Source organism: Marmota monax, unplaced genomic scaffold, assembly GCF_021218885.2.
Source record: "Marmota monax isolate L192 unplaced genomic scaffold, Marmota_monax_Labrador192_F-V1.1 WCK01_AAM20220418_F8-fsc00004, whole genome shotgun sequence".
NCBI classification, from domain to species: Eukaryota; Metazoa; Chordata; class Mammalia; order Rodentia; family Sciuridae; genus Marmota; species Marmota monax.
In genome coordinates, this window is record NW_026692881.1 from 4,287,481 (window position 1) to 4,431,659 (window position 144,179).

Here is a 144,179-nt window from a genome sequence, read left to right on the forward strand (position 1 = left end):
CTGACAGATGCTTTGGGACAGTCATGCTTTTTCATTGGCAGCAATTAACTACCATTTGTAGTTAATTATGTTCCACTGGTTTTTGCAAATGTGTCTTAGTGCAAGGTCATTTAGTACAGATGCTCTTTGACTTTGAGTTGGATTACATCCTGATAAACTCATGACAAGTTGGAAATATCATAACTGAACAAAAATGCATTTAATACACTTAGCCTCCTAACATCCCAGCTAATCAACACCATATGCTGTAGAAACTCAGTTGCTTTTCCTCATGATCCTATGGCTGACTTCAAGATGTAGTTCACTGCCAATGCTCACATTGTTAGAATGGACCATACTGCCTATAGCCTGCCTTGGAGAAGACTAACATTCAAAACATAAAAGTGCAGTTTCTACTGAATGCATATTGCTTTTATACTATTGTTTAATTTAGAAATTGTAAATCCTAAGTTGGGAACTGCTTGTATACAGAATTGCTTATTATGGATGATTTATGTATATGCTCTATTAAACTAATGGGAATTAATATCACATTTGTAAATGAGTTTAAGTCCGAGAAGAAGAAAAGGCCTCCTCTCTTGCTCTAGGTAGGTCCTCTATCTACTCTGTGCTGCTATCACACCACTGTCACAGAGCGGTTTTTATTGCTCCTCTCCTGCAATGATCTACTCTCCATGCATTCCCTTGGTCTCCTTCTTAGCATTGTTTTGGTCTCCACTACCAAGATCACTCCATCATCCATCTGGAATGGTGAGTTGCCCTCTTCTACCAGCAATATATCTCTTGGCCACATGATAAGATTTACACTCAGACTTTTAGAGAGAAAACCAAGAATTAAGTTGTTGCATTTGATTCACTCTTTGAGTTTCTTACGAGGAACTAGAGATACCTTTCCTTAGGACTAAGGACACTCTGAAGGAAAATGCCTGTGTAATGCCTCCAATTACTGATGCTGGATAAAATTGGTTTCCCAAAAGTTTTTCTCCTCAGAGAAATAAATATTTCCTCCTATACTTTGATGTCTGGAGTTAAAAGAAAGGTGTTAATCCTCGTCCTTTGTCAAAGAGTTCTAAGCCCAGTGCCCTTTTTTTCTTGTCTTTAATTGCTCTTCTATCACTTCCTCATGGAAGTGCTAAATAGCATAACACAAGCCAGTCCCAGCAACTGAGCAGAACATGATGGGACACAAGCAGGCACAACTGGATTTGAGCAGCAGGCATGCAGATTTGCACCCTTTCTGTGATTTCTACTACAGCTCACCAAGGTCATTTGCATTAATTTTTTGAAGAAGGAAGTTTTTTGAAAAAAGCTGAAGACATTTATTTAAGCTTCGAGGTTAGAGAAATTAAGCTCTCATTTCTCAGTCAAGGCTGAAATCATAACTGAGGACATAGTGTAGTGATGATCAACTGAGCCTTTTTCTCCACTTCTCCTAGTAGTCCTGAGGCTAGAGAGGCCCTCGTAGCCAGGCAGAGCACTCTCCCTGTTGTAGCACCATAGCACTCTTCTCATTAATCATTACAGGACATCAACATCAGACACCCATGGGCAAGAATAAGGAGATGCCATGGGTTGTCACAATTTGCCTCTGCAAATCTCTTCTCATGGAGCACTGAAGTGCAATATTGATCTAGGAGGCAGTGGTCACAACTGGCATTTCCTTCCACTAAATTAAAGAAGAGAGAATTTTTGATGAATTGAACAAAGTCTAGATGCTTTATCTTGAACTGACATTTTGATTTTTTAAGGAAATGCATTTCATAACTGTATCCTGCAGATAGATAACTCCATTGTTCTATTCATTCCTTGGAGTTGTAGAAAAAAATAATCAAACTTTCCAGCATGTGCAAGTCTTAGATTTTTCAGATTGTCATAATTCACACAGGCCCTGCCACAAGTCCTGCTGAAATGGCAAAATGAGAAGCACAGAAAGAGGAAAGCAAGCCAGAAATGGAAAAAATTAAACCCCAGGTACTCATTTGTTTATTAGGATCAGTCCTCAGGACAAGTGGTCAATAGCTGGAACAGAAATACCCAAATTGGAGACTAGCATAATGTAATATATTCAGCCATTAGCTTAGAAACTGCATTATAACGTCCAAGGAAGATGGTCGTGGCAGCATATTGTCATGTGTAAAGCAGTCATCAGAAGGCCAATTTCTACCTTATAATGTCACACTGGAAGGTAACAGGAGGTGAATCATGGGGCTATATCATTAAGGCCAAAGTTATGGCCATAATAACATTATAATCTACAAGGTACTTCAGGGAGTCAAATGTTCAATTCAGAGGGCAGAAGGCAAAAGACCACATTGGGATGATCAAGAAGATGCCCACAGGGGGTACATTTTAATATCCTGGATTATGACCAATTGAAATCATCTTTTTGAATGCTTGAGTGGGCTGATGAGACCACAGCTCTCAAGGACCGGGAAGCATCACCTGCTAAGTCTTCTGCTTTATGGGTGAAGGCAGAGAAGCCCAGGTCTGTAAGGTCAGGGGTAAACCACTTGCCTATCTGAGTTGAAGCATCACCCCAGACAGACATTTACAGAGTCTGGTGGGACTGGGCTGGAACATGTGATGGCTTACAGAAAATGTGGTGTGACTCAGAAGCTGTGTGTCACTGGTTCTCCACTCAGTCTTTGCTTGGCCATGCTGGAAACTGGTCTCACTCACCCTGCAGCACTTCAGGAGAAACATTCTCTCTGGAGAAAACAATCTAAGAAATATTTGGATGAAGGAGCAAGTATTCATCGACTGAGGTACATTAAGTTTTATTCAAACCTCGTAACATCTCTTGTAGATCTTAATAAGCTGGGTTATTTTGATATATAATTGTGTTTATGATCATTTGTGCCTGTATGTTTTCCTGGTTGCTTTTTGGATCTACTGCTTCCTCTTCTCCTCTTTGCCTTGGGAACTTTTCATAATAATTCTCTTGCCATTCTGTGGACTTAGAAACCCTACCTGGAAATCAAAGGATGGAAGGAGAGTAAGATCTTAGTAAACCATCCCTGAAAGATGTACTGAGGCTGCAGGTATCCTCAACTAAGGCATCTCTCCTTTCAAGGAGGCTTTCTTTGCATGGTTCTCTCTATCTTGGGTCTAGTAACTAATTTCTCCCCTCTTCTTTCCCTTTGGAGTTATATCAGTGTCCCTACTACTAGTAACCCTACTAGTCCCAGTTCATGGCACTACTATTTTTTTTTTTTTTAGTACCAGAGATGATTGAACCCAGGGGCACTTAATCACTGAGCCACATCCCTAGCCATTTTATTTATTTATTTTTTTAAATTTGGAGACAGGTTCTTACTAGGTTACTTAGGGCCTTGCTAAATTGCTGAGTCTGGCTTTGAACTTGCAACCCTCCTGCCTCAGCCTCCTGAGTTGTTGGGATTACAGACGTGTGCCATCACACTCAGCCAATTCCTTTCAGCCCAGCCCAAGTATTTGTAAAGTCTATTAACAAAATCTAAGAATTAATTCAGAATGTATTATTTGTTACATATAGGAATGCTGATTGAAACAAAAATGCTTCATTGAGCTAGCTTCCTTTTCCTGGAGTCAATTTTCACCTGCATAACTTTCTGGAAACATCACTTGCTTTCTCACAATTTGGAGATGCTTAGCTTCAAAGTATTCTAGGTGCTCAATGATCTGCAGGAAAGTGGAGGGGAATTTGGAAAGGCCGAATGAACTGATCTTCACTTCAGTGTGGTAAGAGCATCCCAAATTATGACTTCTCTTTGGGGTAAACCTGAGGGCTCTTTTCAGATTGGGATCATGCTCTGAGGGGGTAAGAACTTCTTCTAATATCATCCTCTTTTCGTACAAGATATTAGAAAGAAACCATTACCAATCATGCATACTAAGGTAATAATGTTTTAATGGTTATATACACATTAACTGTCATATATATGTATATGTCATATATATGATGTGTATGTGTATATATATATATATATATATATATATACACACACACACATATATATACATTCCATGGAATAAATTAAGTTTTATTTTGAATTATTAAGAAACACTGTTCATCTCCTGTTCACTTTCTTCCTGACCGGTCCTTGTGCCCCCAGATTGCCTGCCCTAATGATAGACAGTTAGGTTAAGCAGGGAATCCCTGTGTGATGTACTAAAGTTTAGACTTTAGAGCCAGAAAAAGTCCAGCATCTATCATATAGTAGCTGTGCAACTTTGTGAAGCTACTTTGCCTTTCTGAATAAGTTTTCTCACATATAATTCATGATACTGTTTGTATTTATCTTGAAGAGTTGTTTTAAAACATAAGATTTCTCTTGTTGAACATTTCGTTCAGTTCCTTGCATTGAATAAGCATGGAATAGATAGATGCTGGCTACTTTCTTAATCCCATCCATGCTGCTTAATTATTAGACAGGAGCAGCTTCATGATTGTGGGTGGCCAATCTGCCTTAGCTGCCTTTTTGGCTCACACTGGTGAACCCAGAGGATAGCAATCAATCCATATGGAAGGAAATAGAAAGAGCTGTACAGAATGGCAGGGTTTTATCAGTTGGAACTGGCACCTAGACATAGGTGTCCAGATGGAGAAACTGAGGATTTCAGTTTTTAATACAGCTCACAGAACAGTGGGCTTTAAGAGCTTGGTCACTAAGCAAAGCAACACTGTTGCTCAACTGCACACCCTGGCTGGAATTTATTCTGGATTGAAGGCAAGAGCTGCAGTGGGGAGCAGAGAGTTGACAAGCAAGAAATTTGGATTAGTTCTTCCAGATTTAATCCTTAATCACTGAGGCGTGGCAGAGTTAATACATGAGTGAAAAAGAAGGCAGGCTTCCTGAGTCTTCATGAAAAGACATAAACGTGACAACCAAAGAGGAAAGGTGTAGATCTTTGATTACATGTTTCCTATTTGACATTAGATATTATTCAAATGTATTGAAATATATTGTCTTTTCTTAGTCTCAAATATTACTATTAATAATAATAGCTAAAGTCTGTCAAGTGCATATCTTGTGGCAGTCATTGGGCTATAGTTTTTATGATTTCATTACAAGATAAGAACAACTATTATCCCATTTTAGAGATAAGGAAAGAGGCACAGAGAAAATAAATAAATTGCTAAATCTCACTTAGCCAGTAAATATCAGAAACAGCATTAAACCTGAGTCAGCTCTTAATACAAGGTTTCAATGTAATTGAGTGAGCAGACAGCTTAGCTGTGGACAACTTGATCAAGTCCTTATCTTTTGCTTATTTCAGAAGCAAAATGTTTTGGAAAGACCAGTGGAACTGAGTTTCTATCCTTGGTTATCACTTTATGTTACTTTAAGCATGTGACTTCTCTGGGCCTTATTGTAGAATGTGATACCTATTTAAGTATTATTTAACCTTAATGCAAAGTTTGAGGCAAGTTTTGAATGCCATAGAAAAATGTCACAATGCAAAATAGATGCTAATTTATGACCATTCCTAGCTTCATCTTCTTATGTTGCATTCCACTCCAAGAGGTTAGCTATCATTTTGGATAACCTCCAGCAACAGGGACCTCACTACTTCTCTGGAACTCTTATTCTAGCTGTTATAGAACAGCCCTGATTATTCAGTTGGTTTTTTATAATAAGATGCTTGCCTAAGGTTAGTTCTCTAAGTGGACAGAGACTAATTCTAATCCTTATTTTGCATTGCTGACTTTTTCACATTATGAAGTTAATATTCATGGCCTTCAAAGTTCTTCTTTTTCTGCCATAAAATAAATATATGTAACTACTTGGAACTTCTCTCAAGTGAAAAGCCTGTGCATTCTCTCTCCAGACTTCTTATCTCCTTGATAGTGATGTTTGTCAATTTCTCTTGAACTTTTGAAATTTCCCAACTGTATTTTCACTGTATGAAACGATAAAAATAACCTGACAAAGTGGTGCACACCTGTAATCCCAGTGTCTTGGGAGGTGGAGGCAGGAGGATGACAAGTGAGAGGCCAGCCTGGGTAACTTAGTTAGACCCTATCTCAAAATAAAAAATAACAAAAGGGTAGAGATGTAGCTCAGTTATAGGGTGCCTGCCTAGTATGTACAAGACCCTGGGTTCAATCCTCAGTACTGCCAAAAATAAATAAAAAATACAAAAACATAATAAAACAAAGAAAATAGTGATTTTTGATATAATAATTGCTCTTCCACAGTCCACCCTGGGGATCTTCATTCATATGCTGTTGGGAGTCTATTTGGGCACGTCTTTAATAATGATAGAATAGCCCTCCTGGCCTGACAAGGTGACAAAATATAAATCTTCTTAAGTTATCCATTAGAGATACTTAAGTTATCTTAAGTTAGGAAATGTAGAAGTGGGGCTGAACCCTTTGCAGATAAAGATACCTTGTTAATATGCTGCTTCTGGTACTACCATTATCTCAAACAGATTCACTTCTCTTTCATCATTTTCCTTCAAAGGGGGTTTGGCCTGCCTGGAGGTGCCAAGGGATTAGCTAGGACATGTATAATTTGGTCAAGAACAACGTCTATTCTCTCTGTCTTGGATGATGGGAATCATATCCTATTCTGTCAGGTGAATTCTTTCATGTTTCATTTCCCACAATGATCTTCTCTCTAGAAGTTCTTATTGGAACTCTGAAAACCATCTTATTGAGTATAAACTAAATCCCATCTTTACTTGTCTTAGTGCTTAAAATTCCAAGTACCATTATCTAGTTCCCAATTCCCAGTCCTGCCCTGGTTTTGAATACCTAGACTATAGTGGATATTTATAAAGAAAAGCTTATACAGACAGAATGATCAAGGACAGTGTGCACCCCAAATGCGAGTGTCATTTATAAGATTCTATCCCCAAAGCATTGTTCACATGGTTTTGAATATATCATTTCAGTCCAAAATACAGAGTAAGAAAAAATATATTTTCTCAATAAGGGATCTTATTTAATACATGCACACACATGCATATGCAATGGGAAAAGAGGAAAGAAAAACTGTCTGAAGAATTGATTCTGAGGTCTAGAATTGCTTATTTCCCAAATTTTTCTTTATGAGAATTTGAACAATTTCTTTACCAACTACTAGTGGTCTTTTTATTTTTATTTTTATTTTTTTTTGTGTGTGTGTTTTATTTCTTCTTCTTAGACATACTTGACAGTTTGACATATTATATGTACATAGAGTATAACTTGTTCTAATTAGGATCCCATTCTTGTGGCTGTACATCATGTGGAGTTTCACTAGTGGTGTATTCATATATGAACATAGGAAAGTTATGTCTGGTTAGAGGTCTAAATTCAAAGTATCTATGGAACTAATGATAAAATTCCACATTTCAGCTGACCTATAGAACAGCACCCCCAGGTATGTAATGTCCCAGCATCTGGGGGCTGTGCAGTTCACAGTGAAAAGTAGTGAGGACTCAATCAGATGACGTTAGAGGAAAATCATTTAGAAGCTCCTAGATATTTAGGGTTAGATTCCAATACCTTAGGATAGCATTTTCCACCTAGAATTCTTGTTTGTTTTTGCTTGAAAAAGTGTGTGAAATTGAAGAGTAATTTGGATTCCTGGAAGCCAGGCACTATGAAAACATACACATCTTTAATATAAGCTCAATTATTGCAATAGGGCAAGTTTCATGAAGGCAGAAGCTTGCATATTATTCATCATTGAATCTCCAGGTCCTGAAAGGTAGTAGGTGCTTGATAAATGTTGGTTGAATACCTATAAGGATTGAATAAAGAATTGTTATTGTTTGAATGTGAGGTATCCCCCAAAATACATGTGACACAAGATTCAGAGGAAAAATGATTATGTTGTGAGAATCTTAAACCAACCAGTGAATTAATCCCGATAGGGATTAACTGAGTGGAAACTGAAGTGATAGGGTGTGGCTGGAAGAGAGGGGAATTGGGGGTGTGGCTTTGGGGTACATATTGTATCTGGCAAGTAGAAACCACTCTCTGCTTCTTGTTTGTCATGTGAGCTGCTTCCCTTTGTCATACTCTTCCACCATGATGGAGCTGGCTATGTATATATGGACTGAGACCTCTAAAACCGTGAGCCCTCAAATATTTCCTCCTCTACTGTTGTGCTGGTGAGGTCTTTTAGTCATAGCAGTGAAAAAGCTGACTTAAACAAGAATGAAAGTTGAATGACTGCTTTGTATCTTATTTTCTTTATTCCCTACTTTATCTTTGTCAAGTCTTTTGGAAATTCAGTGTTGTCTTATATGCTTAGGGTTTTGGTTTTTAAAAGACTTGCATCAGTGTTAGGTCAGAGGTGAAAGGTGACATGGGAAGTGATGTATCTCTTTTGCTAGTGACGGGGAGGGCAGAAGTGTGAACCAAGGAAGGAGACCCCAAAGGGAAAGAGACACCCATGAGGTTCAATCCAAGGGTCTCAGATCAACTCTGGTTGGAATTTTAATCTTTGTTTTAAATAGAACACTGAGTCCTTCACAGAACGTACTGCAAAGCAGACTTTACTTCTTTAAGTAAAACATCAGAGGCAGAATTAACATTGTTGAAACCCAGCTCCCTGGAATCTGAGATCCACAGCAGGGTGAAAAGTCAGCAAGTTTCACATGAGGAGAAGAAAACCGCTTCAGAAAGAACCACACTTGGGCCTTTTCCCAACTCACTGACCCTGCACTTGATGGGCCTGACTCCAGAAAGCACTCTTCTTTCCGAGTTTTAAAACCACAGCTTGCAAAGATTGGCCCCTTAGGACTGGATAAATAACACGGGCAAAACACCACAGAAAAGAAGGAGCGAGAGTGTCCTTAAGTCCAAAAATCCAAGTGAATTACTCTATACAAAAAAAAAAAAAAGTCTTATCTTACAAGACTGTGATGCTGGGTGTTGACTTGGCTCATGACAAATACGCATATCTTAGAAGGTCCCACATCAGGCATAGGGACAGATCCTAAAACTGATTGACTATATCTGGGATCCCAGTGTTCATTCTTAGAGATCAAATGCTCTTTTATCTGACACAGAACACTATGCAGAAGGTGCTGTTTGCTGAAGGACTGAGAAGACACACAGAGCATCAGTTTCCCAGGGATTTCCTCCACTCCTGCCATCCAGTCTCCTAATTCTTCAATTTATCATTCATTCACACACCTCGCCCCCCTCCAGCATCATGCTACATAGTCTCCTTGTGCTGATCAATTCCAGATCTGAATTCTTGAAGAAAATCAGTTTTCATCCAAATGGCAGATAAAAATGCATGTGAACAGTGTTTCTATCTCAGGCAGAAGAATTGGTGGTGGTGGTGGTCATGTTTATGGAGTCTTTCCATGCCTTTCTAGAGAAGAATACTTAACTTTCTCTTTGGATGGAAGAGTAGCTGGTGTGCCCTTTCTGTCCATGTCTACCTCCTCCCTAACAGCCAATGAAAGCTGCTTTTTATAAAAAGGGCAGAGGTCAGGCTAATCGTGCTAAAGCTCTGCAGAACTAGACAAAGACTCTCCCAGGGAGGTGAACATCCACCTTTCTGAAGTTGAGAGGGAGCATAGGAAAGTGCATGATCAGAATAAAATGAATTGCCTTGCATAGCCAGCATGAAAGGTAAAGGATGTTTGAAAGATTTCTTCAGTCTTTCTTTTTTGAAAGAGATAACAGCCTCTAAAATAAGTCTGACTTTCTTTAAGATCTAAGAGACTCCATGATCTCAGTTAAGCTTTGAGTTTTGAGTAAAAACACCCCTGTCAGGGTTCTATGAAGAAACAGAACAAATAGAAGGTCTGCCTGTGTGTGTGTGTGTGTGTGTGTGCATGCACATTATAAGGCCTTATATGATCATGGATGCTCAAAAGTCTCAAAATTTGCAGTCAACAAGTTGGAGAGCCAGGATAGCATAAGATGTAAGTAAGTTTCAGTATGAAAGTTAATAGGCCTCAAAGCAAAAAAAAAAAAAAAAAAAAAAAAAAAGCCAAAGCAAAAAGTTGAAGGAAAAAAAAAAAAACACTGATGTTTTAATTTGAGTTTGAAAGCAGGAAAAATAAATAAATAAATGTGCTGTCCCAGTTCAAATATCATCAGGCAGAAAGAGTTCCCTCTTCCTCAAGAGACAGTGTTTTTGTTCCCATCAGACTTTCAGGTGATCAGATGAGGCCCATCCATTGGTGTGGCTAATCTGTGCTACTCAACCTAGTTATTTCAGTGCTCATCACATCCAAGGCCACCTTCACATAAATATCCAGAATGATATTTGACCAAAATTGGGCATCTGTGACGCCGTCAATTTGACACATAAAATTAACCATCACCACCACTACTTATTTCAAAAGAAGTTATTAACATAAGGAAAGAAGATAGCATGGAGAAAGAGGAGTGGGAAGCAGAGGGAATGATGTCCCCAAATATCCCAACATAATTTCTTTATTGTGATGTCCAATAGGAAAAAAAAAACATAATCTTTTGATATGAAATAGTTTTTGAAATCAGCTATTTGAACTGCAAAATAAGCCCGTGATAGAACTCAATATAGTGTAAATTAAAAAAAAAATTATGAGAGAAACAGAAACTGAATTGAAGAAATTGAAGTGGTGAGAGCCATTGCAGGGACGCTACCCCAAACATTTTAGCCCTGCGCTCCCTCCTCTCTGGGCTCAGGAGGTCTTTGCAAATGCAAGTTCCCGGGTCTTTGGCAACACAGGGCACCTATGATAAGAGACAGTTGAGGAAACCTCAGAGGCACCTGGGCTATTCACAGCTGATTAGTGATGCGGTAAGTTGGTTGCAGCAACAGGGAGGCTGAGTGCGTATTATGAGACATAAGTTAGAGTGATGGTAGAGAGATATTTGGGGGAGATTTTATTGCAATTTGACAAAGAGCCTAATTCCTACAATCTCATCTACAATTGTCACTCTATAGAGCTTACTCCTCTAGGTTGGTAGGTTTAAACTAAGTGGCTTTATATCCTAGTTTCTAAAGCCAAAGTGACTTCTTTCTTTCCTTCATAACTCCAGTGGTCATAAGAACTGGAGAGATGCTCGTGCTGGAAGAAAGTTCTCAAGATAAAATGCTTCCAAAAATTCTGTCAGGGATAAAGGTGGCTGGCTACTGTGGCTGCTTCATAGCCAGAAATGATTTTCTGGTTGGAAAATGAAAATATTTTTCAGTCTCAAAAGTTTTACTTTGCATTACATTTTCTTCAATTTTCCTCATAATAAATTGTACTGCACACTTCTTACATTCATACGTTCTAGTTAAAATATGAATCAAGGTGTAGAATACAAAGCAATAAATTCAGGATGGTGTTTTTCTGGGAAAGAAAGCAAGATTATCAGGGAGTGTTTTGTTGGCAATGTTTCATTCCCTATTAGTGCTATAAATGCACATATATTCAACGTATTATTTAATTTGTTTTTTGGTAGCAGTAATTAAACCCAAGAGCACTTAACCACTGAGCGACACCTCCAGCCCCTTTTTTTATTTTTTTATTTTGAGACAGGGGTCTTACTAGGTTGCTTATAGCTTTGCTAAGATTCCGAGGCTGGCTTTGAACCTGCGATCCTCCTGCCTCAACTTTCCTCAACCTCCCAAGACACTGGGATTACAGGCATGCACTGCCATACTCAGCTCAAAGTATTATTGTAAAGTCTACTTCTGTGTCCTAAATGCAGCAAATTAACTTTTTTATTTGTGGTGTGCAACTCGATGTTTTGAAATGTGTACACATTGTGGAATGGCTAAATTAAGCAAATTAATATAGGCATCCCCTCAGTAAAACTCAAAGGTAGTTGATGTCAAAGGAATTAACTTTTTAAAAAAAATGTAGTCCTGGTAACCTTGTTTTCTTGCCTTCAAGGCAGAAGATCTCTCCCAGGAATATCCTCTGCACTCTTCCCAAAGCTGTAGAATCCATTTTAAGATGTATGAAGAAAGAACTGGGAAATCCCTTTTATATAAGGAAGACTTCACATCATGGTTTAAGAGAAACCGACTACCATACAAAGTGCATATTCATTTTCGTCTCATATATATTTTCCCACCTTTCTTTCCATGCTTCCTTTCTGTTAGATACCTTCATTTTCCTCTGAAGGACCCTGCTTCCTCCTTTGTTCACGGCCCACACACTTTGCATGGGCCTCTGTGGAGGCTGTGACCCTGTCAAAACGAGTCACTAGGCTACAGTGATGGATTCAACAGATTTTTTTAAGGAGTCAATTGGAAAGCAACACTTGTCATTTTCCCCTTCACTAAGCTGAGACCAAGAGAGAATGTGAGTCCCAAAGCTGTTCCAGGCTTGTTGCGAGTAGGAGGCTCTCTATTTAGTCTAAGCATGAGGCCGTGGAGAGGAAGGCCAAGCGAAGAAATAAGGTGGAAGAAGCCAGGTCCTTTAGGATTTGACACATCTTTCCATCAAGCTGTATCTGATGCCAGTCCCACCTCTGAACTTTCCAGAAATGAAGGTCAGAACATCCTCTTTAGAAGCATAATTTGGCTCCCCCCCTTTTTTTTTTACCCAAAATGGATATAACTGATCTTTCAAATGCAGTAAAATATAAAAATGAACCTCCTTGTTAGTACAGTCACAATTTTGGCTGAAAGAAGAGCACTTGCCCCCCCCCATGCCCATCCATTGCCCACCTGCCATGTCATCAGTTTCCTGAGCCACCTTCCCGAATACCTCAGCAGCTCACAAAGGAAACGCAGCTGACTCCACTCAGATGCAATACCTAGTCCTTTTATCGTAGAATTGCCTAATCAAAACAACGAAAATTGCCTTCCCAGAAATTAAGCCCTTCTTTTGACTAGAGACACTTATCCCAGCCAAAAACACTTGATGAAGACCCAGGGAGGGGGTCATTGTTATCTTCATTTTGAATAACCTAGAAAAATGAAGGAAAAAGAGATGAGTCCCTGAGGAGGTAATTTGTTTCTTCTGTCAGATGTTTCACAACAAAGGTGATGGCCTAAATTTAAAGATCCCTTAAACAGCATGTACCCAGACTAATGAAAATCAAAGTTCAAGGGCTTATTTCAATTCTGATGCACAATCCACCCATTTGTAAGGATTTATTGACTAGCTGGGGAATATTTAAAATTTGCATTTCACTTACCACTTTAGAACTTTTTTTCCAAGAGCATTTAATCTTTTTTCCTCTTTCTCTGTTCTTCAAAAGGTCTTGACTTGCTATTCTTAAATGAAATTATCCTTGTCTGCTTCCTCTTCAGTGAAATGAAACCAACTTTAAATAACTCACCTACACATCTGAGTTTAAAAAACTTTTTGAACAAATACCTTCCCTGAAAGCCACTATGTGTTCTGATGTCATAGATGAACTATTCTATCCCATGCCATTCCATTCTATTTTAAAACATCTTGGACAGGACCCACAAAATTAGCTACTGTTGTAATGGTTTCTTTATTCCAGAGTTGTTCTGTACTTGGGCAGAAAAATCTTTGAATCAGAAAATTATTCTTTTTTTTTTTTTGGAACAATAATTGAACCCAGGGGCTCTTAACCACTGAGTCACATTGAAAAGCAACACTTTTTAAATATTTTATTTAGAGACAGGATCTCACTAAGTTGCTGCAGGCCTCACTAAATTGCTGAGGCTGGCTTTGATCTCGCAATCCTCCTGCCTCAGCCTCCCAAGGTGCTGGGATTACAGGCCATTTCACAGGGCCTAAGGTATTTTTTTTTAACTTTATGTTTTGTCTGATATTTTCAGTGAGTACAGGTAATGCATTGAACCCGGGAGTCTTCAGTTCTATCCGTCTTCCTGCTGTACCACAATATCTGTGTCTAAAAGAACTTTTCTAGTTATTTGGTTTTTGCTTTTCGATAGAGAGCCTGTTCTTCCTCTGCTCTGCACAAAGAAGCCTGCTTTTATATTTCTCAGACTCTTTTTCCCAACTACCAGTTAGGTTTGTTCCAACAGGGGAATTGGAAGGTGGAGCGTTATGGAGTTATGGTTAACACTGGCTGCATCTCCATAGGACCTTCATTGTTTTGGAAGCCTCTGTTCTTTTGTTTTTATTTTCTTTAACATATGTATTTATTAGAAAAGACCATTGTGGTTTCTGAACTTAATCTTTCTTTTCTTTTTGCAAGCAAGACTGATGTTAGTTTATATATATATATATATATATATATATATATATATATATATGTTTATATCTATATGATTCTGCACTATTCTATCCCATGCCATTCCATTCTATTTTAAAACATCTTGGACAAGACCCACAAAATTAGCTAACTGCTGAAATGGTTTCTTTATTCTAGAGTCGTTCTGTTCTTGGTCAGAAAAATTTTGAACCAGCAAATAAACAACATTATTTATTATTATATACATATATAATAAATATATTATTATATACATATATAATAAATATATGTATAAATACATATATACATGACAGCAGAGTGGATTTGGACATATTATACATATATAGAATATAACTTAGGATTCCATTCTTGTGCTTGCACATGATGTGGAGCTCCACTGTAGTGTACTCATGTATGAACATAGGAAAATTATGTCCAGTTCATTGTACTGTCTTTCCTATTCCCATCCTCCCTCTCTTCTATTCATTCCCCTTTGTCTAATCCAATGCATCTCTGTTCTGGAAGCTTCTGCTCTGATTCTGGTTTGTTCTGCTAGATCTCTGGGTAGAAGCAGTTTTCTTCTTTATAATCTTTGGGTTGCCCTCCCATTCTCTATCTGACCCACCTCTTGAACTTCCGTTATGGAGATGGGTGGATCTGAGGGTCCAGAATCTTAGAGAAAAGGGTCTCACAGAAAAGCAAACCAAATATCCTACATGCATGAATTTTTCTCTTGAGAAATTCGTTAATTTTTAAGAGACTGAGAAATCAGAGAAATGTAAAAGATTAAGAAACTAATTAGAGAATTAAGTAATCCCAAAGCATTTGAAAGATGAGAGAGAAAGAGAGAATATTTTAAAGTCTGCTATAGGAAAGAGAGCGATCTTAGAAAGAGCACATTTATTTGAGACCCTTGAACGACTCCTTCTAGGAGTAAGAGCAAACTGGAAGGAGGCCAGTCCTCACAAAGTCTGTATCAGGATCCTAAGACATCTTAATTACTGATTAAATCAAGATGGTCTTCCCAAGGTGGTCTGCCAGAGGAAAATTAAATTTTATCTGAGGGAATATAAATCATCTAAAGCCTCTATATTAAAAAATACAATAAAACTAAACATGATAGAAAAAATGATCAGATGACCAAAAAAAAAAATCAATAGATAAAAAGAGAAAGGGAACAAAGCCATAATGCAATAAAGCTCTAGATATACAATATAACTCCAGAATTTGAAATTATCAGACAGGAAGTTTTTGAAAAAAGAATTACAGTTCATGTGTTCAGGAAAATAGATGGGAAATGTTACTGTCGAACTAAAATCAATTTTATTTTATTTTATTTTTTTTAATTTTTTTTTTTAATTTTTTATTGTGGGTTGTTCAAAACATTACAAATTTCTTGACATATCATATTCCACACTTTGATTCTAGTGGGTTATGAACTCCCACCTTCACCCCATACACAGATTGCAGATTCACATCAGTTACACATCCATTGATTTACAAATTGCCATACTAGTGTCTGTTGTGCTCCGCTGCCTTTCCCATCATCCACCCTCCCCCCTCCCCACCTCTCCCCTCCCCTCCCCTCCTCTCTCTCTACCCCCTCCACTGTATAACCCTGAGGGTCTCCTTCCATTACCGTGCAATTTACCTTCTCTCTCCCTTTCCCTCCCACCTCTCATCCCTGTTAAATGTTAATCTTCTTCTCCTGTTCTTCATCCCTACTCTGTTCTTAGTTACTTTCCTTATATCAAAGAAGACATTTGGCATTTGGTTTTTAGGGATTGGCTAGCTTCACTTAGCATAATCTGCTCTAATGCCATCCATTTCCCTGTAAATTCTATGATTTTGTCATTTTTTAATGCAGAGTAATACTCCATTGTGTATAAATGCCACATTTTTTTTATCCATTCGTCTATTGAAGGGCATCTAGGTTGGTTCCACAGTCTTGCTATTGTGAACTGTGCTGCTATGAACATCGATGTAGCAGTGTCCCTGTAGCATGCTCTTTTTAGGTCTTTAGGGAATAGACCAAGAAGGGGAATAGCTGGGTCAAATGGTGGCTCCATTCCCAGCTTTCCAAGAAATCTCCATACTGCTTTCCAAATTGGCTGCACCAATCTGCAGTCCCACCAGCAATGTATAAGTGTACCCTTTTCCCCACATCCTCGCCAGCACTTGTTGTTGTTTGACTTCCTAATGGCTGCCAATCTTACTGGAGTGAGATGGTATCTTAGGGTGGTTTTGATTTGCATTTCTCTGACAGCTAGAGATGTTGAGCATTTTTTCATGTACTTGTTGATTGACTGTATGTCCTCCTCTGTGAAGTGTCTGTTCAGGTCCTTGGCCCATTTGTTGATTGGGTTGTTTGTTCTCTTATTGTCTAATTTTTTGAGTTCTTTGTATACTCTGGATATTAGGGCTCTATCTGAAGTGTGAGGAGTAAAGATTTGTTCCCAGGATGTAGGCTCCCTATTTACCTCTCTTATTGTTTCTTTTGCTGAGAAAAAACTTCTTAGTTTGAGTAAGTCCCATTTGTTGATTCTAGTTATTAACTTTTGTGCTATGGGTGTCCTATTGAGGAATTTGGAGCCCGACCCCACCGACTGTAGATCGTAGCCAACTTTTTCTTCTATCAGACGGCGCGTCTCTGATTTGATATCAAGTTCCTTGATCCATTTTGAATTCACTTTTGTGCATGGCGAGAGAAAGGGATTCAGTTTCATTTTGTTGCATATGGATTTCCAGTTTTCCCAGCACCATTTGTTGAAGATGCTATCCTTCCTCCATTGCATGCTTTTAGCCCCTTTATCAAATATAAGATAGTTGTAGTTTTGTGGATTGGTTTCTGTGTCCTCTATTCTGTACCATTGGTCCACACGCCTGTTTTGGTACCAGTACCATGCTGTTTTTGTTACTATTGCTCTGTAGTATAGTTTGAAGTCTGGTATCGCTATACCGCCTGATTCACACTTCTTGCTTAGCATTGTTTTTGCTATTCTGGGTCTTTTATTTTTCCATATGAATTTCATGATTGCTTTCTCTATTTCTACAAGAAATGCCATTGGGATTTTGATTGGCATTGCATTAAACCTATAGAGAACTTTTGGTAATATCGCCATTTTGATGATGTTAGTTCTGCCTATCCATGAACAGGGTATATTTTTCCATCTTCTAAGATCTTCTTCTATTTCTCTCTTTAGGGTTCTGTAGTTTTCATTGTATAAGTCTTTCACCTCTTTTGTTAGGTTGATTCCCAAGTATTTTATTTTTTTTGAAGATATTTTGAATGGAGTGGTTGTCCTCATTTCCATTTCAGAGGATTTGTCGCTGATATACAGGAATGCCTTTGATTTATGCGTGTTGATTTTAAATCCTGCCACTTTGCTGAATTCATTTATTAGCTCTAATAGTTTCTTTGTAGAGCCTTTTGGGTCTGCTAGATATAGAATCATATCATCTGCAAATAGTGATAATTTAATTTCTTCTTTTCCTATTTTTATGCCTTTAATTTCTTTTGTCTGTCTAATTGCTCTGGCCAGTGTTTCGAGAACTATGTTGAAGAGAAGTGGAGAGAGAGGGCATCCCTGTCTTGTTCCAGATTTTAGAGGGAATGCCTTCAGTTTTTCTCCATTCAGAATAATGCTAGCCTGAGGCTTAGCATAGATTGCTTTTACAATATTGAGGTATGTTCCTGTTATCCCTAGTTTTTCTAGAGTTTTGAACATAAAGGGATGCTGTACTTTGTCAAATGCTTTTTCCGCATCTATCGAGATGATCATATGGTTCTTATTTTTAAGTCTATTGATGTGGTGAATAACATTTATTGATTTCCGTATATTGAACCAGCCTTGCATCCCAGGGATGAATCCTACTTGATCATGGTGTACAATTTTTTTTATATGTTTTTGTATCCGATTCGCCAGAATTTTATTGAGGATTTTTGCATCTAGGTTCATTAGAGATATTGGTCTGTAGTTTTCTTTCTTTGAAGTGTCTTTGTCTGGTTTAGGTATCAGGGTGATGTTGGCCTCATAGAATGAATTTGGAAGTTCTCCCTCCTTTTCTATTTCCTGAAGTAGCTTGAAAAGTATTGGTATTAGTTCTTCTTTAAAGGTTTTGTAAAATTCTGCTGTATACCCATCGGGACCTGGGCTTTTCTTAGTTGGTAGTCTTTTTATGGTTTCTTCTATCTCCTCAATTGATATTGGTCTGTTTAGGTTTTCTATATCCTCCTGACTCAATCTGGGCAGATCATATGACTTAAGAAATTTATCTATGCCTTCACTATCTTCTAATTTATTGGAGTATAAGGATTCAAAATAGTTTTTGATTATCTTCTGTATTTCTGAAGTGTCTGTTGTGATATTGCCTTTTTCATCCCGTATGCTAGTAATTTGAGTTCTCTCTCTTCTTCTCTTCACTAGCATCGCTAAGGGTCTGTCGATTTTGTTTATTTTTTCAAAGAACCAACTTTTAGTTTTGTCAATTTTTTCAATTGTTTCTTTTGTTTTGATTTCATTAATTTCAGCTCTGATTTTAATTATTTCTTGCCTTCTACTTCTTTTGCTGTTGTTTTGCTCTTCTTTTTCAAGGATTTTGAGATGAAGTATGAGATCATTTATTTGTTGGTTTTTTCTTTTTTTAAGGAATGAACTCCAAGCAATGAATTTTCCTCTTAGAACTGCTTTCAATGTGTCCCATAGATTCCGATATGTTGTGTCTGTGTTTTCATTTATCTCTAAGAATTTTTTAATTTCCTCCTTGATGTCTTCTATAACACATTGATCATTCAGTAACCTATTGTTCATTCTCCAATTGATGTATGCTTTTTCCTTCCTTCTTTTATCGTTGATTTTCAGTTTCATTCCATTATGATCAGATAAGATGCATGGTATTATCTCTACTCCTTTATATTGTCTAAGAGTTGCCCTGTGACATAATATATGATCTATTTTTGAGAAGGATCCATGTGCTGCTGAGAAAAAAGTGTAACTGCTTGATGTTGGGTGGTATACTCTATATATGTCAATTAGGTCTAGGTTATTAATAGTGTTATTGAGTTCTATAGTTTCCTTATTCAACTTTTGTTTGGAAGATCTGTCCAGTGGCGAGAGAGGTGTGTTGAAGTCTCCCATGATTATGGTGTGGTGGTCTATTAGACTCTTGAACTTGAGAAGAGTTTGTTTGACGAACATAGCTGCACCATTGTTTGGGGCATAAATATTTATGATTGTTATGTCTTGTTGGTGTATGGTTCCCTTAAGCAGTATGTAGTGTCCCTCTTTATCTCTTTTGATTAACTTTGGCTTGAAATCTATTTTATTTGATATGAGTATGGACACGCCTGCTTGTTTCCGAAGTCCATATGAGTGATATGATTTTTCCCAACCTTTCACCTTCAGCCTATGTATGTCTTTTCCTATCAAATGCGTCTCCTGTAGGCAGCATATTGTTGGGTCTTGTTTTGTGATCCATTCTACTAGCCTGTGTCTCTTAATTGGAGAGTTTAAGCCATTAACATTTAGGGTTATTATTGAGATATGGGTTGTTCTTGCAGCCATATTTGTTTATTTCTGTTACTAAACATTGTTTGTTTTCCTCTTTGATTGTTTCCCCCCCCCTTTACTGTCCTACCTCCCACTGTTGGTTTTCATTGTTATTTTCCATTTCCTCTTCCTGTAATACTTTGGCTAGGATGTTTTGAAGAGATGGTTTTCTAGCTGCGAATTCTTTAAACTTTTGTTTATCGTGGAAGATTTTAATTTCATTCTCCATCCTGAAGCTTAATTTCGCTGGATACACAATTCTTGGTTGGAACCCATTATCTTTCAGTGTTTGAAATATGTTATTCCAGGATCTTCTAGCTTTCAGAGTCTGTGTTGAAAGATCAGCTGTTATCCTGATTGGCTTGCCCCTAAATGTAATCTGCTTCCTTTCTCTTGTAGCTTTTAAAATTCTCTCCTTATTCTGTATGTTGGGCATCTTCATTATAATGTGTCTAGGTGTGGATCTCTTATGATTTTGCACATTCGGCGTCCTGTAGGCTTCTAGGATTTGGGATTCTGTCTCATTCTTCAAGTCTGGGAAGTTTTCTTGTATTATTTCATTGAATAGACCGCTCATTCCTTTGGTTTGGAGCTCTGTACCTTCCTGTATCCCAATGACTCTTAAGTTTGGTCTCTTAATGTTATCCCATATTTCTTGGATGTTCTGCTCATGGTTTCTTAACAGTCTTGCTGAGCTGTCTATGTTCTTTTCCAGTTGAAATACTTTGTCTTCATTGTCTGATGTTCTATCTTCTAAGTGTTCTACTCTGTTGGTAGTATTCTCCATTGAGTTTTTAAGTTGGTTTATTGCTTCCTGCATTTCTAGGATTTCTGATTGCTTGTTTTTTATAACCTCTATCTCCCTGTATAGTTGATCCTTTGCTTCCTGGATTTGTTTGCGTAATTCGTTGTCGAAGTGATCTTTCATTGTCTGATTTTGCTGTTTAATGTCTTCCTTGATACTCCAGATCATCTGAAGCATGTATATCCTGAATTCTTTATCTGACATTCCATCTGCTGCAGCTGTTACCTCTTCTAAAGTTGCGTTGACCTGCATTGCTTGTGGTCCTTTCTTTCCTTGTCTTTTCATACTGCTTGCGTATCTTTCCTGCAGGTGCGGGCGGCGGCTCTGCTCTCTCCTTATTCCAATTGGGGTGTCGTGGCTACCACGCCGGCAGGTCACTGGGCCTGTTCTGGGAGCTGGTGGCGGCTCTGTTCTGCCCCTACTCCAATTGGGGTGACGTGTCTGTCGTACCAGCAGGCCACTGGGCCTGTCCCGCTGGTCGGTCGCAGATCTGCCCACCTTTCGGGCACGGGTGGAGGCTCTGCTTTGCCCCTACTCCAATTGGGGTGTCGTGACTACCCCGCCTGCAGGATGCTGGGTCTGTTCCTGGCAAGGGAGGCGACTCTGCTCTGTCACTACTCCAATTAGGGTGGTGTTTGTACCCCGCCGGCAGGCTCCTGGGCCTGATCCGCCGGTCTGTTGTAGGTCTGCCTACCTTGAAGGCGCGGGCGGCGGATCTGCCCTGCCCCTCCTACCACGCCTGCGGACCCCTGGGCCTGATCTGCAGGTTGATCACTGGTCTGCTCACCCTGCGGGCACGGGTGGCGGTTCCGCTCCACCCCCACTCCAATTGGGGTCACGTGACCACCACACCGGCAGGGCCTGATCCGGGCGTGGGAGAAGGATCTGCTCTGCCCCTACTCGAGTTGGGGTGACGTGTGTACCACACTGGCAGGCCACTGGGCCTGACCCGCCAGGCTGTCACAGGTCTGTTTACCTTGCAAGCGCGAAGGGCGGCTCTGCCCTGCCCCTCCTACCACGCCCATGTACTACTGGGTCGTGGGTCTGCCCACCTGGCGGGTGTGGGTGGCGGCTCCGCTCCGCCCCCTCTCCAATTGGGGTCACGCGGTCACCACGCTGGCGAGCCGCTGGGCCTGCTCCGGGGGCTGGCGGCGGCCCGGCTCCTTCCCTCTGGCTCGAGGACAAATTGAGGAGACTCGGGTGACTGAGCCTCACCCCCCTTACCAGGAGACCAACTGCTTATGTCACCGCTGGTATTGATGAAGATCTCTCCTCCACCGCTTTCTGCTGACATCAGATCTCTGCCATGTTGGTATCCTATGCGAATGGCAGCATTTCGTTCCCCTTGCCGGGCAACCCAAGCAATGGGTGAGTCCTGACCTGCCCTCAGCAGGACCCGGACCGAGACACAGTTTCCGCGGGCTCCTAGCCCCGGTCCAGGGAAGTTCCGGGAGCCGGAACTCGGCCGCTCCGTGCTCAGTGTAAGCTCCTATAAGTGTAAGCTCCAAGAAGCAGCCCCCGCGGGCTCAGTTCCGGGAGCCGGAATTCGGCCGCTTAGTGCTTGGTGTATGCTCTGATAGTAGCAGGGTCCAAGAAGCAGCCTCCGCGGGCTCTGCAGCCCTGTGCCAGGGCGGTTCCGGGACGGTTCCGGGAGCCGGAACTCGGCCGCTCTGTGCTCGGTGTAAGCTCCTATAAGTGTAAGCTCCAAGAAGCAGTCCCCGCGGGCTCAGTTCCGGGAGCTGGAATTCGCCTTCTTGGTGCTTCGTGTTTGCTCTGATATTAGCAGGGTCCAAGAAGCAGCCTCCGCAGGCTCCGCAGCCCGGAGCCAGGGCGGTTCCGGGACGGTTCCGGGAGCCGGAACTCGGCCGCCCCGCGCTCCGTGTTCACTCCGATAAGATCAGATTTTAAGAAGCCCCCAGGCGCTGAACCCTAGCAATCTGTCTGCAAGCCGCAGGCGAATTGCAGCCTGAAATTACCTGTTCTATGGCTGAATGAGCTGCGGTCAGTCAAAAACAGGTGTGGTGACGTCAGTTTACCAACATGGTGGCTGCTGGCCTCCTCTGTGGTCTGACCGGTGTGGAGAACCGAGATGGACCGCTTCCTTCCCCGTCTCGAACCCAGAATTCAGCCCTGAGTGCGGTGCTTGCGCGTCTGGCAGAAACTGCAGCGCTGTAACCCTGCGTCTCTATCCCAGCGCGCCTTGCAGACTCTAGCCGCGGGGCGATTTGCTTAATAAGCAGTGTTACCCTCCATGCGACAAACCTCTCGCGTTTGAGTCCCCGTAGCCGATCCTCATGCGATGGAAATCCTTCCTCCAGGTTCCGGCGCACCCCACTATTGCTGGAAATTCCTAACAAGATATCCTTTAGCCGTCCTGACTTGTCATACTCCCACACAGTGAAGCAGCACACGGGGGTAATGCACTCCCCTCGCCGCCATCTTCCCTCCAAAAAAGCCTAAAATCAATTTTAAAAAGTCAAGTGGAGCCAGGCACAGTGGCACCTGCCTGAATTCCCAGCGGTTCGGAGGCTGAGACAGGAGGGTCACAAGTTCAAAGCCAGCCTCAGCAACAGCGATGCGCTAAACAACTCAGTGACACCCTGTCTCTAATAAAACACAAAATTGGTTTGGGGACGTGGCTCAGTGGTTGAGTGCCCCTGAGTTCAATCTCTAGTACCCCACCAAAAAAAAAGTCAAGTGGAAATTTTACAGCTGAAATAATTTTAGTAGGTGAGTTCAACAGCAACATGGTTACAACAGAACCAATTAATAGAAAATTAAAACGTGGATCAGTAGTAAATATGTAGATTAAAACACAAAGAGAAATGTATAAAGAAAAAGAGGCCTGACAAAAAGCCTAAATATGTGTAATTGGAATCTCAGGAGGAAAGGAGAGAAAGAATGGGGCAGAAAAAAATGTTTAGTGTTTCAGGTTAAGAACTTCATAATATCTAATGAACCCTGAAGATCAAGTTCAAGAGGCTCTGCAAACCATAAGCAGAAAAAACACAAAGAAATCTGCACTTAAGCATATAGTAAAATTGTTGTAACCAAAGTCAAAGTGAAAACCTTAAAAGCAATCTGATGAAAAGAAAGTTAATTAACTTCAAAGGAACAATAATAAGATTGACAAAAACAGCAATGAGTAAAACCATACCATATTCTAAAATAAAAATATGTTCATCTACAGTTCTGTATTTTAAAATGACAGTGTGTTTAGTTAACTTTTCATTGCTGTGACCAAAATCCATGACAAAAACAACTTAGAGTAGCCAGGCATGGTGGCGCACACCTGTAATCTCAGAGGCTTGGGAAGCTGAGGCAGGAGGATCATGAGTTCAAAGCCAAATTCAGCAAAAGTAAGGCACTAAGTAACACAGTGAGATTCTGTGTCTCTAAATTAAAAATATAATAATAATAATTTAAAAAAAAAACAGGACTAGGGATGTGGCTCAGTGGCAAGTGCCCCTGAGTTCAATCTCCAGTACTCCCCCAACCCCCCAAAAAACAACTCTCTAAAAACCAAACCAAACAAAACCAAAAACAACTTAGAGGAGGAAAAGTTTATTTTGTCTTGTGGTTTAAGAGGTTTAGTTCACAGACAGCTAATTCCATTGCTAACCCCAAGTGAGGCAAAAAATCACTCTGGAAAGCTGCTCACCTCATGGTGGTCAGGAAGCAAAGAGAGAGAGAAAACATAGAAAGAATAAACCCTTCCAGGGCACACTCCCAATGACCCACCTCCTCCAGCCATGCCCCACCTGCCTACAGTCACCACCCAGGCAGTCCATTCAAACTAGGATGAACTGAGTAGGTTGTGGTTCTCATAACCTAATCATCTCACTTCTGCATATCCCTGCATTAACACAGGAACTTTTGAGGGGTTGCCTCATATCTAAACCAAAACAGATAATAAAATATTTTTAAGAAAAACAAAAAGAAAATTTATTGCCAGTAATCTCACACCAAAATAATGACTGGAAATGCAAAGACTTATCATACTGATGAAGTCAACTGGAAATTATAAAATATATAAATTTCTTTGCATCTAGTAAGATTAGTAATATATGTTTATATACTTCTGTAATATGTCATATAACTTTTGGAATATATTAACTCAATGCACACATGAAATATTTATCAAAATAGGCTATGAAAACTTTTTCTTAGTAACATGTCCAGAAATTTTCAAAATTTGAAATCCTATAGAGGATGTTCTTGATTCTGACCATAACAAAATCAGCCTAGGAATAAAATCCCCAAACCCTTAAATAGTAATCAAAATGCACATCTTGATAAACCTTGAAACAAAAAAATAAATCATAATGAAGGTTAGATAATATTTGGTTTAAGTATTAGTGAAAATAGCATATCAAAACCAGAAAGTGAATAAAGCAGTTCACAGAGGAAAATGAACCTTAAGTTCACATATTACAAAACAAAATAGACTGAAAATAGAGGTGTTAAGCATTTATTACAAGAAGACACACACAAAAAAAAATATATAAAAGAAATAAGAAAAAATGATAGGGGCAGAAATCAATAAAACAAAAATTATCAATAAGGCCAAAAGATCATTTAAATTGATAAACCTGTAGCCATATTGAACATAAGAAAGAATGGGGGAAAAAAAGATCATATTCCCAATATCAGGAATTAAAAAGTTAGCATTAATAGAGACTTTGTAAATATTAAAATGTTAATCAGAAATGCAATATCGTGATGGCAGCAAGCTGGAACATCAGGAAGCTCAGTTTCTCATCTTCTCACAGAAACACCAAGTTGGGCAACCACTCAGGAGCTAGAATGACTGTGTGGGAGTGCTGGGGTCTAGCTGAGATGCCAGCACCCTGCTGGAGGGTGAGAAGTTTCCCTTCATTCATGTTGTCCCTTCCCTAAGGCAACCCAGCTTGATGCTGACCGACAACCCCTAGACCCACAGTTTACCCACAGGGGAAACTGAGAACAAAGTGAATGCCAGTCTTCCCCAGACTTAGGAGACACTTCCCAGGACATCCACTTCTCTCTCACTCCATCTACAACACTGAGGGGATAGGTGCAGAGGAATTGTCTGAGGATGCGAAGAAGCCGGGAGAAGGGGAGAAAGTGTACAGAAAGTATCATGCCATTTTCAACAGCAACCCATGGATCCTGCTATAACTAGTTTTCAGACTCCACCAAGAGACTGTCTCATGAAGCCAGCAGAATGACTCACTTCACCCTCCTTCCCATAACCATGGGAGAATCATGACCCCAACACTCTGAATGCCCCCCTGTAGATAGAACCTGCATGTCCCTGGTCACAGCTTGACAAGATCCTTCAGGCGGAACACAGATCTCAACGGCAGCTGCAAATATTAACAGACTTCTTGACACTGCTGTTTGGGGAGAAGGTGCACAACTTTTAACACCTTATGGCACTGCCTTAGTGACAATAAGGTCAGGCCTGACTTTTCAGAATTGAGAGAAAGACATCCAGTTCTACTTCTTATCCCCTGTAAAGCAATGTGAAATGGATGCATCTATAGAAAAGATCTGATAACCCCTAGAATTTCTAGCCATGCTCCCTGGCAAAGGGCTTTTCCTCCTCAAGCCAGTCAATAAAGAGTGGAGGATATTGCTGCTTCTTCAAATACGAAGACACTCATGTAAGGCTTTAAGGAATATGACAAATCAAGGAAATAGGACATCTCCAAAGGGGAAAAAATAAAACTCCAGTGGCTGACCCCAAATAAATGGAGATTTATAAATTTCCTAATAATTAAAAATATCTTACATAAGCTCAGTGAGCTACAAGAGAACACAGATAGAAAACCAAATCAAATGGGGAAAACAATACATGAATTAAATTAGAAATTTAATGAAGATACAGAAAACTTAAAAGAACCAATATATATATAATGTCGGAACTGGAAAAATTCAGTAAAGAGCTTCAATAACAGACTTGATCAAGCAGAAGAATCAGTATTACATGCACACCCTAAACAAAAGTGAACAAGGGTGGCTATGCTAACATCAGACAAAATAGCCTTTAGTAAAAAACTGTCCCAAGAGACAAGGAAGGTCGTTATACAGTGATAAAGGGATTAATCTATCAATAGGACATAACAATTGAAAATATACATGGACCCAGTGTCAGAGCACCTAAATACATCAGGAAAATGTTAACAGAGCAGATGGGAGGAATAGACAGCACTACAATAATAGCAGGAGCTTTCAATGCCCCACTTTCAACAATGGACAGATCATCCAGGCAGAAAATCAATTAAAAAAAAAAACAAACCAGCAGACTTGAACAGCACTATGGATCACCTGGGTCTAACAGACGTTTGTAGAACATTACATCCAACATCAGCAGATATGCATTCTTCTCAAGTTCACCTGGAGCATTCTTTGAGATAGATCATTTGCTAGGTCACAAGTCTTAAACTTAAGAAGATTGAAATGCTGTCAAGTATATGACCACAAGAAAAAAAAAAAAACTAGAAACACAACAGGAAGAAAATTGGAATACTCACAAACATGTGGAAATTAATCAGTACAACTTCCGAACCACCAATGGGTCAAAGAAGAAATCAAAAGGAAAAATCCAAAACTACATCGAAGCAAATTAAAACTAAAACTGAGGCAGAACAAAACTTACAGAATTCAAGAAGGGTAATTCTAGGAGGGAAATTTACAGAAAAAAAAAAGCTATACTTTAAGAAAGAAGAAATATCTCAAAAACTGAACTTTATACCTAAAGTAGCTAGGAAAAGAAGAACAAACTAACACCAAAATTAGCAGAAGAAAAGGGACAAGAAAGATTCACTCAAATAAGTTAAGTAGAATCTAGAAAAACAATAGGCATGGTGGATGAAACTGAGTTGGCTTTTTTGAAAAGCTAAACAAAGTTTAAAATTCTTAGTTATATTAACTAAGAAAAAAGAGAGACGACTCAAATAAATAAAATGACAAAGGAGGACACATTGAAATGCATACCACAGAAATACAGGGATTATACGAAGCTCCTATGAACAGATAAATGTCAACAAATTGGATAATTCAGAATAAATGGCTAAATTACTTGAAATGATCTACCAAGAATGAAGAAATAGGAAGAATAAGTAGGAAATCTAAAAAGACTAATAATGAGTAAGGAGACTGAATTTTTAATCAAAATTCTCCCAGGAAATAAAAGCCCAGGTACTGGCAGCCTCAAACTCTTTCAAAATGTTGCTAAGAGCTCACTTCTAACTTTTTCTACAAAGCCAGCATTACCTTGACACTAAAGACAGACAAGGATCCTATCAGAAAAGAAAATTATAGACCAATTTTCTGATAGAGATACAAATATCCTCAAGAGAATACTAACAAACCCAATTCAACAGTATATTGAAAGGATCATATACATCATCAAGTGGGATTTGTCGCTAGGAGATGAGGATGATTTAAACATATGCAAATCAATAGATATGATATGCTACATAAACAGAATAAAGGATAAAAATCATACAATTATCACAACAAATGCAGAAAACAATTTGACAAAATTCAGCATCCCTTCATGAATAGAAGGAATTTACCTCAACATAACAAACAACATATATTGCAAACTCAGAGCCAACATCATACTCAAAGGTGAAAACTGAAACTTTTCCTATAAGATCAGGAGCAAAATAAAGTACCCACTGCCCATTCTTGGCACTTCCACTCAACATGTGAGAGGTCCTAGCCAGAGCAATTAGGAAAGAAAAAGTAATAAGAGATTTCCAAACTATAAAGGAAAGAGTAAAATTGTTCACTTACAAATGATCTTACACATAGAAAATTATAAAGACTCCACTGCAAGTGTGCATGTACACACACCTGGCAGAATTGTTATGCTTTAGGTTTCAAATGGTACCCTAAAGTTGATGTGTTCAAGATTTGGATCCCAATGCAACAAAGTCCAGAGGTGGATCTACTTGGACATGATTGGATCATGAGGGCTCTAACCTCATCAGTGGATTAATCCATTTAATATGAATAATTTGAATGAACTACTGGGAGAAGGTGAAAATGGTAGATAGGTAGAGCATGGTTAGAGGAAGTAAGTCACTGGGGGATGTGCCCTTGTGGATTAAATCTGGTCCATTCATTGTGCGCTCTCTCTCTCTCTCTCTCTCTCTCTCTCTCTCTCTCTCTCTCTCTCTCTCTCTCTCTCTCCTTCCTCAGCTGTCATGAGTTGAGTAGTTTTCCTTTGCTACACCCTTCCACTGTGATGTTCTGCCTTACCTCAGGCCCTAGGTATTCAGGCCAGCTGACCGTGGACTGAAACCATGAGCCAAAATAAACCTTCCCTCCTTGAAGTTGTTTGTGTCAGATATTTTAGTCATAGCAACCAAAAGCTAACATAAGAAGTAACAACAACTATAAAAATTCAGGGAAGTTACGAATACAAAACAACATACAAAAATCAATTCCTTCTTAATACAATAGCAATGAACATAAGAAATTAAGAAAACATCCCATTTACACTAGAATCAATAACAGTAAGCAATAATAAAATTGACACCAAGAATTGGGTGTCAACTTAATCAAGAAGTAGAAAAAAACATGTACACTGAAACTAAAAAATATTGATGAAAGAAATCAAAGAAGACACAAATAATGGTATTCTGTGTTCACAGATTTGAAGAAGTAATATTGCTAAAGTGTCTATAGTACCAAAATTGATCTACAGATTACTTGTAACACCTATCAAAATTCTAATGATGTTTTTCATAGAATTAGAAAAAAAATAATCCTAACATATAAAACTACAAAGAAATGAAATAAACAAAGCAATCGTTACCAAGAAGAACAAAACTGAAAACATCATCCTTCCTGATTTCAAGTTACATTCCAACATTATAGTAACTAAAACACCTTAAGAACAGATAGATGCATGGTCCAATGGAACAGAATACAGGACATAGATTTCCTGTGCATAGATGATTTGACTAATTTTCAATAAGCATGCCAAGAACACACAATATCTCTTCAAGAAATGGTATTGGGGGGCTGGGCTGTAGCTCAGTGTCAGAGAACTTGCCTAGCATGTGTGAGGCATTGAATTAAATTCTCAGCACCACATAGAAATAAGCAAATAAAATAGAGGCATTCTGTCCATCTATAACTACAAAAAAAATAAAGAAAGAAAAGAAAAGAAAAAGAAAGAAAGAGTGTTGGAGAAATGGGATATCTATGTGCAAATGAATGAAATTGGTCCCTTATTTTATTAAAATTCAACTCAAAATGTAATAAAGGGGTAAATGTAAGACCTAGAAGCAAACAGAAAGAAAGACATTGGTGTTTGCAATGGGTTTTTTTTTTTTTGATATGGCACCGCAATCACATAAAATAAAAGGAAAAAGTGGGTTTGCCTCAAACTAAAAACTTCTTTGTTACAAAGAAAACAATCACAAAAATTAAAAGGAAATCTATGGGATAGAATAATATATTTGCAAACCATACATCTGATTAAGTTTATATACAAAATATGGAGGAATGCATCACTGAACAATAAAAATAAAATAAACCAGTTGAAAAATGGAGAAATAAGCTAAATATCAATTTCTCCAAAGAAAGAATGCATGGTCAACAGATACATGAAAAGTTTCTCATTGCAACCACTTATCAAGGAGATTCAAATCAATATCACAATGAGATATCACCTCATAATTGTTAGGTTGGCTTTTTGTTATTTAAAAAAAGAACAAAAAAAATAAGTATTAGGATGTGGAGAAAGGTGAAACTTGTACATTGCAGGTAGAAATGTAAATTGGTGCAGCCAAAAAAAATAGTACAGAGATTCCACAGTAGCTTAAAAATAGATGTACCACATGATCTAACAGTCCCATTTTTGGGTAGGTATACCAAAAATTGAAATCAGGATCTAGAAGAGTTACTTGCACTTCTATGCACTTGCAGCTTTATTTACCATAACTAAGATCAGGAAACAACACAAATGTCCATTGATGGAAGAATGGCGAAATAAAATTTATTACATACAGATAATGAGATATCATGAAGCCACTAAAAAGAAGGAATTCCTGCTATTTGAAACCTAATGGATGAACCAGAGGATATTCTATTTACTGAAATAAGTCAAACAGAAAAATATGTATTATATAATTTTACTTACATGTGGAATCTAAAATTATCAAACTCATGGAAAAAAAAAAGAGAATAATGGTTATCAGGGTCTGGGGAAAGGAGAATATGCAGAGGTCATAGTTAAAAGATGCAAATTCTTTATGCAATGCAAATTATCTATTGAGATCTACTAAACAGCCTAGTGACTGCTGCTAACAATTCTTTTACTTACCAAACAGTAAAAAAATCTGGTCTTTGAAGGCCATATGATCTCTGTAGTAAAAACTTGACTGCATGTGTAATGTGAATGTAGCTATAGATAATATATTTCTAAATGAGTAGTGGCTGTTTATATACACAAAACTGTGAATTTCCTATAGTTTTGTGTAAATTTTATGAAGCATAATGCTCCTTTTTATGTTACCCAACCACTTAAAATATATATATATAAAAAAAAAACTTCTTAAATTGCATACTGTACAAAAACAGGTGGCAGGCCAGATTTGCCCCCTGGGTTGTAGTCTATATTTTGACCAAGTTGGTAGTTAAGTGGATATGTTCACTCTATAATGATTCATTAAGCTTCAAACTGAATATCGGTGTACTTAATTATGTTTTAGTAAAACTCTTTATTTAAAAAATGCTGAGAAAAATCTATGTGGACTCTGGGATTATTGATGCAGTTGTAAATATAACACCAAAAGTGCTATGCTCAAAAAAATATTGATAAGTTGGACTTCATTAAAATCTACAATTTTTTTTAGTAGCTGCGGTGGCTCATGCCTATAATCCCAGCAGGTCAGGAGACTGAGACAGGAGAATCGTAAGTTCAAATCCAGCCTCAGCAAAAGCTAGGTGCTAAGCAACTCAATGAGACCCTGTCTCTAAATAAAATACAAAATAGGACTGGGGATGTGGCTCAGTGTTTGAGTGCCCCTGAGTTCTATCCCTGTACCTACCCGCCCCCCAAATCTAAACTATCTTCTGTGTGAAAATCTCTGTTAATAAAATTAAAAGACACCACAAACAGAAAGAAAATATTTACAAAATATATCTGACAAAAATTGTTTACCACAAATATGGAAAGAATTCTTAAACTCAACAATATGAAAACAATTCGTTTTTTTTTAAAAATGGGCAAAGGATCTGAACAGACATCCAATCAAAAAAGTTATATAGATGGCAAATTAGCACTTGAGAATATGCTCAATATCATATGTCATTATGGAATTGCAAATTTAAAAGAAATAAGCATTATACCCTTACTAAAATGACTAAAGTGCAAACAAATGTGAATAACCAAAAAAAAAAAAAAGAGAGAGAGAGAGAAAGGGAGAAGAAAACCAATACTTAATGTTGAGAAGGATGTCCTACAACAGCAATTCTTACTAACAATCCTGGGAGTGCAAAATGACACAGGTACTTTGGAAGGCAGTTTGGCAGTTTCTTATAAAGTTCAATATAAGTTTGCTATTTAATCCAACAATAATATAATTTAGGTATTTACAGAACTGAGATGAAAATTTATGACTACACATACACGCATATAAATAAATGTTTATGCAATCTTCATTCATGATTACCAAAAATGGGAAACAACTAAGATGGCCTTCAATACACAAATGAATAAGCAGACTGTGGTACATCACCAAAATGGAATACTATTCAGGGATTAGTGAATAATTAAGCTATGTAAAAACATGCATGAATCATAATTCCTATTGCTGAGTGAAAGGAAGAAGTTTGGCAAGGCTGTAACTTTTCATTCATATTACAGTCTAGCAAAGGCAAAATTGCAGTAATGTAATATATATCAATAGTTGCTTCCGTTTCAGAGATGAAGCACAGGACAATTTATAGGACTGTGAAATTATTCTGTTTGATGCCAAAATGATGGATACATGACTATATGCATTTGTCAAAGTCCATGAAACTTAATAGCACAAAGAATGAATCTTATGTACTCACACTTAAAAAAAAAAGATTTTAGGAGGTCAAGGAATCCAGGAACGATAGTCAGACTGTGACAAAGAATTTAACTCTATTATGAACATATGAAACAGCTCACTAGAGGCAATGGGAATGGCAGAAATTAGTAAACACAAGTCACTTTGGAAATGAGTGGCACCTGTGAAACTGAAGTCAGAAAGAACTCCACATCAACACTGTTGTCTACTTAATAAAGATTTATTTATTCCTACAGTGGTACAATTTAACAACGATAAAACTGGTCCATATGTGTGCTAGAATCAAAGATGTAAACAAATGGGTGGCAGATATTAGGAACAAGTTTCTTTCTATTTAAGTGAAAGTTTATGGATTAATCAAGGGAAGAAGGATGCAATGATCATATAATAATACATTAGAGTTAGAGGCATCAGTATGAATTCACATCTAATATATATGTATATACACATATATATATATATTTCCACATATATGTTTATATATATAAATATATATTTTATATTAGTTTATGATAAATATATAAATAATACATATTTATATATATTATATATTTCCATATATATGTATGTATGTGTGTGTGTGTGTGTGTGTATATATATATATATATATATATATATATAAATAAAACCTCACTCTGCCAGCTGAGAGAACTATAAAGCAATGATATCCCAATAGTAACAAGCATAGGAATCCTCCCTTATCCACAGGGGATAAGTTTGAAGACCCCCAGTTGAATCTTGAAACCATGGGTTCAACTGTACACATGTCATGACAGTTACTCTGATAGCTGAGATGGTTATGTTGTGATAATGTGAATACACAGGACAAAGAGATGTTCATATTCAGGGTGATGCAAAGCCATATAATTTTAGATTTCATCCTGCTACACAGTATATGCTGTAAAACTTTTCAATTATTTATTTTTGGAATTTCCCATTTTTATTTCAGAACGTAAATATGTTGATAAAGGAATAATAATTATTATTCTACATCCATAAAATAGAATATTATCTAGCAATATAAAGGAATAAAATACTGACACATGTTACAACATAGCATTAGATTCAGTAGATTAGGCAAAGAGAAAAACGTCAATTATAAAAGCCCACGTAGTTTGTGAATTTGTCATTTCAATTTATATTATATCATCTTTTGAAATACTCTTAATATCCAATGTGTATCAGCTTTTTATTTTCACTTTTACCCTATTTTTATATTATTCACTTAATACTTATTAGCCAAATTGCACTTGCATGTCATTACTCTATCTACTTAGAATAACTGGTAGATCTAGATAGATGTGGTCTCTGTGAAGTTGGAGAAAAATCTAAAACGTCAAGCAAATAAACCATTATACTTACTTTTGGAAAAGTGCAATAAAAATTTTTCAGAGAGTGACATGAGAGACAATTAGAAAGAAAGGTCTACTGTAGAAAAGATAGCCTTTCTGAGTGTATAGCATCGAAGGTAAGGATAGAAAAAACAAGTAAAGACTGGAAAGAAGAACTTTCCAAATATTGGGCATATTAAAAGAAAAAGCCCAAATTTTGGAAGGAGCCTAGAATTCTTGAGACTTTCTTGAGGCTTCTTGAGAAACTACCAAGTCTGGCAGGGAGGGAGCTAGAAAAGAGGAGTAAAAGATGAATAGGCATGGATCAGACCAAATAAGTCAGAGTACATCAGGGTAACAACAATAACCTCATGAAATATGTCAGCCTTTTTTTTTTTTTTTTTTTTTTTTTTTGGTCCTGCAACATCTGTTACATCTCATCCAGAACATTGTAAGAATCAACATGGCTGGGTCACCTGGGGATAGATAAGAAAAAAAGGAGGTTGGCGATTCTCAACAACCAGTATACCAATCTCAGAAGAAGTTCCAGGGCTCCAGAACCAGGCCTTCCCACCCACATACCCCATTAGTATGCCCACTCATAGACCTCATCAAATGGCCTTCTTAAAAATCTCTGACCAGCATGACTGGTAAAAAACTTTCATGTCAAAGCAAGTCTAAAAAGAATCTAAGAAGTGATTGGTTTTTCTAATATACAGACACAAGCACAAGGCTATGATAATCACAAAGAGTCAAGGACACAATTTATTTGTCATAGAGAAATGAATACTTAAAAGTTTCCTAACCAAGTATTAGGATCACCACCTTAAAGAAGCTTTAATGATTTTAATGATTATTAATAAAATAATCATTTTAAAAGAAGCTACATAGAGTACATAAACAACTAAACAATATCATGAAAAATAAAATTAGAAGTTCAACAAAGAGATAGAAACTGTAAGAATTAACAGAACAGAAATTCTGAAGCTGAATAATACAATGAATAAATTGAAAAAAAAATAGCAGAGAATTTCCATAGCAGACTCAATTGAGTTGAAGAAAAATCACCAAATTGAAAGACAAGTTGTTTGAGATTATCCAGTAGGAGGAATAAAATAGGAAAAAGAGTAAAAGAGCTTAAAGGACTTATTGATCACCAGCAAGCAGATAGGTGGTTTCCTGATAAGGTCAAGCACAAATAGTGTTTTTGATTATAGAAAACAGAAACAGATCCAGAAGGAGTAGGGTAAAACACACCATTTTGGGAAGACTCCCTATAAGAAAATTAACACCAAGTTTATTTACAGAATTGCATATATGTTTAGATCAACAAAATAAATTATAATTCATCACATGTTTTAAAAGCTGACATAAGTTTTAAAAATCAAGAAAAAGAAGAATTTTTAAAATTTGTTAATTGCATGCTAAACTGTACCACTTTAATATTTCAAAAAATTGTGTCTATATATTAGTCTTTATATAGCAATACATTTTGTAATATTAATTTTTGAAAGAAAATACGAGAATAATTGTCTTTTCTAGCATAGGTTATTTAAATCTTTTTTATTATAAATAGCTTAGAATTGTGCTTTTCTGCTTCAAAATTTCATTAATAATGTCATGTTCACTTTTAAGATGTTTGTGAATATTAGAAAAAGCTTTATCAAATTACACTTGTAATCTATGAGATTTCAAGGAATTAATTTTTTAAAAAAATATTTATTTATTTATTTTTAGGTGTAGATGGACACAACACAATGTCTTTATTTTTATATGGTGCTGAGAATCGAACCTGGGTCCTGCCCATGCTAGGTGAGCACTCTACCGCTGAGCCACAATCCCAGCCCCTCAAGGAATTAATTTTTTTAATGTGAATATTCTTTAGCATTCTTTGGATTAATGTCCAACAGGATGCTCAACACAAGGATGAATTATGATAAATTCTACTTTTTATGATTTCTATCAAAAAAGAAAAAAATCCACCTTTATAACTATTAAACATATTCTTGACAAGAGAGTACTTGTATTTAACTAACATCCAAGGGGAATTGATTCCTTTGCTTATAATTTTAGGTGTCAGATGAATGCAAGTCTTTCCCACAAATTACCTTATTGCTTTATACATTAAAAGATTTTATCATTAGATATTCTATGTCACATTCATGTGTCTTGACACATGCACTTCTGTGACATGCTTCTGAGTGAGTAATAGAAGTCATTTCTACACGCTGTGAAAAGAATAACAACTTTACAAAGAAGGGACTGTGAACAACACAGATATTTTCCACTGGACCCAAAATACAATTCCATAATTCAATATATTTTTTCAGAAGATCTCAAAGAAATTGAGACACATTCAATGTCACTTAATCTAAGAACAGACACAACAGAGATCAAGATGATGTGCAACCAATTGCAGTTAACATGATAAAACATGGTATGATAAATTCTACAACAGCATTTTTCCTTGTGAACTCATTGCTAAGACTTTATCCAAAGCCTTGAAAAGGTTCATGAAAATGTAGGTAGGCCTGACTAGCCTCATGGTAAATCCATCTCTGTTCCTATCTTTTGTTACATTGTGGCTTGACTTTTCACCCTTGTAATAATATCTTTTCATGGACAGAAATTCTTAACTTTTTAAATAAATATTTTGTATACTTAAGGTTTAGAACATGATGTCATGGGATAGGCACCATTTATAGTATATGTAAATACTATAAGTAAATTTGACAGATCCATCATATCTCATAGTTACCACTTGTGTGAAAAGTGTAGCTAAAATCTATTCATTAAGCAAAATTACTAAATACAATATAATATTAACTATAGCCCTCATATTGGACATTAGATCTGTAGTCTTATATCCTTCTATATATATGTTACTTTGTATCTTTTGACGATATAACCTATTTCCTCCTACCCTCACCCATCCTTTGTAAGCAATGTTTTATTCTCTTTCAGTTTCACTTTTCATTTTATTTTTTTAAAGATTCTATATAAAAACAAGGTTATGCAATGTTTTGCAATACTTTTCTTCCTGTCTGGCTTATTTCACTTAAAACAACATATTCTAGGTTCATTCATGTTTTGGCAAGTGGCAGGATCTCCTCCCTTTTGTGTGTGTGGTACTAGGTCTCAAACCTAGGGCCTCACATGTGCTAGGCAAGTGCTCTACCATTGAGCTACACCCTCAGCCCTTCTACATTTATAGCATAGTATTTTGAGACAGGCTGTTACTATGTTGCCCAGAGTGGCCTTGAATTTGTGATTCTCTTGACTCAGGCTCTCAAGTAGGTATTATTACAGGAGCCACCATTCCTGGCTTTCTCCATTTATTAAGAATGAAAACATTTTATTGTACATACCTAGTACATTCTTTATGTATTTGTCTCACAGTGGACACTTAAGTTGTTTCTGTGTCTTGACTATTGTGAATAATACCACAATGAGCATAGAAGTGTGGGTATCTTTTTGAGGTGATGATTTAATTTCTTTCAGATATGTATCCAGAAGTGGGATTGCTGGCCACTTGGCAGTTCTAATTCTAATTTCTTTAAGATCACCACTATTGTTTGTGGGGGAATTTAGAGGAAATGAAGACACACTCGATCTTACTGGGTTTGAAAACGAAACTCTGATTTTAAGTTTCACCAGGCAGTGAAATAGTATCAAGGTGAGAAATGACCTCAATGTAAAGACAAAATAAAGGATGTCAAGATCCTTTGCTAGAAAGATAAGATCATATACGACTGTTTACAATGTTACAAATTTTGGATGCTCTTTGGTAGGGGCTTTGTGTTCCTCTCAGGAACTATGAATTCTAACAGTGTTGCCCAAGTATGTCTCAAAAAGAATTGTGGGTGGAATTTTGTTGAATGTATTGGATTCAAGTCAGGAGTAGGAAGTCTATAAAACTGTTAAAATAGTTTTAATCAATAAAATGCTATGGTTTGAGTTAAAGGGAATTATGATTGTTCAGATTTCAACGTATCTTTGTGCTCTCAACTTCTGCAGATAGGCAGAAGGCTAAAACCTTATTCAACTGCAGAGTCCAACATATATGGGAAAGAACCACCTCTCAGATCAGAGCACAGAGCTAAGAACAATAGATTCTCAGGTGAAATGGAGAGTAATGGAGTGGTAAGCCACCCAGGGGGAGAAACAGATCCTTCCAGTAACTACTTCTCCTTCTGAGATCCACCAACTCATCATAACCCCTTCCATCTCTCTTCATCACGAAAGTCTCACCCATTCTTTCATGAGTTTTTCTTTTTGTCTTTTGTAGGAGATCACTGTTTCCCATGTTTTTTTTTTTTCTTCCCACAATGATGCTCATGCACAGAGTTCTCTCCATTATCTTAAGGACTAGGGCTACTGCAAACCAAAGCTAGGACCCTTTAACCATAATTTGCTCTATCATCCTTTCACTTTCTTTTCCTAGAGTGATAAACACAGAGTTTATTTGCTTGAATGAGCAAAGGAGGAAAAGTGAACTACCCAGCGACAAAGGAAAAAAAGAAAAAAAGCTTAACCTAAAAATTTTTGTATTCAGAATTGGGTTCTCATTTTCTATTTTCAACTCTGTTTTATATTATCCAAAAATTTCTTAAAGCTAATATACAGTTGATCAATATTTTATAATTTTAAATATAGTTCCAGGGCTTAGTTGGTAATAGAGCATCTTTTATATAATTGTAATTGAAGGACTTCTCAAGTGAAGATGCCATCTGGAAATCACTTGCCAGAAGCATGAATTGTTTTTGAGTAGTATTTGAACAGTCATACTTAAACATGAGTAAGGTCAGTTGATTTTGTTAATTATCCAGCATATTCAGGGAGGTTTTGTTTGTTCAATACAAAAAAAAAAAAAAGATACACATTTCAATTGGATGTAAGTGAGAGGTTTCTATGGCACAATTTTTTGTTTGCTTTTCTAAATGGTCTTGTCTTACCTCTCCAAAATCAAGAACACTCAGTGGTACTAAGTTTGCCCACCAAATAATATTTCTTCAAAAGTTTTAAATTTAAAATATAAATCTATATACTCTCAACTACCTGTTTGTTTTTATGGAATTATTCTTTGTGGGATAACTAGAAAAGATTGGGTTTGCTGCTGTGAACTGTGTGTGTGCCCTGGGCCATATTCTCTGTGGTTTCATTTGAGCACTTAACTTTAAAGAGCAATGAGGCACAATTCCTACATTCTATATATTAGAGCATCCCAAACTCTTAATTTTGGTCTTGGGTTAGGATAACATGGGGATTCCAATACTTGGGTGGACATGAATTCTGTGGAATATTTTACTTCCAATGTCTCTTACTTTATTAAACTCTCTTAGATGACAAGCAGTATTCTGCATTTATTAGATGTGAAGAAAGTACATGGGATACTTCTTTCCTGACCCATAGCCATAAAAACACAAAAAGCTGGGTCTCCTCCTTTTCTATACTCAAAGCCTCTCTTTGGTGGCATGCTGGAAATCTCCTGGTAATTTCTTAAAGCTAAAACTCAGCAGCACTTCTTTAGGATATTTGAATCAGTACTTTATCCTACCCAGACTTTAAGGACTATGTCCCACAGATTTTTGAAGCAAGGATATCAAAGTATTTCTAATAGAGAAAAAATGTGCTATAAAAAATGGAGAGAAATGTTTTTGACTAGCTTGTCAAATCTACATTCTAGCAAACATATTTTCACCATAGCCAGATATACTTCATTCCTCCGTGTCAGCTCAGATATGAAAGTTTAATTCTGGGCATAAAAGAGATTGATGGAAGCTCAAATGAGAAATCCATGGAAGTTTTCTTTGCCCCATAGGATAGAACAAAGAAATTAGAGCTAATCCAGGTAAACAGATAAACTGAGAAAATATGGTTTTTATGCTTATTCAAGAGTATTCTAGTTACTCTTGCTGTATAACAAAAACATCCTAAGACTTAGGATAAAAAAAAGAAAAACCTCTTTTCTTATAATTTTATGGGTCAGACATTTGGAAAGACTTGTATTACTTGAGTTCTGTCATGTAGATATAGTAAGAGGTTAGCTTGGTTGCAGAATTGTGACAGCTTGCAGACTGGTAGCTGTTGTTGGCTGTCACCTGAGAGCTTGTCTGGGCTGCTACAGCTGGAGTGGGTGTAGGTGGTCTCTTCATTGTGATGGTCTCAGGATCACCATACAGCCACAGTGACTAGGAGCTCCAAAATGATTACCCAAACTCATGAGATGGAGGCTGCATCCCCTTTTATGACAGCCTTGGCTGTCACATGGAATCACTTCTATCACATTCTTTTGATTCCATGCAAGTCACAAACCTGCCCATATCCAAGGGAATCTCTTGATGGTGGTGAGAAGAGGAATTGGGATGGGAATTAATAATCAACTTTGGGAAATATAATTTTCTTCAAAGATAATATGGGATGGGAATCATCAGATGAACCAAGAGATACTAGAAGACACAGCTTTTCTTCAGTGCAGTTAAAAAGGGAAGCTGAAATTCCAGAAGCAGAGCAGAAACTAAACCAGGAACCATATGCTGAGACGTCCATTTGGGTCTTCTCTTTCTCAGGAAGTTCAGGGGCACCAACAGGTCAAGTTCCCCTTGTCTCCCATTCCAGTCACTCCCAAGGATCTAAGCTTAAGTCAAGAATTCATAAGAAAGAGAAAAGGGTACACATTTTAGCACCAGCATTAGCTTTAGTCCCTACAAACTAGCAAAGATTGAGTCTCCCTAGATTCTAGACATTAATGAGAAGGACAAGGTATATCAATCCTTTTTAAGGGTTGATATAGCACAGTGAATAGAGGAAGGGAAGGCAGAGCTTATGAACAAAGTTGCCCAACTGCTGGGTGGATAGGGTCTCATTTGTATTTTCTTTTCAGAGGCTTTCAACTCTAAATAGTGTTTCTACTCTCTCTGAAAAGTCTTCCTTCCCCCAGCATTGGAAAAAGGGACCTTTCTTCATTGGGTCATCACACAGGCCAGATAGCAAATTTCCCAAGTGAACCTTTACTTTCTAAAATTAGAGGTAGTGAGAGGAGAGCTTCAAAGACTGAAAATGAAATGAAATGTCTTTTTGAGTGAGATATTGTTCTGAATGCCATGCAATCTCATTTTAGCTTCAAAACAATCCTAAAATATTAATAGAATTCTCCCTTTATAGATGATGGCATGTTCATCATTAAAGGACTAATTCTAAGTTCTCACTGTTAGAACTCTATGAATCACAATTTAAAAAGGTGTGTCAAGTGCCAAAGCCCTGGTCTTCACACAGCACTTTGAATGCTTTTTTAGGTTCCCAATGAAGCAAAGAGGAAATTATTCATCATTAATATTTTCATTCTTCTTGGTCTTCTCTAAAAGACTGTTTAATTTTCTCCAACTCACAAAGGAAAACTCAACAAAAATGCAACAAAGCCTGTGGCACAAGAGAAGCTGTAGACATTTCCTTTTGTGATCATGCTGAGATCCAAAGCTGGGAAGTCAATCCCTGCAGTCAGAGGTGGACAGAGTCTTAAGACAGTCTGAATGAGTCAGGGCCACAGCCACACTTCTAAGACTCCAGTTGAGAGACAAAAGAGAAGAACCTTGGACCCTTTTACAGATATTACTCCTATGCAGAAAAAGCAAGTGACAGCATATGATAAATGGTGCTACCCCAAAGCTCAGTGGATGAAATTATTTTAAGACTGAAATGGCAGAAAATAGAAAAAGAGCATTCCAGTATTCCCTGCATCTCTGCTCTTACATAGATTTAAGGTAACCACAAAATTAATTTTCAGAAAATGGAATTAAATTTAGTACTAACAATTATTTCATTCATTCACTAATTAGTTCAGATATTAAAGCATGGATTTTCAACCACTACTGTTTCAAGCACTGAGGAGATATTAGGACACAAGGAAGGCAGAGTCTTTGCCCTAATGGGTAGTCTATTTGAGAAAGCATAAAATGCACTATTGAAAAAAACAAATGACTATTAAATTACTGAGTTTGACAGAATACTGTTTTACTCAGCTTTCACATTTCTGTGACCAATATACCAAACAAACCAATATAGAGGAGGAAAAGTTTATTTTGGCTCATGGTTTCAGAGGTATAAGTCCATTGATGGCATAGACAACTGACTCTATAATTCTGGGGCCCAGGAAAGGAAGAACAATATGGTGGAAGGGCATGACAGAGGAAAGCAGCTCAGCACATGGCAAGAGGGAAGCATAGAAGAGAGAACTCCACTAAAGAGGGACAAAATATATACCTCAAAGGTATGCCCCATGTGACCCATCCCCTCTAGCTACATCCTACCTGTCTAAAGTCACTTCCCATTTAATCCACATGAGTGTTTTTCATAATCAGTTTTCATAATCAAATCATTTCACCTCTGAACTTTCTTACATTGTCTCACACATGAGTTTGTGGAGGACACCTCATACTGATTTAAATTTAGTTGTTGGTGGATAAGATGAATGTTTGATAGTCGCCGTTGTTTTGATAGCTTAAACAATAATAACATGTCCTGGAGTTCTTTCCTGGAGAGGAAATAATGGAATGTCATATATTTACTTTTTTTTCCACAATCATTTGTATCTCTGATGAACAAGATAATAGCAAGAGAACTTCTAGATAAATAGTCAATCCTGGTTCTGTTGCTTATGCTCCTACAACCAGAACTACCAATCAGCTGAAGTGGGGTATCTCCTCCGAACAGAAGGTAGTAAGCTGAGCTCATAGGAAGGAGCTGAGAGAAAGTAAAAGATGGGTATTTGAATGGGAGGAGACATCCATCTCTTAACTCAATTTTAGATAGGAGAGGTGTGCTCTATGAGGGAGGTGATTTGTTGGATGGAGGGGTAGTTCTTGATGTTCATGGGCTGAGTTCAGAGAGAGTTGTCTATGTTGATGCACTTTGTATCAGATGTGCCATTTGAAGAGCTGGCAGGGTTAAGGCTGCCTGCCACTGGTTAGATGAGTGGTCCATGCAGGACTTCCAGGGTGGTGAGTGATGTAAAGAACCCAGGGACAGGCTAGAGGACCTTTGTGGTAGATGGATCCCTCCTGTAATGGGTTTGGTTTTAAGGCAATAACAACACCAAGACCATGGGAACATTTGGTTTCTTGGCTCCAGCAATCATGGACATGAAGACTTTTAAAACAACTTTATGTCCCACATACTGTTGGGGAGAGATACCCTCTTTTTTTCTGGGACAGGATCTCCTTGGCTTAGCAATGGTCCAAGAGTGAGTCTGCAGGGGATGGGGGCAGTCTTGTTGGCAGCCAGGTGGGACAGGCAGAAGTAGGAAGTGGTCCTCAACCTCTATCAACCACTTCCTCTCCCTCTCCCTCAATTCCTCCTCCCCCCAGCAGTTATCTTCTTCTTTCTCCTATTTTCTCTCCCATTCCTTCATTGTTCCCTGTCCCAAATAAATGAAGATAGCAAAGATGATGCATTGTTTCTTTATGTAAATGTATGTGACCTTTGGAGGATTTATTTTGTTAAATTTTTAAATCAACTTCACAATGGAACATCTTTGGAAGGAGATATTAAGGCTAGAGTTTCAAAGATCACAGGCTCAAATAATTCCTTAGAATGGAATGAGAATAAGACAATAGGGAGTGGTGGAGAATTTGGGCAAATAGGAAAGACTCATTAGTCTGGCATTCAGTTTTAGCAAATTGTTAACACATTTCTATCTAGGGCTAATATTATCAGACTTTTCAAAGTTTGAGAAAAATCATGCATCCAGAATTTAAATAACATATCTCATTTTGAAAAATTATTGTGAAATTTTGTTAAAAATATTGTGTGGACAGAGCCTAACACATCTGCAGTTCTATATCTGTCCTGGGGATTATCGTTTGTAACCAGGAGCTTTGCAAAGATAATGGTTATGTATGCTGATTCTCTTGCTCACTCTAATCCAATCTAATTATCTGTGGGACTCTAGGTCTGCTGGTAAGAATAGCAACAAAGCAAGTTTATGCACAGCAAATGAGATTGTGAATAGATGACCTGGCTGTAAGCTCCTTAGATACTAGAATAATGTGACAGATTCTCATCCCTGGAGATAACTTTGTGTGACTATGGTGTTTCATCCCTGGGGCTTCAGGGACCAACACATCTTGCAAGATCTGAGCATCCACAGGATCTTTGCTTCAGAATTTACTAACAGCTATATATGATGAGCACAATCTAGTGTGTTCTCTGTGCTCTTGGCATAATCTGATCAAATCCCCCTTGTCCAGTGGCCAGGCTGTAATTGCAACTGTCAGATGATCGCACTTTAAAGTCAGGAGCTTTCACAGTCCAGACAGTACCAGACAGAAGCTCCACGCAGGGACAGTGGCACAGGAGACAAAGGTTAGACATCACACCAGAGCCTTACCTGTGGTTTCAATCTCTGTGGGCTCTGGAAAACAGCTCTTGATTTTACTGATTCATCTCAGCCCACTACTTTGGGAAAATGCCTCTAAATATTTCATGGGCAGCTCAGCCCTTCCCAGAGCCTCCACAGGAAGCTCAAGTCCTTCCTTTTTGTCTCATTAATTCACAAAATGTATTTTGTTTCACTTGATGGAAAATTCCTTTGTTGGAAAACCAGAAGCAGCATTGTTGTGCAGAGAGTGAGATGCCTCAGCATCTGTCAGAGGGCAGCCAGACATCAGGGGATGGCTAGAAAGAGATGGGCCACTGCACTCCAGACCCTCCCTGCTGCTCAGTCCTCTGCAATTCAAAAGAAGTTGAAAAAAGTTGAGGACAGAGATCCCTGAACTCCCCAAGCCTGGGAATTGTGAGTTGGGGCTGTGGAAATCTCAAGCCGAGATCCAGGAGGCCCAGGACACCTACACACACACGCACACACACACACATACACACACACTCACTCACACACCATGTTTCAGAACTGCCTGTGTGATGTTGTGCTGGATTCAGTGTTTGGATGCTATATCCTTTGGCTAATGAAATGGTAAACATGGATGCCATTGCCACCAGGTATTAACTCTAGTTGTCACTCAGTCTGTTGTGATGCTCATATCCTGTTCCACTCTCTATCCCTGATAGAATACCTAGACCTAAGCTGAGGGCCCAGAGTCTATTACCCAATTGTCCCCTTTTCTCAGTCTTTTCCAGAATGAGCAAGGGCTAGCAGCAAGTTTGGAAATGATAAGTAATCCATTTAGTCATTACTGACCCTAGTTCACATTACAGAAGAGAAGTAAGTCCATCTTATGCCTTTGTAGGATGTCTAAGTTCCTGTAAGAAGCCCTCTCTCTGTCTTCTTCAGATCAAAGGAATGGAGATCATCCCTGAAGGATCACTGACCAGGACAAGCATATGCCTTCTAGGGAGCACACACTTCCCAAGATAAGGACACAGCATCATAGAAACATCCATGGAAAAGTGAACATCCCCTTTCCCAACCTTATAGGCCAAGTGTAGTCTATATTATAAAACATAAAAACTCCACATATAAGGGGCTTACAATACAAGAACATTTATTTCTCACTCTTATTTCATAACTTTAATGAATAAGGTGTATCTGTGTCCCACATCCTCTTCTCTCAAGGACCAAAGATGAAGGATCACCCCTATCTTTGAAGAAAGATCTTCAAGCTTCAGCTCATAGATTGGAATAAGCCATGTCTATAGTAGTCTCCCTTATCCATAGTTTCATTTTCCACAGTTTCATCTACCTATAGTCAACTCCAGCCTGAAAATATTACATGGAAAATTCTAAAAACAAATAATTCATAAGTTTTAAAGTGTGCTATTTTAATAATATGATGAAATCTTGCACTGTGTGGTTATGTCCCACCCAATATGTGAATTGTCCCTTTGTCCAATGTATGCTGCCCTCTAGTCAGTCAAAGTGGCCATCAGATTATCACAATATCACATTCTCATGTTCAAGTGACACTAACGTAGTTTCTTACAGTACATTAAATGTTTATATCACTCATCAAAATCCATCTCTTCACATAGGCATTACATGATCTCATATTATCACAAGGATAAGAGTACAGACAGTACAATAAGTTCTTTTGAGAAAGAGACTAGGTTCCCATAACTGTTATTATAGTATATTACAATAATTGTTCTATTTTGTTATTAGTTATTATTGGTAATCTCTTATTATGCCTGATTTATACATTAAACTTTATCATAGTATGTATGCATATGAAAAACCTAGAAGGTATAATGTTGAGTAGCACCCATGATTTCAGGAATCTACTATGGCTCTTGAATTATATCCCCTGTGGATAAGAGGATATCTACTACACTCACTTTTTTTTTTCACCCAAAATAAGTGACCAGGCCAAATCTAAATCATTAGGGAGGAGAAATATAACACTCTTGTGTGAATATACTTGGGAAGGATATACTTGTGCAGGGTATGTCCTGCCTTGGGGAAAGGAAGAATAAAGTTCAAAAAAATAATTCATTAACTTAAGTAACATTAATTAAACATCTACCATATGCCAGATGCTTGTAGACATAAGGGATTAGATACAACAGGAAAAATTCCTACTCTTAAGAAGCTTACATTCTACAGGGTGTCAGAAAACAAACTTGCAAATATACAGTACATTTGTTTTATTAGTTCTATGGAAATGAATGCAGTAAAACAACAGAGAAGGATGTGATGGTTAATTTACAAGGATGTGATGGCTGGAAGTCATTGACTGGCTTTGGGCAGAAATAAAACAGGATCCTGGTGATATTTTTGAAAGTTTCCTGTGGTTGCTGTTCCTCTGTTGCTGGCCAGAAAACTGAATCATCCTGGTTCATCCAAGTATGTGAAGTAGTCAGATTTTAGTAGTCTATTTTGAAAATAGACAATGGGTTTGCTGGTGGATTGGGTGAGAAGTATGAGAAAAAGAACGCATGAGGATGTCTTAAATATTTTTCCTTGAGCAACTTAAACAGATGAGTTGCATTTGCAGAGACTGTGGAAGGATTAGGAGTGAGGGGGATCAAGGCAACCAGCGGTTTAGCTTTGGCCATATGCAGGTTGAGATGCCTGTCACAGGTCTGAGTAGAGATGTCACATAGACAGTTGTAACTGTGGTTTTGGAGTTCAGGAAGATGTTTAGGCCTGAGGTTTACATTTTAGAGCCATCAGCAGTTTGGTATTTAAAGCAATGAAACCAGATGAACTGATTCAGGGAGTAAGTTCTATGCGCAGAGAAATGGCCTGAGGTCAGAATGATGGAGGAGAAACTAGTCAAAGAAACAGGGAAGGAGTAGCCAGCAAGGAAGGCAGGAAACTGAGGGAGGAGTGTCATGGATGCTGGATAAAGAGGATGTCCCAGGTAAGAGGAAATGAACAGGCCAGAGTGGCCAGTGAACCCTGAGCACAGCCACTCCAGGTAGACAAAAGTGGCAGGAAAAAAAAGCTACAGGGGAAGGATTTCGAGGGGAACAATTGGTCCAAGGCCATCTTTCTGAATCCTCTCAGGCATGGTCATTGAAGATGCTTAACTGGCAAATAAAACACTCAAGCCACTGTTGACCCTGAATTGCAAGCTCTTAGCTGGCTCAGACCTTCAGCCTATGGAGTCTAGTGTCCCTTTTGGATGGCTAGGACTCAGGCACTTGCTAATCTACTGAGCGAAGCTTGTTTAATCACATATAATCCTCATACAACTGGCCCAAATATATGGAGTTGCATTCAGAAGTAATGCTGGTGTAACATCCAAACAGCATTAAAAATCAACTGAATTCTTTATCGTGGGCTCTTTAAAAAGCACTAAATGAGGATTATTCACTAACCCAGAGCTTAAATTCTGAAATCCCTTTCCCGAGTCTCTCTCTTACCCTTTCATTTATAAGGCACTGAAGCTGCCCCTCAATCTCTCCTCTCATATCTACACAGTCCCATAACGTTTTGGTAAACATGACCTAGGCTGGCTCTTTTCTCTTTCTTTATCTCTGCCTGCCTCTTTGAATCTATCTATTTTATTTATTTATTTGCCTATCATGCAAGGCTTTCTGCCCTTTCTAATGCAGATTAACTTAGCCTTTCTGGTGGTCTTTCAATTTTCTTCTCTAGTATTACTGAGATCAATAAAGGAAAGGGCAGAAAGCTGGCTGGGCAAACACAGAAATCTTAAATGGAAAAGGAAGTAGAAAAACAGTGCCTAGTTATCCATTAGAATGTGCCTGCTTGGATTGGCATATGCCACCAGCCACCTTGTTGGGTCAGAAGTCCACAAATTGATCACTTTGTGAGAGTCCTGAATGTGTCCTCCCTAGATCCCCATATCTGGCCAGGTTCATAGAGGCACCTCTAAACAAAAGCCTGGGCCATCCTTGTAAGCCCCAACCACTGCAAAGAAATTAAACTCTGCTTCTATTTTGACCCATTTTTCCTTCTTTCTGGGCCATATGACTTATTTTCCCCTTTGAGGATTTGCCAGAAGCAAAAATAACAACCCCAACTGCCTGTCATTTAAACAAGAGAAGATTTATTAGGTTTATCAAAAGGTACACAGCGCAAGAAAGATAAAAACACAAGGTTAACTTCAGATCAAGCAGTCTCAACTCTCATCCAATCAAGTCTTCCCCCAGATCATTTTTCACCTTCCATTGCTGGCTAGCTGGGCCCAGACCTTGACTCCCAGAGGATCTGAGGAGTCAGAGCAGCACTCCTGAGCGGATCCCTCCATCCTCTGTGTGTTTATCAGCCTTAGGGCTTCTGTGGGATGAGGAGCTGCCACTCAGAATGGCTGCTTCCTCCTGCCATTTGTGCTGTGGTCTGCTGAGGGCTGGGGCTGGGAGAGGGCTGATTATCTCCACTCCTACTATTAACTTCTGAAGCCAGCTTTCAACTGATCTTAAGGAAGTGAGGGGTAGGGTATGCAGTTGACTATTCCTATCACCACCTCGGTCCCCTATGAAAACTCTGGTAATAGTAAAGAGTTGAAATCAAAGTGCAGTTCAAGTAGCAATCAAAGCTTATTTAGTATCTTCTTAAACACATAATCCTACATCCCCTCGGACTGAAAACAACAGCCATCTCCATGGTTACAGAGACCTGTTTTCTAGGAAAAACATATAAGATGTTTCAAAATGAGTGATCAGAAAAAAATGGAAGTTCAGTAATGATTGTGGGATGTGTGTGTGTGTGTGTGTGTGAGATGTGGGATGTGTGTGTGTGCGCGCGCACGTGCGCACGTACTGCTCCTATGTATCTGGACTCTAATCAGTGTTGTATTCCAAAGCAGAATCATGCATACCCTTACAAGACAGCAAGCTCTGTGAACACAGGCACTGTATTGTATTGTTCTTGCTGTACCCTCAAAGGAGATCCTGACCAAATTTATATGTATTGAATGGATAAAAGCAGGGAGAATCACCAGCATACCTATAATTCCATTTGTTTGAACAAATATTTCTATTCTCTCTAGTTGTGCTTCACTCATCATATTAGATACTCACAGATAATGTAATGCCAGAATTGAGTTTGCCACACCTCCTGGGATGCTTGGATGAAACCACCTCCCTGACCCCAATAAAGGACAGCCTGAAAGCAACTCTGTCCCCTCAGCTCATGACCCATTTATTTCCTCTTCTCCCCCAGCAATAGTTTGAGCAAGAAACATAAAAGTGGCACAACTTATAAAGCATGTCAACACCTGATCTGAAAGATCTCAGCAATCGCAGTAAAGAACAAACTATACTAGATCCTGGGTCTTCCTTCCTGTGTTAAGCACAGACCAGCCCTCCAAAGCTAGTGCCCATTTTCTCTTTTGGTATAATATGAACTGGAATGTGGCTGTATCCAAGGCATGAGAGGGTGATATGTTTGCCAGAAACAGGTCAAAGGCTATATATCCTTGTCTGAGAGTCAAAGTCAATGGAGAGTAGGGATGGGAGGTGATATGTGTTCACTAGGAGTTTCCAGGGGCTTCAAAGCACATTCCTGACACAAATACCAAAGAACCTCATGGCCAAGTATTAAGAATATACAGATAAAGACCTAACTTTTCAACAAGGAATTCTGCTGATCATTTGATCTGTTTTTATTTATCATTATTTGTGTGCGTTGCCCTGATGCTATTATTATCTTAAGCAGCTATATAGCACTCTATTGTGCAATTAGCTCATTCCTCATTAACACTCAAGCAGGTTATTGTTTTTATTGTTATTGTTTTTACAAGAAGTGCTATAATATTGATATAGCATTATAACTTGGGCTTCTGTTTTATGGGATAGATTCTTAATTTGAATTTATCAGGTCATAGGTTAAGACATTTTTAATTTTAATAGCTATTGCAAAGTTACAGTCTGGAAACTTTGAACCTAAAGTCTCATCAACCAGTAAGTGAAAGTTCTTCATTATGCTTATCACTAGAAGGCATTATACATCTTTCATAGTTTTACTTATCTGATATGTGATAATCAAAATCTAATTGTTTGAAAACGTATTTATTTAAAAGTAAAACATACTAATTCATAATTTATTTTAGTACATATTTTTGTGGAAATTTTTTAATAAACATTTTTATTTTTTATTGAATTGGTATTAGTTTTTGTTTAATTTTCCAGGGAGTTTCATAAAAATTTATGTGTATTTTGGTTTTTAAAAAATGTTTCTAAGACAGAAAAGGATGTCTGTTTTGCACATTATAGTTTTCCTAGCTATCTATACAGTGCTTGGCTGACAGTGGGCACTGAATAAATTTGTGTTTTAAAATGAAGGAATGCACAATGATGTGGAGCCTATAGATGCAGAGATTCTTGCCTGATTTGCAAACTTTTCAGTTTTAACTTTACTAGTAATGATGTTTCCTTTCCCACCCGAGCCTTGAAAGTATGCCTTTTTCTATTCTTAGAGACAATTCCTCCTTGGCAAAATTCCAGCATTTTCCTGGAGCTTACCTCTCAGATCCACTCCTTACCCCTACAAACTTTCTTATGTGAGCACAGCTCTTTCTCTGCATCCTACTGACTAGGAATAAGGATTGTCCAAGTAATGGTCTTCAGGGATAAAATGTAGTTACTTGAATATTTCATCTTCGCTCTGGCAGTAAGATTGAACAAGAAAGAGGATATTTGATATTACATCTTTGGGGTTTAGCTTATCATTTGTGGCGTCTTCTAATTTTATGTGTATGGTTGGCTCATTCAGATGAGACATCCTCTTTCTAAGGAGGTAAAATTTTTCAAAATTTGATTCAAATTGAACTCTTGTTCACATATAACAATCACGGTCTATGTAGAGCCATTGTATTGTTCCCAATCATCCAGACTATTAAAGTAGACCAAAACGCAAACAAAATCAGACATCATCTTCTTTATTGGAAAAGCTCAATCTCTAAAATTAATATTGTTTCTTCCTAATGTTCCTATCTACATTTTGGTAACATGTTTTGCAACTAGATCTCTTTGTGACCTGAACCAGAATAAAACAGAACCCAGGAACTGCAGAACTATAGCCTGACTTCTCAACATGGGCACCATGTTAGATGAGAAAACCCATGAACAGAGGTTTGCTCATTGAGAATGTATTGACCGGAAATGGATGTCAGGACTTCTGGTAAAATTGACCAGCTGAAGAATATGAGTTGAAACTATATTTTTCATTTAGAAAATATAAATGACCATGAACTCAATATTTTTTCTCTAAATCTACCTCTGCTTTGGTTCATTTGGGAATCAATGAAAGGGAAGGGTGTTCAAAATATTTGTTTCCTTTCAACTTGAGTCCAGGTATGATCTGATATGAAATCCTTTACTTTGGACAAATAACTAAACCAACTAGAAATATTCAAAAAGTTGAATTCTGTGACCAAAGCCAAGAATCTTTTCTGACTACCTCAATTAGGAAAGGGTTCAGGCTGGGAGGAGTCTGGAACTCAGGGATGTATACATTGTAGAGCAATCCTAGGATGACACTAGCTCTCAAAAAGCCATGGAACTCATTCTGAGACATTTAGGAAGGAAGTGAAGCAGAGGCTAGATTAGTATGAGTTGTGTGAGAATCTAATTGGGGAGATGATCATCATATCTTGGAAGCTGGTCAAGAAAATGGTTGGTTCCTGGCTCTGACTTCTGATCTTGCCACGTTTAATTTGCCTTTCATCTTCCTGTTTCTGAGAAGATAATTTTAAGCTGATATTAAAGTATAGAAGGAGACAATGGGAAAATCTGCAGTCACAGCATATTTATAATTTAGGAAGGACCCATGCATTATGCAAAATGGTTCTGTTCTTCCTAAACTAAATATGATGAGTGACAAGAGAAGGCTTCCCTGTGGTTCTTATGGGTAACAGAACAAAGAGTAACTGAGAATGCTGACAGAGAAGGACAGAAACCCCTTCCCTAAGCTTCTGCCACTTGTTTTCCTGTCTGTCCACCCTCTCCTCTGAGGGAAGCCAGGCAGGGGGTACACCTGGTTGATTTGTGATTGCACAGGTGTGTAGGAGCTCAGTAGGTTCATTCAAATGGCTGGGTCAGAGAGCTCCTTTCATTCCAGTACTAAAGACCCAGGTCTTCCTTGCCCCTGTGGTGCCAACTGAAAGTTTTAGCTGCCACTTTCTAGCAGAAAGTCCAAGGCGATGGGCAAACAAAACACCTCCATCAATTATATATAACATCCAAGTCACTGAAAGAGAAAGAAAAGACTCTGCCAGTCTTTGGCCACCTCAGACTTCCCAAGGTATATTTAGAAGGATGAGTTGTGTGCTTTTCTCTCTGCAAGGTCATCGGGTTTGGCTGCTAGACTCAAAGACTCCATGACCTCCTGAGTTCTCATGGGATGGCATAGACAGGCTCCTGTGGATGTTAATTCAGAGAGGAATACAGAGACACAAAAAAGTCCAAAGCCCAGAATAATGTGAGGTTTAGAGAAACATTTATTTCATTTTAAGGATTATATTCTATCTTGGCAAATACTGGTACCCCCCTCAACCTCATGGACCTCATTTCTTTCCTCTGCCTTCTATCTTGGATTCTCAGACTTCACCATTGTGTCCACACTAGGTGGGGACTTCTTCAAGGTCTCTGGGTCCTCTCTTCATTCCAGACACTGATGTCCAGGCCTCTTGGTGTGGTATTCATGACCTTCATTCTGGTGGGGGCTGTCTCAGAAGGAGCCTCACCCTTTCTGAGTTCCTGTTCCTGGATTGTGTCCTTAAGCATTGACCCTCTCCGTTTGACCTGTTGTGCTCATCTAAAGTGCATTCAGAAAAGCTTGGTGGTAAAGGTATGGTCCTTTTACAGATTTTATCTTTTTCATATGAGTTTAGAACAGATATCTGGGACAGTAAATCCTGCTTTTCACCCTTTTTATTCACCTGCTTTGGGAAATGCCACAAATCTCTCTAGAAATCCTGTTACCAATCAAGTTACCGCCACCTTCCCCTTCTTGCTTGACTGCCCTTGTCCCTTCACTCCTGTTCCTTTCTTAGTTCATCACAGTCTAGCCACTTTTTTTCATGATCTCAGAAAAAGCTGATCTCTGGCCATTGGTCCTGTACAGTGTGCTGCTTCCTCTTTGAAACTCTCTCAAACTTTCATTTTCTGAACATTACACTACCCAGGGTTTTCTTCTGTGGCCTCCATTGGATTCTCTTCCTCCAAATGTCCATGTTCCCCATATTTTTGAAGGTCAATATAAAGTGCAGATTAAGCATTTCTGCTTTGACATCAAAATATTTGGGTGTAAATCCTGGCTTGGCCATTTCCAGTCCTGGATGAAATTTTAACCTTTTCTTGAGTTGGTTTCCCTGTATAAAAGAGAAAGAACTACAGCAACTAACTTACAGGGTTATTATAAGAATTACATGAATATATATCAAATGCTTCATGGAATACTGGTCACACACTGCATAGCAGTGTTTCAGTTAGCAATGCGATGTTCAGCTAGCATATGCAATAGTGGCCCTATGAGATTATAATGGAGCTAAAAAATTCCTGTTATCTAGGGACATTGTATCCACTATAACACTGTGGCATAATGCATCATTTATGTGTTTGTGGTTATGCTCATGTAAAAAATGTACTACACTGCCAGTCATATAAACATGTAGCACATACAACTCCCTATAGTATATAATACTTGATAATGATAGTGAACAACTATATTACTGGTTTATGCATATGTCTAATGTACTATGCTTTTTTATCATTTTAGAGTGCAATCCTTCTACTTATAAAAAGGTTTTCTATAAAAACAGTATGGCATGTTACATTTGCAGCAGACTCAGAAGCAGCAGACTCAGACACATCTTGTGATTACTATGTCTCTTCACTGCATCAAAAGGCCACATTGAACAACTGACCAACATTATTTAGGTTTGACTTAGTATTCCCCATGATGTTTGCACAATGACAAAAATCACCTAATGACACATTTCTCAAAAGGTAGCCCCATCCTGAAGTGGTACATAGCTGTATTCTATTTTGGTAATTCATCTCTCATTCTAAGAGGTTTAACTACCAGCCCTACAATCTTAAGCCTCAAAACAATTTCAGTAATACAAAATTCAGATTTTAGTTTTAACCTATATTTCTATTTACCATGTTTCTGGATATAGCAAAGAAACATAAAAAATAGCACGTCCAAGCTAAACTCCTTATCAACTTTCTATCACCAGCTCTTTTGGCTACACTCACATCTAGGTTGATGATACTGGAAGCCACTGGTTTTTCCTAATTAGAATTCTTACAATCCTTATCTATTTCCCCCTTTTCTCTTATATTCCATAGTCAATTTTAAACCAAGCCCTGAGTACTAATCTTTCAAAATATTTCTTAAATATTTTATAATCAGTCCCTAATGTCAAAACTTCAGTTCAACCCCTTATCATCTTGCAATAGCCCATTACAATAATTTTCTTCATTCTCCAAATTATACCTACATGTCTGTCTGTCTGTGTGTATGTATGTGTGTGTGTATTTATTTATAATCCTGTTTTATTTCTACTATCAAAAAATAAGCAAATAAGTGCCTCCATGGAGTGTTTAATACCTAAAGGAATAAGTCATAGTTATCAGTCTACATTCTTACATCTCCTAAAAAAACTGTCTCTACATACTTTGAACTCACATTTATCACTTTTCATCTAAGTTTCTAAATTTCTAGTACTGAAAAGGCATTCTTGATTTTACAAACAAGTCTCAGCCTTTTACCTCTCTTTGCCATTATTTTTCCCCTTTTCTTTCTTTTTTTCCTTGACAAAAACCTCACTGAGGTTTAAGGTCCAGAACAAATATCCTGTGTCCTGGGCTATGCCTGTGCCCTCCCTCTCACTGCCCAAGGCAAACACACGACCCCTCTTCTGAGCTGTCTGCTCTTTGACCCTGCTTCCTGAACTTATAATACTACCACTGTATTTATTTCCGTCTCACTCTCTTAGCTGTAGGTTCTTAATGATCTCTTATCCCCTGCATCTGACATGGCTCCTGGCACATATTAACACTCAGTAAATATCTATTGATTGCATTTTTTTCTGAGAATCTTTCTTCTTTTTGTCCGTCTCCCTGCCAGGGCAGCCAAACCTGGCTCCTCTTCCTTTTCCACTCAGGCATTTCTTTGTTTTTGCTGAGTGCCTCTGTGCTGGCAGTGGGTTCTTCCAGCTCACTGCCATTGTCACCATGATGGACGCTCATCTGGGAGTAGGCAAATTTGCCTATAGCCCATTTGAGTAAAACTAATTTGGTTAATGGAAACTTTCCCAATGACACCTAAAATTCATGATTATACAATACAATTCATTTTATGGAATATACACAGTGTTTCTTCTGTTAGAATCAGTGTTTGCATCTTTTTAGGAATAGTTTGATCTGTTTTGTCTATTTTTGATTGAGTATTTCAAGTACTTTTACATTCAGAAATCTTCCATTTATGAATTTTATATTACGTCACATGCAATTTATCAAATGCATCCCTTCTGGTGTTCTGGCCTACATTTTGCCATTTAAGGGCTATTTTAGGAGACTTTGTGCACTATGTGGATTTATGAAGTAAATTGGTTGATACTTATAGGTAGCAGACAGATATGAGCTCTGGGAACATGAGGTTAAGGGGATAATTCTATAGACTGGATCTATGGTATTGACTCCCACATGTTTTCTTTTAGAAAGCAATTTACCTGAGGCCAGTACTCTGCAAACAACCTGTTATCTGTAGGAGAAATGCAGGCCCAAGGACTCCTCCCTGCTGAAAAGAACACAAGTCACCTTGAAGGGAGGACTTTGATGAACTTTATAGAGAGAGATTCCAGGATTCATGGAGATAGGATTGTTAGAATCAAAGCCCACCAACCATAAAACCTGTAAAAACAAGTTCTAATCAGAACTCAATAGCATAGTCAGAAGTAATCCTGAGTTGCCTTTGGATAATTGCTATATCTTATAATAATAAAATTTCACCTCCATGGGTTAAGACTCAGAACTTGGATGCAATCCTATTTTCAGTTAAAACTTGAGAGGTAGATCTGGGACTCTGGAAACTTCTCTGGGAACCCCAGTAAAACTGGAGGGCAGAGTGTGCACATACTCTGTTCTCTCCCTTTATGGTGACCTTTCATTAGGCATTAGTCAGTCATGAATGGGTGAGCAGGGAAAGGGTGATGAAGGGCAGCTAAAGACCAGGGATCCTTCACTGATAGGCAAACACATGGGAGATGGTTCCTGGAGTGGTGAAACCTCCTCCAGCCATAATCACATCTCTCAAGAGATCTGGTCACATTTTACCAGGCAACCTGGGTCCCCCGCCCACATCACTGAAATTATCACAATCCTAATCCTCCTGGCAATCAAAATATCAATACCCTCACAAAGAAAACTTGCTGAGGGTTATTCAAAGGGCAGTAAAACTGACTAAGAGGTCAGGAAATTGAGGTGAAAACAGGAGACTCAATTTCTTTAAAAACTCCAACACTGGAAGCACCACACCATTCTCTTTTGGAGGTCGCCCATGAAGCGCATATGCTATCAGTCAAAAGTCCAAGGGTAGAGCTGGGTCAGACTCTCTGGAAACTTCCCTGGGACCCCCAATAAAACTGTAGGGCAGGAGGAGAAAGTCATCCCTCTTGTCCCTGAGAGTACCAACTCTCCCCCTTGTGAGTACCCCCTTTCCTCTTTTCCTATCCCTTCTAATCAACTGACCTGCCACTCCAACAGACATCTTTCTGACATGATTGCAAGAATCTGAGTAAAGGAAGGTCTTCGCAGCTATAGTCCTGTAACACGTTTTTACTGTTTCCTTCCCTTCTAATGAATTCCTGGCTGCTATTATGTAAGACTCAAGTGAAATCCTTCTTGCAAGATTTGAAGAACCAGTGACTGAGAACTCCCAAGGCCACTTGAGCCTCATAGGTGGGTCTCCCAACCTGCCATTTTAGTGGAGTATTATACTTTGACACTAAGAATGAAACACATTTAGTTCCATTTGCCTATATTAATAAATAATAATCAACATCTTAAAGTAATACTTTGGTAAAATAAGTATAGTCACAGATTAGAATGATTTAGCCTAATACTTGGAAATCGGTTATCACTTTCACTACGTTCATTTAAATAAAAATTGCAAAGCATGAAAGAAAGTAAGAAAATTAAAACTTTATTAGTCACTTAAAAAATCCATAATATTAAGATCTTTTAGTCCATGATGATTGTTACAATTTTTATATAATACTTATTATATTATTTATTACTTAAATTTGATATTTAAGTTTTATTTAGTATTGTGTTCATACAAATATTTATAAAATATGTGAGATATATACTTGATGAAACACACACACACACACTTATTTTAAACCATTCAGGCTTTAGGACTTCATCGTTTTTTGTTACATGAAGCTCTGAGCAAATGCTTTGTTTATAGTCTCCCCAAAGAAGGAGCCACAAGGGTCCAGCCCTTTATCCTCTTTTTCACTTCCTATTTATTCATAGTCTTAAAGTTCAACATAAAGTAAGACAAAGATGTGCTCTGAGATAATTGCTGTTCTACTCACTGTAAAAAAGGCATTGCCACTTACTGTACTTTAACATCATTTTCTCTAAATATCTATACTTTTTGTTTATTACTTTGAAATTTGCTTTTAGTTTGAAATGCTTTAAAAATAGGCAAGACAGAAAAAAAATGTATACCTAAAGGAATATGAAATTGGAATTCTCAGTAGCTGTTAAAATCAATGTACTATGTAAGAAAAAATATAAACTTGATGCAGAGTTATTTCAACAGAATATCTCATTTAACAAGTTATTATTATAAGTTAGGAGATTTGGTAGAAACAAAGTGCCCTGGAGTCTGAATTCTTAGCTATTTTCAGAGTCTTGATTTTAATTCAGGAAATGATTTGGTTAATTGTAATCTTAATAGCTTCCCATTGATATCTCTATGTCCTGCAAATCCTTTGTACTCTAGAGTAAGATGGGGTATACTGTCTTACAGTCCTAAAATACAACCTCGATGTTGCCTGTATGAGTAGAGGCTCTGACATCCATCTCTGGCAAGGGAGTTGGTACAATTCTATTGGAGGGTGCATTTCAATATTTGAAGCATAAAGACTTTTTTGACCACCATTTCCTTAACAGATTCTTATTAATAATGAAAATGTCCATATGTTGGTAATAGTTTTATGAAAGGTTTCTTGGACCCCTGTATCAAGTGGGTTACATTTATTTATGGGAAGTTGCTAGTATTAATCATTTTAAATGATATCTAATTTTGTTATATGACTTTCTTTTTTCAAAAAAGTAAGAACTAGGAAATGTTCATTCAGTTCAATTTAGCCCATGCCCCCAGCTTCACAGGCTGATGGAAAGCCCTTGAGGTCCACGGCTCCAGTCTGACAACTACTTGGGGAGGATCAGTGGCTGGGAGAGGACCTTACTGATACACTCCAAATGGCTACTTCTGCCACCCTTGAAGTCATCTCTCCTTGTGTTATTCCTGGTGACGTAGTCCCATTGGTGCCTGGGCCCTTGTGCTGGGTCTCTGTTGTGATGGGTTCTAAGTTTGCTAAGAACTGTGTCCACCTTTGACTTACATAGAAATTTCGTTTGTTAACTGAAAGGGGTTTCCACTGTAGCAGGAAATGAGGGTCAGGACACTGAGATCCAGAAGGAACACTTTATTAATGGAGCCACAGCCCAGAGGGATACTTCCCAAAGTCTGAGCTCTGAGTGCGGCAGCTTTCACTTTTATAGATAAGCAAGGTTAGAGTACATCGAGGCAAGGGAGTTGGTACAATTCTATTGGAGGGTGCATTCTACATTCCTTGTATATGGGTACAAGCTTATCAACAGTCTAGGGAATCTTAGCTCATACAGACTTTTACTGCATTAAGCCTAAAGGGGGACTGTTCTGTCCCTGTTGCTTTGTTTCCTGCTTCTGCAATTGCGGTTATCTGTTATGGGTATATGTTAGCTACTGCAAGCCTCTATGGTTAAATGTCAGAACTGCTGTGTGTCAGCATGAGAAACCACAACCTTCAGCTAAAGTCCCTATCCTGTCCTCCGACACCACCTCCTAAATCTCTCTTCATTCCTTTTGTTTTTGTTCAGGTATTATCACAGAAACTTCTGTTGAAGGGTTGCACTTTTCCAGTCCTGCTCCATGATCTATATGCTGCTCTAGTGCTGGGATGAGCCACTCAAAGCCATATATATATATATATATATATATATATATATATATATATTCTTTTTGTGCTGAAATCAATAGTGTTGTTGAGTGAAGTGAGCCAATGTTCTATTAGGAACAATATAAATGACTAATATATGACAGGATAGTCCTTATTAACTAGCAAATATAACAATTTATCCAGTTAATTTTTTCTGCAAAATTATGAGGTAGGTGCTATTATTGTTTCCATTTATCTATGAAGAGGTGAGACAAGCACACAGAGACCGAGAGAGTGATAAAATTGTATAAAACGACTGTATGGGTAAAGAAGTATTTGATTTCATGCACTCTTCACCATGACTCTGACCCCTACCGAAACACATTATGATATTTCACCATGAATAAATTGAAGGGATAATTTGTTGTGAAAAATCAAAATTGTATTTAGAATAACCCAATCATTAAGTGGGCAAAGGAACTGAATAAAATTTTCTCAAAAGAAGAAATACGAATGATCAACAAATATTTGAAAAAAAATGTTCAACACATCTAGTAATTAGAGAAATGCAAATTAAAACTACACTAGATTCCATCTCATTTTAGTCAGAATGGCAATTATCAAGGACACAAGTAACAAGAAATGTTAGAGAGGATCTGGGGAAAAGGTTTTACACTGTTGGTGGGACTTCAAATTGGTGAAACCCCTCTGGAAAGCAGTATGGAGATTCCTCAACAAACTAGGAATGGAACCACCAGTTGACCCAGTTATCCCACTCCTTGGTACATATCCAAAAGATTTAAAATTGACATACTATAGTGACATGGAAATATCAATGTTGATAGCAGCACAATTCACAAAAGCTAAGTTATGGAACCAATTTAGATGCCCATAAACAGATGAATGGATAAAGAAATTGTGGTATACATACAAAATAAAATATTATTCAGCCATGAAGAAGAATTACTTTATGATATTTGCCAGTAAATGGATGGATCTGGAGAATATCATGCTAGGTAAAATAAGCAAATCCCCCAAAACCAAAGGTCACTGATACATGGATGAAGAAGAGAGGGGAAGAAGAGACGTTCAGCAGAATAGACAAAGGGGAATAAAAAGAAGGGAGGGGGATAGGAATAGGAAAGATAATAGAATGAATCTAACACAATTTTTTCTATGTACATATATAAAAATACATAAGTGAACCCACCATTGTGCCCAATCACAAGAATGGGGTCCTAATTAGTATAAGATATATCCTGTGCTTGTATAATTTTATCAAAATGGATTCTATTGTCATGTACAACTAAGAAGAACCAATTAAATAAACATTTCAAAAATTATATTTAGATGTTCTCTACTTTATATGAATCTAGATACACATGGTGTATACTCATGGGAGTGTTTTGTCCCAAAAGATCTTTGGCATTTTGCAGTTTTCAAAATTCATTGCATTGGGTATGGAAAACTTAAGTCTTGGACATAGATCTCCATAGATATAAAGTGATGTGAGTTGTAGAGTTCCCAGAGGACCATTCATCTGGAATAAGGGACAGAGAAGTAGCAAAGACAGAGTCAGGAGGCATTAAATGTAGAAAAACCAGAATCCGGGGTGAGGCAGGTCTTGTTCTCATTCTACTTCTGCCATGCATTAGCTGACTCATTCAGTTAATAATTTATCCACATCCTTTTTATGTTGATTGCATTCCAGGATGTTCCAGGACCATAACTTCTTTTTATACCTTCATTTCCTCCCATATAAAATGGTCATGGTGATTCCTACCTTGAAAGAAATTTGAGGAGATGCATGAGAACATACAGAAAGGGGCAACAGAGGGATCTTCTATGTGTGGTTTTCCCACCCCTGTAGCAGCTTGTCCCTAGTCAGGGGCAGGAATATGGGTTCAGTTATGTAGGTAAGAGCATAATCAGAAAAGTTATTATAAACCTCAGAAGGAGGAGGAATATGATCCTCGAGCTGAGGTCCAAGTCAGAGGGGTTTCATGGAAGATATCCAAGTCAAGTCAGGCAGCCAATGGACTGAGGCTGGGTAACAAAGGGAAGGCACATTGAATGGAGCTAAGTAGTGAGGTAGGTATATTCCTGCATGCTACACTGACCACATAGTGTTTGAGGTTCATCTGTGTGACTGGCTGGAGCCTGAGGATGGATACTGTTAGAAAAGAAGGTCTTTTCTTTATTTCTAGTATTTTTAAGGAAATTTCCCACTACTAATGCTCACAGATTCCTGCTCCACATTACTTTTGCTCATTAAGGTGGATTGAATTTCCTGAGTTGAAGACAACAACTATTAATCCACATTTCTCATATAGGTAGTCTATCTAAGTTTCTGAGCATAATTGTTAGTCCAGTTTTCATCATTGTGACCAAAATATCTGACAAAAAGCTCAAATGGGGAGGGATTTATTTTGGGCTCACGGTTTCAGATATTTCAGTCCATGATTGGTCAATTCCACTGCTCTAGGCCAAGGTCAGGCAGAACATCATGGTGGAAGAGCATGGTGGAGAAAATCTACTCAGCTCATGGGAAGTAGAGACAGCGGCTAGGGGCAGAGAGATAGAGAGGGAGTCCAGAAATGAAATATGAATCCCAACAGCCCTCCCCTAGTGACCTATGTCCTTTAGTCACCTGCCTACAGTTACTACCTGGGACAGTAGTCTATTCAAATTACTAATCCATCAAATAAATTAATCAACTAATTAAGTTATAGCTCTCATGATCTATAATAATTTCACCTCTGAACATTTCTGCATCGTCTCGCACATAAGCTTTTGGGGGACACCTCTTACCCAAACAATAATACATGGAGCATAGATTCTTATTCTCTTTCCTTCTTCCCCAAGTGGGAGGAAATGACCTTTGTAAGTGTGACTAATTTACAGACTTACATCTACTTCAAACGTGAGCCTACAAGGATAGACCAGGGTTTCTCAACCTTAGCACTGTTAAAGGCTTGAACCAGGTGATTTTTTTCTTGGAAGAGGGGGCAGGGGAAGCTTTCCTGTGCACTTTAAGATACTCAGCAGCATCCCTAAAGTTCCATAGCATTCTCACAGTTGTCAAAACCCCAAATGTCTCCAGACATTAACAAATTCCTCTGGGTGCAAAATCACATTCTCCCTGCTCCTTTGAAAATGACTACTCTAGACAGATGAGGGGAGTTGGCAAACCATTTGAACCAGACAAAAAATTATGTCCTCTAGTTTAACTTCATCAAAAAAAGCTGACATTCTGGCCTTCGGTCTACTCTTCATTTTACAATTTTTAACTTTTTAGAACCCAGATGGGGGTCCTTTGGAGAGCTCAGGGAGTTTCTCTGGGTGGGTGTGTAGGTCTCAGGTGGAATGGACCTCAGTTACGTGAATATTTTATCCCTGTGATAATTATTCTTCCCACAAATAGTGTCTGGATAGTTATAAAAGAAAGGGCCTTGGGTCCTGCCCCTGACCTGATATTTGTGGCTGAATTTCAAGGGGATGCTCTGTTTAGTCTTTTCAATATTCACATAGCTTCAGTAGCTGGGTCAAAAGCAGGCACTAACCCCTTGGCAGACTGGAAACCTCACCTCAGCAGCCAGCTGGCAGGTAGACCAGTTGGCTCTGGTCTTAACTACTTTTTCTGGAAAAGCAGAGACAAGATTTTTTTTGTGGTTGGAAAAGTTCTGTGCAAGGCTTCTGTGGGCAATCAAAAGCAAAGGCCAGGTCTGCAAAGTTTGGACAGGAACTTCCAAAGGCTCTTTGTCAAATGTGGACCATGTTCCTGGCTGAGTATCACCCAATGGGCACCATGCCCCAGACAGAACCAATCCATAGAGTAGAAAGGCTTTGTTTTCAGCTCTGCAGAGGCAGCAGCCTTTAGGCTAATTAATAAATCATCAACACATTTGTGGTGTGAAAAATGAAATATTTATGCTCGCCAGAGTAATATTTCTGTCTTGCAGCCCCATGCTCTGTTGATGCCTGATGGAGGATGAAGTAAATACCAGCTGGTGTAGAATGAGTGGAATATAATTACTCTCTACAAAGTTAAGTGAATAATAAAACATAGAAGTCACAGACACTGGCACTTGTCCCTCTCCAACTCCAGAGTCCAGTTAATGGCATCCTGGCCTGATGTTTGGCTCCACTACAGATTACTGCAGAGATCTCAGAGACGGGCTGAGATATCAGTGGTGTTGAAGGAGCTGGGTCACATGCTGCTGAGAAAAGTGGAAGCTGACCACCGTTGAGGAGCGTGGAGAGATTTTACTGATGCTGGACAGAATGTGAGGTTGTGAAAAGAGCATGGCTTTGGAGATGAAAGACCAAGTTGTATCCCATCTCTGAAATTTACAATCCTGGTGACCTTGACCAAGGTCTTTCACTTCTTTTGTACTTGTCAGTTTGTGTGTCTAAAAAATGGGGGTAATAATGCATGAAACTGTTTCATGCATTAATTGGCAAAGAACTGCATGGTTACATGGGGGTAGATATGGAATGCAGGGTGAGCTATAGAGAGATAGAGTCACTGGTCCATACACGTGAAGGTGATGACAGTGGAAACGTGAAAGAACACTCAGGAAGAGCCAGATTTGGCAGGTGATTATTGTGAGTATCAAAGGGGACTCAAGCTGTGAACCTGAACAGTGACAAAAATGGGATGTCCATGATGGAGACACACAGGTCCAGGTGAAAGCCTGCTTGATATGGAGGTGGAAGACAGGTGAGCTGTTTGGGGGGTGGGAATTGAGGTGGGCAGTCTTAAAAGAGGCAGGTAACTGTGGGATTTTCCTACCCTTGGGAAAATTTTTTTAAAAAATTAATACTATATGTGTTGTGTGCATTTGTGTACTTGTGTTTGTGTGAACATATATTCCTGCTCTTCTAATACTTGTTACAGTGTGTGTGTGTGTGTGTGTGTGTGTGTGTGTGTGAGAGAGAGAGAGAGAGAGAGAGAGAGAGAGAGAGAGAGAGAGAGATCTTCCCTTTGTGGATTATGCATTCATGTTTTCAACCAACCCCAAATTAAAAGTTTTCAGAAAAATAACTGTTTGTACTGAATATTCACAGACATTTTTCTTGCCATTATTCCCTAAATAATGCAGTATAGCAGATATTTACATAACATTTACATTGTATTAGGTATTATAAGTAATTTAGAGATGATTTAAAGTACATGGGAGAATGTGCGTAGGTTATATGCAAATACTATGCCATTTTAGATAAGGGACTTGAGCATCTGCAGATTTTGATATCCGTAGGGGTTCTTGAAACCAACTCCCCATGGATACCGAGGGACAACTGTGTGTGTGTTTACATATCTATATCTATATCTATATATATATATATATCTATATATATATATATATATATTCATGTGAATTTCAACTGAGAATTGTTTAGAATTACAATTTTCTAAGCTTCTTTTCTTTTTGTAACTATTCAGCACTTTCTCACATTGCAACTTGAAAATAATTTTGGAACTGTGAGCATGCTGATAATATGTATGTTTTAGATCAGAGCTACTTTAGCCTTCCAGGCAGAAAATAAATAATTGGTCAGGGTTCTGGTCCTCTCCATAACTCCTCAAACCACACACATAATCACCACTCAGTAAAATCCCTGCCTTGCAAAAATGACATTCCACTTTCTGTTCTTTTCTTAACTCCTCTTAGTCTTTCATTTCCCATGTTGAGTGCTGCCTGGTCCAGTCTGTTTATGTTTTGAGGGGCCTCCCTCACAATAGCATTCTTTCACCTTCCCTTGGACCTCATTTTGAAGGTCTCCTCATCTCTGTGCAGCCATTGTGTCATTACCCCTGCCTAGTGTCCAGGGAGACAAGAAGACAGATTCCAATGGAAAGGGCTGCAGACTTCTCTAGCTTTTATGGTATCCCATAAGGCAATATTGTTAGCTGCCTACCATTGATTCTGTTCATGGTGGTAATGTCTTTGCTTAAAGAATAAAAATCACATTGCCAAGGTTCCTTGTAGGTAAGTGCAGCCACCTGACTCAGTTTGGGCCAGCAGCATATGAACGGAGAGCTTTGCCTGGAGCAAAGACTTTCAGAGCTGCTGCCTGTGAGTACTCACTTTACATTTGATCCAGGTACAGACAGGTATGTTCAGAATCATATATGTCTTTTCTGTACATGAAGGATGTGCTGTACCTATTTTTCTGCAACAAGCTCTTTCCACTTGTGTGAAATACGATTCGGAGCACTTCTATTTAAAATATTTAACTAATTTACTAGTCATTCTCCCCTGTATGTTTGTAGAAGAATGACTTTTAAAATATATGCTAATGGAGGGTAGATGCTGCTGAACATCCCACAGTGCACAAGGTAGCCTCCCACAACAAGGGACTGTCCAACCTAAAAGGTCAAGGTGCAGATTGAAATGTCAATATGAGGTTGAGAGACCCTGCACTAGAGTATTCTATAATACAGTTGTATTATAATTTGTTTAAGCAATCACTACTAATCAATGCTAAATTGTTTCTAACAATGACTGAAAAGAACACCATTGTCCATATGTATTTGAGATTATGTGTATGTGTTCCTTAGAATAATTTTGATGCATGCAATTGCTTGTGCAAAGACTACGCATTGTTAGTATTTTGATACTGCTGCCAAATCACCTTCTAAAATAGCCTTCCTTAATTTACACACCTGTCAAAAGTGCAATAGACATTGACTATTTCCCTGAACTCTCACCAGTATTATATATCATCAATCCTTTTAATCTTCATGAAACAGCAGAATTATCTTTGTTTAATGTGCATGCTCTGATATGAATGAGGCCAGGCACTATTTCATCTGTTAATTCCCATTTTATTTCTTTTGTGCCAAATGCTTCATCCCCATTGTTTACCAATTTTCCTTTTGATTATTGTCCTCTGTTTCTTACTGATTTATAGGAACTCCTCTTATATATTGAACATTAATGCTTTTTGTTTTGCTCTATAACTAGTTTAGTAAAGAAGAAATACATGAAGTTTGTAGAAGCTGGGAAACATTTTGTTCATCATTATTTAAACTTGGTTTATCTGGGTGCCTCCTATGGGGCCTGTGGAAAATGTAAGAGGAAGCAAGTCCGTTCCTGCCTTCTGAGTCTAGATGTGGATGATTTTATATATTTTATGAAGCATTTATATATTGCCTTTGTTTTAATACTTGTTAGGAATCAAAGGCCTGATAATAGTACTTCTTCTTCATGCATAATTATCTGTATCTATGGATTAAGACAAAAATAGCAGAAGGCATATTAAAATAGCTCTTCTTTCCTCCCTATCACAATGACACTGGAGAGGGAGGCACATGTTTGCATATCATGGCCCAGATACTGATCCCAGGATTAGATAAACAGACCTGCCGCATTATCAGCAGTGCTGGGCTGCAGGTCTCTGCTAAGACCTTTTCTGCAAGCTTGGCCACATGCAGAGAGAGGTAGAGAACAAACACCAGGTGCTGGGGGGCCTGCTTTTGAGAGAAAGAGAATATTCTTTTCACCTTTACTACTCAGATAAATCACTGCATTTAGCATGAGAAAAGAGGAAATTAAGGGACAGACAGAGGTCAGATGTATTATGTTAGTGATGAACTTTCACTTGGAAGAAAAAGCTAGAAGGGATGTACATGCTGCCTAGTTCTCTGTTACAAAAAACAAAAACAACTCCCTTAAGCATTTAAAAATATTCCACTCTTTCCTTCCTCAACTGTTTTTTTTTTCCAATGATTCATCTTACAGTATATTTTTAAAATATCACCTCTGCTGCATCATCTGTCATATATTATTACTTCTACCTTTCTTATGTCCCTTTTCACTGGTCATTGATGCTGGTGTGGTAGCAGCTTTCCCCATATGCAGAGTTTTCACATTTCCACCTATGGCTATCCTTAAATACCTCCTTCAGGCTTCCAGGTGAGGTGTTTTCATAGTCACAAATGCCTAGGATAGCTCAGAAGATCTTATTTCCTTTGTTTTATTCACACTTTATTATCCCTCCTTTAAGTGAACCTCCATTCTCCCCTCCATATCCTAAGAGACCCTCCCTGTTTATTTACCATTTATTCTAGATATTGGTTGTAGTGTTTCTTTCTTACTGCCTCCTCTCAATATATAAAATGTTGGTATGCCCTAGAGTACCACCCTCAGCTGTTTTCTCATTCTCTGTGTCTTGTAAGTTCATGATTCCAGCAGTCAACTCTACAATAACAGTTTCAAAATGCGTGTCTTCTTTCCTAAGCTGCACACGCTCACACCTGTGTTTACAATGCTTTGTACATATTTATATCTAACTGTCACACTGCCATTTCAAACTCAACATGACCAAATCCTATTTTTCTTTCTATATTTGTCTTGATTTTATTAACTTCTGTTCCATTAAAAATTTAGGCATCTACAATGAGGCTGTCTCTAACTATTTTATGAATTGTAGCTTTTATTAGTATTTGATTTAAGTTTTTTCTTATTAGCCAAAAGATAATATACTCAGAATTGTAAACATGGCTTTTTACTTTATGAACTTGACTGGGTCACAGTGCCCAGATATTTGATCAAACACTTCTCTGGATGTTTCTGTGAAAGTGTTTTTATGGATGAGATTAACATTTAAATTGGTGAACTCTGGGTGGAGTGACTTGCTCTCTGTAATGTGGCTAGGGCTCATCCTCGGTTGAAGGCCTTAATACATCAAGCAAGCACTGATCTCCACGGAGCAGAAGACATTCTGCCAGCAGTCTGATTTTGTACTTGAGCTTAAAGTTCTCCCTGGGTCTTCAGCCCTGTGGCCTACCCTGTAGATTTTGGACTTTCCATGTCTCCATCATCATGCGAGCCAATTTCTTAAAATCTTCTGTCTCTCTCTCTCTCTCACTCTCTTCTTTTCCCCTCTTTCTCCCTCTCTTCCTCTCCCTCTTCTCCCTCTTCCTTTCCCTCTTTCTCTCTGGAGAACCCTGAACAGTATAACTCTTGATCCCATTTTTTAAAATAAGATCATTTATCTTTTTCTCTATTAGAAACAAAGAAAATTGTCAGATTAGCAAAAAAAATAACCATCAAGAAACCAACAAGTAGAAAAACAGCTCAAAGCCACGACCAACCATGTCAAAGCTCCTGTCATCCTGGAGAGCACAGATTTTCAGGGCCTTTGTGTTGCGTTATGTGCTGGTCTCTCAGCTTGGAACATTCTTCCAGGTTTCTCTGCCTGACTTTTTCAGCTTCCTCAGGCAGGTTTAGATGTGACCTTCTTTGTGCTCTATAACACTTTGTCCCTATCTTTAGGTTGGCAGTTTCCAAACTGAATGACAATGATTTATGTCCACCTTCCTCAAAAGACTTAAGCTCCTTGAAGACTGGTGCACACAGCCTTAGCATCCAATGTGTCCTACATCAATCTTTTGGGATGGAATGCCTTTAACCTATAGCGAACTTATCCCCATTAAATTTTTCCTATACACAGAAGATAGAGTCCATTGCTCAACAGAAACTCAAACCCTGCCCCCCCCCCCAGTCTCTGTCATTCAAGCATTATGTCTCAATGCCTTCTGCACTGAAGTGCTGTCCAAAGTTCAGGCAAGAAGCTTAAGAGACAAGAAAAGCTAACCCGTGGGGATCCCAAACTATGCAGCCTGCTGACATGCCTCAGGGACTCAAGATCCACAGAGCAACTAGGATTGAACACAGGGAGGAGGTGACTTGGGGCAGGAGGCTGATACTGCTGTTCTATCTAGAGTAACAAGTATGGAGATCATCATGCTAAGACCACCCCTGTCTTTCTTTAAATCTTGAGAAATGTCCAAATCCTTTAACCTCAGACTGAGTGCAGCCCAAGGCTGGGTTCTCCTTCCTTTATAACTCCCCATTGTGTACAAAAGTAAGTAGATAAATCAGGGTCTGTGGGTTAGTAGCTGTTGGTACATGTGACCTTGAGTTGAATGCTGTGGTTGGTACACGTGACCTTTAGTTTGGAATGCTGACTTGTTTGAACTAAAGGAGAAACAGATGTAGTGAATTTTGAGGGAAGCTAAGAAGGCCTTTGTTTCTTCTCAAAAGCTGCAACTCTAACACGGTAAATTATTACCTCACCAGGCTCTTGCATTTAGATAGATCATGAGATTTAGAATGAGATGCATTAATCTAAACTTTGAATTTAGCACTTATTATATGATATTGGGCAGTTATTTTAACTCTCTAGTTTCAATTTCCTCATCTATAAATCCCTTCTTCACAACACTGTTTTGTTAAGTAAATGAATTAAAATGTGTCAAAGTGCCCAGCGCTGTAAGTCCCTTGAATAAAATGGTTGTTGAATCCAAGTCTTCAACACCCTCTTTATTATAGGCAATCAGAGTTCTTTTTTGCCCCCATTCTCTGTGCTGTAAACCTTGCCAAAACACTCAGACTATATTAACCTTGCAATAATAAAGAAAAACAGCAAGCTAATTTGGGAAGCTTCCAACAGCAAAAACGTCCATTAAAATTTGAAAATGGTATAAAAACTATATGACCACAATAGCCTCTTTCTGTTTTGCTTGGGAACCAGAGGTGAACATCATATTTCTAGTTCTCGGCTTTCGCTGTTTGCTTCCAGAGAAGACAATTTAAGTGCTGGTTATTAGAGCCTGTCAATAAATTCCAGAACTAAAGCAAATCTTGCTCAACTGACAGCTGCAAATTAATTTTGCTTTCTTTAAACAACTAACCAGTCCCGTGTTCGTGCAGCTGACAAGCCTCACTGTGTGCTCTCCTGGCACAGAGCAGTGTGGTTCACCTGTCATCGTGTAGTGCAAATTATTTTGCCTTTCACTCAACTTCTTAGTGGGAAGACAGTGCAGTTTATTAACACGTACTTGGGCCATAGAGCACTGGAGTTTAGCATTCGGCCTGCTAAGAAATACATAGGCATGCTAGGAGACTGGTATGGCAGAAACAGCCTCATACTCACAGGAGACCAACTCAGTTCTCTTCTTAATTTCTTATCACAGTTCATTCAGTGACATTTGGCCAAACATTGCTGAGGATGAAAAAAAAATGCTACTCATTCCCTTCCTATAAGGATGACATAGGCCATGAACAAGATATAATAAGGACCATTTATTATAATTATAACAGCCAGGGAAGACACAAAGGAGTGCATTATGTCTATGGGAAGAGTTTGGGGTGTATAAATGCTTCCCCAAAGAGGTCACTTATCAGTTGGTGTTTGTTTTCCCTTTAAGCTAAGTGTAGTAGGATACATGTAATAATGTCCTCAAATCTTCACTGTACAGCCCAACTAATTTTTGCACATATAATGACCATCCAGGTGAAGATACTAGATGGGTGTTTTCATTTCCCAAGAGAGATTCTTTCTGATCAGTCCTTCTCATGTCCAAGGTAACTATTGTCATTATAGATTAATTTTGTACATTTTTGAAATTCATGTAAATGGACTAATACAATATGTTCTCCTTCATACCTGGCTTGCTTGGTTCTACATTTGTCTATGAGAACCATCCACATAAAGGGCACACCTGAAGACCTTCTGACTACTGTGAAGTATTCCATCACACACTTTGGCCTTGAAGGATGAGTAAAGTTGCTCTCAGGCAGACAGTTGGAAAAGATCTGTTACTCTGATCTAAACATTGCTAGTGCCTGGGAGCAGAGTCAGGGAACTGGAGGAGAGGCCATCATCATAACACAGGGAGCTTAATCTGCAGTGAAGTGAAAGAGAAGAGAAGAGAGAGAGAGAGAGAGAGAGAGAGAGAGAGAGAGAGAGAGAGAGAGAGAGAAACATGTCTGGAGGTAGACAGGAAAAAGAGGGCAGAGTCAAGGAAAGGAATTGGTTTTCTGGCTTGAAAAATGTTATAGAACGTAAGCAGAAACAGAAGCAGTTGAGCAACTAAGAAATAAGCCCCAACTTTCAATGTTCACTTTAGGAAGTGAAATGAGGGCATCCAGGTTCTGTTGATACCTGCCTGCACCCCAGGTGCACCTCCCCTGACCCACGATTACCTCAGCAGCACAGCCCTTAAGAGGAGATGCAGGAAAACACCCTGAGGAATTAGGCATTACTTAATTTACATCTAGGTCTGAATTCCCCATAGCTGCCTTCCTGTCATTTTGCCATTTCAAAGAATAGCATACCAGGGCTTTTTATTCCAGCCCTGTGGTGGTGCCCTTTTTGAGAGAATAAATCCCAAGTAGTGTTGCCAAGAGCCAGTGACATTTGCCATGTTTGAAAAGGCCTCATTTTGAAGAATGATTATTGATTCTTTTTCACATTTCAGATCAGTCCTTTGATGCTGCCTTTTACTGGCCCTGGTGAGCGACCCTCAGCTGTGTTCCTGGCTCCTTGACACAGCAGTTCACCCACAAAGAATGCAGTGTTCTTCCAAGTGGCACTCACCCTGAGCCTGTCTGCAGGAAAAGTCACTGTTTCTCTGAATATTTCATCACGTCGAGGAGCTTCTCCAAGCCTCGCTGGGTTGTGGAAACATGTAGATATGCTTATAAATGAACGCAGGTGATGATACAGTGATCGGGCAGAAGAATGAGAGACATCAATGTGCCTCATTAGGATGAATGATAGCAATTATGAGACCACAGCATCTCCAATCAGGCTGTGGGCTTGTAATGTCTAGAGGGAAGGAGAATTGGAAGGAGAAGATAGCAGAATGGCAGAGTAGACCAGGAAACAATGATAAATAATATATCGGAGTTGCACATTGTTGAATCTCAAAGAATTATTGGGTATGGATGATATTGCTGCAACAGAAGAAGACCCTGACTTCTGACTCTAGAAATGCTAGAGATACTCAGTCGGATATCTTAGGGATCTTGATGACACCTGCATTTGAAGGGGAACTTCACATACAGTGGCAGTGATAGTTTTGTGAGCCTGAAGGGAACAGTAAAAGGAAAGACTAAGGCTTGGTATATTCACTGAATATTTGAAATGGGTTGTTTATTCTCTATTACATATGCCCCTTGATATTACATTGCCTTCAGGATGTTGGCAAGAAGAAAAGATAAGACACTACTTGTCAAAGAATTTCCAGGACTATAAAAGAAGTTTTATAGATAGAAGATGAATTTAAGTTACTGTGGAAGAGTAGGGCTAATATTCCACATATATCAGGATATGTACAAATAAACATTGTGTGAATACATGATCCATTTAACATTACATATAGTTGAATACATACTATTTGAAAGATACAATCTAAAATTGTGAATAAAGTATTTAAATCGTGCACAGAAAAAGCTATTGAATGTTTGGGATCATTAGAGGACACTGAAGAGGAAAAAGTAATGACCTTATAAGTAGTAACTCTGTGGATCCAAATGTCTCTTGAAGTCAAGAAAAAAAAATTTTAGGCACACAATCAGCAAGTAAGAATACTAAAAAACAGGAAGTATCTCAAACTAGTGATGTATAGTATTTCAAAAACAGTTATCAGAATTCCAAAGTATGCAAAGTCAAAGGCACCAGAGAAGTCCCTCTTTCAAGTAGGGGAAAGAGCGTAGTCCTGTGGCACATCCTTTTGGATAGTGAACACAGACTCCTGCATTACAGGCTTTGGGGTCCTGTTCACTCAGACGCAGGCATTTTTACTTGTTGATAACTTCAAGATCTCAAGAAAATTTCATAAAAGCCATTATGATGTTCTCTCCTTTCAAAAGAAAATGTTGACTTCTGTAACAAAATTCTCATGAAATTGCAGTGTCTTAAGACAATAGAGAGATATGCTTCTTGCCTGTGAAACAGCATAATGTAGATGTTCCTGACTGACATGTGACTTTTCTCCAGACAATGATAATGGAACTGAGGCTCCTAATAACTTGTAACTTCACTCTCCCCTTGGGTATCTGAGTCCTAGGCAACCAGCAGACTGACAAGCAAATATGGGATGACAAAGACAGATCCTCCTCTCAACTGCCTCTGACCAAAAGCAACAAGCAGCCCTTCTGCTCATTAATCTTTGGCAAGGCCTCATTACAGGGCCTGGTCTAGAGTCCAGGGATAGAGGATTTGGGTAACTATAATCCTTGGCTGGGCACCTACTTTTCAGCATCAATTCAATAGCAAATATGAGCTGTTTTTATTTCTGAATGTTTGTGTGTCTCCCACCCCCACAAATTTATATGTTGAAACCTAATTTCCAATATGATGGTAATTAGAGATGGGACCTTTGGGAGGGAATTAGGTTCTGAGGACAAAGCCCATGTGATGAGACTAGTACTCTTATAATAGAAACCTGAGGGAGCTCATTTGCCTCTTCTGCCTTGAGGACGAGGCAGGAGGGCACAAGCTGTGCCATAGGAAGCAGCCTTCACCAGACACAACATCTGCCAGTGCCTTGGTCTTGAACTTCTCAGCCTCCAGAACTGTGAGCAATAACTTTGGTTGTAGATAAGCTACCTAACTTATGGTATTTTTACCGTAGCCACCCAAATACCTTAAAAGTGATTCCAAAACTAGACACCAGCCTCAAAGTGAAATTCCTTTTCATGTGTGAATATTGTATTTTACTCTATAATGATGGAAAAACCAAGAAGTTCTTTCTCCTGAGACATCTTTCTCCTGAGTCCTTCCTTTTAGTAGTCATTTTGCCAAGGTCTTCTCTCTTCATTGCACTGCTTAAAATCATAAATTTAATTTACTTAGTAATAATAGTTGACTCTGTTAATATTGATTTTTTTTAGTATGCTTCTTTCTTATAAAGTTCCCCAGAAATGGCATTCTAAAGAGTCTAGTGATCCTATTGGTTCAATACAGTATAAGCAGAAATGAGAGGTTGTCAAATACATTTTTAACATGTGATTTTGTTTTTCAAATGTAAAGCAGACACCACCTCTGATATGGATATATTGAAGAGATTCTATGGAGCAAGATATTCATGCTGCCTACTAGACTTTATTATAATTTCCTTGGTTTGACATGGTTCTTTATACTTAGAAGGGATGTTGGTGATTATGTCCAGACCAGGATATTACTAGAACTTCACCTAGTGAGTAAATATAACTAGATATTACTAAGGTAAGGATTCTGAGATCCTACTGAGACCCACTAGTATAGCAAAAGACACCAACCACTGTTGTGTACAATGTCCTTGGGGATTAAGGTTTGGATCTGCAGTTCTCCTGGGAGAAGTTGTGTCGTGCTGCAACATGAATTGACATCTCTTGCCTCTCAGACTAAGCTTGAAGAGGCAGCAGATGGTCTTACTATATGTATTAGGATCAATTATCCCTTGATCAGCACTGAGAAAAAATTTATCTGCCACCGATGTTGACTTCACTGTGACATAAGTTGTCTGGGTTTTAGTGACACATGCATGGCATTTATTATGGCCATATTCAGATTTATCTTCCACATCAATCTTAATAATGATAAGCCCTGAGCACTGGCAAATTTTTATTGAGTGATTATTATGTACTTGGCATTGTATTAGGTATTTGTAAATATACCATAATCTAATTTATATCTCACAATAACTTTGCATAAGGGTAATATATTATCTCCATATTATAGGAGAGAAAACACTGAGGCTTAGGGAGGTTTACTTTTTTGATCAGGGTCATAGAACGAGCACACAGCAAAGCTCTGTTTCTATACCAAACTTGTCTGGTCCCAAAGCCTGACCAGTAACCTCAAGGTGAAATAGAATTAGCATCTCATTCACACTTTCTCACTTATTTATCCAATTCATAGATATTTATTGAACAGGTAATGGATTAAATATTGAATATATAGCAGTAAACCAAAAATATATTTATATAATTTTAATTTAATTTCAGTCAGTCCTACCAACATTGACTTGATGTCTCAGCATCACAAGTCAATGTTGGTAGGAATGACTGAAATTAAATTAAAATTACATAAATGACCATTTAATTACACTTGTGATAAGGGCTATGATAAAAGTGCCAGGCTTACTAAAAAGATTTAGGAGGCGTACTTGGCACAGCCTAGGATATCAGAGATGTCCCTGAGAAAGAAGCATTGAAGGTTCAACCTGAAGATAAGTAGACATAAGCCTCAAAAGGGGCAAAGAACATGCCACACAAAGCCAACAGCAATCCAGTAATGGAATGGGTCATTTCACTCAACTCTGGAGTACTGGGCAAAGTCATCAGACAGCAAGTTGATGAGGCAGGCAGAGCTGAGCTCATGAAGTCCCCAGAATCCACACAGATGGTGGAAAAGAGCCCAGATCACTTCCCTGACAAGGCCTATTGTCAGTGATTCTGGAAGGTTAAATGCTGCTGAGGGCTCTGGGTTTCATTTTTATCATTGACTTTAAGCATAACAATTGACAGTGTGTTTTAGTCAGCTTTTTCGCTGCCTAAAACTTGGGGATCTGACCAGAACAACTATAGAGGAGGAAAGGTTTATTTGAGGGCTCATGGTTTCAAAGGTCTAGTCCATAGAAGGCCGGCTGCATTCCTTGGGGTTTGAGATGAGGCTGAACATCATGGTGGGAGAGGGTGTCAGAGGAAAGTGGCTTACATCATGGTGATCAGAAAGCAGAGAGAGAGAAGAGACTCTACCTTTCAGATACAAATATATACACCAAAGCCATACCCTAATTCCCACCCCCTCAGCCACACCTACCACTTCAGTTACCATTCAGTTAATCCCTATCAGGGGATTAAATCACTGATTGGGTTAAGACACTTACAACCCAATCATGTCTCCTATGAACCTTCTTGCACTATCTCACACATGAGCTCTTGGAGGGCATCTCACATCCAAACCAGAACATAGTGCATTAACTCTCTATGGCAAGGCATTTTCCATAGGATAAGCCTGTTTTACCCTCTCTTAGAGAAGATTAGGGAGAATAAATTACTCAAAATGTTATCAACCACCAAAAAATAAATGAAAGTTGATTTTGCAGAATAGTGAGTTAGGAGATGTAATATCATAGAAGAGTAAATATGCTGGATATATGAGCCATTTTTTTCTAATCAAATTGCAAATAATCAGAATGTGATGGAACATTTTAAAATTAAAACAATAATACAGTTTGAACTTCTTTGATGCTCTTAGTTAAATAACTATCTTGCTAATTAGTATATGGCAGCCTCTCTTGCAGTCTCTCCCAGTTTCCAATGCAGAACAACTGAGGACTTGAGACAAGGAAGCAAGCAAAAATCTCACCTGAAATTATAGACACCAATATTTGGACATCTTGCAATCTGCAAACCCTCTACTAAAATTGTCTATTGATCACTTCCTATGTTAATCCTTCCAATAACCCTGCCAGATAGAACTTTTAATTTTTCACTTTTTAACAACAAATCAAAAGAACTGATAAAGGGTGGGCTCTGGAATCTGTCTTTAATCACAATACCCCACAGCTTCTTCTTTGACTGAGAGATATAAGGTGTCAGTGAAAATCCTTTGATCAGGGACACCAGGAGCTTTGTTGCCCAGCTTGTCAATTTCATCTAGTCCTAGTGGGTGCTTTTGTCTCTAATCCCTAAGTAAATGCCAGCTTACTCTCCAGAGAGTTAGGTTTGGCATGTGTTTCGTATGGTGAGCAGACTATTGCTAACCCACTTTCTCCTCTCATTTCCTCTATCCCACTACTTCTAGAAAAAGCTGGCTTACCCTCTTTTCTGCAGGATTCCAAACTGAAGCTCATGCACCTTTCCCTTAAGGATCCTGATTTCATGTAGCTAAGCAGAGTGCTGGGTAAATCCCACCTGTTCTTGGAGCTTCTAGTCACCATTCCTGCAGCAGAATGGAACGAAGTGTTGGGGGGTGGGGGGGTGGGGTTGAGTCTTGATCCATCTTTCCCACTAGGTGAGGTAAGCTGCATAATGACAGAGGCTGTTACAGGTGTTGAGAGAGAACTCCTCGGTACAGCAGACGGGATATGACCTAGTTCCTGACAGATACTTGAAGCAGTAGCATATTATTTAGGTGCTTTTTCCTCTGGGTATGCAAACCTGCAGACAGGCCAGATCAGGAAGAGAAACACAGGACTGCCCTGAACACTGTCCCACACCCTGCATGCCACCCTGGGCTGATTCCTGACCTGGCCCATATGACATCTGTAGGTCAGTAAACAATGGTAACACAGAGTTGTCTCTATTATATTAGGGGCATTTAGGGAGGCAGACTCAGAATGAAAGAGAAAAGTATTAATTTTCTAGGGAGTGCTCCTGATAACCTCCACAAAGAACACTGTGAAAAGAAAGTTTTTTTTTTTTTTTTTTTTTTTTGTAGTCAGACCAACAGGGGACACAGAACTTGTAGGGAGAGAGAAAGTTTTATAAACCTGAAGGAATATAACTCATTCAGGGAATTGAACAAACACAGCATTTTTAATATACATTGATCTGTTGGTGAAGATATTTTGTGGACTTCTGTGGTGTGCGTCCCTTATGGTCACTGCTTATGAGAAAGGAATGTGACGTGTCATGAGCACATTGAAGTGACTCAGTCACTGAGAAGCAAGGAGTGCAGCCTCTTCTCCCCTGCTCAGCTCCTGACTTATTCTTTCATCAGCACAGGGTCAGGGAAAGCCCAGGATTATAAAGTCAAGAAATGATTAGCCTTTGGTCATACTCATCCATTAACAACAGCAAGAAATTAATTAGAGAGCACTCTTGTCACATCTTCACATCTTCCTTCTCCTTCAGTTACTAGCAGTACATCCTCCTGGAGATGGTCACTCTCATTTCTTCCCATCACTCCACATAAACTGCTCTTACCAAGGTCACTTAAAACTGCCTCATTGCTAAATCCAGGGCCTCCTGTCAACCCTTATGGAATTGAGTGATCTGCAGCTTTTGTCACAGTTAACCACTTTCCATCTTTCTTTGAAATGATCCTGACATTTTCCTCCCACAGCATTCTATTATTCTTAACCTTTTCTACGAGGTGGGCACCTACCTATTTGTTTTCCTAGCACCTTCTTTCCCTGGGGTCTGGTCCCTCCCTTTCAAGCCTGACCAACACAGTTGCAACAGGGGAATTTAACTCAAAAGGGGCCAATTGCTGCCTTTTTTCTAAGAACTTTGGGAGGATCTGAGACAATGTCTCTCATTCAACATTTGAGTTATCAGACAAAAACTGCAGAAGCTGGTGGCAACTGACCTTGTGCACTGAAGAAATGAGTGTGCAGGAAGACAGTGAACAATAGTGCAGGAACAGAAAAGAGGAGAGGAAACAAGGAGAAAATGACCACTAGTGTGTGAAACATGTGCCTGCTCCCCACTGAGAACCCATTCTCATCTTCGCTTTCTTATTTCCCAAGATGTCAAAGAGAAGAGTATGGAGGAGTTGAGTAGCAGCAGCATCGGCCAAGGGAAGCAGCTTCTTGTCAAGGCAACCATACCTCCTAGGGATTGGGGAGAAGATCTTTGAAAGCAAATTGAGGTAGTCTTTCCCAGGAAGAGTGGAAAGAATGCGGGGCAGATAAAAACTGCCCATGTGCCTCAGCGAACCTCAAACAGGGTTTGTATCAGCTTTCAAAAAACTTCTCTAGAATATTGGTATAGATGAATGGATTGGACTCAGACACATTATGCAAACTGTACATGGGCACCTAGATAATTAGAGATAGAGATTAGAACCTAGCCAGCTTCCCACAGTGCCTATGATCCTTTAAACACAACAGGGATTTTCCAACACCTTTGTCTTTATCTTTGTCTTCTCTTCCTCCCTCCTCCCCCACCCCTTCTTGACAGAAGAAATCGGGTGTTTTATATATTTTTTTTATTTTTTGATTTATTTTTTGCTTTTTAATGAACGCTCTTTGTTTTAATCTGTATAAATATGTCATTTTATGAACAACAACAAACTCCTACACAGACACTTTCTAAACATCCCTTTTTAAGATTGGAGAGGAAATTAAAGACAGCGGCTGACCTCAGGTAGAAATGATGTCTTCCTCTTGTGAATTTCTATGGAGCTTTGCTAAGAGCCAAGTATATGATGCATGGCATTTTTGGTCGAAAGGTGACGCCAGCTAGCCATTGAGATGATATGATTATGTTAAGATTTGCATTCATATGGATATTGGACTCCTGCTGTTCACCTAGGCCGGCTATGGGACTCCTGGAGAGTTCCCATTGGTTGGGGAAGTACAGTAGGAGGGAGTTCCGGGGGAGGAGCTCTCTCTGCTGGTCCGAGAGGAGGCCGCGTGGGTGGAAAAAATCTTCCCAGGCGCATACCGGACATTGGAGGCAGTTTCAAAAAATAAAGTTTGTTCCTGCTTGAGTGGCTCGTGATTTTGTGCCCAGCCAGATTGCGGCAGAGCTTAATGTCTACACCCCTGTTCTCAGTCTTCGTTGCCCATTAGAATCATTGGGGGATCTTTTTTTCATTTAGAACCTGCATCCAGTCATAATATATAAGCAGATCTGCTCTTCAGGAATTGACTCTCTCCCTGGACAATTTCTTGGTCTTCATTGGTAGACAATACATCGTGGATTGCCTTCTAACCCCATGAAAGTCAACTACTATTTCTCTCATGTTCTGATTACCAAAATGATACATTTTATAAAATTCAAATACTATGTAATTATCCATCATTGAATATTGCCACACACCCTGATCTTTACCAGATTGATAGGTTAGAAATGATGTAGCATTGCATTTTAAAATTTGTACCATCTTGTTTATTGGTATGAAAGAACATATTTTAATATATTTCTGGATATCTATTTTTTTTTCAATAAATCATCAGTTTTATAATTTAGCCACTTATCTGATGGTTTGTCTGCTTTTTCACCCTACTGGTACAAAGGAGCACATGAATATAAACATGAATGCGTCATGTATTTTAAAGGTTGCAAATAATGTACTCCAAGTTATGATTTGTCTTTTAACCTTGTTCAGAGACTATTTAAAACTCAGTTGAATGAAAGAGGGAAAGATGACAGTGAAAGAGAAGCAGTCAGTGTTTTCATGTCAGGGGAGGATTTGAATTTGAATCTAAAGCCTTCTGCTCACTGTCTGATATTTCAGAAGTTCCCCTAAATCTCAGAGCTCCTATTTTTCTTAGATAAATAAGATTGATATTATGTGGCTAATAACAGTTTTGAGAGGATTAAATGATATGACACAACTAAAAGCACTGTGCAGATACAAAAACACCATTAAAATTTAAGTGGCTCCCTGTGATTCCATGAGGTTAGACAGAGCAGGACATTTCTTAGGCTGAAACAGACCTAACTATTGCCTTCCATATCAGCAATCCTAATTCTGATTTACAACAGGATTCTCATAAACAGTAAGCCTCAATTTTCTGTCTTTTTACATGATTGGTTAACAATGAGTCAAGTTGAATGGACTGCTTCACTTTTCTTTTTTGTGGAATGAAAATAAGAATTGTCATCTATGAGAACCCGCCCATTAATTTTTGAACTCTATTCTCCAGTCTAAACATGGGCTATGAAACTACCCATGTATCTGTTGCCAAATTCATTCCTTTCGTTTCTTCTACTCTACTCTGTATTTCAGAAGACTGTGTTTCCTTGCCTGCTGGCTTTGTTTGGTAAGTCATCTGAAATAAAATAGTCTTTAAAAATATGAAATCAGTAAAATACTGTTTTTGTTACCATATGTCTGTAGCATAATTTGAGGTTTGATATTGTGATGCCTCCTGCTTCGCTCTCCTTGCTTAGAATTCCTTTGGCTATTCTGATTCTCATGTTTTTCTACATGAATTTCAGCATGACTTTTTCTAGACTGTGAAGAATGTTGTTGGTACTTTTGAAACTGGTCTTGAAAATCATTATTGGAGTTTTTTTTTTTCTCCCAGTGTTGAAGATTGAACAACTGAGAAATGCTGAGGCAAGCACAGGAAAAAAGTTTTATTTAAATGATAGGAGAGAGGGAGAGGGAGGGGGGAGGGAGGGGGGAGGGACAGAGAGAGAGAGAGAGAAAGAGAGAGAGAGAGAGAGAGATATTCCTGTGGAGAGGAGGGGTTCCGTGCTGGTGCCTCAGGGAGTGAGGGATGTCTTGTTGCTTTTATATATTTTAGGTTTCTTTCTTCTTGTGTCTCTTCTTCCCACCCTACCTATGCGGTGACCAAGGTGACCAAAGGAGCTGAAAGAGAGCTGTCCATGGGGTACCTCTCCCTATTTTCCATATCTGCTCAAGAAGGCAGGAAAGGAGCCATCCGGGGGCTATTCATTAACAACTCCTTACTGGGAGGAACAGTTCCTTGGAGGTTGGTGACCTTGGCAACTGGGAGAAAATGAGCAAAGTAATTCTTCAGGTATTAGCATTCCATTTCCTTTTGAACTAGCCCCCATTTTCTTGACCCTACCAGATCATCTTTCTATACTGACTGCCTGTTTATTCTTATCCCACTTTGTTGGGGATTACATTGAATCTGTATAGTGCAACCTGGTATTGGCACCAAAGCAGACATGATACCAGTGGAATGGAACAGAGGACACACACAAATAAACACAGTTATTTCATAGTAGAAAAAAGTTCCAAAAACATATGTTGGAGAATAGACAGTCTTTTTAACAAATGGTGCCAGGAAAACTGGAAATTCATAAGTAGAAGAATGTAATTTGACCCCTGTCTTTTACCCTTCGTAGAACTCAACTCAAAGTGAATCAAAGATTTAGGAATTAGACCAGAAACTTTGCAACTGCTAGAAGAAAATGTAAGTCCTATACTCCACCATGTCAACAAAGGAGCTGACTTCCTTAAAACATGCCAAAAGCTCAAGAAATAAAATAAAAAGATCAGTAAGTGGGATGGTATAAAATTTAAAGCTTTGGCACAGCATAGGAAACGAGAGGGCAAAGAGAATCTATAGAATAAGAGAAGATCTTTGACACCTGCTCCTCAGGGCATTAATATCCAGAATATACAAAGAATTAAAAAACTTAACATCAAAAAAATCAAATAACCCAATCAATAAATGGGGAAAAGAACTAAACAGACATTCTCAAAAGAAGAAATACAATTGTCAACCAGTATTTGAAAAAATGTCCAACATCTCTAGGGTAATGCAAATCAAAACTACATTGAGATTTCATCTCACTCCAGTCAGAGTGGCAATAATCAAGAATACAAATAATAATAAATGGCAAGGATGCAGAGGAAAAAGGACAATTATACATTGTTGGTGGAACTGAAAATTAGTGTAACACTCTAGAAATCAGTGAGGAGATTCCTCATAAAACTATCAATGGAACCACCATATTAGTATATATATCCAAAAATTTTTAAATCAGCACACTACAGTGATGAAGCCACATCAATGTTTATAGCAGCACAATTCACAATAATAAAGTGATGGAAACAAACTAGATGTCCTTCAACAAATGAATGGATGAAGAAAGTGTGCATATATACACACAATATAGTATTACTCAGCCATAAAGAAAAATGAGCATTTGCTGGTAAATGGATGGAACTGGAGACTATCATGCTAAATCAAATGAAATAATCCCCAAAAGTCAAAGGTCAAATGTGTTTTTCTGATATGCAGAAACTAATAAAAAGTGATAGTGGTGGGGAGGAGGGTTAGGAAAAAAAACAGAGAGGGAATTTTATCAAAACAGAGGAAAGATCAACAGAGTAGAGGAATGGGATTGGTGGGGAGGAAGGAAGGACGAGAAAAGGGAAGAAGAGTGAATGACTCTGACCAAACATTCATATTTACTTCTGTGAATCTCAACATCAAGTATACCCACAAGACACCAATTTAAAAATAAAACTATGAATTAACTACAGAAAGATAAGTAGAATAAAGGGAGGCGATCAGGCTTCCGAGAAGTGCTAGGGACTGAATTAGAGCAAATTATATTCCATGCTTTTGTGATTATGTCAAAATGAACCCTAGTGTTTTATATAATGAAAAAGAATCAATAAATAAATAAATAAAAAGGAGAAAATCCAAAGTATCAGACTAGCATCTTAATTCCACAGGCTGATGATAATAAATGTGAAATAAAACTTTATCAAGAGCACATACACACACCCACATACAAAATTAAATTTGTCAGTCATTTACTTTGTAACCTCTATATTTTATTTTGTGTACTTATTGGATGATAACTTGCCCTGTATAAGAGTGTACAAATAGTTTCTAATATATTTCATACTGTTTACAACATTAAAAATAGATAAAGCTGGGTGAGGTGGTGCATGCCTGTAATCCCAACTACTCGGGAAGCTGAAACAGGAGGACTGAAAGTTTGAGGCCAACCTGGGCAATTTAGGGAAACTCTGTCTCGACTTAAAAAAAAAAAGTCTGGGAATGTAGCTCAGGGGTAGATTGCCCCTAGGTTTGATTCTAAGTAACTTGAGAGAGAGAGCGAGAGGAAGAGGGAGGAAGGCTGGGGATGTAGATCAGTGATAAAGCAAAAGGCCCTGGGTTTGGTCTCAGCACCAAAAGAAGAAAGAGAGGGAGAGGGGGAGAGAGAAAGAGAGATTGATTTTATTTCATCTATTTAGAATCTATTTTTATATACGATATGAGGTATTTATACTTTGTTCCCAAATGTATCATTTGGATATTGTCCCAATATCATTTGTTGAATAATTGAATATTCTTTCTTGCTGATTTGACAAATGCATATATACATAGGCTGTCCTGTTTCAAAAAGATGTCCTATTTACCCATTTATACATATTTTGTATCTGTTATGCTACAAACATATTTAGGAACTTCCTTTTCTTGAGGTTCCGAAACAGGATGATACAAAAATAACTGTTCCATCATCAAACCTTGGCATAGTCATCTGGGCCTAATATTCTTTGGGAGAGGTAGGTGTTTGTTCTTGTAAGCTCTTTCATGACTAAAAGTCCATTTAAAGTTGCATATGGTCTAAGTCAAACTTGCTATTGAATTTTTTATATTTGTTTACAGAATCTAAATTTCTAAGTGTATTTTTACATAATGGTCTGGAAGGTTTTTTCTAATACCATTTCCTAGATTTGTGCCCTTTTGTATATTGGTGTATGCCTATGTGTGTCTGTTTCCTTCACTACGTGCCAAAAGTTTACTTATTTTACTGGTTGTTTGAGGAAAAAACCCTTAAGGTTTATTTATAAAATCTATTTCTGTTGTATTGTTAAATTCTGATATAAAGATCATTATGTTCCTTCTTTTATTTGAAGTTATTTTATCTCTTTTCTCATTTTTTAATTTAAATGCCTCCTTCCAGATTCTATTTTTAAAGTAGACAAAGGAGCCAAACAAGGATAGGCACTGGCTTCACTTAGAGATGTCTGGGGACCGAATTAGAACAAGATACATTCCATGCTTTTATAATTATGTCAAAATAAATTCTACTGTCAGGTATAACTAGAAAGAACCAATAAAAAAGAGATATCCGGTAAACAGCAAGACAAAGTTTCTGAGAAGGAAGGAGCTTATCCTACACAAATAGTCAGCCTTTCCCTGGTGGCTAACTTTCAAGTGTCTCACCCTATTGCTACGAGGTTCCATGCATACTAAGTTTCTCACTAATATTGCTGATCACATGAGACATTGCTAAGGGGAAGAGTGAACGAGGAAAGAATAGGTTCAGGAATTACATGTCCTTTAATATCCCACAACTGCTTGGAACAAAAAATGAAAGAAAATGATTCACCTTGAATGATCTGTACATTTTATTCTCTAATCCTATTGGGTTTAATTATGAAGACTGTGGTCTGCCGCAGTCTGGCTGGGCACAATCAGGAGCCACTTGTCAAAAGAAACTAACTTTATTTTTAGAACCACACACGCCAAACAAAACAGCCTCTCAGGAAAAACCCTCAGAGCCTCAACTGCCACCACTGGCTTCCCACAAGCCCCTCTCTCCCACACAAGCTTCTCCCCACCTCCCACAATCCTCCTTCTCTTGAGGCCGATTGGCTGGGTCACGTGGGCGGAGCCAAAAAAGTCCCCCAATGAGCAGCTCCGTGGTCTGAAAGGGCAGGGAAACAGCCCAATGAGCATCACCGCAGAGGAGCCAATCAGCTAGATGTTGCTGGGGCCGCTGTGAGCCAATCATCAGCAGGCAGCTGGAAGTTTGCTGGCAGCTGGAAGTTTGCTGGGGCCCCTTCGGCTGTGGCTCTCAACATCTCCCCCTCTCTGTTTAAACAACAAGCATGTGGCTTAGGGACCGTGCCTGCCTTAGGTTGTCCAATAGTACATATGGTCCTTAGGTTGGTACCATTGCAATTGGATCTTACCCGTCACTGACTACCGGTCCAGTATACAGCCACACATGTGGAGAGGTCTTTGTACCAGCGGGGGGGTGAGGTTCTTTGCCTCACCTCTGTTGGCCCCCAAATTTTAGCTGGACAATCATGACAAGCAGAAGGGAGGAAGATACACCAAGCCAATTGACGGCTCCTTTTGGAAAAATTGTACCACCGATGACATCATCAGCAAAAATACCCCAACACTACCACAAGTCGCTGCACCAACAGATAGTTCACAATGCATACAGGTGAGCTCACAATGTGTCCAGGCAAGTTCTGCAAGCAGTTCAGTGATGGCTATTGTAGAAGCTGTAGATTGGTTTTATCTTTGACTTCACCAGCACTGGGATGAAGATAGGAATTCTGGCAATAATGGCTAAAGAAAAAATTATGTAACATCCAGGTTTATGCAAATAACTAGAGGAGTATGCAAAATGTTCTTTTTCCATGCACTGGGCTCCTTTATTAGATGTTAACTGAAATCAACAGACTGGGTCTGGCCTTTCAGGTATGCACTTACTCGTACATAGCAAACTTAAGGGGAGATAAACTCACATAGGTAAGCTAATTCCATGTGACATGTTCTGTAAGATGCCTGGTTAGCATTTAGCAATGTGTCTAAGGTATTTCTAGTGAATAGACACAGGTCCATTCATATTTTAGTGATTTTACAATAATTCATTTTAGGGATATAGAATAAGTGAATCACTTTTTATTTAGATTGCTTTCTAATTTTGGCTATTATAACCAATGAATAAGCAAGTATTGTTATACACAAATTTTTATGTCTTTGTGGCATTGCCTTTCCATTTGCCCATAGATAGTAGACAAGTGCTTTCTAAAAGCTGTCACCAATGAGCATGTCCTCCATTAGTCTGTGAGAGTACACCTACACTTCATATCATTCTCCATATTTTTTAGACTGTCACTCTGACAGATGAAAAACATGACACTTAATCTTCATTTAAAAATACATTTTATTTTCTACTTGAGAGAATAACCATTCATGTATTTACCTGAAAACTCTACATTTGAAGATTTTATGTTTTGTGATTTTTCTTCCCTCCCCTGCAACTGGCTTTGAGGTGTTCAGTTCCTTGTTTTAGATGGCAATCCATTGTTATATAAATATATATAAAATAATATACATTAATATATTAATAATATTACATATAATATTAATGTGGTCAATTGCATCAATCTTTTGCTTTAATTCTGTGTTGTTTAAAAATTCCATCACTCTCTTTTAAAGATATTTGCCTATTTTCTATTGAAATCTTGATTTTTTAAAATGTGCAGATGTTTGATTGATTTGTAACCCATTTTGACATGGTATGATAGAGGGCTTTTAAAATTTACTTTGTATAATTACAACATTTTAAAATATGCTTACTCATGTATATGCCAAGTTCCAATGTATATGTATTTTTCTGGTTCTTGTCCCCCATTTTTGTTGATGCTGGTAATATGTGTTTCTAGCCTACTTGTGAACTATTAATACAATACTTTAGTTACTGTCAAACATTAAAATAACTCTTAATTTTTATTAGAATATATGACCTTCATCTACTTCAGTTATGGCCAGAAAGAAGAAAGAAAGTCTGTCCAAGGAACTTTGCAACCAAGAAGGTAGCCTTCACAAAGCCTACTCAGGCAGATTTTATTTAGTCCTATGGACAACTAACTTGTCTTTTTACAATGGAATTGTTTATTGTGGACCCTCTATGCCTTCTCCATCATTGTGCATTAGAGAGGGAAGATAACATTTTGTTTTTATCCATAGGTCATTGACCCATGGGAGCGTCAAACCAACCTGATAGAGAGGAATGAGAATCATGTGGAAATTCAGGACTTTCAACAAGATTCAATGGCTGGATAAACATCTGAGTTATCTTCTTGAATTGGTGAATAAAATGAATATTTCATGATGAGAAGGGTAAAATGTGTCAGATAAAATGCCCTGCATTCATCAATGCCTCTTTCTGACTTTCCCTGGGTGCAGAGCTACATTGCATTTCTCATCCATCTTTGACATTTGTTGTGACTTTCTCTTCCATATATCTATTCTATTAGTTGTTAAATTAATTTTTTAGAGGCTGCAGTTATCCTTAGAGCTTCTTGTCAATGTCAAAACTATATTGATAACCATGCGTTACTGATAAGCTCCCATAGAAACAAGGTGACAATTCCAATATGATTTGAATACATCTCTTCCTCCTAAGAAAGGGAGAACACATCCTTAAAGTACAAGTAAGTTCCATAGCTCTATTACCTAGAACTATTTCAAGTTATTTACCTTTGCCATAGGTACTCTCCACTTACTAAGATTCATTCCTCAATTTGTCAAGGAGATATATATATATATATATATATATATATATATATATATATATATATATATATTCCTTTTAGTTATATATATATATTCCTTTTAGTTAAAGTTTTTATGGTGTTAAGATATTTTAGTTCCAAATCCTTCATTTTTATGAGTTCTTCTTGAAAATCTAGTGTTTTAGATGAGAAACTGGACGTTGTTCTGATTCTTAAAAGGGTGTTGGCTATTGTGGATCTAGCCTCATATCTTTTACTTTGTGTCCATTATCCCTAATTGCACTGGCTGTATCATCAGCTGCATGTTGAGGGCTGTGGGTAGAACTCAGCGCGCTTCAGGCTCTGGGTTTGATCCCCAGCACCACAAAAAGAGAGAAATGAACTGTATGTTGAAATAAGTTTTTAGGTTCATCCCCTAAGTCACTGAAATAATCTTTACCCAACGTTGTAATGTTGTTTTCCTGCTTATTTTCAGCATGTGGACTTACTATGTTTCCTAGGCTTGCCCAGAACTCCTGGGCTCGCTCCAATGAACCTCCCACTTCAGCCTTCTAAGTATGTTGTTGTAACTGTTAATTTTATTTATTTACTTAATTATTTTGGTACTGAGGATTGGATCCAGGGGGATTGGATTGGATCTCACAGAGTTGTGGAGGCTGGCCCTGAACTTGAGATCTTCCTGTCCAAGCCTCCCAAGCAGCTGAAATGACAGGTGTGCATCATTGCTTCCAGCTGTAACTTTTAATTTTAGTAATTATGTTAGTCAGCTTTTGTTGGCTGTGACTAAAATATCTGACAACAACAAAAAAAAACACTTAAAGGAAGAAGGATTTATTTTGGCTCACAGTTAATAATCCATGGTTGACTGGCTCCGTTGCCTGGGGCTTTAGATGAAGTCGAGCATCCTGGCAAAAAGGCATGGCAGAGGAATGAAGCTTAGCTCGTGGCAACTAGAAAAGGGGGGGCAGGGATGAATGGGCTGTAGAGAAGATAAAATCCCTCCAGGTCACCCCTCTAGTGACCTTCTTCCTCCAATGGCCCCACCTCCCAGTAGGCCATCAATGAATTAATCCTTCAATGTGGTCAGAGCCCTCCCCATCCCATCACTTCCCGAAAGCCTGACCTGTGAACACTTGAGCCTTTGGGGACGTGCCAGATCCACACCATAGCAGTAATCATGTTTTTATTTTCTCATTTCCAGAACAACATTTTTTTCATATGAAAATATGAATACAAAAATAAATACAAAATATATAAAATCCTTCTGTTGTCAATACTAATCCTGATTCTCCTGATGTTAATTCTTCTTATACATATTTTGCTTTTCTCCTTTGATCTCTCCCTTTTATTGTACTAGGGTTTTTTTTTTTTTTTTTTTTTTAGTTATTTCTTTTCTCTGGTGTTGGTAAATTTTTTGTTTGTTGTTTGTTTTTTAGCTTGCTCACTTGCACATGTTAAAGAGCTTTTAGGTTAATCTGTGTCTGTTGTACATGGGAGTTTCTTCAGTACGTGTCACTGTTATTATTGTCATAACAATGAGTGCTGAGGTCCCCGTGGCCAGCGGGCAGGACTGGATGAGCAGGCAGGGTTTACCTTAGAGGCACATATGGAGCTGTCTTGGACAGCATGGTGGCCTGTCCTCCACTGCAAGAGCCCAAAGTCACCCCATTATGGGCTCCACAGGCAGAATTCCCATGGTGTAGAGAGAAGTCCTTGAGACTTTACCCAGTTGAAAAATGTAACAGACAGCAGGCCTGAAGGCAGGGGGTTGCCGCAAATCTTCTGAAATCCTTTAATTAATTATACAGAAAAAAACCCACACTGTGCTCTTGCTTTCCATGATCTTGTTTCAGAATGATTCTTTTGGGCAAACTTAATTTGCAGAGTTTCCCTCTTGTGTTTCCCTAGGTTTCAAGGTTCCTCGGCTATATTAGGTTTGGGGATCGATATTATTCCATTAGCTTAATATCTTCCAGAAATACTCTCTTTGCTCTTGATGCCATTCTTCTTAGAGTTTTCATGTCACTACTTTTTTTTTCCTTCTGTTTCGGGGTAATTTTGTCATTCTCATGAGATTTTTGAGCAAAAACAAAGATATTTGTGCTTGATAAATCATCTTGAATTAGAACTGAGATTCTCTCTCTCTCTCTTTTTTTTTTCCTTCAATTTTTTAAATTCAGAAAGTTTACTATCATCAGCCAGGGTGGAACCTCTTAATGGTAAGATTTTTGATATGAAGTCTCAATCTTTAAACCAATGGGATTTCTTCATTTTTAATTCTTCTGTTCTACAGTTTCTTTCTTGAATGTCTTTACATAAATATGCATAAATATTACTTTTATAAACTTTATCCTTGAAGGGATATTTGCGTCTGCATCCTACCTGAAACCATTTGTTTCCCACATTTCCCAACCTGTTCTCCTCATCTTCACTGATTTTTATACTTTACAATATTTTCTGATTGTGCATTATTTTCTTTTCACACACTTAAATTCATAACTTGATAAATACATGGAGAAGAATATATCTTGAAGGTTTTTGTATATTTAGAATAAATTTAATTTTAAAGTTAACATTTGATCTCATTCTTGTCTTTTAATAATCATGATGTATTTTTTTTTTCTGTTTTCGAAAGAAGGATTTCTATTCTTGTCTACTGTTGGGAATGAAGGTAGACTTGGTTAGAGACCAGGCAGAACTTTTTTCTCATTTAAGACTCGATAAATGAGAGAGGTATCTCTGATATTTGCTGGACAGGGAACCATAGTGGTCTGAGGATCTAAGAACGATCAAAAGATGTCTTGATCTGTTTTGTGTTGCTATAACAAAATGCCTGATGCTAGACAAACTAGAAAAAAAAAGAGATTTATTTAGCTCACAGTTTTAGAGGCTAAAATTCACAACAGAGCAGCTACATCTGATGAGATCTCATGCTAAGTCATAACATGAGAGAGAGCATCACATGGGGGGACTCACTATGTGACAGATCACATAGTGAGAGAGGAAGCAAGGGAATAAACTGAGAAACCTGAACTCACTTTCAACAATCTGCTCTTGTGCTAACCTCATCCCACCAGAGTTAAGAACTCTTAAAAGACACAATTGATCCATCTTAAATATCCAATCACTTCTCCTAACGGCTCTATCACCTCAATAGGGTACCATTGGGAATTAAGCCTCAATGTGAATTTTAATGGAGACAAACAACATTCAAGCCATAGCAAGAGGCAACTGCACACCTCACAGTTGAGGAGCTTTGCCTGTCTGATGAAAGCATTCTGGGCCCTTTTCCTTTCTCTTTTTTCTTTGGGGTGGTGTTGGGGCAGGTGAGAGCTTAAGAATACCTGTAGTAAAGTTCCTGTTTTGTAAGGAGGCAGGTCCTCCGTCCTTAGGTGCCAGTAGGTGGAGAGCCTCCTCCTTTCTTTCCTGTGATGTCCACAAGAAGAGCTCTCCAGGTCTGCATCTGGCTCTGCCAATTAGGTCCTGGCTGAAGGTTCCCTTGGGCTCTGCTCCATCTGGGCCTTGATGTTGGGCGTTTGCTGGAGACCTTCCACTCACTCCCAAGCACTGGAGCTCTGTAAGAGTCCCTCGGCTTGCTGTTTTATCCAGCGCTCTGCTCTAGCACACAGTCTTAGAGATTTTGTTTTGCCTTGGGGTGCCCTGCCACCTTAGTTTGCAGTGCTGACGTCTGTTTCTCCCAGCTTTTTATTTCATCATTCATTTGAGTGGGGTTGTTCAAGGGACAAGTTAAGCGTGCGATTCCAAATTGCCCTTTGAACTGAAAGTCCTAGTGATTCTATGTTTAGCCACGCTGGTTCTGCTCCCTGCTGTTCTCTAACATGGATTTTAATGCACTTTCTGCTGTTGGGTTGCCTTGAAAAACCCTTCTCTGAGCATCCATCTCCTTGTAAATCTCACCATCTTCATTCCTGATGTCATTTTATTGAATTTCTATCTCTGTCTTTTATTTTTCTAAGAGCTTTTTACTCCTGTTTCACTAAGGATATGTCTTCTGTTTTATTGAAAATGCCAAACTCTTTTTGATGTTTTATTCTCATCCTACTGTTGACAATTCCCACATAATTCCCAGAGTTTTACTCCTCCTCTGAGTCTTTGGGCTGTGATTTTTTTTCATTGTAGTCTATACTGTGTGCTCCCTACTGTGGTTTTTCTCTCTTGCTTCACTGTTAGGCCACCATATAATTTGATCATTCAAAATGAGACAATTTTAAGAGAGTAAAAGATACCGAAATAATAAAACTACATAATTTAAAAAATATTTATCAACACAGATTAGTTTCAATATATTAGAACACAAGACAAATTTGATGCAAAAATCATAAACATAATATTAGCAAATCAAATTTTATGAGAGATTAAAAAGATAATTTGTCACAAAGAGGGAATGTTTATCTGGATCTATAATACTTTAATGACTGAAAGACAGTCAATATTATTTATACATTTATAAAAAGAAAGGATGAAATCACGTGAACATTGTTATATATGTACAAAAAGCATTTGTTCACATTCCTTATCTGTTCATGTTAAGAAAAATGGCAAACTTAAATAAAATATCTCTAAAATGTCTACCACAGAAAACATATTTCCTTTTGAAATATTGGTATTTATTTCCATCTGAAGTAAAAAGTGAGACCAAACTGCCTGATCTCATTTGATGTGCACTGGAAGTCCAGGCAAGTGCAATCAAGACAAAGTGCTGTTTTAGTAGTGGATCCTAGTGGTCTCCTAGAAAGCTTTGCTTCTTGTAATGCAGAGAGGAAAAAAGTACTGTGGTCACAAATTTGAAAGCAAATGCTGGTCAAAAAAGAAATTGTACAAGTTATAGGTTCATTTCCAACTTTTATAAAAGATGGAGTTTCCACGTCTTTTTAAAAAATGAAATGTGCCCTTACATTTTTTAGGTCTCTTCAAGACAAACAAACAAAAGGCATTAACAAATGATAAAATAGATTTAGATTTACAATATATAATAAAGACACAGTAGCATGAGTGCTTTGCACTCCTTTTGCTCTGACACGATTGCTCAGTCTCTGTTTTTCTTGTTTTTTTGTTTTTTCATGCATGTCTAATCTATCCCACATTTCCTTCTTACTCTTCTGACTGGCAGCCCAACATTTTATGTGTCTGATGTGTCTGATAGATGGCCAAAGGGGTCACCAAGGACTGGGAAACTAAGTCCTAGCTAGCGCAGCAGTGTTGAACACCTGAGCCCAAAAGGAATTAGCAGAAACCAGTGGGCCCTCTCTCAGCCCTTTATCAACAAGCTCCCCTTGTGCAGTTACTAAGGGGAGGGTTTAGTTAAACTGAACCTGGGGAGGGTTAGAAAAGGAGGGATGTTTTCTTACTGGTCATGCTACAGATTTAACTTTAGTGGGTAAATTACCTCTCTTTGTTAGGTTTGTATTTGTGTTTATATGTGGTTGCTCTAGGGATTATAAATAAACTTTAGTATTTCAAATTCTGCCTGGAATTTATATAGTGCTACTTCATGCAAAATATAGAAACTTTGCACCCATATAAGCTCGTTAACCCTTTCACCTTCCTGTTATGTTTTAGTTATCATAAGTAATACATCTACTTGCCTTAAAAGGTAAGACAATTTATAGATTTTGCATTAAATATTATACACACTTTCCAAGAAATTAGGAGAAAAGAATAGCCTTTTCATTTTCCATTTGAATGCTCTTCATTTATTTATGAAGGATACAAGTTTCCCTCTAATATCATTTCTCTTCAGGCAGAAAAATTTCCTTTAACATTGCTTTTGCTACAAGGCCTAATGGCAGTAAATTCCGTTTGTTTTCCTTTCTTTAATAATGTCCTCATTTTACCCTCTTTTATTAAATGTCATAGTTACTTATGGAATTCTGAGTTGACAGATCTTTTTTTCCTTCTGTTTATTTTGCATCTTGCTATATCTTAGAGGTCGTTCAGTATTGTTCAACTTATTTTTAATTGGCAACAATTATATACAGTTATGCTGCATATCATGATGTTTTGAAATATGTATATATTGTAGAGTGATCATGTTGATCTAATTAACATATGTATTTCCTCACATGCTCATCATTTTTTTTCTTTTTGTGGTGAGAGCACCTAAAATCTACTCTGAGTGATCTTCAAGCTTAGACTATATTGTTATTAACTATAGTCACCATGTTATGCAGTAGATCTCTCCAACTTACCCTCCTGTCTAACTAGAATTTTGCATCCTTTGACCAACATCTCTCAAAACCCCCTTAGCCCCCAAATGATTATTGATAGTGAAACAGTGATATTTTCTATAAAATATTTTCTATAAAATGTTATTCCAGTATATTCTGATTACCATAGTTTCTAATCAGAAGTCCATAGTTTTTCCCTGTGTGTGTCACAATGTGTCAATTGTCTCTGGTTGTTCTTTTAAATGTTTTCTCTCTTTATTGGGCTTTTTAGGTTTAATTATTATGTACATAGGTATGTTTTTCCTCAAATGTATGTTTAAGTTGGATTATTTTAACCCACATTTTTTAAACAAATTTGGGAAAATTTTTAATATAAATTTCCCCCACCTTTTCTCTTTCCCTCTCTTCTGGGATTCCAATTTTCCAGACTTTTGAAATTTTCCCTAAGACCCTCAGACTCTATTTAACCTATTTTTTTTCTTTTTCTTTCTTTTCTTTAGATTGTATGATTTCCATGGAACTTTTTATTCACTGATTTCTTCTTTTCCAATGCTACACTGTTATTTAACCCATTTGTTTAGACATTCACCTCAGGTATTATATTTTGTAGTCTAAGCTGTTGAATTTGTTATTTTTATATTATCTATTTTTTTCTGAGATTTACTATCACTGCATTTACTATGAGTATGTTATCAATGTGTTTTAGGGTACATACCTATAATACGCACCTGACACATTAAAATCCTTGTCTGATATTTCTAGCTTCTGTATCACCTCAAGGTTGGCATCTACTGCTCATCTTTTTCCTTATTCTTCATGTGTGAAGTGGTTTTTGATTGTATCCTGGACATTTTGAATGTTATGTGGTCTGGATTCTTTTATTTCTCCAGAGAGTATTGATTTTATTTAAGAAGGCAATTAACTTGTTACCTTCAAATCCAACTGATCACACCTGTGGTGAATGGTGGTCCAAATGTCAACTCATCTCTTTGAACTTGGGTTCCAGCTGCTTTTGCTTTTCTTTCTAATGCATGGTTTAGGAGTGAGTCACAGACTTTTACAAAGTTTATGCACACTACTAGGAATTTTATTATTTTACTTCTCTTTTATTGTCTTATTTCTAGAGTTTTTCCCTCATTGTCTGATATCTTGGTGGTTTGAGATTTTTTTTCACTGAGCAGGAAAGCTAGTAGGTTTTCCTCCAAGTTTTAGCTGCTTGATGCTATGCTGATAACTGTGCCTGTGGCAATCTTTGTGAAGAAATTGCAAATGTGAAAGTGTGTGTGTGTGTGTGTGTATTTCATAAGGCAATAGAGGAGCTCATCTGCTACAAATTTTCTGTAGCAGTCTCAAGAGCCCTCAACATTGGCATTTTGGGTTTTTTATTTTCTTTTGTCTTTAAGATAATTCAGAGTTTATAGCTATTATTCTGGAGGGGATCTATTTATTAGATACTGAATGCCAACCCCAGAGTTTTCAAATTATACTAGAAATTCCCACAGTTACCATGACACAAATATGATGACACCGAATTTCTCGCTAATTCAAGAGGTGGCTCTGATTTGGGGTTTACTGATTTAAGATTACTTAGAAAAAATCACTTTTATACTTTTATTTTACATACGGTTATGCAAATTTCCATGTAACAGGATATTAAAATTCAAGTTTTCATCAAAGCACCAAAGTACTAATGTACTACTGATAAGACCCAAATGCAGGATTTCACAATACTTGACTCATAACTGATTTCCCGTCCCATGATCATTTTGTGTCAGAAAATCCTGACACAAATCTACATCATAAAAGTTGAGAGAACGAAGACAAGAGTTAAAATTTCAGGGCTGGGGTTATGGCTCAGTGGTAGAGTGTCTGCTTAGCATGTGTGTGACACTAGTTTCGATTCTCAGCACCACATATAAATAAACAAAGTAAAGGTACATTGACAACTAAAAAAAAAAAACATTAAAGAAAAGTTAAGATTTCAGAATGAAATTTCTTTGATAAGAACTGATGTGATACCTGATGTACATGGTTTCCAACACTGGGGATGGATGTGAAAGGATGATACTTCCTTCAAGGGTAGAGACAGGGATTCCACAAGAATTTTACGGAGAACTCAGAGGTGACTGCATACTGGAAAGGGTTTTGAATCCTATGCAGATATGTGGCGGGGGTGGGGGTGGGGGGGTGGGAGTGTAGGGTAGGGGGGGTAGGGCAGGAATAATAGGAGGACATCCTGCTTTACTGCTAGGGAAGAAAACAAGTTGCTGCTATTACTTCCAGGAAACAACTTAATTCCCCTCTGTTGACAGATCAAAGAGGAATAAGCTCTTTCTGAGAACCAGATGCGTACTCTGCAGTGGAGAAAGTCAACCTGGTGCTATTATGTGACCCTCCCTTTTTGAGAACATTATAAATATGGATGGTGGAACTACAATAGTAAGAACAAATGTAGACCTCAAAATGCAGAACAGGAGGCAAGTGGATAGTTGGAGTCATGCAGAAAACTGCATGTGACATGCCCTAGCAGGATGGCTCCAAAAGTTCTACAAAAGTACCCAAGACAATCACATTTGCTGGGACCAGAGACCTTAAAGACATTGGTGGCAGTTCTAGTTCTGGGAAAAAAAAAAAGTTCTTGTCATTCTTGCCTCTTTTTCCTTCCAAGAATGACCAATAATGAGAGAAGAACCATGGATTCTTCTATGCAAGCAGACAATGTTATTTTTGGAGATCATTAAAAGTTTTGGAACTTGACATTCTCATGTCTGAATTGAAAATATGTTTGCAAAGTAAAGAAAGAAGAGACATTATTGTTATTTAAAAATGAAACAATCAGATATGAGACCTAACCAATTTTAAGATATAAGAGTGAAAAACAAAGTCATTTTAAAATTACCTACTACTATAATTTGTGCTTGTACAATGTGTTGGTGTTATAAAGAGAAAAGTGAGCAATTTTTTTTTTAAGGATCCTGAAAGGCAATGGAAAGGTGTGACATTTACAATGGGCCTTAACAAAGTTGAATAATAAAGAAAGAAAACAGTATTGAGAAAAGACATGGACCTTTGAAATTGCACAGTATGTTATAGGCAATAAGGAGAATTATAGAATACATTAACAGTAGGGGTTGGATGAGGAGAAAGGTGAATTTGCAAAAGTAGCCTGAAGCCATCAGGTTAAAAGTACTGTGTACCAGGTGGAATTGCAACAAAATAATGAAGCTATCAAATTCCTAACATCAGGACTGTTGTGAAAAGATTTGTATTTTAGAAAAGTGATCTTGTCAGCACACTGGAGAAAAAGACAGACAAAGAGTAGAGGCAGAGGCATGTTTGCAAGCAGTGGCACCCCAGTTGAGGAGTGATCTGAACAGGGACAAGGAAAGAGGGAGTGGGAGGTGAAATTCCTAGTCTTGGGGCCAGAAAATGTGGACAGCACAGAAGGAGTGGCTGAGAGCCACACTCAGATTGTCTCCTGAGTCTTCTTGGCTCGGGAGTTTCCTAAAACAAAATTTAGAAAATGGAGGAACCTTGGAGAGATGGAAATTGAAGCTGATTTTTAAGATGCTAGTGTCAATTCATCCATAAGATATCCACATGCAGGTGTCAGGAGGTGATCAGAGATTTCCATAGCCAAGTGTTATGAAAAAAACACGCTATTGGTAAGTTCAGTTTCAGGTATGGGCAAAGAGAGAGACCTGAAAACTAATGTAAATAGAAAAAAAAAAGGAAAGAGATTTGATAAATAAGGGAAAGAGTGGTATGAGAGAGAGAGGAGAATAACCCTGTAGGCATCTAGTAAAAAAGGAGACATTTCAAAAACCATGGGGTTTACCCCAGGATCAAATTATGCAGATAAAACAAACAGGATGAGACCTCAGAGATGTCTATATTTTATTATTAGTCAGTCATACATGACCTTTGTCTGAGATGTTAATGGAATGAGGTTTAGGAGTCAGGTTGTTAACAAAGAATGAATGAAAGGTGACAAATTAAAAGCAGCAGATACTGGCTCAGCTACTATTGGGAATGGGCAGAAGCAGCAGATACTGGCTCACACTATTGGGAATGGGAAGAAGAGAACTTGATGATTAAATAGGTTCTTTCTAGTTTTAGTAGAAAGAAGAATTGAGAGAATGTGAAACAGCAGAGATAATATGAATTATAAACTGTAAGAGAAGACATACAGAGTAAAAATTAGTTCAGTGATGCCCTCTGCAACTTCTGCAATGATTAAGAGCAGCACTGATGGGTAACAGCCTCTAATATGTTCTTACAAAGTGTGTTTCCTTGTCTTTGTACCCTTTGGCCAACTTTAATTAATTTAGATCTAGAGATAATACTTGACAATTGTGTAAGAAAAATTGGAGAGACAAAGCAAAATGCAAATAATCATGCTTCAGATGATCTGGGGCAAAGTGATAAACGCTTTCTCTTAGACTTCTCTGCTATTTTATTTCTAAATTATTTTCTTGTATATCTCTTAAAGACAGAGGGTTATTAGCTGACCAATCATGGGGCACTGATGGTCTTCTTTTTTGTCATTTATGGTTACTCTAATTTACACTTGGTTTTCTATTGATTTATATTGCACCAGAGAAAGGATAGTGGATTGGAGACCAAATGGATCTGAGCTTGAATATTGGTTTTATTGCTTCTTGGACATGTGAACTTGACTAAGAATCTTCTCTGAGGTTCCATTTCCTCAGCTATAATGTGGGCATAACACCATCTCTCTTTTGGGGTTTAGTGATGGCTCATATTAGGCAGCTATCACTGTGCTTTTACAGACTGTAGATGTTCGCAAATGGGTTAGAATAATCCAGTTTTCCCAAAGGGTATTCTACAATACACTTGTCTGATAACATTTCCTAGGGGAACAAATCACATACTTACTATTGTATTAAAGGTTATTGTGATGGGTGCAGTGGCGCACGCCTGTAATCCCTATGGCTCTGGAGGCTGAGACAGGAGGATTGTGAGTTCAAAGCCAACCTCAGCAATGGCGAGGTGCTCAGAAACTCAGGGGGACCCTGTCTCTAAATAAAATACAAAATAGGGTTGGGGATGTGGCTCAGTGGCCAAGTGCCCCCTGAGCTCAATCCCTAGTACCAAAAAAAAAAAAGTTATGGTATATAAGGGGGTGATAGAGACATCTATTTGACTTTGTAGTGAAAGTTTCAAAATTTGAATCCTGTGCTTAGGTGTGAATAAAAAGAGTACTTTTAAATGACTAATTTAGTATTCATTCCTTGTTTTATTCTCATGTTCTTCTTCTAGGTAATATCTCTGTCTCACTCTCTCTCTCTCCCTCCCTCCCTCTCTCCGTCCCTCCCTCCATGTGTGTGTGTGTGTGTGTGTGTGTGTGTGTGTGTGTGTGTGTGTGTAGGAGATATTGGTGATAAATCTTGTTATCTAAAGTTATCTCATTTCCTTCCATTTAAAAAGTCATTATTTCGAGTCATCTCAGTGTTGCTTGATAAACTAATAAATACTAAATCAAATTCAAATTTCAAATGTCTTACTAGTACAGATTTTTCCCTTTGCTGAAGATGCCCTTAGGTCCTCAGGGTAGGTTGAGATAGGACTTCTGCTTCACATGAGGGCTTCTGGGCCACCCTCCAGATTCATGAGACTACTGTGATGGTGACCACTGCCTTGCATGGACACTTGGCACCTAGCTGGTGTCGGCAGGTCAAACTCATGGCTATGAAAATCTCTACCTATTTTTATATCATAGTTCCCTGTCAGTTCCATTACTAACCTGTCCTTACCATGGATATTGGTGGTCTTTTAGAATTCTTGCATTTAGGTCCAATCTTCCAACTATGACATGCTCACTTGCCATTGAAGATTCTTTCTCTTCTCTCACTGACCCTAGGTAAGACAGACGGATCTTAATTCTCAGCCACCTTCTGCCTGCATCCTGAAAGCTCACAGAACTTTAGATTTCCTCCACACCACATAGGAGGAGAGAGAGAGAGAGAGAGAGAGAGAGAGAGAGAGAGAGAGAGAGAGAAGTGCTAAGGCTTTCCCAAGTCATTTTCAGTACTTGTAGTGAGGAGAATCTCTTCTAGATGTTCCAAATGTCTTCTCCTTTCAATCTCCTTAGGGTTTCAACCATTTTTTCACTCTCTTTTAGATTTTTGCAGCTAAGATTTTTGTATCTGATCTCTTAGCCTCTATGTCTTTCAGAACCAGAACTTCTCCCCGGTTCCCTTCTGATGGGAAATGACAACATCTCTGGGCCATCTCCTCCTTCTTCCCTCCGGTGGAAATTCTATGTTCCAGAATGGGAAACACTTTTTATTTAAAGCAATAAAAAAACTTTTTATTCAATTGGCAGAAAGCCATTTCTTTATGATTTAAGAAACTGGGTATTTTATAGTTTTGATATTTTTACATTTACTTAACTCAGTTATACCAAAATAAATTTGTTTTTAATAACCCTCCCTCCAATTTGTATATCACTTATTAAGACATTGGCTATGGTCTATCCATTCTGAACCCATCACAAGCATTTTTGTGGTGTTGAGAATGGGCTTCTGTAAATCTAATTTCTGTTTTTTACAACTGCTCCCTCTTAGCATCTTCAAGCAGAGACACTAGAGGGAGACACACTGCTGAAGGAGGGACAAAAGGGATGTTTGTCTGCTTTCTCTTCCTGTGAGCAGCACCCCAGCACCGTTTCTTTACCCTTTCTGAGTCACTTCTTTTTGGAAGCAGCAGTTGATAATTTTTTCCAACATTTGCAGTGCCAACTTTATTCCATCTCTCAGAGACACTAGCACCAACCAGACGCTCCATCCTTAGAGAATTGAGCCCAAGTCCATGGGACCCTCCTTTGAACACAGACACCAGCACTTGAAGTCTGAGTTTCAACTCTGCAGGGCTGCCTCTCTGATGCTTCTAAATTTAAATCATTCCAATCTTTTCCCTCTTCCCACCCCCCAGTTCTATAGTCAGAGCTACTTCCTGCATGCACTACCTCCAAGATTCATAGTTAAAAACTTTATACCTCCTCTACAAGTCTGCATAGTAAAAATTCTCTGTTAAAATTACTAGCATAGCTGAGCACACTGGCACATGCCTGTTATCCCAGCAGCTTGGGAGACTGAGACAGGAGGATTGCAAGTTCAAAACTAGCCTCTGCAACTTAATGAGACCCTATAGCAACTTAGAGAGAAACTGTCTCTAAAAATATTAAAAGGGCTGTGAATGTGGCTCAGAGGTTAAGTGCTCCTAGGTTCAGTCCTGTACAAAAAAAAAAAAAAAAAAGATTGCTAAAGTATAATTTTAATGTCCTTAATGGATCCAAATGGACCCAAACTCCACTAAAAGGAGTATTATTTGAAAGCCACAGTGCAGTACGCTAACCTAACTAACTGTTTGCTGGAGCAGTGACTGTGGTCATGGATGTCTATGTGAATGCTGCTCATCATGCATGTTAGGTACATACACCTGTGCCTAGCAGGTTGCTCTCTAGACCAGAGGGATAGGGAGCAGAGAATCACTGAGGATTCACCCACCTATAGAGGAAAAAAGAGGTGTTAGGGCTAAAACAAGATATACCCAATATACTTTTTATAAAATCTAGTACTCACAGCCAACCAAAACCATCTTGGATCTTATTACAAACACAGAATCCCAGAGTTCCAAATTAAACTCTGCTTTTAACTTTGGTGATTTTGATCCACATTAAAGTTTAGCCAAAAGTTTACTAGAAATGTACAGTGCAGGTACGAAACAATTGCTATATGATGGCAAAATGACACACTGAGTCTACATTCATTTTCAACTCTGACTGCTCACGGGTTTTTTTCGCTGGCTGTTCTCTTGTAGAAATAACCCTCATTATACAACAGTTATAAAAATTAGAGAAGGTGGATAGGGAAAGCTTGGGAGTTCTAGTCTTCCCAGGTGAAATATAGACAAGGTAGGGGCAGCAAGAATGGTAGGAAGAACACAAATAGTCTTTTAGGTGTTGCAATTCATTTTGTAAAAGAAAGAGAGAAAACAGTGATTATGGATTATGACATGTTCTCCATGGTCTGTATGTTCATTCTCTTACTGGAAGAATTAGATGATGGCAACAGAATGTGATTATATTTCAGGCTAGCAAAGTTACCTGTGAACAGAACAGGGTCAAAAGATAACTGTATTTTATCTCTCTGTATCTCAAAGAAGACTTATCTATCAGGATCCAAATGGGTATGTGCTGTGGAGGACTGTCCACATAACTGGTGCACGGGTGGTGAGCAATCACTGAAGGTGAGTCACCATTTACTGGGCGAATGTGTCCCTAGGAAAAGATTTAGTGATGGAACTTTTTGTAAAGAGAATATTAAGACTCTATTATTTGGGGGTTGGGCAGGGGCAGAAGGGTCATTTAAAAACATTGAACTCACTTATGTTTTCATGAGATGGGAGACCTTGACTGGCCTCTTTTTTTTTTAAGAGTGCCTACAGACCTGGGAGGGTCAGTGGAGACTAGTGAATAATTAGACACAGAGTCTCTCTTCTGAAATCTTTTTCTGAAATCCTTCAGAGGCACAAAGCTATAGTTAAAGAGCTGAGGGAATGGGAATCTGGACACATGCCAAATATTTCACAATCTTGCTGTATGCAACTTTGTGGTCTGTAAGAAAAATCTGCAACACAACAGATGTGGAGGACTCAGAGGAAAGACATGTCTTTGACAGTTACCAGGAAAATAGATCAGGTATAAAAAATATCTGATTTGTGTTCTCAAAGATAGAAAGCAACCATGAAATGAGAAAATGATATAGAAGGAAAGAACAGGTGAGATTAAAAAAAAAAAAAAGCAAGACTCTCAAGACAAAAAATCACATAAGCTAAAATTCCTAAAAGTTAGCTACAAAACAAAAGAATGACAAGAACAGAAAATAGACACAAAATCATATTCAAAGTCGACATGGGGCTCCAAAATAATAAAAGTGATGGTGCATAAAACTGAATTAGTGCTGAAGAAAATGTTTGAGAAATTATTCCTAAAATAGGAAAATACTGAAAATGGTGGGAGATGGGCAAAGATTTATAGGAAGGTGGCAGATAGAGACAGAGGAGGAAAAGAGCAAAAAAGAGCATATGGAAAGGCAAGCAATGGGAAACTAGTTACAAATCATAATCATTCTTATAAAAAACCTTCTCCCTATACACAATGAACCACAATAAAACTTGGAAAAAAAAGGATTATAATAGATAAGAATTTTTGAGCTTAAAAAAACACCCCAGTCTAAAAGAAGCATCAGAAATCAATAGGGACAAGGTTGATTGTTTAATGCCTGGTGCTTGAGTAACTGGGAATATATTTATCCTTACCTCATGCAATACTTTCGAAAAATTATAAATTTGAATGTAAAAAACCCCCAAAAAACAAAAATAAATAATATAGTGAAATAGAAGTAAATTCATTTCATTTATTATGAAGTATAATTTTCTAATTTTAGAAGCAATGAAAGAAATCTCAATACAATTTCAAAATAGCTAGAAGAAAGGATTTTGAATATGCTCACCAAAAAGAAGTGATACAATTTTAAGGTGGTTGATATGCTAATGAATCTGATTTGTTCATTATACAATTTATACATAAATTGAAACCACATTTTATCCGATAAATTTGTATATTTATTATGCCAATTGAAAATAACTCAGAAATTTTAAAAACAAATAAATTGGCAAGGTAAGGGAAAAAATTAAAGTGTAACACAGTCAGAATTGGTCCAATCTTTTTGTTTGGTTTTGCAGTGCTGGGTATAGAACCTAGGACCTTACACATTCTAGGCAAGGGTTCTACCACTGAGCTGCATCTCCAGCCTGGGTCCAATCTTAAAATGGCAAAACCAAAAACCAATATTGGATGTTTCAATAATATGACAATGAGATCTCAAGCTTTTCTTTCTTTCTTTCTTTTTTCTTTTTTTTTAGTGCTGGGGGATTGAATACAGGATTTCACCCGTGGTTCACCAGGCAGCTCCACAGTGAATGGGTATCCCAACCCATGAAGCAGAATCATATTGGTCATGCAGTCACATATATACACACCGTAATAATGTCTGTTTCATTCCACTCTCTTTCCTATCCCCATAGTCCCTCCCCTCTCCTCCCATCACTTCCCTCTACCTAATCTAAGGTAATGCTATTCTTCCCTGGTGTCCCCCCCAACCCCCACCTTATTGTGAATTAGCATCTGCATATTAGAGAAAACATTTGGCCTTTGGTTTTGTAGGATTGGCTTATTTCGCTTAGCATGATAGTTTTTTCATTTTTTAAAAAGTAGGCAGTGATTATCTAAACCCACTTCTAGTGGACCCCGGAAACAGGAGTTTGGCTGGATTTTGAAGTGGAAGGTCCCAGGCTCTTTTCACTGCTGCAAGCATCATATCATCCTCATCAGCTAGCTTAGAGGTATGACTTCTGGATGCTTGTGCTCACTGGTGCACTGGCCAGGGCAACTAAAATCAAGGAACAGCCATGCAAGGTTTTCCCTCACTACTAACCTGCCTGGGAAATGCAAGGATGGGAAGTGTACCTAAGTAAAGAACTCAATAGGAGCACATTTTCATAAGTCATAGCAAACATCTAGATAATAGCTGATTATTCAGCTCAAGTATTGATTAAGCACCTACCAAGTGCTAGGATCTAGAAAGATAAAGGCAAAGGAGGAAATTGAGGAATTTTGTGCAAAAATGCAAGTGTAGCTTAGTATTCATAGTGATTGCAATATAGTCTAAGGGTCCCTATAATGGTATGAGGTGGGGGGGTAATAATTGGTGAGTGGGGAGGGGTGACCCCACTCTGATCCCCTCCCCACCTCATTCTGAGTAGCTTTTCTATACTGATCTCCCTGCCTCCTCTGAGAAGTGTGTCTGAGACCCCATGATGAACAACAGGGCTTTCTCACTGCTATTGAAACACCTACCTAGATACCATTTGGCTTTTCAGGGTCTTGATAAGTTTGTCATGTAATGTCTTATTCAACCGGAGACACAGACTCCAATTTCAATTACTTTTTCTGAGAAAGACTTATAGGATCCAATTCTGGAGAAATGCTGAAAGTGGTTTTCATAGAATCCCAAATACCTTATCCTTCTTCTAACTCCCACGCTGAAGTCCCTAGTAGAAAGCTCAGCGTGGGTGGAATCTATAAATCATTCAGGGAAAAGCAGCATCAAGGCATTTGGGAGACACCGGCATGACAAGAGCAGCTCATCTTGTCACGGCTGGTCCATCTTATTAAATGGCCATAAAAATATATGGTGGGAATCAAACAGGAATAAGAACTGGTCCACATGGTCCATGTGCCCTCACTTTCATGCCACTATCCTGAGTTCCATTTTTGCTTTTCTTCAGGTAATTGTCTTTTCTATGAATTTTCAGCAGGATGTTTGTGTAAGCCCTTCCTGTGCAGCCTATCTCACCAATGGGTGAAACATTTTGAAGTTAATTTCAACAAAGGAAGCATTTAGTGCTTTCAGCCTTGTCATGGTCAATTACATTTGAATTAAAACTGTAGAGTAAAATGTGCAAAGGAGCAGCCCTCAGTTAATGCACACAGTATGGCATTTCGTGCTTCAGAAGTCTTGCACACAAACACACTATACTGGGCAAAATGGTTCCCTTAGTAACTATTTGAAGACTTTGGAGCCACATTTGGATAGAGAGAAGTCACTTGATCTCCAATATTGAATGTTAGACAACTAATTTCCATATTGCCATGCAAACTCATTTAGGCAGGAAAAAAAAAAAAAAAAAACCCTCTCTGGTGTTGAGGAATGCAAGCAGTTGTGTCCTTGTCCTGTGTTTCTGGAAGCTCAATTAATGAACAGGCTTCTCATGTTTTGGTATAGGAATGCTTCCAAATCTGATTTTAAAAGACCCAATGCGTATGATTGCTTCTCAATGAGATAGTAACTTAACAAAATTGAAGTTCAAGGAGGAAGAAGAGAGTCAGTACTATCTACAGGTAAATGTGTTAAATGTACTTAGATGTTCAAAAGGTAATTAGCATGTAAATTGAATTCTGAAGAGGAGAACACAAATAATCATGTCACTAAGGACCTATCTACAGTGGATTTTTGGTGCCAGAATTTGACCTGCAATCCTCTCTAACGAGGTGATAATGAGCTGTGAAGGCCCAAAGGAGCTGTTGGGTAGCAATCCTTGTAAAGTGAGGTAAGCACATTCCTGCATGCACAGTCCTGGAAATAACATTGGCTGAAGCTTCTGATCTTTGAAGTTGTCTAAGATGCCCAAGGAATGACTTAGACATTAAGAAATGAAAGCAGACTTGGCAAGGTATAAAGATGGTGGCACCATGAGAGCGCACACAACCTGCATCTACCGATAGATGGAGACATCTAACTTTAAACACCAAACTCAGATCCACTTTCCATCCCCAGGTTTCATTCTAAACTTAAGAGAAAAGGAAGTCAGGAGTTCCTTCGCTGCTCTCTGAATTCATCATTAAGACCCTCTTGCTCCAATGGGTCTGGAGCTCTGGTCATTGGATTCAAGATTGAAGTGTCTGCTTCACAGCAGAGAAACAACACTGGTTCTAAAGTTCCATTCTTCTCAAAGGTCCTGTCTTGTTTTTTTGTTTTCTGTTTTCCATGCTCTCCCTAAACCCCAGGGAAAAAAAAAAAACAACTAAAGCCTGGCTAATTGTTTTCAAGGTCCAGCTGAGAATGACTGCTGGCAGGCCAGACCCCAACTAGAGACGTGATAGAGGTCACAGCCCTGGCAATGTGCTCAGAACCATCAGCAAAGAAGCCAGAAGGAGGGAAGACGGGTTGAACTGGTAAGAAGACTCATGTTCTCACAATAAAGACCAAGAAAAAGAGCCAGGAGTTTGAAATAGATCCGTGCCAGAAAAATTATCTTATAGGCAGCGGAATATAGGTGTTTTTTAAATCCAGTAAAAGTTGAGTACCAAAATTAGTTTGGAGCAGTGATGGCAAGGTGGAGTACAAGGTTACCCACAGAGCGAGCAGACTGAAATGAGTTTGTTCAAAGGCCCATCCCAGCTATCTTTAATTGGAAATTATCCCCTGGGTGGCTTGCTCTGGCCTTTATGTTTTTAAAGAAGGCTGACCCCACATATGCATTTTGATTAGATACCAATTGGCTGCTTTGTCCTTCTAAGACCCCTATTTACTGGTTTTCTGGATTCTGATGGCCAGTGTTACCCCCTTGTGATGAATTATGATGAAAAGTGTAACACATGAGAACTATTAGCCAGGGACAGGGCCTGGCATTTAGGGGTTAGATAGTCTGTCGGGGACGTGGCATTTAACAGGATATCCAAAGGTCAGGAGGGAGTTGGCCAGGAGAAGAGTGGTAGGTGGGGGCATTTCCCAGCCAGGATGCATGTGCTCTCTAAACATCCCAAGGCACAAGGCTGGCAAAGCAGCGGGATCACTGGGTCCTGTCAGTCTCTTTCCGGGGCCCTTCCTAATTTCAGTATTGCTCTGGAGATGGCTGCCACAGGAGAGGAAGAAGAGAAATTGTTACATTTATTTGTAGAGATGTCCAACCTGCTCAGGGAATAAAGGACTGGTGAATGGTGGAAAACAAACTAGTGCTCAGAGAAAACTAGTCTTGTCTTTTCTCCCTACTTTGGACCGTGTTTTTTGAATTGGAAGTTCAAGGGAATCTTTGGCAGTTCTGACATTTCCCAACATTCTAGCTGATTAAGACAGAATGGTAAACCTCAGTGTCAAAGGAAGTTCACACACACACACCACACACACGCGCGCGTGTGCGTGCAGAGTCCTATTTTTTTCTTAGTATTGAATGAGTTAGAACTTACTATATATTTACTCAGCTGTGCATAGCAATTACCAAACAGCTAAATGGTCAAGAATTTCCATAAAGTAAAACACGACTACCTGATATTTATGTTTTAAAGTCTCCCCTTTTAAACCATCATAATTTAACCCTCAGCATGGAGATTCCCTGCTGACACCAGGGTTTGAATGACAGAAGGGATCAGCCACTGTATTTTGTTTCCATTGGGATCACATTACCAACCTGTAATTTCTCCATATTAGAAAATAGTGCTTGATTTCCAAATAATGAACAGTTGGAGGATGGTTTTACCCTGCTGCCATCTACCACTAGTGCCATTTACATCCTCTCTTGTGTCAAGCAGGGAATCTGCCTCCTCTAGTCACTTGTATCCATGACTCTGGGGGTCTTTGATATGAAGGCAAGGCATCTTACAAGTACTTCTCAGAAGTCTGCTTCTCATTTGCTGTCCCTCCTGAGATACAAGAATTAGGGAGACTTTGGTCCTTGTCTGATGAGGAACATTTGCAAATAACTTCTGCTTGACTAGAGACTCTTCTGAGTGACAGTCATGGTTTCCCTTGAAGTCTTCAAAACACACATAGACTTATATTTAAAGGAACATCGTTCAAATAAACTTTTCACAGAAGTACTGCCTAGATATTACAATTAATTCTGAGAGCCTTCAATCATATAAGTTATCAGGTTTCATAACCAGGGGAAATGTGGTACCTCTGTGGTCTCAGTATCCCCAGAAGCAACTGCATTCCAGAAGTGGTTGCACCAGCTGCACAACCCATCAGAAAGGATGGACACAGACCAGGAAGAATGACCAGGGGAACTTGTAGTACTTCAAGTTTAGGGAGACCAAGATCACAACAAAGGAAGACCAATGGTTGTGAAAAAAACTTGAGTCTACTTTGTGGCACACACCATTTCCTGTGGGGGTGGTGTGAAGAGTGTAATTCTAAGGAAGGAGGGTATGTACGTAACAAGTGGAGCTGAGACATGCAGAGATAGGTTGTGTTCAGGGATGCCCATTTGAGACCCAGAATGGGAGATGGTATATTGGAGTAAGGCTGAAAGGTGGGCAGGTTTCCATAAAGGAGAATGGCATGATATAGCTTATATCAAATTTCAGAGAACCAGGTGGACAGAGGAGCCAGGATTGCCCCTACAAATATAGAGGCCTGAGACCTGATGATACTGCTACCCCAGGCATTGAAAAGGGCTAATTGTATTGTCACCAAATAACTAATCCTGGTGTCCTGCTAGGAAACTGGAACTGCCAAAGACAGAGCAAAGAATCCCCAATGACACATGTTTTAGTTGGATGAGCTCTCTATGCTCAACCAAGACAACCATTCACAACAATTGCCTGGCTCTGTCATTGGTAAAAATGGATAATGGGCTATAATTGTCCTTAGGATGTTAATTTTGCTCGGACTTCAAGGTAGGGAGCATTAATTACATACTACCTGTACACAAGCAGGCCCTATTCTGATTTCTGTAGGCTTTATTGATAATTTTTATTTCTAAACATATCCTATAAAAATAACTTCCTGCTCCTTTCTTCTGTAGTGAACTGAATCTTAGGGAAACTCTCAGCAGGGGAGGAAACCAGACTTGAGATCAAATTCAGATTCCAACATAAATATATGACCTTGGACAATTCATTGATTTCATCTCCCATTGTAGTGAAAGAGAAAAGATATTGACTTAAAATACAAAATGTTGGGATGAGGAATAAATGATATATCATATACCAAAAGTTTAGCATTTTCCTCAGCCTGGAAGTCCTAACCTTCTATTTGACTAGACTCCTTCCTAAAATTCCTTCTTTCCTAATGCCTGTTTTCATCCCCAGAAATACTTTGGAAAATGCCAGCTCTCTTCATCTTTTGATTCCTGTTTCCTAGTCTTTTCCCTTCCTGTAATGGTAAGATGCAGAACCCTTAGTCTGGAACATTGAAACTTCTCTGCTTCAAGTTAACTGAACCTCTATTGGTATCAAGATGCTTTGGACTCTCAGTGGGGCTACTAGCTCTTTTCTGGAATGATCTATCAGGGCTAGGATCATCTGAGAACCTTCATCAAAGTGACTGAGCTTCACATGACTTTCCTGCATTTATCACTTAATAGGACACCTATCTGGGTTTTGACAATGGTAATTAGCATTCTTCCAAGAGCAGAGTTGGGTTTTGTTGATATTCCGTCATGGACACACAAAGATTCCATGTGCCCTTTGCTTAAGCATGTAGAAGGTCCAGATCTGCAGGAAGAAGGGAGTGAACAATGACTGATCTTTTGCTGAGTGTTTCCAGAGAAGGTGGTGAGGCTATAAGACTCTGGACTAGAGCTCTGCAGAGGTAAGCTCATCTACTGCAAGACAGGGCTATCAGCCCACTTAGAGATGAGTGGAGGCCCAAAGAGATCATTCCATTGGTCTGTGTTCATGCAGTTATTATATTGGTACTGGGTATGTGTAATCTTGATGGTTTGTTTCCTGCTGCAGCATGATACACCATCATTCTTCCTCTTTAGAAAGCCTGAGGGTTTAGTGCTGTCATTTCATGATTTGATCTGTCCAGTGCTATCTATGGACTGTACACAAAAACTCAGCTGGCTCTGTCAAGTTGACAATCAATGCTACAAAGGTCCTGAGGACCCAGAGTCCTGGAGGATGAACTTTCACCACTTGGCCTGTTGTCCTGGAGGTGTCTACGTGATTGATATCCCCACTGGGCCCTGAGAGAACATGGTTCAGAGATCAAAACTAGAAGTCACCAAGGAAGCCTTAGGCCAAGAGCGTGCCCTTCACAGAAGACATGGAGGCAATACCCTGTATAAAAGGACCAGTGTAATTAAATATAGCTAGAAGATTAAATTAAAATTGGAACACAACCCAAATTTTATGTTAATGTTTTATCCTAATCTCTAGCTTTAAGATCTCTTTGTTTCATAATATATGCCAGGAAAAATAGAGCTATAACTTATTCAAGTTCTATAGCTTTTATTTGCCCTTTTAAAAAAAAAAGTCTCACACTAGATACAATATCAAGTTATTTTAATTAGTTTTTCTGTAAAAGCACATTTGCAAGCATAGTATGGTTTAAAATCTAATGGAATCCTAGTTTGTAAATGCTCAGTTAAAGATTTAGGTGAGCATGATTGTCCCATCAATGAGTGCTGTGGAAATTTGTTCATGGAAATTAGATTTTTTATGCTGTTTCATTTCCCAAGTGGCACGTTATCATCTCTTTAGCTACATTTTTCCATTGGCTTATTGCTGCAGATGTAGCCTCAATGTCAAAACGTTTGGGGAAAACAGTGTCATATTGTGAGCAGACTCTAGTAATACTGTACTTCCATTTGGGGAAGGGAACTAAGTATGAAAAGTTCAATGCCATCATGCCCACACTGACCTTAAGAAGTAAGATCTGAGGGAAAGTGCTGGGGAGTGGTATTGGCCAACTGGTATTGTTACATTGTGTGCATAGACAAACATACAGCAACAAATCCCCATCATGCACAACTATGATGCGCCAATAAAAATGTAGGGGGAAAAAAAAGCAAGATTCACACACTTGTGGGCTGGCTGTCCCCTGCCTGGGTTACAATTGATTTGGAATCCATGTACTACTGAGGCTTGAAAGCTGAGAGTTGCTGGGAAGCACAGGGCTGGCAGAGGCAGCTCAGAAATTGTCAATGCGTAATTGCGTGTCTGCCAGGTTATCATTATTTACTTGGGGCTGCACAAGGATCACATTAATACACTGACAGCTGGCTTCTTAGGAGAACAACTAGGTAGAAAATGATCTTTACTCAGCAAAGATTCAATACCAAATCATGGTGAGAATGGAAGCATATCTCCCCAAGTTCCTCTCCATCTTTCTTTCTGTTTGATGTCTCTTTGGTCAGTTCATGGATAGTGTAGCAACGGTTTCCGGGCAATTTCTATTCAGTGAATCCATCTAGGAAAGGACTCTGATATGTTGAACTGTATTGGCATAAAACACAGAGGGTTCTATTTGTAGAAGGGTTCAGTAGGCATTTGGGAAAGAGTGGCTATGGGTATTTTGGAGTTAAACTCATGATCATGAGTTAGCAAGGGAGGGGAGAAGCTGGGACTCTGGGCAGCTAGAGGATGTAATGCCATAGAAACTCTTGTTTCCTTCAGACCCCGTCCTGAATATCATTGAGTTTGTAGAAAGAGGAAGTAGGGTGAAAAAGCAGATTAGTCACAAAACAAAATAGTGGAATGAGAATGAACATTATTACCCTAGGTACATGTGTGACTGCACATATGGTACGACACTACAATGTGTACAGAGAAAGGAAAAGTTGTGCTGCAATTGTGTACAATGAATCAAAATACACTCTGCTATTATATATATAGCTAATTAAAATAAATAAATCAATTAAAAAAAGATTGTTCTTGTAATAAGGCAAATAAGAGAGAGGGGACACAGGTTAGGATATTGATGAATACAAGGATAATGTTGCTTTTTTTCCCCTCACTTTGTAAGGGTACGGCGAAGCGTCGGAGAAAGAGACCATCAAGTGACCACTCATGCAATTGGCAGAAGGGGATTTATTGATCTAGCATGCTAGGGCTCCGTGCCCACTCAAGAAGGGAGAACAGCCCAGAGCCCCGAGCAGGGGCTGAGCACTGCTTAAGTACACTTTTTTTTGGGAGGGCGGGGATTTTACATACATCACAGTCTCCTTTGACAAATCATCATACACCGCGGGAAAATCAAACAATACTTCTGAGACATGATTAGTTCATTCATTGGCGGGAACAGGTCAGGCGGGGGTGATAGGTCAGTTCTAAATGGGGTACACATTCAAACTGATTGGTCCAGGCCCTGCAAGGCCTACATGCAAGACCACACAGAGCCCTTAAGTTATTAAACAACCAAGCAGTCAGGGGAAATATTTACTGGGCGGTTCCAAGCATTGTCTTAACAGCTACAGGAATTTCAGGTTTTGCATGTAGCATAGGAACTTAACAATACCTAGTCCTTTACATTTTAACTCAGGCCTTGCAGCTTAGAAACTTTACAATGCCTGGTCTTTTACCCTTTAACTTTTACACTTTAACTTCAATTTCTTTTACCCTTACAACTTGGAAAAAAATCTAGGCTGAAAAGTAGGAGGACCTTGAGAAGAAAGGAGAAGGGCTTCCAGTAAAGAGGCAACCTTTGGAGGGAGCCCAGTGTGATCCTGTGCTGCTACACAGGTCAGGGGTGAGAAGGTCAGACCAGAGTTTTATACTGACAGCCTCATGCAGAGCTGTCCTGGTCACCAAAAGGTTCAGAGGTCTTGAGCAAGGTGTGGGTGGGCAATGGGGAGCTGGGTAGAAACGTGAAGTGGAAGTACCTGCATTTTCTTTTCTTCTCTTTTTTTTTTAGAGAGAGAGAGAGAGAATTTTAGTATTTATTTTTTAGTTTTTCAGCAGACACAACATCTTTGTTTGTATATGGTGCTGAGGATCGAACCCAGGCCTCACGAATGCCAGGCGAGCGCGCTACCACTTGAGCCACATCCTCAGCCCGAGTACCTGCATTTTCTGCTGGCAACTCTACACTAGAGACAGCTAGAGTAAAGCTGTGGGTAAGAGCGCTAGGGCAGGAGCCACACCATGGCAGTTCAAATCCTGGCCCTGCTGTTCACTAATATTAGTGGTTTGGGAAAGTTCACAGCTTGTGGCAGCCATGGGTTCCTGTCTCTCCGCTTCCCCTTCAAGAAGGGATCTGTTGCTCAGTTCAGGGGTGTGTTGGTGGCTGACAGCCTCCAGCTACTCACAGGGTCCACCTCAGCTTTCAGGCCCAGGTCATGCTACACTTGGGACAGGCATTTTTCACCTAGGCATTTCTTTCAAAGGGGCAACTCCCCTAATGAAGTCTTTGCTCTTTTGAGCTGGCAGAGATTTTCTTTGTCTTCACTATGGCCTGATGGCTCACTTGACCAATTCTGCTTCCCTCCTGGCTCTTTCACAGGAATTATTCATATTTACATATGTGAATATGAATGCATATGCATATATAGGGAGACATTATCCATAATATGTATGTATGTATATGCATGCATATATGTGTATATATATATATATGTGTGTGTGTGTGTATAAGTCCATCTTAGCCAACAACTTCCCAGAAGAGAAACAAAATGGTGCCATGACGGTATGACTCAATTTCCTCATGTGTAAATCAAGCACAATAAACATGAATTGATTGTTATTATGAGAATGAAGAAGATTGTCCTGTAAAATCCTAAGTACCATCCCATTTATTGATTCTTGGTTTTATTTCTTGTGCTTTAGGGATCTTCTTAAGGAAGTCAGTTCCTAAGCCGACATAATGGAAAGTTGGGCCTACTTTTTCTTCTAGTAGGCACAGGGTCTCTGCTCTAATGCCTAAGTCCTTGATTCACTTTAGTTAGTTTTGTGCAGGGTGAGAGATAAGGGCTAAATTTCACTCTGCTATAGACAGATTTCCAGTTTTCCAGGCACCATTTCTTGAAGGGCTTCTTTTTTTCAATGTATGCTTATGGTGCCTTTGTCTAGTATGAGATAACTGTATTCATATGAGTTTGCCTCTGTGTCTTCTATTCTGTTCCATTAGTCTTCATGTCTATTTTAGTGCCAATACCATGCTGTATTTGTTACTATATAGTATAATGTAAGGTCTGCTATACTGATGCCTCCAGATTCGCTTTTCTCACTAAGAATTACTTTGGCTATTCTGAGCCTCTTATTTTTCCATATAAATTTCATGACTGCCTTTTCTATTTCTATGAAGAACATCATCAAAATTCTAATAGAAATTGCATTAAATCTATATAGTACTTATGATAGTATGGCCATTTTGACAGTATTAATTCTGCCTATCCAAGAGCATGGGAGGTCTTTCCATCTTCTAAGGTCTTCTTCAATTTCTTTCTTTAGTGTTCTATAGTTTTCATTGTAGAAGTATTTCACCTCTTCTTTTTTTGGATTAATTACCAAGTACTTTATTTTTTTGACACTATTGGGAATGGGATAGGTTTCTTAATTTCTCTTTCAGCTGATTTATCATTGGTGTATAGGAACACAGTTGATTTATGGGGTGTTAATTTTATATACTGCTACTTTGATGAATTTATTTATGAGTTCTAGAAGTTTTCTGGTGGAGTGTATTGGGTCTTCTAAATATAGAATCGTGTGGTACATAACTTTCATATGTTTTCATATGAAAGTGAGATTCCACATCATGAACAATCAAAGGAATAGGATGCTAATTAGAATAAGTTATACTCCATGTAGGTATATTATGTCAAAATATGACTCTACTGTCATGTATACTTAAAAAGAACAAATTTCTAAAAAAGAGTGGGGGGAACCACTAAGCATACTAAGCATAATTACCTCCCGGCCATGTTGCTAATGAAGACCAGGAAAGCCCATATTATGCTCTTTTCTCCAGGTAGAAAGCTTCATTCTACCTTCCTCCCTTTTCTTTCAGCATTTGACTGCTGGGCACCTCCTAGTATTCGAGTCCTTGGCCCCAGGAACTGAGCGTGGGGCCAAGGACTTGAGGTTCCCCCACACAGACTTTTAACCTGACATCCCTTATTTACAGTAGGCACCATTAACCAGTAGAGGAAGCTTTGCTTGTCTTACAGAAAGAGTAGTAAGGCTCCAAGGCTCTGGAATGAAGCCTTGGATGATCTGAAAAGGTCTACACCCCAAGTTTCTATGACCTGAGCCAGGAGTCTAGAAAGGCTGAGGAGCACCATGATGCTCCTTCTGTTGGTACTCAAAAGGGTTTGCAATCATCTTTCAAGGCAAACAGATCTCAGAGACAGCAGGGTGATCCTATTAGAAAGGGTTGCAGATGGGCATGGTGGTGCACACCTGTAATTCCAGAGGCTCAGGAAGCTGAGGCAGGAGGATCACAAATTCAAAGCCAGGCTCAGCAACTTAGGGAGGCCCTAAGCAACTTAGCAAGATCCTGTCTTAAAATAAAATATGAAAAAGGCTGGGGATGTGGCTCAGTGATTAAGTACCCATGGGTTCAATCCCAGTACCACTCCCCGACACACACACACACACACACACACAATGAAAAAAAGAAAGGGTTGCTCTTTCTTGAGTTCCTGATATTGAAAATTATGTCATTAAGCCAGTCCTGTTGTGAACAAGGACCCCAGAGATTGCAGCAGCCTTTGTCTGGGGATCTTAGGAAAAATCTCTGTTCCCCAGATACTGCCAGATGCCAGGTAGTAGTCATAGTGATGACTATGTAACAACCTGCAACAACCTCTAGGGACTGTTTGGGCTTTAATCCATGTCCCAATCTGTACTGTAGGGTAAGTGTGGAGGGATCTTAAGCTGTCCCTTCTTTCCTTCTTGTCTTTCCTCCCCTTGTTCACCTATTCTTCCCCTCTTTTAATTTCCCTTTTCTTCCTTGCCATTTATTTATGCATTTAAAGAGCTTTACTGATCTCTTGCTAGGTTCTCCAGTCACACAGAGAAATATGATATAGTTCATTGTCTGAGAAACATTAGATTTAAAAAAAAAAAGGTAACAAGGTATGGGGCAAATAGGGAAGGTTTACAAAATATTTTAACTTGTGGGATGAGTTGCAAAAAATGATTAGGACCCTTCCAGACAGAGTGGATTAGAGGATGGTGGTGAGGGTTTGAAGTTTATTTCACACCAAAGCAAAATGAGCAGCGATTGTGGCTTGAATGTGTTTCCCCAAAGTCATGTTGGAAACATGATTCTTAAATTTATATGTTAATGGTATTTGAAAGTTGGGCTCTTGAAAGTTAATTAGGATTAGATAAGGTCTTGAGGGTGGGCCCCTATAATGGCAGTAGTGGCTTTATAAGAAGAGAAGCAAGGACTGGCTGTCTCCCTCTGTGATGTTAGCAAGAATAACTTCACCAGATCCCAGTGCCATGCTTTTTGGACTTCTAGGTCTACAGAACTGTGTGTTAATAACGTATTCTTTGTAAATTGCACACTCTTAGGATTTTGCTAGAATAACAGAAAGCAGACCAAGACAGGCTAGAATGGGGTGAGGGTGGTGGTAGCAGGGTGCAGATACTTTCACTTCAATGCAAAGTGAATCAGAGTTGGGAAATGTCATTTTTTTTTTTTTTTTTATTGTTGGTTGTTCAAAACATTACATAGTTCTTGATATATCATCTTTCACACTTTGCTTCAAGTGAGTTATGAACTCCCATTTTTAGCCCATATACAGATTGCAGAATCACATCAATTACACATCCATTGATTTACATATTGCCATACTAGTGTCTGTTGTGTTCTGCTGCCTTTCCTATCCTCTACTATCCCCCCTCCGGGAAATGTCATTTTTCAAAAAGAGCTTCAGTCATGCACGACAGGTGCTCAGTGACCCAGCAGCAAATACCATTTCTTCAGAGGATTCGGCCAGTGGCATGGATTTCATGTCATGCCTGGAAGTTGGTAAAAAGCAAACTCTTCTTCACAAAAATTAATCTTTACTATTGTAAACAGAGCAGGACTGGAGCCTAGAGTCTGAGTCTTTCCTAGACTCCTGAACCCTATATTTACACATCTCAGTTAAGTTCTACTCAAGTATCATCTCTCTAGAGTGAAGGAAGTCCTACAGATTCAAGAGGCTCTCTTGTCCTTGTTTCTTCTCTAAATAGATTTATGTATTTGAATCCATGAGAAGCCACTGATTTGTATGTAACTTAAGAAAATAACAAAAAAATGGCCAGATGAGTCAAAAATTAGAGGGAAAAAAACCAGAAAACACCAACAATTCAAATATTGGGGTGGGCTATTCCCTTAAAAAATATACAATTACTGGGGCTGGAGTTGTGGCTCAGTGGTAGAGCACTTGCCTCACATGTGTGAGGCACTGGGTTTGATCCTCAGCACCACATTAAAATAAATAAATAAATAAACAAACAAAATAAAGGTATCATGTTCATCTACAACTAAATATATATATTTAAAAAATATACAGTTGCCATCATTATTGGCATTTCAGGGAATTTGTGCTGGGAACAATGTCTTTGGCAGTGACTTGGGCTGCCTGTGGCTGAATCACTTTCTCACTCTCTTTTGCCATGTGCATTGACTCCAATAAATCACACACCACTTACCTCCTTTCTCTGATTTTATGTTTATTGACTCACCTCCTAGTTTTTTTCAGTTCCTTCAATTTTAACAAAGTTTTAAATTGGTATAGGATGCAGACTGACCGTATTTAGTGGACCGATATTTTCAATTATATTCTTCATTCATGATTTAGTCAGGTTTATTAGCACAGATACTCCTTTCTTCCTGGTTTGGCACCATAGCCCATACTCTTTGTTAGGATGCTCATCACTCTGCACACTACATCAACTCTCTGCCACTCACCAAGGTTACTATAATACTTTGATGATGCTGCTCCCTCTTGCAGTGTGTGTTAATTATCTTTCTATCACGGTAACAAAACACCTGAAACGATCAACTTAAAAAGAGGAAAATTTGTTCTGGCTCATATCTTTGGAGGTTTTAATCTATAGTTAGTCCATTTGCTTTTGAGCCTGTAGGGGAGCAGCACATTGTGGCAAGCGGACATGGTGGTAAAAGCTGCTCACTTCATGGCAGCTGGAAAGCAGAAAGAGAGAGGAAAGGGCTGGAATCCAAATATCCACTTCAAAGGCACAGCCTACTCGGTCCCACCTCTTTAAGGATCTACCACCTCCCAGTAGTGCCACAAATTAGAATCAAATTCTTTAACACATGGACCTTTGGGAGACCACCCATAGCATGATGTGGTGGAATTCCCATTCTCTGTGGGAAATTGTCCATGGAGAGCACAGAGAGTCTGTATTTGTCCCCCCTCTGGATTATTAGAGAAATAGGTCCAAGCTTCTGTACCAACTAGATTAGTGATGACCATTCAATGAGGTGATCGTTTTCAGGGATTCAACTACCTGCCTGTATGTCATTGCTCTCATTCCCCATATTTGTTATATTGTACTGTATCTAATTCTTTCTTAAAACCTGATGAGATAGAAGAAAAACATGCCCCATCTGTATCCATTCATTTGTTACTATAGCCCCTTTCTTGTGTCTCCTATGTATCTCTTTCTATTTATCCCTCTTTCTGTCCCTCTCTCTTTCTTGCTTACTTGTTCATTTGGTCATATCTCTCTCTCTCTCTCTCTCTCTCTCTCTCTCTCTCTCTCTCTCTCTCTCTCACACACACACACACACACAAATTCCCACTTCCCCTCTATTCATCATCATGCCTCCCTGCTTCTAGAGGGAAAAAAACTGAAAGCATTTCCACCCAGTAAACCTGTCTCCTGAACAGACTAATTTATTTTTCCCAATACACTGAATGGGAAGTGATGTTATAAAAGAGCTTTGCTAGGACTGCTGGAGAGAGTCATATCTCCTACAGATGCAGAGCTTAAATTCTCAACAAGCAGAGGTAGGGTTGGTTAGGTTTTGTTTGGCTCTGTTTGTTTTTATAGAATGTACACCAAAAGAGGGTTCCAGTCAATACCACCTAGAAGGAGTAAGTAAGAAATACTAGATAAGCATCCCTAATGGACAGATCACTAGGTCATGATCTCTAGCCAATCACTGAACTTTTCCCTATCTGAGTTTATACAATGCATGGACAATCATATTATCTTCATTGTAGGACCATTGTGAATATGAAATGGAAAGAAATGAACCCCACCCTTGAACAGATACAGCATGTGTTCCTAAATGTTAGATGTTATTATTTTTGTTTCCAAGCCTGACAAAAAAATTGCAAAGTTCACAGTCATAAGAAAAATAGAACTGTAACATATGTTTCACAATTTACATTGCAGATCTGCTGTTCTTTTGACAATTCTGCAATATTTCCAAGTGTAGCTCTATTTGCCCCTCTGGGCCATTGGGGCATTAGATTGAGATGGTAAGGGGGGATCATTCCCTCAATTCATTTTTCTAATGCAATATGAATGGCCCAAAGATCATGTTCAGTCTAACGTATCATGCAATCTGTTCTGTGTGTTACTTATTCACAAAATGAAATGTTAATGCTCGAAAGATCATTTACATATGGCCTACTAGTTATTTAAGAAAACAACAATTAAACATGTTGAGATAATTAACAGTGTGCACATGATTAACAATGCTTTTTAGATGCTAGAAATTAATGGAGTAGATGCCAAATAAATGTAATCCCACACTTCAGTTAGAATTTCTTCGTTAATTATATTAATTTACAAATTTAAAACAACAATCACATTCATTCAAACAAAATGAGTATCTTAAAAGTGGTAGTAACTAAAGGGGTCTCTACTTGGAGAACAGAATGTAATGGATTAAACTTATTTTCTGTCCCCACCAGAGGACAGAGTAATTAAGGACAAGAAATAACCTGCTACACTACACTGCAGTGTAGTCCACAATGGACTCATCCAACCCTTTCGTAAGCATAATTTGTTTTCAAGTGAAATTGCCTGCTGGTATCCAATGAAATGGAATTGTTCTGCAGCTGTGACTCATGTGCCCTTCCTTGGATGGGAGTCCTGCATTGATCCCACAACACAGTAGGAATTCTAAATGAGACATGTGGAACATCAGGTGGGCACCTTCAAAGCAGGCCCTTGACCGCCTGACCTCAGGTTATAGACCCAAAGTAAACTCATATCCATTCATATTCATGGCAACAATTCACAATCCCAGGGCTGCCCCCAACATCATTACAGTCTGTTTCTGAGGGTGGTAACCTGAACACCACCACACCTGGGGCATCTTAGGACATGCGTCTCTCCATTGTTGGCTGAGTTGCTGGCATGCAGAACAGTCTCATTGAGTGCAGCCTAATCCAGGGTAAACTTGGACAGACCAGTCTACCACTTACCAGCTGGGTGGTCTTGGGCAAGATTGCATGCTCAATGTTTCTAAACTTGTAAAGTGGGCATAGTATGTCATTATCTACTTTGTGGAGTTATTTTGAGGATTGAAATGAGATAATCCCTTGCATGTTAATTCTTTCCATTCATTTTGAATGTGATTAAGCCCTCAATATTCAGGCAGCTGCTGTGGGGTTTGTTTGACTTGGAAGAAAGGCAGGGAGGAACGGGAAGGAGAAGGGAAATTTCATTTCTTTAGTTGACTATTGCAGAAGTCCACAGTCAACAATGGGAGAGTCTGACCTCTCTTTAAGGTCAGAATATTAAAATAAGCAAAATTATAGTAAAGGTGAATAGTGCAAATGAAAATTGGAATCTGGGTTCGATTTTAAGAGTCTTGCTACAGAAACGGGCTACAGAAGGGAGAGAAATTGGCATTGATTGATAATCTGTATCAAACATGACCTGGCGTTTGATGCTCTACTCATACTCTTGCCATATTTGGTGAGTTCCAAGATCTGATTTGAACTCATGGCTCCATCTCATATTTTACACTTCTGGAGAATACACCTAGAGCTCCCTGCCTGGCTTCCTTTTGCCCATTGGGCTTCTTTGTGTCAGAGGTGGACTCTCCATTTGAGTGGTTGTCAGTTTCTTCCACAACATGTTCTTGGGTATCCTCATGTCACAAGACTCCAGAAGAGAGTTGTCAGACTTCCCATCCCAGGTGAGAAGAGTCATAGTGACCCTGAATAGATCCCCATCTGCCAGAGCTCCCAGGTTCAAAGCAGTGCAAGTCATTCCCTTTTTGCAGTCTGCTTCATTGTTAGAAACCGAGCTGACGTAAGTTCTCTGCTTTGAAAGTATTTCTTGCTTCATGTTCAAAATTTAGCATGAATTCCTCTGCTGACCCTCCACAAAATATACAAATCTGAGCTCCTGTATCCAAAACAATATTCTAAGACAAAATTTCAACTTAAAACAAAAGCAAGATGTCAAGTGTTTTCATATTTCTAGGTCCTTTCCCTAGTTCTTTCCTTTGCCAATGAATGCCCCTTTCTCGTCTCTATAACCTAAATCATTATGCAAACTATCCAACCTTATTGCAATGATCATCTCCTCCAGGATCCATCCCTGACTAAACTCTATTCCCTAGATTGGTTATTGTCTTTTCTTCTGGAGCTTCCATAATTTTTATTTTATTTTATTTTATTTTTTGGCATGCTGGGGATTGAACTCAAAACCTCCTGCATCCCAGGCAAGCACTCTATCACTGAGTTACATCCCAAGCTCTGTGGCTTCCATTATTATCATCACACTGAGCACCAAGTCTCTTTGAGCCTCTGTATCCCTTAGTATACCTAGTCCCTCCAGGCACACTCTACATCATCTTGATCTCCATACCCTAGTACTTACTTACCCATGCCTAGAACTAAACAGGTTCACCAAAAATAAACAGTTACATTCATCTGGTTTAATTAATCTCATCAAAATGTTGAGGTCCCATGAAATCCAAAGTGCTTCAGCAATTCAGATAAGATATTGTTGGATGAATCCCAGTACATCCTCATTAGGATGGGTGCAGATAAAACTCATTAGTATGTCCCATTCACACTCCCTGGAAAGGGAATGAGATCTATTTAGAGCAAGCAGTTTAACCCAGCTCTCTCACTAAGTTCATCTGTAGCCACAGGCAGTGGGAGGAAGGTCAGCAATTATCTCATGGTTTGATCAATGCAAGAGCTAATTTCAGCAATTCAGACTAAAGGAAAAGAACCACCTGTTCAAGTCCTTTTTTAAAATTTTTTAAATCTCATTACTGTTTGGTCTGAAAGTGAAATCATCTTTTCATTCCTATTTTCTGCTCCTCAGCATTAGACCCTGCTGTAGAAAGTAGTTCTCAAAACCCAATGAGTCTAGGAATCAATTGAGGATGTTAGAATGATATTTTTCTGTCTGATTCAGGAATTCTAGGGTGGGCCTTAACAGTCAGAGATTCCAACAAGATACCAGGTTTTATGTTGCTGCTGCTGCTGCTCATCCATGATACACACATTCAGTAGCAAGGATTTAGAGATGTAGTTCTCAGCCACAGCTGTACGTCTGAATCACCGAGGGAGTTCTATAAAAGTACTTATTCCTGAAACCTACCTCAGACCAACTCACAATATGGATGAGGCCCAGACACAGTATTTTGTAAAATTTCCTCTGGAGCTTCCAATAGGCAGCCACAGTTAATAACTATGGTTCTCGAAATTTACGACTGAGAGCTGTTGATCTCACAAAGTGATTTCAAAATGTAATCGCCAGAATAACAGTTTCAGAATCATCTAAGAATTTGTCATAAATGTACATTCTCAATGAATAGATACTCAAATTATGATCTATGCAATGAATGGAAGACTCTTCAGCAACAAGGAGTGAAGGTCTGATACATGCTACAACATGGGTAGACCTCAAAAAAATTACAAAACATGTGAGAGGTTAGATGAGAAAGACAAAAGATGCAAAATCATGTTGTACAAATCTAGAAAAGACAATTCTATAGAGATAGCTGGCAGTCCAGTTGATGTTTGATAGGATTAGGGGTGGAAACTGGGAGAGACCTCAAACAGGCACAGAGGATCTGTGTTGGGTGATGAAATGTTCTAAAACTAGACTGTGCTGATAGTCGTAGACGTAAGTAAAGTTTTTTTTTTTAATAATTAAGTTGTGTTTATGGGTGATCTTTATATTATTTAAAATAAATCTCAATAATTTTTTTTGGTATAGAAGGTATATCTCAATGGGAAAAAAATGCAAATTCTCCAGCCCCAACCAAACCTACTGAATGTGAAGAGGGGTTGGTACTGTGTGTTCACCAAGCCCTCCCGGAGACTCTGAGGTGCACTGATGTTTGGGAACCCCTGATGTGGAATGGGAAGGTCTTGAGAGGTACCTGTTCCTGGTAAGAGTTTCAGGGTGGAATCACTAGGCAATTTCTCTGAGTAGGAAAATGAAAACAAAACAGCATTCTAGAAATTGTGGAGAAAAAAAAAAAACATTTGTAACTGGAGGGAAAAAAACCCTTGTATTCCCCATCTCAGTCTTCTCTCTTGATAGATGTTGTATGAACCTGGGAAAACCATTTGCCTTCTCTCAGCCTTGGTAGCCTCATTTGTAAGTGAGAATAAAAATAGATGCTTTCAAGCTTGCTCTGATTATAAAATCAGAGGGCAAGCATGAGAGGTCTTAACAGTAATACACTTAGATTACAATTAATATATACATATTGTAAGTGTATAATATTGTATTGTTATGAGCTGATTTGACAGTTAAGTCAGGCTGAACCCATTCTGCTCAGATATCTCACCCTGCACAACATTGGCACACCCTTCCTGTAAGAACCCACTCGCATAGAAGCTAACACCCCCACCCACTTGCATCTTGACCACAATGTCTTTAAACTATGGAGCTAATGCTAGCTTACTTACTGAGTAGGTATGCCAATTCGAGAACTTGGTGCTTTACACTTTACGAAATGTGTCTTATGATTGTACTTGCCTCTTCCGCCCTGCTTCTTTGTGTTGTTTGTTTGTTCTTAAAGCTGATTCTTCACCTGCACTCTTTTGTCTTGGGCTGAGGAAATGTCTGCCTTCTGCTCCCTTTGGCCCTGGCCAGAATAAATACTTTGTCTTTTTTTTCAAAAAGACCCAGAGTTTTATTTGGAATTTTAGAATTGTGCCTTAATAGTATATGTACATATACAGTGAAAATAACAATTATGGGTCTATTTTTCCTTCAGATGTACTGCTATAGGTCAGCCTCTTCTCAGAAGCCCATCCTGGAATTTTCTGTTGCATCAGGAAAGATTTCTGCTGCTATATTTAGAAAGTTGTTATTCCAGCAAATGCATATTCTTCTGGATGTTTCCTTGCCTCAGGGTCTTATTTAAGACTACTTATTTTCAAGGCCATACAGATCTTCTCCGTTGAAAAAAGCTTCAGGACAATGCCCTGGATTCAGTTTCATCATCTTTATCATTACCAGAGAAGAAATAGCATTTGTACTGAAGAAATTGCCACCCATGAAAGGGCTCTTTTCCTTATCTTGGAAAAAAGGAACTACTCTTTGCAATCCTTAACTAAGTAGGTAGACCAAACATCACAAGAGGAGAACATGCACGTGTTCCCTGAAACCACCAAGAGGTGTGCTAAGAGAATTTGAGTTCAGCCCCACGGAGACAACAAGAAGCAAATAGAATCAGCCTGCAGTAGAATATATTTTAAGGTGACATATAGCACTTCATAGCAATTGAAGCTCAAGTCAAGCTGTAATCAACTAATCATTGGTAATCATTGGTAATTCAGATGTGAATCAAGCTAATTTCCAGACAAACAGCCCTTCAGATGGCCCCATTGAATTTCTGGCATAGGTGTTTACGAAAAGTAGCATTTGGACCCAGAGAAAAATCCATAAAACTGTACTGTGAGGCAGTGAGATAAGCAAGTGATGCTAAATACTCAGTCATCTTCTTGGGCCTCTGCTTACCCCTAGCCAGCTCACAAAAAGATAAACCACATTCTTTTCCCCTGAAGCCCTTTCATGTCCTTGAAATGCATTCATTTCAATTGGCTTTGTGTTCCAGTTGTTCAGTTAATGTACCATAATTCAGATGAAAAGGGCTTCTTCTTTCCAGTGAATATAATCTATCCACTGTGTGTCCCATTACAAAGTTCCCTAAGGAAGTGTCTGTGTCTTGTTCCCTGATGTATCCTACACAGAGGATGGCTGCATACTATAGCAGAGTACCATATGTTTAACATGTTCTATTGGCAATTAATATTTACACTACTATGAGGTGGGAATTATTAGCTGGAATTTACCGGGAAGTACAGGGTAGAATTTAGGTATGAGCCCATGCATTTCAAATGTCAAAGCCCATCCTCTGCATTTGGTTCCTCTTTCCTTCATTCTATATTTTTAATCTAGAAACAGGCAACAAGTTTGTTATCCTGGAACTTGCCTTTCAAATTAATCTTCTAGTTCCTACGTTATCTGAGAGGTTTATAAGACTTGTATGTTCATACAGTGACGAGAGAACAAGTCTATGCTCTCTGCTTGCTGTTTTCTAAGACAGCCCTGATTGTTTGAACCAAAACCATCTCTGCTGAAACCTCTGAGTCCAGTTCTGCCAGTAAGCTCTTTAAACAGCTTGCTCATCCTGTCTATAACAGTAAAAATCCCTGGTACAACAAGCAAGGAATTGCTTGAAATTCCAATTAAGCCAAGTCTTACCAAAGCCTTTTCCATTATCTCAGTAAGCTGCTTTCTACATTAAAAGGCTCCTCTTAATTAATTCTTCTTGCTGGTCTGTGGATATGCAATGCTTTATTATGACCTGTGAATTCAAAAGCAAGAAAATAAAGTGTAGATGAGCAGTAGGCTGTGCCCCTGCCATCAAATCAGGGCGACTTCACATTGCCCCGTTGCTGTTTGCACCTGTTATATCAAAAAGAAAGCGCCCTTCAATAGACGGCTGTGGAAGACTTAGTAAAGGGCCCTGTGGGGTCTTAGGAATAAATCATGACATCTCCTAGGGGTTGCTGGTGCAGCTGTGTCATACCATGTTCTGGACAGGAAGTTTAGGCAGAAGAGGGACAACTCTCTATTTTCCATACCTCTTACCCAGCAGTGAATGATGTGATGGATTCATTGTGTGGATAATACATGGTGGCAATGATTTTTGCATGGTGGAAACAGATTGTTGGGCTCTGACATCTGACTAACAGATGCTTTCCTGACAAGTATTCCCTGACATAGAGTCTACCCTATAGGGTCAACTTCTTTTCTGGTATCTGCTGTACTCTGCCATCTCACAGCTATCACAAAGCCCTAGTTTCAGAGACATGATCTCCCTCCACTACAATCTACATTAGAGACATTGAGGCACTGGACACCCTGCCAAATCTACTCCAGTTTAATGTCAAATTAAGGGCTGAGAAACTGGAGTTAGCTCTACTGGGAACTTTATCTGGTTTTCTGTGGACTTTGTGTTGCCCTGATTCTAATGATGCCACCACTGAGTTCATCTGAACACAGGCTTTTAAAAAATATTGTTGTTATTATGTTTTAACCACATTCCCCAGGATCTACTACAAATTCCTGAATTGAAAAAAAAAAAAAAAAACCTTTCTCATACTTTGCAATGTTTCTTCTTCATGCAGTTGTTACTCTGGTGCTAGATGTTCCCAGACTTCGGTTCTATATGTGAGAACCAAAGTTCCTCTAACTTGGATACTTTCTTTGGATAGAGAAGTGAAGGCAGAGAGTCCTGGATTTGGAGTTAAACAGAATCCCTGGGGATTAGGGGTCTGGTTGCATGTGAGTGCCAACAGTGTCAAAAAATGATGGTATATTATGTACATGTATGAATATGGCATTAACGAATCTCACTATCACATATAATTACAAGGCACCAATTTTTTTTAAATGAAATTTTAAAAGTGTTTGTAATACTATAGAAAGAGAAAGAGGAGTTTCAATTTGGTCTGGTGACAGGTTTAGATTTTTTCAATATCAGGATAAGGCTTAAATAAAATGGATAACACTCCTGTGAATGAGTGCCACCATTAAATATGTTCAAATTATCTTATTAGTTTCTCTGTGGCTTAGGGCACTGGGCTATGAGAATTAGGGTCCTTATTTGTAGTGTTTTGTCACTCACCAAGCATGATGAACTGCCAACTGTATATAGGACTGAGAGTTGTCAGAGTCACATCTATTTCTCCTGAATGTGCAGGATGACAACCTTATTTGTGATGAAGAAGACATTCTGAACATATTTCTAATTGGTTTCATCAAATGACATAAAAAGAAACAACTCTAGTAGATAAGGTGAGACAGCTTCTGGAAATAATATCTCCCTCCCAAGAGTATGCTTGATTTACGGTTTTGAATTACTGAGTTCTAGGTTTCTTCCTCCTACCTGTCTCTAAAAGCCATTTCTTTATCTCCATTGCCTCTGATATATGGTCTAAGTTCAACCATGGGCCTTCTCCAATAAGGAATATTACAGCAGCAGCCTGCCTCACCAGCGCCACGAAGCACTTTGAGCTATCTTTCTAAAATATAAAACTGATCATCTCTGCTCCTAAAGAACCCCCACCATGTGACCCATTTGCCCCTTCAGGATGAAGACCACATGCCCTTGTCATGGAGCCATGAAGGTTAATGAAGTACCAATAAACATGAGGCAAGTGTCCATGAGGCTGTTTCTCAGCACACAGCTGCTCCCAGCCTATCTTTCACTTCACCTCCTCTTCTAATCTATGAATTCTTTCTTTTTTCTTAATAATTTTAGTTGTAGATGGACACTATGCTTTATTTTGTTTATTTAGTTTTATGTAGTACTGGAGATCAAACCCAGAGCCTCACACATGCTAGGCAAGTGCTCTACCACTGAGCTGCAACCCCAGCCCTAAGACTTGTTTCTTAATGCATATTTTCTTCCTTAGCATCTTTATGGTTTCTGACTCCTAAAGTGTTTTCAATGACTTCATCAATTCACCACTACTACTGCAGAATTGCTTTATGTCTGGTAATGTTCTATGCACTAAAAGGAAAGCCATGAACTAGAGAGCTCACTCCTCTCAGGGAGCATTCTTCAACAGTGTGGAAAGGAAATTTCATGTAACACACAGGAAAGTCACTCTCTTCAGTAGATAGCTGCAAAAGATGATGAAATTCGTGTTTCAGATATCTAATAAGAAAGCATCCAAGGCAGAAGGAAGAACCAGTTGCCTTCTCCCTGAGAAAAACCATGCTATCAGAATTTGGAAAATAGTAGAGAACAGCATGGCTGGAGGAGGGAACCGTGGAGAAAGAGGAGTACCAGAGTCTTGTGAGCAAATAGTTTACTTTCTTTCTTTCTTATTTATTTATTTATTTATTTATTTATTTATTTAGGTACTGGGATTGAACCTAGGGGTGCCTAACTTCTGAGCAATATCTCCAGCCCTTTTTATATATTTTATTTAGAGACAGGGTCTTGCTGAGTAGCTTAGGGCTGAGTTGCTGAGGCTGGCTTTAAACTTGTGATCCTTCTGCTCAGCTTCCCGAGCCACTGGGATTATAGGCATGTGTCACTGTGCCTGACAGATTTTTACTTTCAAGAATACAAAAAAGAAAAAAAAAGTTTGGAAAAATTTTAAACAAAGAAGTAACATGATCCAAATTAAGTATTCCAAAGAATTTTGTAGGCTGATATGTGAAGAGCAAGCAGACTGAAATGGGAAAGGATGGGAAAGAAGAGCAATTGGGAGATGGACCCTTGCAGGTATCACACAGGTGGTGAGGAGTTGGATGCTGGGAACATTTTGAAGGTAGAGGTAAATGGATTTGCTTGTAGATTGGATTAATGGTATACATAAAGAAAAGAAGTGGGAAACAAGGAAGAATGGCCTCAAAATTCTTGGCCTGGAAAACTGCAGTAATGGGATGACCAATGTAGTAGATGGTGAATACTCCTGGTAGGGGAGGACATCGGACAACTCGCAATGTTATTCAAGGGCCATATTTCTTCTTTACTTCTCTGCTGTCCTCACCACTGCCACCTCTTTGAGCTATTCTAACTAAGAACAGGTTATTCATTATCTACAGCTATAATCAGGGTTCCTGAAGTTTCCACTCACTGGATCCAATTCCAGCCCAGGCGCAGAGCTCACCTAAGTCAGTGTCACTGCTGTGATGATGTCCCTTGTGTGACTTCCCCTCCAACCAGGATCTTCCGCCTCATCACTCCCTTTCTGTCATCTGCCTGTCTCCAGCCACTTCATTTCGAATACTTCTGGTTTGTCTATCTTCCCTTTTAAAACTTGTATTCCGGGGAGATAAAAGTTACCAGAGAAGTTGAAAAGAGAATTCTAGAAGACTCCTATCTTTTTCTAGAATTTCACATTTTTACCTACAGTCAAGAATGACATTACTTATGAAAATGTGTTTTTTAAAATTGCTATTGGATTCTGCAGAATATTAGTGAGATCACCTTCTCACACTGGACCACTGCCACAGTGTACCTGTCAGCCTGGCCTCTCTAGTGCCCTCCACCAAGCCCATTTCTCCACAGTTTCCAAGTGGATCAGACCCTATGTTTCTTCCAGATCCTCCCCATTGAGTTAGAGTAAGAACTGAATTCTTTGTCCTGGACCACATCTCTCACATGTTGTCTGTCTCACAGCCACCACTGATTCCTTTCAGTTCCTGAAGGCTTGCCTCTGCTAGGAAGCGGCCATGTCCTATTTCCTTCAACTCAAACATTCCTGTCTGCTGCCTAACATCCTCCATGATTTGTTTAGGCTCATCTTCCAGGTTTCATCTCTAGTGTTGTCTCCTCTGAGAAGCACACCCACCCTGACCTCTTTATCTAAGGAATACCCAGTTACTGCCTACTTGTGAGTCCTAGCATTAGACCTACTTGTAATTGCCTCACTAACATTGTCCACTTGTCTATTGGTCACCTCCCCACTCTACTGTAAACCTACTAGGGCCAAGAGTGTGTACTTTGCTGAGCACCTGATCATCAGCATCCATGAGACATGGCTCCTCCTGGTCATTCATGGCTCCTCTAGGGCAGGTGGAGATTGTGGGCCATGTTAAAGTGTAATTGTAAGGCCAAAGGCATTACAAATAGGGAAATTCACTCAAGTCTTCCAATCAATTGCTGATAAAATCTTGGAAACTTCTTACAAATATACTTTTCTTTTTTTTTTTTTTTAGCCTTTGAATCCCCTCTTTATTTTTTTTTTATTGTTGGTTGTTCAAAACATTACATAGTTCTTGATATATCATCTTTCACACTTTGCTTCAAGTGAGTTATGAACTCCCATTTTTAGCCCATATACAGATTACAGAATCACATCAATTACACATCCATTGATTTACATATTGCCATACTAGTGTCTGTTGTGTTCTGCTGCCTTTCCTATCCTCTACTATCCCCCCTCCCCTCCCCTCCCCACCCTTCTTCTCTCTCTACCCCCCCTATTGACCTTCATTTCTCCCCCTTGTATTATTTTTCCCTTTCCCCTCATTTCCTCTTCTATGTTCTTTTGTATAACCCTGAGGGTCTCCTTCCATTTCCATGCAATTTCCCTTTTCTCTCCCTTTCCCTCCCACCTCTCATCTCTGTTTAATGTTAATCTTCTTCTCATGCTCTTCGTCCCTACTCTGTTCTTAGTTACTCTCCTTATATCAAAGGAGACATTTGGCATTTGCTTTTTAGGGATTGGCTAGCTTCACTTAGCATAATCTGCTCTAGTGCCATCCATTTCCCTGCAAATTCTATGATTTTGTCATTTTTTAATGCAGAGTAATACTCCATTGTGTATAAATGCCACATTTTTTTAATCCATTCGTCTATTGAAGGGCATCTGGGTTGGTTCCAAAGTCTTGCTATTGTGAATTGAGCTGCTATGAACATCGATGTAGCAGTGTCCCTGTAGCATGCTCTTTTTAGGTCTTTAGGGAATAGACCAAGAAGGGGAATAGCTGGGTCAAATGGTGGCTCCATTCCCAGCTTTCCAAGAAATCTCCATACTGCTTTCCAAATTGGCTGCACCAATTTGCAGTCCCACCAGCAATGTACAAGTGTACCCTTTTCCCCACATCCTCGCCAGCACTTGTTGTTGTTTGACTTCATGATGGCTGCCAATCTTACTGGAGTGAGATGGTATCTTAGGGTGGTTTTGATTTGCATTTCTCTGACTGCTAGAGATGGTGAGCATTTTTTCATGTACTTGTTGATTGATTGTATGTCCTCCTCTGAGAAGTGTCTGTTCAGGTCCTTGGCCCATTTGTTGATTGGGTTGTTAGTTATCTTATTGTCTAATTTTTGGAGTTCTTTGTATACTCTGGATATTAGGGCTTTGTCTGAAGTGTGAGGAGTAAAGATTTGTTCCCAGGATGTAGGCTCTCTATTTACCTCTCTTATTGTTTCTTTAGCTGAGAAAAAACTTTTTAGTTTGAGTAAGTCCCATTTGTTGATTCTAGTTATTAACTTTTGTGCTATGGGTGTCCTATTGAGGAATTTGGAGCCCGACCCCACAGTATGTAGATCGTAGCCAACTTTTTCTTCTGTCAGACGGCGTGTCTCTGATTTGATATCAAGCTCCTTGATCCATTTTGAATTCACTTTTGTGCATGGCGAGAGAAAGGGATTCAGTTTCATTTTGTTGCATATGGATTTCCAGTTTTCCCAGCACCATTTGTTGAAGATGCTATCCTTCCTCCATTGCATGCTTTTAGCCCCTTTATCAAATATAAGATAGTTGTAGTTTTGTGGATTGGTTTCTGTGTCCTCTATTCTGTACCATTGGTCCACCCGCCTGTTTTGGTACCAGTACCATGCTGTTTTTGTTACTATTGCTCTGTAGTATAGTTTGAAGTCTGGTATCGCTATACCGCCTGATTCACACTTCCTGCTTAGCATTGTTTTTGCTATTCTGGGTCTTTATTTTTCCATATGAATTTCATGATTGCTTTCTCTATTTCTACAAGAAATGCCTTTGGGATTTTGATTGGCATTGCATTAAACCTATAGAGAACTTTTGGTAATATCGCCATTTTGATGATGTTAGTTCTGCCTATCCATGAACAGGGTATATTTTTCCATCTTCTAAGATCTTCTTCTATTTCTCTCTTTAGGGTTCTGTAGTTTTCATTGTATAAGTCTTTCACCTCTTTTGTTAGGTTGATTCCCAAGTATTTTATTTTTTTTGAAGATATTGTGAATGGAGTGGTTGTCCTCATTTCCATTTCAGAGGATTTGTCGCTGATATACAGGAATGCCTTTGATTTATGCGTGTTGATTTTATATCCTGCCACTTTGCTGAATTCATTTATTAGCTCTAATAGTTTCTTTGTAGAGCCTTTTGGGTCTGCTAGGTATAGAATCATATCATCTGCAAATAGTGATAATTTAAGTTCTTCTTTTCCTATTTTGATGCCTTTAATTTCTTTCGTCTGTCTAATTGCTGTGGCCAGTGTTTCGAGAACTATGTTGAACAGAAGTGGTGAGAGAGGGCATCCCTGTCTTGTTCCAGATTTTAGAGGGAATGCCTTCAATTTTTCTCCATTCAGAATGATGCTAGCCTGAGGCTTAGCATAGATTGCTTTTACAATATTGAGGTATGTTCCTGTTATCCCTAGTTTTTCTAGAGTTTTGAACATAAAGGGATGCTGTACTTTGTCGAATGCTTTTTCCGCATCTATCGAGATGATCATATGGTTCTTATTTTTAAGTCTATTGATGTGGTGGATAACATTTATTGATTTCCGTATATTGAATCAGCCTTGCATCCCAGGGATGAATCCTACTTGATCATGGTGCACAATTTTTTTGATATGTTTTTGTATCCGGTTCGCCAGAATTTTATTGAGGATTTTTGCATCTAGGTTCATTAGAGATATTGGTCTGAAGTTTTCTTTCTTTGAAGTGTCTTTGTCTGGTTTAGGTATCAGGGTGATGTTGGCCTCGTAGAATGAATTTGGAAGTTCTCCCTCTTTTTCTATTTCCTGAAGTAGCTTGAAAAGTATTGGTATTAGTTCCTCTTTAAAGGTTTTGTAAAATTCTGCTGTATACCCATCCGGTCCTGGGCTTTTCTTAGTTGGTAGTCTTTTGATGGTTTCTTCTATTTCCTCAATTGATATTGGTCTGTTTAGGTTGTCTATATCCTCCTGACTCAATCTGGGCAGATCATATGACTTCAGAAATTTATCGATGCCTTCACTATCTTCTAATTTATTGGAGTATAAGGATTCAAAATAATTTTTGATTATCTTCTGTATTTCTGAAGTGTCTGTTGTGATATTGCCTTTTTCATCCCGTATGCTAGTAATTTGAGTTCTCTCTCTTCTTCTCTTCGCTAGCATGGCTAAGGGTCTGTCGATTTTGTTTATTTTTTCAAAGAACCAACTTTTAGTTTTGTCAATTTTTTCAATTGTTTCTTTTGTTTCGATTTCATTAATTTCAGCTCTGATTTTAATTATTTCTTGCCTTCTACTTCTTTTGCTGTTGTTTTGCTCTTCTTTTTCTAGGATTTTGAGATGAAGCATGAGATCATTTATTTGTTGGTTTTTTCTTTTTTTAAGGAATGAACTCCAAGCAATGAATTTTCCTCTTAGAACTGCTTTCAATGTGTCCCATAGATTCCGATATGTTGTGTCTGTGTTTTCATTAATCTCTAAGAATTTTTTAATTTCCTCCTTGATGTCTTCTATAACCCATTGATCATTCAGTAACCTATTGTTCATTCTCCAAGTGATGTATGCTTTTTCCTTCCTTCTTTTATCGTTGATTTTCAGTTTCATTCCATTATGGTCAGATAGGATGCATGGTATTATCTCTACTCCTTTATATTGTCTAAGCGTTGCCCTGTGACATAATATATGATCTATTTTTGAGAAGGATCCATGTGCTGCTGAGAAAAAAGTGTAACTGCTTGATGTTGGGTGGTATATTCTATATATGTCAATTAAGTCTAGGTTATTAATTGTGTTATTGAGTTCTATAGTTTCCTTATTCAACTTTTGTTTGGAAGATCTGTCCAGTGGCGAGAGAGGTGTGTTGAAGTCTCCCATGATTATTGTATGGTGGTCTATTAGACTCTTGAACTTGAGAAGAGTTTGTTTGATGAACATAGCTGCGCCATTGTTTGGGGCATATATATTTATGATTGTTATGTCTTGTTGGTGTACGGTTCCCTTAAGCAGTATGTAGTGTCCCTCTTTATCCCTTTTGATTAACTTTGGCTTGAAATCTATTTTATTTGATATGAGTATGGACACTCCTGCTTTTTTCCGAAGTCCATATGAGTGATATGATTTTTCCCAACCTTTCACCTTCAGCCTATGTATGTCTTTTCCTATCAAATGCGTCTCCTGTAGGCAGCATATTGTTGGGTCTTGTTTTGAGATCCATTCTACTAGCCTGTGTCTCTTAATTGGTGAGTTTAAGCCATTAACATTTAGGGTTATTATTGAGATATGGGTTGTTGTTCCAGCCATATTTGTTTATTTATGTTACTAAACATGGTTTGTTTTCCTCTTTGATTATTCCCCCCCCTTTACTGTCCTACCTCCCACTGTTGGTTTTCATTGTTATTTTCCATTTCCTCTTCCTGTAATGTTTTGCTGAGGATGTTTTGAAGAGATGGTTTTCTAGCTGCATATTCTTTTAACTTTTGTTTGTCGTGGAAGGTTTTAATTTCATCTTCCATCCTGAAGCTTAATTTCGCTGGATACACAATTCTTGGTTGGAACCCATTTTCTTTCAGTGTTTGAAATATGTTATTCCAGGATCTTCTAGCTTTCAGAGTCTGTGTTGAAAGATCAGCTGTTATCCTGATTGGCTTGCCCCTAAATGTAATCTGCTTCCTTTCTCTTGTAGCTTTTAAAATTCTCTCCTTATTCTGTATGTTGGGCATCTTCATTATAATGTGTCTAGGTGTGGATCTCTTATAATTTTGCACATTCGGCGTCCTGTAGGCTTCTAGAATTTGGGATTCTGTCTCATTCTTCAAGTCTGGGAAGTTTTCTCGTATTATTTCATTAAATAAATTGCTCATTCCTTTGGTATGGCGTTCTATACCTTCCTGTATCCCAATGACTCTTAAGTTTGGTCTCTTAATGTTATCCCATATTTCTTGGATGTTCTGCTCATGGTTTCTTAACAGTCTTGCTGAGCTGTCTATGTTCTTTTCCAGTTGAAATACTTTGTCTTCATTGTCTGATGTTCTATCTTCTAAGTGTTCTACTCTGCTGGTAGTACTCTCAATTGAGTTTTTAAGTTGGTTTATTGCTTCCTGCATTTCTAGGATTTCTGTTTGTTTGTTTTTTATAACCTCTATCTCCCTGTATAGTTGATCCTTTGCTTCCTGGATTTGTTTGTGTAATTCCTTGTCGAAGTGATCTTTCATTGTCTGATTTTGCTGTCTAATTTCTTCCTTGATACTCCAGATCATCTGAAGCATATATATCCTGAATTCTTTATCTGACATTCCATCTGCTGCAGCTGTTACCTCTTCCAAAGTTGAGCTGACCTGCATTGCTTGTAGTCCTTTCTTTCCTTGCCTTTTCATACTGCTTGCGTTTCTTTCTTCTTGGTGAAACTGTTGTGTTTTTGAAATTTTTCCCCCCCCTATATATTTATGTTGCTCTTGTATAGTTGAAAATTCTCCCTTGCAGGTGCGGGCAGGGGCTCTGCTCTGCCCCTCCTCCAATTGGTGTGAGGTGTCTACCACGCCCGCGGACCCCTGGGCCTGATCCGCTGTTCTGTCGCAGGTCTGCCTACCTTGCAGGTGGGGGCGAAGGCTCTGCCCTGCCCCTCCTACCACGCCCGGGGACCGCTAGGCCTGATCTGCAGGTTGGTCGCAGGTCTGCCCACCTTGTGGGCAAGGGTGTCAGTTCTGCTCCGCCCCCACTCCAATTGGGGTCACTTGACCACCACACAGGCGAGCCGCTGGGCCTGATCTGGGCGCGGGCTAAGGCTCTGCTCTGCCCCTACTCCAGTTGGGGTGAAGTGTGTACCACGCTGGCAGGCCGCTGGGCCTGATCCACAGGTCTGTCGCAGGTCTGCTTACCTTGCCAGCGCGGGCGGTGGCTCTGCCCTGCCCCTCTTACCACGCCTGCAGACCGCTGGGCCTGATCTGCAGGTTGGTCGCAGGTCTTCCTACCTTGCGGGCGTGGGCGGCGGCCCCTCTCCTCGCCTCTGGCTCGACGACAAAGCGAGAGAGACTCGGGTATCTGTGACTCACCCTCCCTACCAGGGGACCAACTGTTTCCGTCGCCGCTGGCACCGATGAAGTTTTCTCCTCGGCCGCTCTCCGATGACATCAGATCTCTGCCATGCTGGCATCCCCTGTTCTATGGCTGAATCCCATTTTCTTCTCTTCCAATAGGCGGAGCTGTGCCCTCTGAGCTGAGCTTCTGCCCTCTATGTGCTGACAGAAATCCCTGTAAGGTGGCTCCTGGGAGTCTCTCAATCCTGTTAGTCCAGAGCCCTTTCACTTATCCGGCCCCTCCCCCTGTTCCTCCTCCCAGCCAGCCAGCCAGGTCCTGTTCACCAGAGGCGGTTCCCCAAGGATCTGATTACACTTGCAGCCCCACCGCGTGTCCTATATCCCGAACGATGAACACCCTCTCTGTCATTCAATTAAGCCCCAGTGCTGTGGTGGGGTGATCTGGGAACCAACAGTTAAATTTTTCAGGACCCCTTTGGTGGGCACGCCCCCAGAAACTGGCGGCTAAGATCTTGGGTGTCGCCGCTGGTGTTAAGGGGAGGTGGGGATCTGGAGTCCCCTCTGCTTCCCTACAGACACGCCCCCGGTGGTTTCCTGGCTGCTTGTATCTGGAGGGGGTGGGAGTCACACACCTGCTAATGTGGATTCCGCTGGGAAGGAATTCTGTCGGCGGAACTCTGGTGATATCACCACTCTCACAAATATACTTTTCTTACAAGGATGAAAGTGTTCCGAATATGATGTTTTTATATTTAAAAATGTAGCATTACTTTGTAAATAGTACTCCATAAAACAGTATACTAGTAAGCATAAATTCCTATTAATATACACAACATGTTTTGTACATTATAGATAATAGATAAAATATGATAGTATTCTTTATGGTTGCCTTGTGTCATATGAAACTCATGTACCATAATTTAAGGTACAGACTGTTTTTAGATTTTTAATTTTCCATCTCTCAATTATGAAGTTTATAAACAATACTAAAAAACAAATTGTAACAAATGAGCTGATTTCAAGTGCCAATTTCAAATTTTTTTACTTGGCACATAACTTGAAAGTAGGTTAGCTGATTATTTGTATTTGTTTTCTACTTATTAATAGCATTTTTTTTTTAAATTTTAAGATTTCAAGACACAGTTTCCCTGTCAATCTCATGTGTTGCCTTCAGATCTCTGCTTACTTCTATAATTAATTTATTTTCTTCCTATATAACTGTTAAATTTTTATTTCGTAAATACAAGTAATGATTTTCTTCATGGATTCTGCCTTTAATACTACTTTTAGAAAGTCTGCTATTTTTTTTTTTTTGAGAGAGAGAGAGAGAGAATTTTTTAATATTTATTTTTTAGTTTTCGGCGGACACAACATCTTTGTTTGTTTGTGTTGCTGAGGATCGAACCCGGGCCGCACGAATGCCAGGTGAGCACGCTACCGCTTGAGCCACATCCCCAGCCCAGAAAGTCTGCTATTTTGATAATAGTTTTTATGGTCTACTGTTTAACATATATCTGTCATTATTTAGTTCTATTTATGATATATTTGGGACTTAAATATAATCCATCAGAAAATTTCTGGATATATTGTAAAGTCAGAATATAAATTATGTCTTTTGTTAGTGGTTTACCAATTTCTAAATTTTAAAAATAAGTTCCATCTGTGGTTAAAAATACCTTTTCATACATATTATCTAGACAGCTTGTTGAATGTCTTTAGCTTTTCCATTTTTGCCTGTTATTATATTTTTTGTATTGGTTACTATATATTTCATTATTTGATGGTCTAAAGTATTTTATCAGTTTTATTATAGTCTCATACAGTTAATTGAGACTCTCACATTGGTTTACTATACTTTTGACAGTTTATCATTGGATAAAATTCTTTCAAAGAATGATTTTGCTTGAACACTTATTTTGTAGGAAGTTTATTGACATTATTATTTCTACCACAGTTAAAACTCTACTTGTCTCTTCTAACTTCTTTGAGTAAGCTTGATAATTTATATTTTCTGGAATACCATTTATCAATGAACTACATGTTATCAAGCTTGAATGATATATTGATTTCCGTCATAACTATTTTATTTATTATCATGTCTGTGCATATAACCTCTTTATCCATTTAATGTCATACATTTTGGGGGATTTTTTCATTTTTAGTACTAACCACAGACATGTTCAGTGGCAGTTTTATAGAATTCATTTTTTTTCTTAATTTTTTTGAGTCTTACTTACTCTAATCCATTAATTTTTGTGTTTATTTTCATTAAATTTCCTATGAGTTTTCTAGGAAGATTTTATGGTTCCTGCCTTTGCTTCTAGAATTAAAAGTTTGGTTCATCTTTTTCATATTTAACAGTAAATTAATAAGTGTATGCATTTCTTGAGTGTAGTTTTTTGTGAGATAATCTTTGATAGTGATAATTTGATATTAAATAATTTGGAAAAACTTAAAGGCAATTTTGTTCTTTATTTCAATCAAAATTAAAACTTTAAAAAAATAAATGTTCAGAGCTTTTTGGTTAATCATTTTTATAATTATAATTTTTAAGTGTGTATTTTTATATGGAATGTTATTTCATATTAAGCATTTGGTTTGTTTGTATTATAATAAAATATGACTTATAGAATTCCTACTCTTGGATTTAGATTCGTTTTAGCATTGATTATAATCCATCTTTGTAAATACTCCATTGGCATCAAAATAATATGTTTCTGTAGATGTGTATTTGATATATGTCTATTAGTGTTGCACTCATTAATGAAATCTTCCATATAATTTTTTAAAAATTGTTATTTTCTCAGATGTGTCAAAGATTGAAATTTGTGTTTGAATTCTCACTATAATTATGATATTTTCCATTTTCCATTCTAACGGTTCTTTATTTACAATATTTGATGATTTATTGTTCAGTTCATATATGCTTTATCTTAATGGCAGACTGTTCCCTGTACTGGGTGTATAACTCAGTAGTACAGTATGCACTTATGTACAAAGCCCTGGGTTTGATCCCCAGCATAAAAAAAAGGATACACCCAGTGTATTTTCATGCTTTTGCCCTGTCAGTCTCAGTTACATGGCACTAATTTTTCTCCATCTGCTTTCTACATTTTCATTTGTCTGTTTGTCTGGTCTATTGCTGCTTTTCTTCCCTTCTGTAGTTTTGTTTTAGGCCTGTCTGTTTGCAAATGCCTTATACTCTAGTGTGCTTTTGCGTTTTGACCTTATATGAGACATCACCCTTTAACAATTTAGCTTTAATTTTATAGCTAAAATGTTTTAGCTTACTTGCGGTACTTTTCTTTCTTAGGTTTGTTTTTTTTTTTTTTCCCCCTCGAAGAGATTTGGAAGTTGTAGTTTCTGGGTAAATTAAAAACTCCACTGAGGCATTCAATTCAATTAAATAAAAATCAATTTTATCCAGGGAGTGAGTACATGTCATGGGCTGGGAGCATGATCATGACCAGGTTTCTTCCTTCTGCAAGCCCCTTTCTCACCCTTGATGGTCACTACAAAAGCCTCTTACGGTAGCAAGGTGGTGATGGTCTCCAAGTTCAGTCTCACTTATTTTACCTTTCTTTGGCTCACTATAGTCCATCTTGTGTAGGCTTGTTATTATTTTAACCTGTTTCTTAAAAAAATTAAACCTACACAAAGATTTCAAAATCACATAATAAGAGTCCACATACTCTTTACCTAGACTGGTCAAATGGTTAACATTTTTATGTTTACTCTCTCTGTGGACATGTACATGTGTCTGTGCACACCTGTGTGCTGAATCATTTGATAATAATCTACTGAGTCTCTCCTTTTTTTTTCCTTTCTCTTTCATGACTTTGACATTTTTGAAGAGTCAATTATAATAACCCTTTCATTTCTAAATTCTTTAGCCCAAGTTCCTAAGGATAAAGATATTTGTATACGTAACCACAGCACAATTATCAAATAGTAGAATTTGACATTGCTAGATTTATTCTTACTTCACATGTAGCCCGCATTTGAATGTTGCTAATCATCTAAATAATGTCCTTTGGAGAAGAGCAAAATCTGTTTTCTTTTGGTTGGCATTACCTTAACCAAACCACTAAAGCTGACATCATCAGGACTGCCCCAATTCCACCTCATATGCCTCCTGGTATGATATGGTGGGAATACAACATCACTTTAGTGGTACCAGCTCAACATGCATAATCTGAATCTCATCACAAGGAAGCATCAGACCAAAGGTGGGTGAAATTCCACAAAATAACTGGTCTATGGTCTTCAAAAATATGTTAGCAAATACGAAGAAAGGGCGAGAAGCTAACAGATGAAGAAGAAAGCAAGCTCCAGAGAATTGAGTGCAAACTCTAACCCTGGATAAAATTGGAGTAAAATTCTCTAAAGCAAAGATTGGCCAGCCAACTATTTCCATAAAGAACCAAACAGTATTTTAGGCTTTATGGACCATATGGTCTCTTTTGCAATTTCTCGACTCTGTGGTTGTAGTGTGAAAACAGCCTCAGACAACATGTAAACAAATGGACATGGTTTTGTCCCAATAGAAGTTTGCTTATAAAAGTAGAGAGTGGATGTGTTGTAGTTTGCAGACCCCTGCTCAAAAGGGCATGCATGGGACAATTTGGCAAAAATTGAATATAGATAGAGGATTCATGCTGTTATTTCATTTTATCAGTGTTAAATTTCTTAATATTCATAATATTTTAAAGATTATGAAAGAGAATGAGCTTCTTTGAGGAGATTATGCACACACAGAGAGATATGAATAGCTAAAATTATAGATAGGTATGTAAACAGATAAATAGGCAGAGGAGTGGTATGTAGTAGTTAGAGAATCTTATTCCAAACTTTAATTTATATCTTTTTTAGGTAGTCTGGGCTCTAAGCCTTTCTTTCCATCTACTCTGTTTCTTCTTTTTTATTTCTCTTTCATGACTTTGACATTTTTTAAGAGTCAAATGGTTTTATTTATTTTTTGTTTCCTTTAGAATATCCCTCGATTTGTGTTTGTCTCATGATTAGATTCAGGCTACATGATTTGGGGAGGATTGCTATAGAAGCAACATTCTGTCCCCCTTGGAGCATCCCACCAGGAGGCAAATGATGCCAATTCACTCCATTGTTGGTGAGGTTGACTCTGATCACATGGCAAACATGAATTTTCTAGATTTCTCCCCTGTAAAGGAAACTGGGTTCATCATTCTTCATCATTCTTAATTTATTATTTCCAAATTCATTCAAACAAACTTTATAGTGCAAGCTGACATCTTCCTCTGTTCATAGGAGCCTTCTCATTTTTAGCATTTTATACACTTACAGAAAAGAACCATCTGCATTGTCTTGGTGACCTTTAAACTCAATAGATTCTGGTGAAATCTTTTTGTAAGAGTCAGCGTTTGTTTTTGCCACACTGAAAATTTTTTCCATTATATTTGCACATAACAGTGCAATACAGAGGCTGAGCCTCTTAATCATGTGGGCTGGCCCCTTGCAGAGGCCCAATGTGTTTAAAAACACACTCTTCTATTTAAAGATTATTGTTCGAATACCAAGTAACTACCACAGCTGGGTGTGAGGTGATGGCTTTGATTCATGGGCCTTTCATGGCTTCTGTGATTTGCATTTCTGTAGTTTGAAGGTTTTATTAAAAGTTATACATTATAATGACCTAGATTTTTAAAAAAAATGAATATGAGGTCTAAGATATTGATGTACCTGCTACACAGCTAATTAAGAATTCAGAAAATCAAAAATACTAAACGTAAAGCTTTGAATGTTTCAGATGATTTTCAGGAGTGACAAAGGCATAGGTTTGGTTGTACGTGTGGCCACCAAAATAATTTCCTTTCCTTTTGCTGCCCTCTTTAGAAACACTGACCAGGTAGCCAGGATTCCAGGGGATTTCATTTCCATCAACATCCTAGGATACATGTTTAAGTAGGTCATCAGATTTGCTTTATCATTGAACAGTGATAGGCATATGATGGGTGACAAGTGCAATGTATAAATGAATGACAAAAGGAGAATGAGTGGATATCTTGAATCCAAACAGAGCAATAGGATTAGCCTTACCAGGAGCACAGCAACACGACATGCCCACCTGTGATGGAAAATGCCAAGCATGGTACAAAGCCAGTGGATTAAGAGAATTCTCAAACTTGACATATTGGAGCTGAAATAGGAAATCATCTAAGCTTCCTTCACCCTGATGGATGGGGCCATGTAGTACATTTTAGCTTTGGAAACAAATACACCCAGAAGAGTGAGAGGGATGCAACTGCTGAAAAGAGAGTAACTCAGAAGCCACTGTCTTCCCAATTATCTTTGGAAGAGATAAAGATTTATTGAAGGATGTTTGTTCAGCATTATCAATGGTTTCCTGTCCAGCTATGGGTACCCAGCAGAAAATTTTCATTTTATATGGTGAGTGGATAACACCGATTTATCTCTCTTTTCAGAGGCTACGCTTGACTGGAGGTGTAGAGAGCAAGCATACCTAACTTGGGCTCTTTCATCACTACCTTCATAGAAAGGGGTTCAATAAATCCACCTTAGGAAAATATCCAGCTGTGCATTTACTTCCTGCAGGAAGTTTTGATGGTCAGTCATCTCAGATTTGGTTTGGTAAAACATTTGGACAGAAATACCTATTTGGGGAGTGGAGAGGTGCTGAGTAAAAGCCAGAAAACACAGTCGCTTGTCAGGGTCTGGGATGCGTGGGGCAGAACTGCTGTTGGGCAGAAGTTAACCTGAGATGCCTGGAGCCACTTTAGCAAAAGCCCCGGGAATAATGAATCAGCTGGAGCTGACTTGTGAGATAGAGGAAGAATCCAGTATGGCCAGGCATGCATTGAGTAGCATTTATCTCAAAAGCTCTGCTCATTTGCAAAATGCCCACTGCATTTCGTACAGCCCAAAGAACCCTAACCAAAATTTAGGCAATAATCTTCACTGCAAGTCCAAGGGGGAGGCAAAGACTTTTGATAAGAATGGATGATGGAGATTGGAAAATATTTTCTCAGGACAATGCCTGCTGGCAGAAGGACATATTCCTACTTTGCCCCCTCCCCTAATAAGGTCTAACTATCCACCTTAACTCTCTGTTCCTCAGAGACCCCACAGTCCTATAAAAGCTGCCCTAGGTAGCTGCAGCCATTCCTACATATATGATCTGCTTCTAACCCAATTTTCCATCTGAGTTAACAAGACCAAGTGAGGTGAAGCAATTTGACCTTGATTCCCAGTGAGCCTGTAACTGAGTCTACATTTAGAAGAGAATTCACCTCTCTTCTCTCCAGGCTGCTCATGACAGCCACTATGTCCCTGAGCCTTTCAGCTGCACTTAGATATGGTCTAGATTAATATCCACTTAAGTACCAGATGGATGTTTGCCAGCCCATACCAGCTGGCAGGCCACGTTGAAGAGTCCTTCACCCCTCCTCAGCCAGGCACCATCAATCCTTCCAGCAGTCAATCAAGCAATCAATTAACTTTTGTAAATTAGTAAAAGAAAATTTTTCAAAGGGCATGCTTGTCCACCAATCATTTCTTTTAGCACCTCTGTCACTGAAGACCATCTGACAGTTATTAAAACAAACAAA